Source organism: Polyodon spathula, chromosome 20 (assembly GCF_017654505.1).
Source record: "Polyodon spathula isolate WHYD16114869_AA chromosome 20, ASM1765450v1, whole genome shotgun sequence".
NCBI classification, from domain to species: domain Eukaryota; kingdom Metazoa; phylum Chordata; class Actinopteri; order Acipenseriformes; family Polyodontidae; genus Polyodon; species Polyodon spathula.
The window spans coordinates 7,290,222-7,433,120 of record NC_054553.1 but is presented as its reverse complement, the minus strand read 5'-3'; the positions used below and the strand labels follow the sequence as shown (position 1 = coordinate 7,433,120).

Below are 142,899 nucleotides of genomic sequence, written 5' to 3'. Positions count from 1 at the left end.
CACCAATTGCTTCGGACACAGATATGTTGCTTCCAAAAGTATTCAACATGCCTTCAGTGCAAAACATCCCTTTTGTCTTTGTTGTGATTTTGTTTTATTTCCTCAGATCTGCATCTTCCAGCATTTACATGTACCAGATTTTTGTAGGATCCATTTTTGATTTTACCATCAGTGTAGTGGGTCTATTGATTATACCTTTACAATTTCCGGGACAATTCAGTTATTTATGGTTTTCTGACAACAGTGAAAAGAGGGCAAGGTGCCAAACTAATCCATCACAGCACCAATCCTTAGAACTGGTACTCAGTGCTTCAGATGGGCTAAAATGAAGAAGTACAAAGTCCCCTCAACAACGTTTAAATGACTGGCCAGTCTAACAGCTTTATAAAGCTAATACATATTTGACAATTATTTGTTAAAGCCTTGTCAACCCGACACCTGAAAAAAAAATGTAGCTTTTTGGACCCAATGTTTATTCTTTTGTCACATGACACTTGCACTCAGCAGTAATCCTTTGTATAGGGAGGGGAGTATTATGTCTTAGTCCTGTCATAGCAGAGGTAAGATTCATTAGCTGCAAAGAAGGAGATGATTGACATCTACCAACCTGCCTTAGCTGAGATTTTGTTTGCATCGTATAATACAGTGAAAGTTAGCTGCTTTAGTGGCATATAAGTGCCCAGTTTCTCCCACAATGATCGTGACTCATCACATTCAAAGTCATGGCTCTTCAGAGTCCGTGGATATTGCATGGAGTTCTTTCCTTGCATAGCCTGTGTAATTTCATTCCCCAGTGGAAGCACACAGACTGGGTTGTCTCAGTTCTCGAGTGAGCAGTGACACTTGAGTGGACCCTTTACCTCCAGTGCTGGTGGAGTTGTGACTGTGTCTCGACTCTCCATTAAAATGTTTCTTCAGCTTCCATCGTCTCCACTTTCGCTTTATTTCGCATTGCACCTAAAAAAGAATTCCATCAGTGTATTATAGTTTGTTTTATATTTTAAACTTTAACCCCCCATTTTGGTTTGGGTTTTTAATTTGCCAAACCTACTTCTAAATCTACATTAACTAAAAGTAACACCTACTGTAATTTGCCTGTTTTAATTTTGTGGTTGTGGCAGAAACAAAACCAATCACAAGCCTGCTCTGGTCCCTGTTTAAATACCATATTCACGTGTGAAAGATCACTATATGCATCTTTTGCTGCGATGCCTGCATGCTGGCTGCTGACCAAAAAGACATGTGGCTGGGCGGCCCTACTGGCTATTGATACATACCTTACATATGGTGTGTATATATATATATATATATATAGTTATATCTATATATATATAATAATATAATATCTATATATTATATATTTCCCAAATGCGTTAGTTAAATAAAAACAAATCTCGAGGATATTGTTTTTCAACACTACAAAGTGATAACAGAAATTTTGCCCAGCATTCGTACTAAATGAGTAAGGAATTGGTTGAGTTTTTGTATACAAGTTTAGCACTGCTAACTAATCTTTGTCAGCTAGCTTGAATGATTGCCTTGGAAAGATTTCTGCAAAGAGCTCATTACCTACTCTGACATGCATACAGAAAGCATAATGAATCCTGCACTTCTTTTGTACAGAACAATGATGAATAACAATAAAGCTTTTAGTATATTTAAATGGCAGGAGAGAGATGAAGAGAAGGTGGATGATCCTAAGAATTACATACACAACACATTTCTTCAGTTTAATTATGACACACATGATAAATGGATGCATGCACAGCCACAGCTATTGTGTCTCAAAGTATCTCCTAAATACACCCTCTTCCCTTGTTCCAGAGGATACTGAAGTTGGCATTTTAGAGAAACAATATAAATGATGGTAATTCTTTCACAGATTGCATTATGTAAATAAAAATGAATGACCACATTATGAAATTAATTTGTATACTAAAACATCACACAAACCTACTCAACAGAATTTAAAAAAAAATGAAAAAACATAATTATTGGGTCTTATCCCATATATGAATTGTATCAGTGAATCCATTTCAAATACAGAATGGATCAATGTCAAAAGTTATAATCTGGAAATACAGAGTTTTGTATGTGAAACTTTAATTTGCGCTTTTAGTGATGTAACTGAATACTTCCACCCTTTTACTGTGCTGTATATTAATCCGGCCTGTTTCTCATTCCATGGGTGATTTATTGACCCTGCAAGATATATCAACACCCCCCCCCACCCCAAACGATAAAAGTTTTTAGCGTATGGTAACTTGTTGGACATAAAAACAATGACTTAGTATTTTCTCCCTTAAAAACAAAAAAAAAAAAACATTAAATATTGGACCGGTATCTAGCGTAAACTATGTATAATGTTTTATAATTCCTCTTGATTATGAATACACTTACCTCGCTATTTAGACAGCATTAAAGAACTGCAACCACAATCCCCCTGTTTAAGAAAGAGCATTTAATAGTACTTAATGGTATTTATTTCTGTATCAACTAGTGTACATATAAAGCATCAGCTCATTTTAGTGCACAAAGTGGTCATACAGCGCGTGTTGCACACCTTGTGACAACATGAAACGAACTCGTTCACTGGCGAAAGCAGACACACGCTGAGTTAGCTAAGAAACGCTCCAGTGCTGTGTCAATTGTCTGCCTTATATCTCTTTGCTTTCTCTACAGTCCAGCGAGATCAGATAGACACTGGTATACAAGCTCTACCAACATCTCTCGCGCTCTCCTACGGTGTGGTACAGGTCGTACTAGTCCACACAGGGAGCATGGTGAGAGGTCTGTCGCCTTGTCTCCATCAGTGGTCGAACTAGCACTCAAGGGCAGTAATTACATTGCTCACAATACCTCACGTTTGTCTTGTGACTAGGTTCGTGGTTGTGGCATCTCACAGATATGATAGCCTCGGACACCTTCCTGCGCCGATTCCTGAGGGGCCACAATCAGCTAGGGTGCCTAGGAACACCACCGGCGCTATGTTGCATGGGATGGGATCAAATCTCGATACAACGCGTAAAGACACCGAGGCGAAACTGGATGCGCAGATTCTGAGCTAAAGTCCTGGGCCCTCTGGTGGGAGCGTTTATTCTGCATTTACAATGATATAGAGCGGGCAGAGAAGGAGGGGACATACAGACATACGGACGACACATGTATCAACAGCGGGAGCGACATCCGTCGGCCAGCAGATGCAAAAAACATAATCAAAATTGAAACAGAGGGCCACACAAAAAGAGGCAGGGGGGAGGGCAGGGAACAGACACGAGCGCGTGTAGTAGGACCGGTCCTAGACCCAAGTGGGCTTGGGTATCCTCCTGAGAGATGCAAATGAGGAGCGTATGACTGATAGCTAATCCTTTGCAGCACATAACATTGGCATCCTGCAGTTACTTAAGCATTCTTAGCCGGTTACGGAACATCCCACAAACTCAATACAATAAGGCATCCAGCTAGCCACCATGCCAGAATTTTGGGCAAAGGGTTGGAGTAGCTTGGCAGAGACAATCATCACAATCCCTGGATCACAATCCAATTGACCCAAACGAACTTGAACAACGCATTCGGCAATTACAATCCTCTGCATACTTCCCTGCACCATCTGCGTGAGAAATATTAATGATTAACATCCCTCGAGACACCTTCCAGTACCCTGTGGAGTCTATGCCAAACCATATCAAGGCTGTGATCAGGGCAAGCAACAGTATACATATCACGGAGGCCATTTGTATGAAATCAAGTCAAGTGAGGTCTATTTCCTTAAGTAATATCTTCCTTTTTTCCCATTATCTTGTGGTTTCAAGTCAATTTGGAGTGAGATGTTGTTAGTGCAGACCGGAGCTATATTTGGAGAATAAATGATCTTAAAGTAAAGCAAGTGAGTACTTGATCCGAATGGTGAACACTCCCAGAGCAGTTTCCTGCCTGCTCTGTATTGCTGGGCTGTGGGTGCCCGGTAACTGAGAAGTGACAGCTGGTGTCAGAACTATTTTTGCCTGCCTGTGCAAGCTTGTGTTTTGGGAAAATTAGACCGTTTCTTGATAAGAATCAGCTGTCTGTTTCAGCAGTGAAGTGGGACTTCCCTTAAACCTTGCCATTCACCACAATAATACAAGATATCTATTTCTCTTTCTTTATCTCTGTGACCGCCTTTCCTTATCTCCTTTCTCTCAATGCACTGAAGTCACCCTTACCAGATGTAAGTGTTAGGGTTTCATCAGCGTAATGCACTGGCTTTATGATGCTATCCCAATATGATTTGACTTTTCAGATTATGATAACAAATTAATGGGCAATCTATGGCACAAGTTCATGGGGAAATAACTGGCCTATGAGTTTTTAAATTGTATTACCCCTTTCAACACTGCAGACCTGTTTATGGTCTAGAAAATACAACTCCACTCAAAACTGCAGACCAGTCAAGACCGAATCTTTATAACTTTATTAGGATCTAGGTGACAATCTGGTTACCTCAGAGGATGGATGGATCGATAGAGAGATAGATCAATATTGTTGTTTTCTGGCAAAGTCACATTTTAGAAATAGTTTTATGGAGAATTAATAAAAAACAACAGCAAGTCATTTGTCAACTTGACAGAGTAAGTGTTCCACAGTAAGCTTCTTCTTTATCAGTATTACAGTAAAATAGTTACATCAATATGGTTGTGTCTGCTTCCTTGAAACTAAATGGTGTGTGGGGTTTTTATTGGACTTTGCAATGAATCTCCTTCTAGTGGGTGATGAGTTAACAATACTGACATCAGCATAGGACCCATACTTAGCTCGTGACTACAGTCATGGTCAAGGCATTCATCTTTGAACAGCGTGGTTGAGGTTCGTGTCCAACCGTTGCCTTTCTACTCAATTCAATGGGAAAAATCCTGACCTTGTGATTGAAACAGGTCATTAAATATTAGTTTTCTTTGCATTGATGCTATAGAATGTAAGTTGGCTTGTGAGACACATGATTCTGTAAAGTTGCTCAGAATCCTGGGGGATAGCCAGTAGTCGTGGTTACGAGCTTGACATTGAAACTCCCTGAGCCGAGGTGGACGCTCACTTGTGTTTATGCTCGAGGAAGAGCTTTGATTAAGCTGGGGGAGAATGTAATGCATCTCCTCCTAGTGGCTCCTAATAATACTCACATCACCATAAGACCTGCACTTACCACTCGACTATAGAGCTTGCTTCTTAGTTGAGTGGTAAGCCATTCATGTTTGAACTGTGTGTTTTGCTGTTTGTGTCTAACCCTTGCCTTTCTACTGAATTTAATGGATTAAGATGCCAAATCATTACAACTTGACCAGTCACCCCTAAAATGAGTCCTGTAGTTCTGAAAGGGTCACACCACCTGGACCGCTACAGTATGTTAACGAAAAATTGCAATACTGCTCTGAGTAAAATACAGCTTTACAGCCTTGTACTGAAAGAGCATCCCTGAGTGAGCGTCTGTGTGGGCGTGTGTGTGTGTGTGTGTGTGTGTGTGTGTGTGTGTGTGTGTGTGTGTGTGTGTGTGTGTAGGCAGGTTTTTAGTGCTTGCTGCGTCAAAAAAGTCTCCTCAAGGAAGGAAAGTCTGACAAATCTTATGAGGACACAGGCCAAGTGCTTGTTGTGTTTAAACAGATATTAAACAGTCATTATTGTTTTAAAAAAAACTAAAAGTGCCCAAATATTTTGTTTTTTTGTTGACTTTCACCCTGTGTGGGGTGTTGTTTGACTGGAGTTAGGAATAGTAAATAAAAATATTTTGAGAGTCAATGGAAAGTCGTCATAAACACTATAAACAAATGTACGTGTGTGTGTGTGTGAGAGAGAGAGAGAGTGTGTGTGGCTGTGTGTATGCAGTTGGTAGCCACTGGTATGGAGCCAGGCCTAGCAGGGCCCATATCTGCAAGCTGCCTCCTGGAATGGGTATGCCTGCAGATGTCTGACTGAAAGGCTAGCGCTGGGCACAGATATTAATTGACTATTAGAGTAGTGCCAATCTCATATGCATTTAAGTAAAGATGTTTTTAAATGTTCTACCTTTTCTTCAGTAATTGTGCAGTTTGTATGGTTTTCCATTGCAAGGAATTTAGTGCTTTGTATTTTCTTAACCATGTTTTTTTTTTTTTATACTGTGCTTGACATTGCTATGCTTCTATACAGTTTGTTATCCATCATATACCGCTATAAACTTTCACATGGGAAGCTAAAGTGACTACTTAGTTATAATCACACTTTATTCTGTATTTCCAACTCTGTGCTCCCTATATATATATATATATATATATATATATATATATATATATATATTGTGAACGATCCTCGCACTCACAGAGTTCGTTGCCCCTTTAAGATAGACCCAGGACACAGAAATGGAATTGCTTTAGCGCTGACGCGCACTTTTAATAAACATAAAACAAAACAGAAATAAACACCTAACTCCGTTTTGGAGCTCTCACTGTACACCAGCCGATCCCTGACTCACACACAGGACGGCTAAGCTGTTTACCTGACAAACACCAAAACACAAACGGGCTTCTCTCAACACTCTCTTCAATACGACTGGACACACACACAGTCGGGCTCTTCACTCAGCAGCCCCGATCAGTCTGGCTGCCTCTCTTAAATACCCTGCACCTGTCTCTAATTTATAATTACGACCAGGTGCAGAGGATTAACTAAATCATTAAACAATTAAATAATTACAAAAACCCTTAGTCCATTCACCCACAAGTGCATTTTCACATGTTTTTAGCAGGGAAGAATTTTAACCCCCTCCCTGCTACCTTACTATACTATATATATATATATATATATATATATATATATATATGGTGGCTTGCAAAAGTATTCGGACCCCTGACCCCTTACTGAATTACAAATGGTGCATTGAAATTTCGTTCTATTCGATATTTTATTTTAAAACACTTAAACTCAAAATCAATTATTGTAAGGTTACCTTGGTTTTATGTTGGGAAATATTTTTAAGAAAAATAAAAAAAACTGAAATATCTTGCTTGCATAAGTATTCAACCCCCACACATTAATATTTGGTAGTGCCACCTTTCCCTGCAATAACAGCATTAAGTCTTTTGGGGTAAGTATGTACCAGCTTCACACACAGTGTCGGAGTGATTTTGGCCCATTCTTCTTGGCAGATTTGCTCCAAGGTGTTCAGGTTGGTTGGATGACGCTTGTGGACCGCAATTTTCAAATAGTGCCACAGATTCTCAATGGGATTGAGATCAGGACTTTGACTGGGCCACTGTAGGACATTCACCTTTTCGTTCTTGAGCCACTCCAATGTTGCTTTGGCCTTGTGCTTGGGATCATTGTCCTGCTGAAAGGTGAATTTCCTCCCAAGCTTCAGTTTTTTAGCGGACTGAAGCAGATTCTCTTGCAGTATTTTCCTGTATTTTGCTCCATCCATTATTCCTTCAATTGTAACAAGATGCCCAGTCCCTGGTGATGAGAAGCATCCCCACAGCATGATGCTGCCACCACCACATTTCACTGTAGGTATGGTGTGTCTTGAGGCATGGGCAGTGTTAGGTTTCTGCCACACATAGCGCTTTGAGTTTTGGCCAAAAAGCTCTATCTTGATCTCATCTGACCACAAAACCTTTTCCCACATCGCAGCTGGGTCACTCTCATGCTTTCTGGTAAACTCAAGATGTGCTTTCAGATGGTACTTTTTGAGTAACGGCTTCTTTCTTGCCGCCCTCCCATACAGGCCAGTTGATATGGTTGACTGGTGCACCATTACTCCACTCCCAGCCACTGAACTCTGTAGTTCCTTCAAAGTGATTGTTGGCCTCTCTGTGGCTTCTCTCACAAGTATCCTTCTTGTTTGAGCGTTGAGTTTTGAGGGACAGCCTTTTCTTGGCAGTGCCTGGGTGGTGTGATGCAGCTTCCACTTCCTGATTATTGATCCAACTGTGCTCACTGGGATATCCAAACACTTGGATATTATTTTGTACCCTTTCCCTAATCTATGCATTTGTATTACTTTATCTCTAACTTTCAGATTCACAGCCTTACCAATGATCCTTCAACAGTGGAGTTTTTATCCAGAAAATGTGACAGCAACTTTAATGGTTCACAGGTGGAGGCCAATGGTAAGGTAATTGTGTCCTCGTTAGGGCAATTTCTTTCATCGGTGCAAACTGGGAGCTTCCACAGCACAGGGGTTGAATACTTATGCAAGCAAGATATTTCAATTTTTTATCTTACTTTTTAAAGGTTCCATGGTACCATTTGGAATTTGAAAACCTTAACCAGTCCCCAATACTTAAAGGAATTGGTCAGGGGTCTGAATACTTTTGCAAGCCACTAGTATATATATATATATATATATATATATATATATATATATATATATATATATATATATATATATATATATATAATTATATATATATATATCTATATATATATGTGTGTGTGTATGTGTATTACCGACAGGGGGGGCTATAATGCCCAATACGCTATAATATATATATATTATATATATATTATATATATATATATATATATATATATATAGTAAGACTATTGTTACCGACAGGGGGGCTATAATGCCCAAAGCCGCAGGCACCCTGGAGGTAACAATAGACTTCCAGCAGGGCATTTAATTTTCAACTATGAGCTGAGTCTGCAGTACATATTTAATAAATGAATCAGTTAATAAAATAAGTGAGGCAAAGTTTGATAGTAAATCTGACTTTGTATGCTTTGTTTAAATATAGCTCATACAGCATACGTAAATAAATAAATAAATAACAGGACACGTTTTTGAAGTTCATACCACTACAGTAGTTATCAAAGTTTTTTGTGTTGAGCTCTCCATCTGGTTTGCTGACTGCTGCATAACCCAGTTTAAAAGTCAAAGTACAGTAATAGCAGGCATGTTTCAACCTGTTTGGGGCTCTGTGGCAGGGCAGGGCCCTATCTGTAAATATTGTGGGGTGGTGATTTGGTGGTGGTTGGCAGGGATGGGGTTAATTTCCTATCCCTGCCAAAATACATGTGAGAATGTGGCTGGAGCTAATTGAATAATTGATAATTAGGCTCCAGCCACATGCTATAAAAAGGGGGAAATTACTTTGTTTGGTGGAGGTGTTTTGGGGTTCTGGGTTCTGGGTTCTGGGTTCTGGGTTCTGGGTTCTGGGTTCTGGGTTCTGGGTTCTGGGTTCGCTCTGCCCAGCCTGAACAGTTTTTTTGTTTGACCTTTTATTTTTGGCTCTGTGAGCAGTGTTTTGTTTGACTTTTTGATTTACTTTTTCTGGATTAAAACAGCGCAGCAGCGTTTTCACTGCAGTTTTACTGTCTCCGAGTCTCTGTCCTCCCGGCTATCCTGCCACAGACTCATATATCTTAATAAAGCCAATTTTATATTTGTATCTCCATTGCTGATGTTTTATTATATGTAGTATAACGATGATCAAAAATAGTAGGGAAAAAAAGAAAAGCATTATTTCTATAAATAATAATAATAATAATAATAATAATAATAATAATAATAATAATAATAATAAAAGACAATTCAAGCAATAGTAAGGCACGGGTGGTGGTATAAAGGAGATTAAAATATAAAAATAGAAAGAATAGGCTATCCAATTTGAGAACAAATCTAAGCTTTCATCCTACAATTAGTAAAGTTGTTCAAAGCTGGTAATTATGCTGGGGCATTTAAAGCAGCAAGCAGCATGTTGAAAGCGTGCCATGAGCATTATCCTCTATGGAGAACATGTGCTGTAAATCTGCACAGCCCAGAGGCCTTTGAGTATTACCACTCCCCCTTTTAAAGTTAAAAATAAAATGAGCATTTTATATGAACTATTAAGAAATGTACTGTACTAATACATTTAATAAGCATTTGAAGAGAAGTCTTCAGGGCCAAAGCTGTTTATTCAATGTGTAAAATGTCCTTTCGAGTTACCAAGGACTTACATTAATGAATACCTGATTTTCAGTTGTAGATTTGTAACTATTTTTTTTTAAAAGCCTTTTAAAATAATTGAGTAATTTGCAAAGCTTGCAAATGAACCCACTTTATATGTTACTAATAAAATAAAGCCCACTAAAAGATAATATCTACTAAAGGTAAGCACCATGCAATTTGAAAAATGGTATACCATTTTAGAATGGTTATTCAGTCTCTAACCCACGGAAGCACCCATGCCAACCCTTATAAGAGTTACCATAGTAAAAGTATAGCACAGTGTAATAAAGCATTGTGCAAGCATGGTAAAGCATAGGCAAGCATTGTAAAGCACAGAGAGGTATGGTAAAGCATATTAAAAAACATGGCAAACCATGGTAAACTATGATAGCATATTAGAATGACTAGAGTACAAGTAGAGCCAATTATTTTAAAGCTTACCTAATTTAGTCTGCTTTCTATGCTTCAAATGAATCAAACCAATTGGATCTGAAAACATTCTGAAATATGTAATTTACCTGACAAGTTATGGACCTAATATCTCTCTCTCCAGAAATACAAAGACGGCACTATAAACCAAGGGTTTTTTTTTTTTTTTTTTTTTTTTTTTATATATGAACCAATCAGTCCCAGAAACCCAGTTGCACCAAGCCTTTCAACAGCATTAATGTCAAACTGAATCTCTCATCAAGAACCTAGAGCCAGCATCAAACATTTTTTTGTAAGCATAATGGTCAGGAGCTTCACATTACCTTAGAATAAAAGGCAGTCCTGTGCTGAACAGTAGCCATAATGCTTGGTACTTAATGCTTCCATTTAGGTTAGACTAGGATTAAGGGTATGATTCCACAGTATCCATAGTCTATTATAAAAAGTCTATTATAGAGAAATTTTAACTGTACACCTGCTAATTTTTAAGCGTTCATTTTCCTATTCAAGTTTAACAACAACGTTGATCCCCCCCCCACCCCCCCAAAAAAAAGTTGAATAGAAAAGATGGTATTAATAAAAAAAGTTTACCCTTTCAAATGTATTTCGCTAAGTTTCTGGCACGGTTTGCTTTGAATCTGGTAAAGTGTAAGTAATACCTGCTCCCAGTGTGTCTGTGTTGTTATGTGGTCTATACAGTTGTTTGAGCTAACCCCAGTCTGTTACAAAACCATGCAATTAAAGATGGCAATTTGTGCCCTGCAGTCAGTCAGTGGCCTCTGGGTCTTTCATTAGCCGGGTTCATGCTGCCAGTTCATTAGGAATCCATTTCACTGACCTCTTAGGGCCTTCTGCACTACAGTCCCAATAATGGTCCATATAATGATTAGAATGAGTAATTAGCTTCAGTGCCTAATTGAATGTTACAGCAAGAACGGTGAGAAAGGTGATATACTGAAGGCGTTTTTAATTTTATGCTCTGTGCTCCTTCAAAATATATCCTTGAGCTGAAGCAGTTAAACAACATAAGCTTAACTTAACTGCTTCAAATCTTTGTAGCACAGCACTGGAACCTTTTGATATGCATGTATATGTGCTGCAAAGGTCAAACAAGAATATAATGTTATTAATACAAATACATTAATAAATTGGTCAGCACTGATCGAAAGCTTCATCTCTGGGGAACCAGGCTCTGCTGCTATTGAAATAAGACACTGCCATAGTTCCTTCTCACTCCCTGTTTGAAGAGTAGTGTGACATCATGCTTCAGTAACTTGGGGTTGCAAAAGTAAAAAAAGTCCAAAGCAATCATTAACCATTAAAAACATGGGTTGTGCTCTTCCAAAGTTCTGCTCTTATTTGCACAGTTGCTGGTTATCTTCAGTCTGAACTATTTATATTGGGATACCATTATAAAGCCTGCAGAACTGTTAACGTTCCACAGCAATACCACAAATGTGAACCAAAATGCATTATGAACAGACATAGCAGTAGTGCTGATTCAGCAGCACAATGACTCTGTGTGTATTAAAACGCAACTACTGTAATGACTTTTCCAGTTCCACTTATTACCCATGTCGCTTCAGTGCAGACAAACTGCAAACAGTTCAATGTTCTTTGGTGCATTTTATATTAGATGAGGCTGAACGTGTTTTTTGACTGCTGGGAGCGAAAGGATTGCTAATTCAGCAGGCCACTCTCTCTGTTTCTCCCTCTCTCCCCCACATTCTTCCACTTTTAATTAAATGCATTGTGGAGGGTCCATTTGTCTTTATCGGCTGGGTTTCCCGATGGTCCCAAGGCTACCAGGGAGCTTGTTTCTGTTGTGTAAATTATGAAGTATGATCAATTTGAACTTCTATGAAGTCTTCAATAAAATCCTAATCAGTACTTGGAATGTTAATCTAGGGGTAGGCTGTTCTCCTGTACCTGTAAGTTTTGTTGACGACACCATAGACAGTCCCGTACAGAAACATTTAAAATATACAACTGAAACTACCAGCAATTGCAATACAATGGAAAATATAACGCACAGTTGCCCTGACAATGTAGCACATTGCCTGTTACTGCAAACAATTAACAGTGTGGATGAAAATGATCAACCGTTCTAACCACTGTTGCTCTTGTTTTACAATTTGTAGTCCATATACAGAGCAATTTGCATTTCACCGCTACATATAGACCAAGACAATGTAGTCCTCCAAGGGCACCTAGTAACTATAAAGGAGATAGATGATTGAACACAAATTCTGATCTGTGTGCTGCAGGCTCAACACAGCACAAAGGAAAAGACATAGGCTAACATTTCGCTGTAAATTGCTTGTCAAAAGTCTGTGATGTTGGCTACCGGTAATAAAGAAGTTTTACCTCGAGGTCAAAACTCATGAGATTGCTGTAAGTGCAGCAGGACAGAGCAGCTGGTCAAGTTAATGGAGCGCATTTCCTTCTCCGGCTACCATCTCTATCTCTCCAGCACCGGCTTTTCTGCAGAGTGTCTGCAATCAGGTTCTGGTCAGCCCTCTGCTCAGCCCGTAGAAAAGAATAAAAAAGCATTCTTGAGGGTTCAGTAATAAAATGTGATCAATTGCTTTGCTTAGCTTCTTAAATAGCTGCCATCTGGTGCAGGCAGAGGAGTGACCTGTGGCACTTGTGAGCTGACTGGCAGAATGCAGATGGTGTCCCAGATGAAGGTGGGGTTGCCAGATAAAGTACCAGGTACCTGGCAAGGTGTGGCTCCTTACCTGGACACCTACTTTTTAAGTACTTAAAACCCAATAGACATTGAATTCTGAGTTCTATAAGATCCTCACCATTTCAGCTTAGTGTTGCTGCATCTATAAACATGATTGTTTTGAATATTTCTAATCACAATTGGAAGTCTTTTCAATCACTGGTGGCACCATGTCCTATATAATATATAATAATATATATATATAATATTCCATATTCTTGAGCTAGCAATGTTATAAAAATGTGCAGCTAACCCTGATCTGAGTTCGTATGAGCACTATATATCTGCAAACATCTGACATGACATCAGGAATTTAAGCCTACTGCACAAGTGAAATAAATTAGGGGTTCTCAACAAAGCACTTAGTGGACATTCTACTTTACAAAACCATCACACAATTCAGATCAGTTTGCCAGTCTGCTTGAGCCAGGCCTAGGCTTGAATACTAAAGGTTGTTGAAGGTTTGGATTGTTATGTGCTTGCAGGGCTTACCGACAGCATGCCAGCCTGTAGTCACTGGTATTGTCCGTCACCTTTCATAAGCAATAAATTCACAAGCATCAATATTTAAAAACAAAACCCATATAGCACATATAAAACAAAAACCCCTGGGGTTTCTACTCAGAGACTGTAGCATTCTGATTCTGATTCATTGAGAGTTACACAGACATCTTGAGAAATGCAAAAGGACAGGAGAAAACCAACAGTGTAGGTGTTTGCCACCAAACACATTAAAAATGGAAGAGAACCAACTGCCTGAAAAAATTGAAAGAGGATGAGATAAGGAAGAGTCAATTATTTTCGGGGTGGGGGACGATGAATCAAAGATCACTTTGAAGTGCTTTCCTTGTTGTTAATAGGATCATGCCTCGTATATTTGTTTTTATTATTCTACAAGGTATAAGAATCTTTGTTCACATTTCTGTTTTACCTCTTTGAGCTACCACAGCAGAGCTTGCAGATTACATTTATAACCTCCTACTGATGCTGGTAGTCACAAAAGCATGTCTATTTAATTGAAAGCAGAAAGAATGTTTTTGATGATTTCATGATGCAGTTATGTGCCTGCATCATGAAATACATGAGGGCTTGAGTCAATGGATTCTAGGTTTTAATCTCAGCTCAATATACCCACTTCATGAGATTTCCCTTTCCGCTATTTAATGTTGTGTCTTCTTGGTTTTGCCTTTCTCTTCTTCCTGTCTTCACATTTCTATTATTTGGTTTTGTTGGTTTTCTTTTAGTTTACTGCTGTGAATTGCTTTATTTTGGGTGGGTGTATATCTGTATTACTTGGTATTCTCAGTAATCAAATCGAGGGTACTGCCGCAGCCATTCCAGCAGAAGCTGAACATTTATAAAATAAAAGCTGTTTCAATGTAAAATGTAGGATAAATGCATCTGCCAACTAAGTAAATAAATAGACTTAACAACAAAAATTATTGTTTGTGGCATTGTACTGTGGATTGTATCCGTTCTTGGGCTACCAATTCTGCTTATTAAAGAATATGTTTATTACCAGAACTTTAGGTAAGGCAGCAGACACAGATATTTAAATCCATACTGAACAAAACTAAGCTAATGTTATAAGTTCAGCTTATAGGGCATATATTGACATGCAATTACACTGTAATAACTGAATAATTAACAATGGTTCCGGCTTTGCACTGTACAGTAACTGTTGTGTAATTGCATTGTAATAGTCTTGTGAACAACTGTTTATAACTTGATGTAATTAAATGGTAAAAGCATGGTACAGGCCACACTTTCAGCAGCAGCTACTATGTAAGAGCAGAAATCATTGTTTGTTATCCAGGTGTTACATGTTATTACATGTTTTCTTTTATTCCCTCTAATATAAAGTGCTACCAAAACTTTTTAGTTTAGAACCAATACTTTAGACTGAAATGATGAAGCCCTTAGCCTAATGTATGTCTACTTGTCTTGTAATGAGAATGGGAATGGTTAGATCTGCACAGCCAGGGTTACAAAATGTGAGAGCTTTACGAGACACAGCTGTGTAATGGTTGCCATTAACGACCTTGTTATGGTGATGCAATTTGTGAAGCTGTTTTTAAATATATATCTTAACTGAGACGTAAGTGTAAGTGTGAAGCGCTCCAGGAAGCATTTAAATAGACAAGCCTTGCCAAGGGGTTGTGTTTGGGTGTGTGGTGTTAATATTGGTGAGTGGACATTGACAAAATGGTTCATTGAGTAGGGAGCTTTTGTCTGGGTGGATCTTACACATAGTGTCAGGGAGAGTTAATAGTCTCTACTGACCTGGTTTAGCAGAGCTGCTGAATTCTAATTTTGATGACCTGTAACTTGGATTTGATTTCTACTTGGAAATTATGCTTATTTCCAATGAAGTCACTTAAGGGGCATATGGCTTAAAAAGCCACCTTTCCTCAGGGTTGCTCCATTTTTTTGATTGAATCTCTTTTCTCTATATATGTCTAAATGTCAAATGGCTTGAGCTTCCTTGCAGAATCTGTTGTTTGTGGTTCCTGATTGCAGAATAAATGATACCACAAGCTTGATCTGTCCCTACTACTAATCCTCCTCCCCCTCTTCCTTATCTCCCTCCTCCTCCTCCTCCTCCTCCTCCTCCTCCTCCACCTCCTACTAATTCCTATATAACTCCTATATATATATATAATCATATTTTATAAATCATTTGTTATCATTGTAACAACATATGTATAACCTATCTATAACACCTTATTACACCTTATTACAGCAATTTACTTGATCTATATATGAGTTCTTATAGTATTTTTAAATTAAATATTGAAAAGTAGTGGAGTTGTAGGCTTTGTACGAGAACATGTTTGCGATTCAAGCAAATAAAAATGCAATCATTATTCAGGACAGCAAGTAATCGTTCCAAAATGATTGTATTCTCTTTGAAGGGAGGTCTTGAACTAGATCTTGTCTCCAAGAAGGACCGTTATTATATAAAGATTGCAATGTGGCTGTTCCCTCCTCTCCAGTTTTAGGTGAATGTGTGCAGGACGTCTGGCCCCTCTCAGCAGAAAAATTTCTCCCACGCCGCCTCCACTCAGGGGATGGCCCAGGACCAGGATGGACAGACAGAAACTTGCGGAAGGTACCCAATGCCACCTTCTTCCTGCTTGTGTTTGTGGTCTTGCAAGGGAGCTGTGGGCAGTCATCACAAATACATATAATAATGCACCGCTCAATTAAGTTAGAATGTAGAGTATTTAAAAAAAAAAAAAACACCATATGTGAAATCTTCATTTATTGGCCCCCTTATTTTCATTGGTTGTATATGAGCAGTCTTTTTCTTCTTCTTCTTCTTCTTCTTCTTCTTCTTCTTCTTCTTCTTCTTCTTCTTCTTCTTCTTCTTCTTCTTCTTCTTCTTCTTCTTCTTCTTCTTCTTCTTCTTCCAGTCCTCTGATGCACGATGAGTGTTACGATGACATGGAAAGTGGCAGTCTGACTCCCGGCACAGCCCGGCAAGTCAAAATTCTCCGCGACCCTAACCACGGATTTGGATTTGTTGCCGGCAGCGAGAGGCCGGTTATCGTACGTGCTGTTTCTCCTGGTAGGAACTGAGAGAACATGTGAAATTTGTTTCTTGGTCAGCTTTAATGATCCAAGCCTGAATGGCTCTTTTAATTTAGAAATGACGGTGGGATAATTGGTAGTTTTCAGTAGAAGCAAGTCGTGGTAAGAGTACAAATACACACCTCGTGACACCTTTATTACAAACAGTTTTGTTGTCTATTTCATTTTGCCACTGGCTTTCTATTTTCATGATGGTATTTCTTGTAAAAAATTATTGTAGCTAAACCAGACTAAAGGTGAAGTCAACACAGATGAAAAGAACATTTCACAACATTTTATATTCTGAAATGTGCCTTTCATCTCTACTACTGTATATTTTGTTATCCAGTATTGTACAGTAAAAGTGATGTATCTATGGTTCCCAGTACAAAAAAAATAAACTGTTGTGGCAGTCATTTAGCAAGCAGTATTGTCTGCTGTTTCGTATACCAGTGCTAAAAGTGCATAGTGCAGTAATGAACTCTGTAAATGATAATAATGCATTTTAGGTAAGATTACCCAAAGTAACATTAGGTAGGTCAAGACTGGTGCCAAACAGGGTATGTGATATAATTGATATTTGTTCTAAGTAAAGTACATTTACTGATGACTTACTGATGTATGCTCCTTCTGTTGTTTGACAGGTGGCCCCTCAGAGGGTAAACTTCTCCCCGGAGACCAGATTCTAGCCATCAATGAGGACTCTGTGAGCAACGTATCCAGGGAGCGAGTCATAGACCTTGTAAGGTAACATCCATCACTGTGACTGAGAGTAGAGACTGGACCGGGGGGGCACTTACAGCCAGAGATTGGGGTTTCAGACGTGAGGTCCCTCTCCTTTGTGAGGGAGGGGGGAATCAATATCTCTCTAAATATTTTGGGCTCATCTCTAACTGGAGTCAAGGGCTGAAGAAAGTAAAATCATTTTATGAAGGCCTTTTTAGTTGCTAGATGACCGGGGGGGGGGGGGGAATTAATGATGCCTTGCTTAATACAAAGGATGTCATGCTGCTTATCTGTGTCCTTGATGTGGCTGTTAACTTAATTCATGTGAATCACAAAAGACTTTGGAAAAGATAGGTGTCACTGTGGTTTATTATCTTATCTCAAAGCCAGGTTTGAATGCAAAGTGAAGTAATTTAGGTTTTCCTAACGTAGGGTGTTGATTCGATCATCCTATACCCTGCTCTAATAAAATGCAGCGAAATAGTTCTGTAAAATGCTCTAATAAAATCCAGGGTGATCTATCTTATAGGGATATAGTTAATCAAATCAACCTCTTCAATGACAAACCAGCACACAAATGGCGCAGAAAATCATTGACAGCAGCTTTCAAAAGATGTTGTTTGTGGTATTATCCCTTGGTAATTATTCCTTCTCTCCTTATAAAATAGAATAATTCAGTTTCCAGTGCCTCCAAATCACACTCAGTGAATCAGAAATAAAGGCCTGAGGGATGGAAGATGTTTTACCAACAGTTCTAAAATCCCAGGACCCATGTCATTGATTCTGGACAAAGTCTTACTCATAGCTCTTAGAGACTAGTTTGGCAATAGGGTGTATGATAATGTCTGCCTCTATTCAGGGAAACCACAGCTAATACCTCAATGTCAGACTGAGTGTGAGACACAAACAATCTTCACTCTTAGCTCAAAGAGGTGGAAAATATGGAAATAATAAAAGCTGAGTGAAACATCTGTTTTCAGTATCTATGAAGGGCTAAGCATGGCTAGTTCAAAACTGTTGAACTCAAGTACCTTTAAAGATAATCATGACTAAATTATGCTTTGTTGTCTCTTTGCATTATGTAAAGTTAATTATTAGGCTGGTACTATATGAATTCAAAACAAGTCATAGGGTTCTATTTTAAGGAGATCATTAAAATGCAAAGCCAGACTCTGTACTATAGGTCATTATTTGGTACCAGTTGGTAGCTACAGTATATGGGAAGCACACACTATAGCAGTTTTAGCAGGGGTCATATATTTCAAATTTGAACTTGCACATTTGTATCAAATAGGCTACAGTATGGTAACAAATATTTTAACTAAGCAGTTTGGATAGATACAAATAGAGTTGTTGTCACTTGAATAATTCAAGACAATTTTCAGGTAATGGCCAGAAGAAAAAACAAAACAATAAATATATATATATATATATATATATATATATATATATATATTAGATATATATATATATATATTATATATATATATATATATATTATATATATATGATAGCATCTTGAATACATATTGATCATCTTAATATACATTTTTATAGCATTACATCTTAATTTTTGGATTAAATAACTGAACATTTTTTTGAAAGGATTTATTTTGGGAGTAACCAATCAGTTTTGTTTTTGTGGCATGCAATATCAGCTTCAAACATTGGGTATCTGATGTGTTTTGGACGAGGCCTCTTTTAATATGGATCCATTGCAATATGGATACAACGGGTGATATCTGTTTAGAGATAAGGTGGTATCCAGGTTCTGATTCCACCCTGTATCTTGACAGGAACTGCAAAGAATCCATCCTGCTCACTGTGCTTCAGCCTCAACAGGTGAGTCTACCTTTATTACTTACCTGCACTCTGAACTCCAACATACAGGTGGTAGACAGGCTATTTCTTCCAGCAAATCTACATATTCTTTCAGCAGTTAAGTTGTAATGGATTCCTTTTGAACAGGGATTCAGAGCCTTTATCACACAATGGCCCTCTTTCTAAATGTCTTCACTAGTAATCTGTTGTAAAAGCTGATCTGTATCATTTTACTTGTGGGGTTCTCTAATGATATGGGAAATAACACTGGCCTGTATTAGTAAGTCCTACTGTAAATCTGTCATGGTAAATATGCACAGTATTTTTATTTTTTTATCAATCTTTTCCCGTTCTAACATATTACAGTTTAACCATACTTCCCTGCCCTTCGTCATGCTTGTCTATGCCTTTCTACAGCTTTGGTCAAACGTTTTGCTTTGCTATGTCTTTACCATGGTATAGCACAGTAAACTTTTAATCATGCACTTTAACCCTTGCAGGATAAGCCCATTATGGTGTGTGGTACTGATAAGCTTTAAAGAAGCTATAAAAGCTATAAAAAAAGAAGCACAGAGAAGATCTTAATCAATAAATTGTTGAAAACTACATTCATACAGTGGTTGTCTGCTCTATTATCATTCTCCACAGAATTTTATTTGAATAGGCTTGGCTGCTAATTCAATACTGGATGCCATCAGACTGGAATGCACGCTCTCTGTGTGACTGCATGAACCCCTGGCTTCTGGCATATTGTAATATGTAATCATCAGCAAAATATGATCTGGTCTTTGCAAATGCATGCTTGCAACAGGAGAGGGGGTTGTTGTCATTGTGAATAGCAGAATGTAAAGTGGTTGGCAGATAGGGTGACATTTTGTGGTATTACTAATATTTGTTTCTCATGGTCAATGTTGCCTCTTCTAAGATTATTTATAGCAGTGGTACTTACTTGTGCCTTTTTCAGTCCATTACAAACCAGAACATTGTTCCAAAAATGACCTTAATTACTTAATTGAAGATTTACTAGTGAATACCTGGATGAAACAATGCTCTGTACTGCTTAAATCAATGATTAATTACCTAGTTGGATCCTGCAACATTCGGTATTGGATGAAAATGTAATGTTAATGAGAGGTAAGAAAATGTTTCTGTCTTTCTCCACAAGAACAGGCTGGTTGAGTTAGAAAGGAGTTCAGTTGAAAGGCCCCCCAGCTGCAGCTCCTGACCCTGGCCGTTTGATTTCCTTTACAGTCCCCGAAGTCTGCCTTCATCAGCGCAGCCAAGAAAGCCAAGCTGCGATCCAACCCACCGAAAGTGCGCTTCTCTGAGCAGGTCTCTGTCAGCGATCCAGATCCCGTATGTCAGCCTTACTACATTTGTTTGTTCATTAATCTCACACACTCTCCCTTTCAGAATGTCTGTGCAATCCATACATATCCCTGCTCTATGGTAATATTCAATTCAATTTTCCACATGTTCAGTGTATTATTAATCAAAATATACAGCATCCATCAAACTTCCATCAAACTTTAAACTTCCCAAAAGTGCTGTACATATCAAAATTCCATCAAACTTTAAACTTCCCAAAAGTGCTGTACATATGTATCAAACTTTTTAAAGTTTGATACATCTATCTGTTTCAATAAAGGGCTAGTTGAATTCCACCTAAGTTTGATTTTAAAGTATAGGATGATTAAATCCACTCTTAAATCAAAACGACCATTCGAGGTCACAGGTGGAATGTTTTACAGTTTTACAACTACTCTCAAGACACTGGGAAAGACTTATAGTCGAAACTTTGTCATTGAATGATGTCAAGTTTCTGTTAGCATTTCTATATATAATACAAGTGTTGAGACCTGTAGCATGGTATGATAATGATACACCAGTATGTCGATAATGATGCAATCACTAGACCTTGATAGTGTCAGGAGGCCAACATCAGTAGTACATCTAGGGCTCAACACCGCAATCTCCTTGTCTATCCTGCAGACGATGCTGAAGGAAGACGCTCTCCTCTTGATCCCCAGCGTGCTCAAGGTTTTCCTGGAGAATGGGCAGATCAAGTCCTTCACCTTTGACAGCCGCACCACCGTCAGGGTAGGAGAGGGGTCCAGTTTGAAACACAATTACACAGGGCTTTGAGAGGCATGTGGTAAAATGGAAACATTATGGTTATACTGAGCATGACTGAGGAATAGAGCAAAGTGGATCAGTACAGTATACTGGTACACACATACATGTCTACTAACTTATTCTTTATGGAAAACGGGTCCTATATGAGAAAAATAAACAGATACAATAAACATACAGCACACTGGAATTTATCAGTATGTATCAGTAGGGGCCAACACATGCAATTCATGGGTCAGTTTCCACAGAACTGGGGACTTTACTTTGTGACAGTACAGACGACTAGCAACCACCTGGCACGTTTTCTTGACAACCACAAGAAATTAAAAAAAAAAAACAGATAACAGTAGGGGAGGTTGTCTCTGTCTTTCTGCTTTATAACTGCACGGTTGTATGGCTTTCTGGAGCTCTGTTGTTGATGCATTCAGAGTGGATGGAAACGTTCAATCTCCCAACCCAAACAAATTCGTTCTTAGCTCCAGGCTGGTTTGTCTTTTCATCTTTAGTGCTTACATTCCTCAACCAGACCTTCTCTTTTAAGGGGAAAGCTTGCTTAAAAAAAAAACAGTAGTTTACTGAAGCTGGGTCACATGTGTCTCTCAGGTTCTGTCTGCTTCTGTCAGGTTCTTTCCCTTCACTGTAGAAGCATTTTATTATCAATATATTAAAGTTCTGAGTTAAACATGTTGATGCTCCTTGGTTCAATAACCACACTTGCTTGGAAGTGTATTACATATGTTTATTACCTCCAGGCACCTTGTATTTAGAAGAGGTTTCAGACAGGTCATCTATACTATTACTGTACAAGGCAGCCTATGTAGTTAGTACTGCCTGACTGTTATACAAGATAATTAAAAATACATGAATTTCTCTGGATTCAATGACTTCACTAATATGAAGTCATCTCTTAAGATTTTGGATTTTTGTTTGTTATATTGTGGTAAGTGACTGTCTCTAAGAACACTTAAAATCTAGAGGTCATTGTCATTCCTCATGTCGGCCTCATGCATCAGAAAATTAACCTATTGTAACCTTATCAGCGGGAGTCTGATATGGGTACCATACTCAACTACGATAGGACTGTTAAATTCTGCAGTTCGTATCATATTCTTAATAATAAATGGCACATGCATTTCAAAAATATCAGAGAGAACACTGACTGGCATTTTCAAACAGTAAACAGTAAGTAATCAATGCGTCTTACCAATGGTTTACTAATATTAGATTATATAAAAATAGAAATAGGTATATGAATGAATTTGTATCTGCAGATCCAAAAGTTGTGCTCTGAATTTCTAATTTTTAGATTCCAGCAGTTGAGACAGTATGGCCAAGTATGGCCTTGTGATTAAAATTAAGGGCTGAGCGGCAGTGTGGGCTAGTATTTTGAGCTGAGGGAGTGGGAAATACTGAGCATTTACAGCTCAAAGGGCAGGAAGCAGGGAGGACTTGTGATTGGAGTTGAAGGATGGAGGAAATGTGACCAAGTAATTAGAGCTGATGGACTAGATAGTAGTAGGGCCTAGTAGTTACAGCTGAGTAACTGTGAATCACTGTTACCTAGTGGCTAGAACTGAAGGAGTTGGTGGCTGTGATTGGATATGAGAGACTGGGAGGCAGAGTAGACTGCTGGTTATATGATGGGTTAAATAAGCAATAAGACCTGACCAAAGGACATTATCAAGACGAAGTTTGTTCTGGCCTATTCTGAGTGTTCGTCTATCAAAACGATCTCTGAGGAGCAACAGGAGTCAACAGGAGCAGCTGCTGTTTATTTCCGTGCATCCAGCCTCGTAAAGCAGTTGCCGTTGAATGTAAATGAGGCCCAAGGACATACACCGACACCAGGGAACTCTCAGGGACAGATCTCCTCACTCTCTGCAGCTTCCTGACAGCTATTTGCAGAGCATTTCAAAATGCATGTGTTTCTATGCCTAGGAGGCTAAGGCAAGGCTTTCAGGCGAAAGCCATGTTATTTTTCAGAATAATTTAAATGATGAAAGGTCTCTGGCTGTCACTATCTGCTTGTGGCCTTTTAACGGATGTACTGTAACATCTGGGCTTGCCTGGAGGGACACCTGTTATCTTTTGAAAGAAGTTACCAGCTTTCAGAGAAGAAACAAGTGACTGCACTATTCTTTCCTGCAGATAATGAGAATGTAGGTTGGATCCCTATAGGGGAAGCCTAGTTGTCAGGCTAACTAGTAGACCCTAGAAGATTCATTTGATTATGCTTTATACACCTAAGTGCTACATGCCTGGGTTGCACCTGTCTGGGCTCTACCTGTCATCAACACAAACAGATAGACAGAGGGCTTCAATCAGTGATGCTGCTGTCAGCCCTCTGCCTTTAACAACCAATCAATTCCGCTGCAGGCACAGAGAAGAGATAACCAGAACAATTGAATCAGTTTGCTTTTGAAGACCCTGCAGGCTGCTGATGAAGCTGCATTCCTGTCTTGCATTCTTGATTCTCAAAGTAGAGGGTTTGAAAGGCAATGACTAAATTCTGATGGTCCAGGATAGATAATCGACTGCCAATGCAGAGACTCGGTGAGCCTGAAATGCTATTACACAAATGAGAGCAAAAATCAAAAGCTCTTTGGAGAGCTGAGAGAGTGATAAGCAGCCCATAATCTGCAATTAAAAACAGGAGATAAAACAACTGCTCGGGCAGGGGAGACAAGTCAGAAGAAGCCCACAACTGCACAGTCAGTAAGATAGATAACATGTCTCTGGTCTTTTATCCCTGTAAGCTCATCAAAGAACTTTTCATGAAACAACCATTTAGCAGGTGGTGATGAACAATGGCTCAGTGGTCCAATGGTTGCCAATGTAATTTTTAATTTGAGATTTGGGGAGGTTCAAAGGATGAGTGGTGGCACTTTCATAACATCTAATGTCATTACATTTGTATCACATGAACCTTTGGTCTTCCACAATGTGATTGACTATTGATTCAGGAAAGAAAACATATTAAACCAATCACCAGTAGCAAATGTCGCTTAATTTCAGGTTTTCTAATTGAAAGTCAGTCAATTACAAGTGCAATATAGTTGGCTTGCTTTTTGTTGTTTTTTGTAGTGCTGACATTCTTTCAGTTTCGTTTTAATTAGAAATGTTTTGAAGAACCCTAATCCATAGGGATTCATGGCATCAACACTTTTTAAAATTGTATTCCTTATTTTATTTTTTTTTTCTAAAGCAATTTAGTAGATTTTTTATTAAATGTTCATATGAGATACAGGGGAATAGTGCCACTATTATCTGATATATAAACCAGTTCAATTTTTTACCCAATTTACTAATGAGGGAATTGTTTCCCCTGATTTGGAAGTAATACAGTGGTACCTAATACAAACCTCACCCCTAGCCTTACCTTAACCAGAATTCAGTTAATCTACATATAATGGAGCTTAATATCAAAGTTGACAATAACCATGATTTGACAGTTAACAACATGGGCTATAATTTTCTAGTTCTTCAAGTGCTGAGAAACAAATGTGTTTCAAAGCAAGGATAAATGCATTCAGCAGCATTTGTTCCTCTGTTGTAACTTTGCCGTCTCCAAAGTCTCCTTGGAGGTCTCCTCCTTGAAGCAGCCTCTTTTTTATTTTTTATTCCAGGATGTGATGATGTCCCTGCAGGACCGACTGTCTCTGAGGTACATTGAGCACTTCTCCCTGGTTCTAGAGTCTGGGGGCTTCAATCAGAGCAGCAGGCTACACCTGCTCCAGGACACCCAGCCACTGTCTCATGTGAGTGCTGGGAAACAAGTCCCTCTCAATGGAGGGGAATCTATTCAGGGCTGGTTTTGCCGTATTGACTAAAGCAGAAATTCCCCCCAAAAATCCCCATCTTAGTAAATCCATTAATACACTGCAGTCTGTTTCGCTACAACTAACAGAAGGTCTTAAAAACAAGCTCTTTGCCTCCTTGTAATTTCCTGTGCATCTTAGTGGCACAATATTGGTCAAATGAATCAATCATGACAAAAATTTACCACAAATTACAATTTGCCATTGTTCCTTAAATAATTTTTGTACTATCAGTATTATTTTAACAGAGAATTTCTGTGGCTTTTCAGAAAAAAGAAAATTAGACTAGATTTTTCTGTAATGCCCTGTGGTTCTACTGATATACACATTGGCCTCTTTAGTCTGGCCTTTTGCAGGTACTATGTTCTGCTTTGGTTACCTTGCTACAAAATGAGACAATCAATTGTTGGTTTTGAACATTTACCACTGGGTCCTTCAGATGTTGTCTCTCTGCCCTCAGGTAGTGCAGCGGATCTACTTCCAGGCAATGAAGTGTCTGTTTCGTATCTGCTTCTTCCCCAAGGACCCTGCAGACCTGCTGAGGAGAGACCCAGCCGCCTTTGAGTACCTCTACATACAGGTACTGTGGGTGATCATTCTACTGAACAGACTTTTGTTTGGCAATTTTGTCATTCATTTGAAAACAGTAGAAGAAGCTTTTGTGAAATGTAGCTGTTGTGTTTGAATTGTGTAACAGCCTTGTCAAGGTATTATAGTAAGTGCATATTTAGTAGACAACAACTCTATAGGGTTTACTTCTTGGACATATCTAATGGTCTAATAGGTAAAGGATATTCATAGTTGTAGTTGTTTGCATTATCAAATTATTTTTTTCAGTCCCAAGTTGTGGGTAACCACTGATAACATAATTGAAGCCCACTCATTTGCATTAAACCCTCCACCTATGTACATGTGGACACTAGGCTTGGTCCTTTTTATTCTCCTGGAAAGCTGAAGAACATCCCTTGTGTGCCTAAGCATTGTTTTCTGATCATCCCTAATGTCACCTTTCAAAATGATAATGCGGCCATCCAGCGTGCTGGTGTTGTTGATGACTGTTTCCTTGGCCAGTACAATCCCACATCTCAAGCCATTTGAGCATCTGAGGGGTGACCTTGAACATTGTATTTAAAGCCACAATTGTTTGCCTGGAGTTTAATGGGTTAAAGCAAATGTTAATTTCAGTTGTTTCCTGTGGATAACATTAATTAGCATCATTGTTTATACAATTTCCAGTCAATTTTTTTTTTCATTACACTAATTATATTCAAGCTTAATGTTAAGATTTGACTGTAGTTACATTTTAAATTATATTTTCGCTCACCACAGAGCCGCAATGATGTGATAAAGGAGCGATTCGGATCTGACTGGAAGACAGACGTCACCCTCAAGCTCACAGCTCTACACATCTACATCACAGTCTCTGCAGCCCGACCCAACCAAAAAATCTCTCTCAAGAATGTGGAGTAAGTGGGTGCAGGATATTTAAGGCTACTAAGGAAATAAAACGACTTACGAGTGGTTAAATGTCTGGGACTTTGTTACACACAACAACTCCTGAAGTAAAAATTAAAACAAATTCTAGTTACACGATATAGCAATTCTGTGACTGTTTTAAATATTTGAACTATTTTAAAGAAAGTCTTTTTTTTTTTTTTCAAACAAGCGTAAATGAATGTTAAATCAAAGCACCAGTAGAGTATTGTTACTTTTTCAAAATTATATAGACAGCTATATTTTTGAAAGTGCAGGTCAAGGTTAGTTTCATCGAAATGATATACAGGCCCTTTGAAAGTACAAGGTCAGTTTAGGTCAATGGCTACAGGGCCTCAAAAGTAAAGCCCTTATGACGTTGCTTTTATTACAGGATATGCTGATGCTGTACTGAGTTGTGGAGTAGTCAGTTTTGTTCTGTCGTATAATAAGAGTACACTTTAATCCTGTATATTCTCCCTAATTGAATAATTTGTTTGCTTTTATTTTTTTACCACCAGGAAGGAATGGGGACTGGATCCCTTCTTGCCCCTGTCGTTGCTCCCGACAATCAAGGAGAAGAATGTCTGTAAGACGCTTTCCCAGCTGCTGAAAACCTATCAGCACTCGCCTCCTTCAGGGAGCAAGGTAACATTCCCAGCCACAGCACCACCTACAGGCAGGAAGTGGTCAGGTGTCATGCTTCACTAAAGGCATAGCACATGCTAATATAATACATAGACACACTCCAGACACAGGAACATAAGTAACTTAAGTAAAACAAAAATAGACATGCTGAACCTAATCGTTATTCATGTTACAGTAAAGTGTTGTGAGTTTTGACAAGTGGAACCAACACTGAAGGTCTGTTCTGAAAAAAATAATTCCATTTTTGTATTTATAAAGTTTTTTTTAACTGTTTTATTTATTTATTTATTTATTTATTTATTTTATCATATCTGAATTCATTTTACAATCAAAATGAATTATTTTGTAAGAAGCCATTTTTACCAATAAAATTATAAAGCATTATACTGTACAAACATTTATTGAAGCCTTTTTAATATTTAGTTTCCCTGCCATGTTTTGTGAATGAAAAAACGTTTTTTTTTTTTTTTTTTTTTTTTTTTTTCGATTTGTAATCTCGGTTGCAAACACCAATGAAAGCATTTCTGAACTAATTATCTTTGGATCTCAAAAATCTTGACTGGCTGAATGATGTCATGCAAACATTCACACTGCTGTCAAATTACTCTTACAATGCTACTGATTTTTGAATCTGTAGTCTAGAAAATTTTAACTCACAGATGTGGTATTTTTTCATTAAAATGTCAAAAAGGAAAGTCACTCATTTTGTTTTCTTTTTTGTTCTACAGATGTAGTAGTTTATTTTCTGTGATTTGTAGCTATAAAGATTTATTGTTCTAACCCATGTATGGTTCTTTTGTCTAGCAACAGCATGACAGATAATCTATAGCTCTTACCTGCTTTCTCAAATCTTTTAATATTAAGCATTTTATGGTAATAATAATAATGGCTATTGGTTGTGTTTACTTATTCCAGAATATTAACAACAAGTTACATGCTAGATCTATGCATAATAATAATAATTAATATAATAATAGATCATATATAGAATAGTAATAATAATATTAGGTATATTAATTACAACAGGGTTCAATGTAGGATCTGCATAGGTTATTATCTAGATTATAATAATATTATATTATAATAATGTGGGTTGATTCATCTGAATGTCCCAAGACCACTACAGAAAATATAAATATATATATATATATATATATATATATATCTTACTATATATATATAATATATATATATAGGATATATATATATATATATGCATGCAGTGCGAGAATAGAGGGTTCAATACTGAGAGCAATAAAAGTAATAGGAATGAAGGTTTAAAAACCTAGAGAGCCACATAGAACTGGTCCAACTAAATGTCACTCCCTGGTATAATACAATGCAGTATGTGTAACATCTACTTGCTTCTTACTCCTTACCACTTCAGTTATTGATGCATTGGTTCCATCTGTTGGAGAAACACAGTATAACAACAAAGTTGTTATCTTCAGGGTGCCACCTTTCTACAGAATACACGATTCAATGATTCAATCAAACCAAACACAACCAGACATTCATCAAATGATGGATGGTATATCAGTTGCATTCTTATGGCAGCACATTACCTTTTCTCAGTGATACAATGCTGGGAGAAACTGCCATGGCTCTACATAAAGATCAATTGTTTCCCAAAGTCAGAAAGCCATTATTCTTAAACAGTTTCTAAACAGACTGCTTGAAATTCATTCTAATATCTGCAGATCAGTTTTGTAATATTGATCCTTGAACCAAGTTGAGTAAAATGATTTGCTACACTGTAGAGTAAGAGATGAAGTATGACATCAATGTTAAAGTGCCAGTATATTATTTCAATAACCAGGTTCTAGGAATATCTCTTTGGCAACCAGTCCTTTGGTTTATCTGCTCTGAATAGCTCACACGGTCAGTTACTACAGCAGTAAGTCTCATCAAAACATTGTTCAAATCCTTAGTTTCTAGTCCTTTCAATAATGTAACCCTGCATTTGCTGCCCTCTGAGGGAGCTTTCACAGTGCCCCCCTGCCGGTCCATTTGTTCGTTCTGTAAAAGGGCATGTTTGTATCGTTGCAGGTACCTTCTATCCAGGCAAAGCTGCAGTACATACGAGTTCTCAATGAGCTGCCTCCTTTCGGGGGCCTCCTGTTCCACACCGTGGGGATGGTACTGTATACCTCAGATCTTCTTTAACTTTGCCTCTCCCAGCATCCCCTGTATTTCTGATTGACTCCACCAGGCAAATACACAATGTGTAACATCACACTGCCTGGCTAGAGAAGCTTCTGGATAAGCTCAGTATTGCAGTATTTGGAATCGCTATACACACTCCCATTTCACTGGTATAAAGTTGTTCTGGTGGAAGCAGCTTTGAATTCAGGACAAGCTTGACAGTGCTACATAACATGAACAGCAGCAAAAGGACTGAATTCCAACACACTAAGCATTGCAGTCTGCCGTTAATCCCAGACAGGTTCATTCAAAGGGCTTGTCCATTCTCCGGTGTTTGAACATAAAAGGGGGTATAATCAGCTTTCACACAATCCATTTGGGTCAGGATTTATTTTTATAAGAGGTCTGGTGAAGTGAAATTATGAAAACGTATTTGTTGCTAGTGTTTAAAGTTATCACCAGACTCTCTTTCTATTTACAGCTGCCTTGTAACCTTCAATTTCACCTCCAGGTATAATGTAAAAGAACAGCAGAGAACTTTATCACACAGACTAGAAATAGAATGCTAATGGGCTCAGCAGGAGTGTTCTGATTCTAAGTGATGAACTCAGTTCTCTATAATTACTCTATAAAGTATGAAATGTCTAAATTAAGTACTGTACTTTTGTACTATTATAAATAAAAAAAAATGTATGGTGAGAGAAAGATGAGGGGAAGGGGCGGTGCAAAAAAGGTACGTCACAATACAATACAATACAATTCACATTTCTATAGTGCCTTTCATCACAAGGATTCCAAAGCATTTGACACAGAGAATGAAAAAATATAAACTAAAATTTAAAAAGAGACATAAAATGTAGTTTTGATCATAAAATTAGAAAACTAAAATATAAAATCTATTTTTTTATCAAATCTTTCAATCTTGATTTAAAAACAGGTAGAGTCCCGTTTTCCCTGGCAGAGGAAGGCAGAGCATTTCATAATTTAGGAGCTTTACAAGAAAAGGAAAAAAAAAGAAATCCTCCCGTATTACATTTATTCACTTTGGGAATAACCAGCAGCCCTGCATCCTGTGATCTAAGAGTGCAATTAGGAGTATACTGGGTCAACAATGCTTGTAAGAAACTGGGTGCTAATTCATTCAGGGCCTTAGAAGTTAAAAGCAAAATCAATTCTAAACTGCACCAGGAGCCAGTAAAAAGTGGCCAAAACAGTTTTTTTTTTTGTTTGTTTTTTCTGGTTTTAGTCCGAATGCTACCAGCAGTGTTCTAAATAAGTTGTAAGCAAGATTCCAGAGAAAAGTGATTCACAAAAATCAATTATAGATGAAACGAAGGCATGCATTAGTCTTTCAGCATACAGAGATAGTAGGTTTAAGTTTAGTTATATTTCTCAAAGGATAAAAGGATAATTTAGTAACAAATTAAGTATTAGTTCTGATGAGAGACTGCTAAATTCTAACTCAAGTAAATCAAAATGTTTTAGTCACTAGCATAGCTTCCGTTTCAGCAGAATTCAACATTAGTTCTGAGACATCAAACACTTGATGTCAGTAAGATAACTAACTAATAACAACCCAGCTGAAGTATAGCAAAAATAACAAAGGACCTAAAACACACCTCTGCGTAACAGAGCTATAGGTGATGACATTTGTGTAATTGATTGGCAAAAACTCTCTCTCTAGAGCTTTAGCTAAACATGGCAGATTGGAGATTGGCCTATAATTATTAAGGAATGTTGGGTCCAGGTAAGTTTTCTTGAGCAATGGCTTTACCACAAAATGTTATGTTGAGATATATAACCTGTTCTGAGGGCATAGTGAGACATTACTCAATAGCTCACTGCCTTGCTTCAAGGAAGTTAGAGGATGAAATTTGAAGCAAAGTCTGTTCTTCAGAATAGCCCATACAGTACATTCATTTTCAGACATAACAGGGTTACATTCCCATTCACAGCACCACAATGAATAAAACCTATACACCAATTTGAATGAGTATGAATAAGTACTAAGCATTATGTTTCCTAGTATAAGTTTATTTTCTTCAATAAGCGGGGTGCGCTGATGGGTGCTCTTCTGTTACTCCCTGTCCCCCAGGCTGAAAAGCAGTCAGCCACCACCCTGCTGGTCGGGCCCCGCCACGGAATCAGCCACGTCATTGAGCTGAAGACCAACCTAACCACCATCCTGTCCGAGTTCAGCCGTCTCAGCAAGATCCAGCTGTTCAGGGAGAACCAGGGGGTGGCTCGCGTTGAAGTCAACATTCTGGAGGCCAAGGTATTGGAAAGCCAGGAATCAGCTAGGAGCCTGAGTACTACAAGATGTGATGACTCGGTGGGAATGTTCTCCCTGCTGAACAAATAGCATGGTGTAACGGGGGAATCCTTTGTAGTTTCTGTCTTAAAAGTCCCATGACACTGACGTCCTATCGAAATACCAATGCACATCAATAGTATACTAAATGAAATACTAAATGTCAAATATTTCAGTCTCCAGTTCCCCATTCACTGTTCCCCAGGCCAACGCTATAAATAATATCCTGTCTCCAAATGGCCTTGGTTGAAAAGAACATTTAATGTGAAGCCAGGATTTATGAATAAAACCATATAGCTAATGTGCAACTCTGGCTGGATGGATATTATATAAATCCTCTACAATTTATATTCTGAGCCTTTACTCAGTAATAGTATGGCATAATGCTGACCCAGTACTCCCATCCAATTCCCATAGTGTATACCAGGACAAATATAACACTGTTGTCTATCTCTCAGCCCCTGGTCCTGCTGATGGAGTGGCCCGATGCCACAAACTTTGCCTGCCTGATAGCCGGCTACTACAAGCTCTTTGTGGATCCAAAGAAAGTGCTATTCTGTCGAAGCTCCAGTCAGTCTCACATGATCAAGGCAGGTATGTTAGTAGCCATCTCCTTTGTTGCCAGTGCTGTGCTTTCCTTAATATCTTTTGAGTAGGATGTTAATGCCTCTAATGCACACATCATCCACTGGGTCTACTTTAATGTTGACTCATTAACATGTTGTGAATAGGGCCGACAGATTCGAACCAGAATACTATACAATTTTAGTTTTCCTGAAGGGGGGTTTGTTTAAGACATGCATTCTCAGAAGTATGTGTGTTAATTTAAACACTAGGCTCTTAGACCTTTGAACAATCTAATATCGCTGATGCCTAACAAGCTAATAACATTATCAATCCAGTGCTAGTTACGACACCCAAGGCTGCATGATCTTCATTTACCGCGTGAATCAAATCATGCATCTTCTGTACATCTAGATGAATCTTCATGTGAAAGGTGTCATTCTTCTATTGGGGTCATATTATCTAGCCAGCTCTTTCAACTCCATCTAAATGGACTCTCATCTGCTTCTCCACATGTAGAAGGTTAAGCTCTTGCTTGCATTGATTCATTTTAAAGGGTCGACCTGGATATCTCATCTCCATGTAGTTGGCTGTATCTAGATCTCTGATTGTTATGGCTGAGCTGAATCTTCCATCTCCATCATACTGGACTCCACTCTTAAGGTACAGGTCATGATCTGCATCTTTCAACATTAGCTTTCTGGACTCTTGCATCTTTGCTTATAAAATAAAAAGTACCGGCTGCTTGCTTCCAGCACTGCTGTCATTTTCAACTTTAATCTGGACCTTTCATCTCCATCTAACTGGAATCTGTCTACACCTGTGATTTTCAAAGGTACTGCTTTGCTACAGTCATTTGAAACCATAAGCTGCATTTTTCAGACATCCATCCAGCTGGACTCTTATCTGTGTAGACTACAGCTCTTGCTTGCATTAATCTTTATTAAAAAACAAAACCTGGATCTCTCATTTCCATCTTAAAGGACTCTTCTCAGTGTCCATGAGGTACAGGCCTCTTCTCCAGGTTTTCATTTAGAACCTGATGTGGAAGCTCCTTTCTTCCATCTGTCCCACCCTTTCAATTGTTTTGATAATAATTTCTTTAGATTACAGAACTATCCAATCAGTCCAGCGGCCAGCTCTCTCTACTCATGCTGGAAGACGGGAGTTGGTCCATAGATCGTCTGAGCAAAATGATTCAGAGCTCAGCAGCTTCTGCTATCTGCACACGAGAGAGCAGCAGCAGCAGCAACAAGAAAGACAGATGGACATCAATGACAACCTGATCCCCCTGGAAGAGAGCCGTGCCCGCACCAAATCAGACCCAACCTACAAAAGCTCAGATCTAGAACCTCTGATGGACAGCCCAGTACAAGAGAGCTCAAGAATCAGGGCCAGGGCCAACACCTTAGACCCTAGCCAGCAGACTGGACACTTTTACTGTGACTCATGCAAGGCCAAGCTCAAAGCAGCAGCCACCGCCACCAGTGGTGGTGACAGCAGTGATGGCCTGCATTCCCAGATCCTGAAGAGTTGTACCAACTCCTGTGGTTCCCGAGAGGGCACAGTGGACTTGATTTCCCTCCCACTACCAGGAAGCGAGAAAGAGGAGGAGGAGGAGGCTGGTGCTGCTCAGCCTCCACCCCCAGCCATCGCTGCTCCCCCTCCAGCGTTTCGTGACCACAGCTCAGATGAGGAGGACACCAAAAGGCGGGCAGCAGTGGCAACAGCAGGGGGTCTGCAGCCATCTGAAGAGGTACCTGTGACACTGATAGATAATGTGGTGACACGGACTGTCCGAGACCATGCTCAAGAGCTGGATGATGCCCTGGTGTCCACCCTACAGGCACTAGAGGCACTGGCAGCATCAGAGGACTACCCCCACCATCATCACCACCAACCCCAGCAGACAGCAGGTGGAACCATATCTTTCAGAATTATTAAAATCTCTTAGGCAATGACCGATTTATAAAAAATGCTACTGCAACCTTAGAGCGATGTACGGGTAGAATAGAGACAAGCTGGCAACTGTTTACATGACTAGAATTTTCCTGTTCCAATAACTATTCACTATGATGATTATTATTATTATTATTATTATTATTATTATTATTATTATCAACCTCAAATCTGCCCTGCATATGCGGAACACTTTTGATAAGTAGTGAAGCGGTTTTGTAAGGGCTTATGGTAGAATGCAGGCATCAACAGGAGCATTTGTCATTTCATTTATTATCTCTTGTTTCTAGGCGCGCAATAAATAGGCACTCAGTTCTATCATTTACTCTAGTAAATGCTCAAGAGAGGCTATTAAAAAAAATAACTAAGCCAAATGTTATTGTTTTGTAAAGCACAGCAGGAATGCAGTGAGAGAAAATGTATTTAAAAATAAACAATTACTCTACATGTAAAAGCACAGCTGCTTATTACCTTAGTTTCAAGTTTATAAACCCATAATATATCTTCTGACAGGCTGTAATGTCTTAAACTGAGTATATACTGTTTCTCTAACATATTACACAAATCCAATATTGTTTATTAAGCATATTACGCAAATAATATATATATATATTATTAGATATATATATATATATATATATATATATATATATATATATATATATATATATATATATATATATATATATATATATCTGTTTGTTCTTTTGTTCTGCCCTCCAGGTCTCATTGTGCTAGCAGCTATTACCCCAGAGTCTTCACTGGATTCCGGCCACGAGACAAACTCCTCAGAACTGACAGACGTCTCAGAGATGGTGACAGCCATGAAGCAGCATCGGAACTCAGCCTACCTACTTGCCCATCACATCAGCAAGGATCGGCTCTTCAGCCGGCGGGACTTCCCGCTCGATATCCCGGGGTGCACCACTCAGGCCCTGGGTGGTGGAGCTTTCTCCATGGGTCAGCTGCGGGCAGGTTGCCCTGCCAAACCCCTCATTCTCAGTAAAGAGGCTCAATTGAGGGTAAGTCCTAACCAGGAGACTGCAGCCATGGGGGAGCAGGGAAGGACGCAAGTCTCCTCACAGAGCCTCAAAGAACCAGGGAAACTGGTCACCCTGGAACGCCAACCAGAGCGAAGCCGGACAGACAGCCCAGGAATTCTCAAGGACTCTTCTGCTTCTCCTCAAACTGCTTTGGATCCCAAACGTGATAGCACTGGAGATAAGAAGAAGGTTAACAAAGAGCTCAAGGTGCCATGTTATGTTGACAGAAGGTTTAGCCCAAAACCTTCAGGGGCAAGGGGGAAGGTTTCCGGTTCCCTAAGCCCAGAAGATGTCAAAAAAGCCTTACCAATACTTTTGCCAGTTGACAGTGCTGTTTCTGCCAAGAGCCAAGAAACCAATAGCTATCAGGACCAAGAGACTACTTCCAATAAGACCTCCAAGCCTTCAAAATCAAAAGGGAATGAGCAGAGTGCTGAGATGCTGTATATCTGCCCCATGCTTCGAGAGGGTGAGCTCCCGTTGTGTCTGAAGGACCCACTGGTGCAGAAAGTAGCAGTTTTCCATTCAACCTCCCCTACGGATGATAAGCGGCTCACTGCCAAAGCAAAAGACTTTCAGCTGCCACCTGGCAAAGAGAGCACAGGGAGGGGAGTAGAAACAGGCCACAAATCCAGCACAGGTCTCCAGGCCCGGTCCAAGTATCCCCCCTTGGTTTCAGAGCAGATGGAGCGAAAGGAAAGGGCGGAAGAAAAAGGAGAGCCTTCTGAGAGCAAAATTGCCAGTGATACTCAGAAATGTCCCAAAAAAGTGATTCCCAGGATAGAGAGCACACAGGCAGCAGGCTCAGTGGAAGCCTCAGTGGAAGACAAAAAGCAGAGTGCCTGTAAACCCAAACAGCAGCGAAGTGTACCTTTCCTCAGTTTCCGTAACCTGCTGTCGGCCACCTTTCCAGCACGGGTGAAGCGCGAGACGGATGAGCGGCAAGCCCAGCTTCAGAAGGTACGGCAGTATGAACTGGAGTTCCTGGAGGAGCTGCTCAAGCCCAGGGGTGCCCAGGTGGATTTCCTCCCACAGGGGCCCTCTCCAATACCAGCAGGTACTCCCTGCTCCTGCCAGCTCAGGACCAGCCCTCTTCAGAAAGTCCCGGGGATTTCCAGAGAACAGAGGAGGAGCTGTGACTGCAAAAGGATATGCCGTGGGATCCGCTTGCCTGACACCCCTGTGGGTTCAGCCCTGGAGAGGAGAGGGAGAGAAAGAACTATTTATAAACATCCTTCTCTACCAAAACAGCTCCAGCTGCAGGAAGGGCCCCGAAGGCCACAGACAATAGAGATTAAGACCTCCAGAATCCGTTCCACCAGCCTCGAGTCCCGGGAGCCTCAGGAGAAGCCTGTCTCTTGCTTGCCTGCCTGTGCTTCTCGCTCCGAATGCATGGGGGCACCAGATTACAAGAAACTTATTAGGCGCTACAGCATTGGTGAAGCAGACAGTAGTGAGCGTACACCTCTGTACTCTGAAACTAAGTCTACCAAAGCTAAAAGCATGGAAAATGAGTTTGCGCGACCAATAGCCCCTTCTGGAAAGACACAGGGCCCAAAAGAGTCTTCCTGTTCACTGGGAGATGGGAAAAGAAGACCTTTGTTTTCCATCCAAGGGGAGACTGGGAGAGAGCTGGAGCTGCTCCAAAAGAGCAAAGAAGGGGAAGATGAAATGATGGGTCTATCAGGGAAGGATGAGGATGGAGATAAATGCTGCTCTTTCTGTTTCTGCTACCGCAAGTGCAACACAGATGATGAAAGTAGTGAGAAGGATGAGCTCTCCTATTCCATTCCATTGCAGGTGCTCCCAGGAATACAGTTGGATGCTAACACCCTCCCTGTAGTCAACAAGACCCTGCAGGTGCTGGATGCAAGTTGCTGCAGTAGGGAGAAGGAGCCACAGAGCCAGGAAATCGATCTAAGGACTTCTGTCACCCTAGAGGGTAGCCTGTCCAGGGTGCAGGCTCTGCAGGGCAAAGCCTTCTTGCTGCCTGAGGGGTTCCTGACTGCCCAGTTGGATGCCAATGAGCTGCTTTCCATCCTACGGCAATGCGCAGGGAACCTGCTGGGCGAGGGCGATCCCAGGCTGCAGGCACCTCGGCTAGCAGAATACAAGCAGGAGCTGGCAATGCGCTTCAAGGAGTTCCGGGCCTCCTGTCGTAGGGTGGCTGGTGTGGAGAAGAGCCCAACCCGCATGCTCTCGGCAGTGACAGCCAGCTTCCAGGTCCTCTGCTGCCTGACGGAAACCTTCATCAAGCTGGTATGTGTGGTGCGCTTGGAGGCTCAAAGGCAGGAGCTGCTCAGGAAGGTGGAGGAGGTAGCCCTCAACTATACTTTCCTCTTGAGGGCTGCTGAGGAGTTCATGGGCCGGACCGGGAGTCTCCCCACCCAGCCCAGAAGCAGTAGCAGCAGTGCCCAAGCTCCTCCGCTGTCTGCACATGGGAGCAACAAGGCTGGTTCCCTGACCCGTGCCATCAAAACACTCATCCCCAAGTGAAGCTAATGGACTGCCACTAGAGATCAGTCTACTAGAGAGTTTTGTTTTTGTAAAGGACAAAATAAGTGCAATGCTACCCTACCCCTTAGCAGTGTAGCTTTTCACAGAGGCAGTACTGGGTTCAGACTTTTGGCAGAACACGGGTAGGGTTGGGTGTGGGTGTGGGGAGTGGAACAGGGCCCTTTTTACTTGTTTTGGTGACTCTTGGACATTTCACTACAGAGAGAAGAAACCTTTCTTTGTTATTTAAACTTCTGTTCCATCTTCTGACATTCACTGCAGTGGTCAAGCAACATTTCCAAAAGCAGCACTTAACTGCTGCATTTGGATTACTACAACTAATCTGATTCGTAGGCCAATGCACTGGTAACCCATAGCAAGTGTTGGGGTGGGACTGTTCATTCATGGTGGCACCAGAATAGCAGCTAAGCCAAGATTAAAAACATATTCACAAAACACAAGGCTGTCAGGCAAAGGAGCTGGACAGAAATGTGCTGTACTGCTCTGTCACAAGGACGGTAGAGTGGTGAGGTCAGAACACTATGATATGATGAATGTACTACTGTGCATTTATTTAAACAGAAATAAAAGGTTTGAACAGAAAACACAACACCAAAACAGGACACGGCACTTGCAGCCAAAAAAGACAGAACACTAAAAACACAAGTAGAGTCTTGGCCCTCCAGCACTCATAGCAATTGTAAATATTATAGTCTCTCACCCATTCTCCACTTCCCGAACACACAACCCCGAGCGAGTGACAACATGCAGTTGTACCGAGACTCGATTGCTAATCAATCATTCAATTGGAGTCTCGGTACAACTGCACGTTGCTCACAACTGCCTGTGCTCACATATTACATTTTACTTGCACATGAAGTGCTGTGCAATCATTGTGCCTAAATACAAATATACATTTTAAACACTTGTGCTCGTAACCCATATTATACCCTGTGTACCAACTACAATACACCATACATACAACATATAACACAAAAATATGCACAGGGGCAGTGCACACTGCCACATGCTCCCACACCAAAATAGGTTAAATCTTACATTACATTCATTATTATCATATTGCTTTATTCAAACTGATTATTTAGACTCATACACTAAAAATAACCTAAAGGGTGTGCTGAGCAGAATATACCTGTGAGGGTCATTTTGGTAGATCAATATGTAGTTAGATATCTAATTTATTGATTGATTGATTGAATGAGGTGGTTGTTTTATTATTATTTTTTGTTATGCCAAAGCAGCTAGCCGAGTTGTGATATAGGCTGTTGTAAATGGAAAAACAGCACGAGATTAAATGCATACTATGTTTCTTTTACATTTCAACTGATCCAAATTTCAATACAAGAATACTATATTATGCAGGTGTAAATAAACTATGAGAGACAGGCAGGAAGATGCAACTGTCCAGGTCAACGAATCGCATGAGCAATGAAAACTCTAAAGGACATAAAGCTTATATGACAACCACCTTCAAGGCAGTGCAGTTCACTATGTTTTTTTTTTCAAAATCTAGCTGAAAAATAATTACTTCAATGGCAAGATGTATTTTATTTTTCAAGTGATGTTTTTTAATGAGAATTTATTTCTGCCTTTGGAACTCCAATTATCTCCTATGAGTCAAGGGCCCTATTTCTACAGAATGCTGGATCACTGGAATTAATGTGTCTGTGGAGGAGAGAATTGTGTAACAAACAGGTAAAATATAGAAACATAGTTTCTTAAAACAAGATGTTAGGACACCTTTTAAAATAGCAGTTGATATATACAGTCCCTGATTTCTATAGAAACCCATACCTTATCTAATCATCTACATTAAGGAGGAGAAATTGACATTGGGCAGGTTCAATAAATCATCGTCATCAGTCACAGGACTAGTACATCTATCCCAGCTGCTTTTAGTTTGACCTCTCAAACTACTGGTTGCCTACAAGTCATGTAATTTAATAAATTCTATCATTTCTACAAGCAAAAATGTACTAGAAAGGCATGGGGCAAATTGAAATTAGTTCCTTATAATAATATTACCTAGAAGATGAAATATATAATGCCTTTAAAATGGTTGATAACTAAGAATATAAGCACTGTGACAAGCATTGCATTCAAGGGAATTACAAAATACATATATTAGCTGCATAGAGATTTATTTAAGAATACATCCCCCCGCCTCATGAATTAAGCCACCAAAATAACACCATGCTGTTTAAAACCCTATTTAATCAAAATTAAATTCAAAATAAAAAATATCTTTAATCTAAAAATGTAAAAATGCCAAAGCAAGTGTAACGTTTACAATCGAGGCGGTTCTGAAGAACTGAGGCCAGTATTTATTTTTTAACTCTTTGCATATGTAAAAAGAATAATAATGTGAAATTAATTCTCAGAATGATGGATGATGGAGCCTGATAGCTTTAAATAGTTGTCCTAAAGCTGGGAGTGCTCCTCTGACTCACATACATACATGTGCAGACTGATTCACTTACATATTTCGTTGCCAGCATCTCAAGTGTCAGTAAATCAATAGGACATTTAATTAGTCCAGTACTCATTTTCTGGTTTGCCTATTATTGTTAACGTTAATTTATTCCTGCTTGTGTTTATTCCAAGGGTAAAGAAAAAGTGGCACCGGTCCAATAAAGTTCAGGTTTTATTTGGGTACACCGTTGTTGCTAACACAAACAAAAATAGACTTACGCAAAGTAGTAATCACAAAACAAAAATAATAAAGGCCCACTGTAATAAACCTGGGTTTTGGTGAGTCACCAGCCGAGTCAATAGTTTTCCTTTGTGGCTCTCTGCCGTCCAGGTCAATGTTTCTTCTACCCAATATTCACTTGTATCTAGGGTTGCCACCTGGCCCCATAATTCCGGAACACCGTGAGACGGAACAGGATTTTGAAGTTGCCTTTAAACTGAAGGAAATCAACATGTGAATTGAGCCCTAAACCTTTCCTAAATTGAATCTGGTGATTAATTATCTTGAGGCAGCATGACAATACAATAATAGCTTTTAACAAATGAAATAAATAAATAAGCACATCATCAATATTTATTTATTTTATTAATAGTTTTAAAAATATATATTTTTAAGTTTCTTTATAGTTTCTAATAGTATATCACCTTCTCCCACTGAAATCATTAATACTGAGCAGCTGTTCACTATTCCTATCACCAGACAGCATGAACACTGGATCAGTGTTGTTATTTAATTGGGAGAGTCAATGTAAATTAGGGCTATATATTACTAATTAATAGGATATAAATAACATCTTTTAAATATTGAGAATTGAAATATAATTTGTACAAAATAAAAATAAATATCTTGAATAAACCAACACACGTTTATTCAATATGTTTTTTTTATTATTATTTTGTAAGATTTGCATTATCATAATGATTCGGATAATTAAGAAGCAGTATAAATTAAGCAAGTGCTTAGTGCTCAATTCACGTGTTTATTGCTTTCAGTTTAAGGGCAACTTAAAAAACATGTTCCGTCCCAAAACGTTCCGGAATTATTGGACCAGGTGGCAACCCTACTTGTATCCAATATTAAGACAAGTTACTTTAACAAATAATGATTACATGTAGCACTGGTAAGGCACCACCCCCTCTCACATTGCCATGCTCACCAACTCCGCATCCCACACGTTCCCTTTATATCCTCCTAACTCCACCTATGGAATCAGTGGATACACCTGTTAATAGTTGATATGCGTATCAGAAAATGGCTGTCTCCCTTAAGTAAGGTATGTGTGTTCATTACCTTCACCAAGGTGGCCGCCACAACCCGACCATAGACTTATGATTTGTTCCACCTTGGTGAAAGATATCAGGAGTCAGTGAGCACAGCGCCGCCACCCATCAGGAGGCTGAACTTCACCAGTATGATCCTTTACCCTGTCACACTACTATTTTCCCATTTCTCATTTATCACATATCTATCTTGTTTTGCCGTAGAAATAGGAATTGTATTTCATATGTGGTTCTCATGTGCATCTTTTGGGCACTTCTACTCATGTTATCACAAGGGGAACTCTCCTTTTCCAAGGAGGATGGTGTGTGTCAGAGCTGTGTCAATTATTCAGATTTGCATCTTTGCCCTTGGGATGTTTTGAGCTTACTGGTATAATTTAATACCGAACGAAACATGATCCTATTTTCAATGTGTTTGTTTTCTATTAAGAGTGTACAGTAGAATCACACTAAAGTTATTGCAGCTGTATGAGCTGCTTGTGTCCCAGAGGTTAACAATCACTACTCAGTTCTCAGTTTCAGATGGAAAATGATCATAATAAATACCAAAACAGTGGCAGATTTTATTTACCTTTAACTAGTATTTATGCTGCTGGTTTTCTACCAGGGCTGATTTGCTGGCCACCTCATTATAGTGTACAATAAAAATGCAGTGAAATGAGGTCTGTGATAAATCAGATTTAGACATTTTAGTGATAGCAGGTTTTAATGTTATATCACTATTTAGATTACAACAGTGGGGGTGTATATGGGTATGTGGGGGTCTTTGTGGTTGAAAGTGTTACGCTTTTTAATTGTAATTTGTGTATTATAATATAAATCTGTATATAATGTAAAATATGTGTAATTTGTGATGATGATGAATCCACTCTTTTAAATATTCAACACCGACAGTACAGAAAGGCTTTGAGCTGTTTTGTAAATCTACACCACTATCTCAGCGTATTCTTTCTAGTTGTATTGTACCATAGTTACAGAAATGAATAGTCTACAAATTATATTTAAAAAAAAAAAAAGTGTGGGGTATGTTTATTTTTTTATCAAATATATGCATTTTAAACCTACTGTATTTTACACAATATTTGTACACCCTCTCTTAGTGGAATATGGAATACCTGCTGGTTTTGTTTTGAACCTCCTAGTTTTATTTTTCTATTTAGCCATTTTGGTTTTGTTTTTGTCAGCATTATATATATATATATATATATATATATATATATATATATATATATATATATATATATATATATATATATATATATATATATATATATATATATATGTGTGTGTGTGTGTGTGTGTGTGTGTGTGTGTTGGAAGCTTCCGTCAATACAGAAACATGGAAAGCACATATATATTCAGTTTCCAGCCTGGGTTGTAGTTTAATTTGATAACTGACAAATTAGGACTTAATGACAGTGAAAGGCTGACTGTCCTGTTACCTTCTCAGCACTGCAAGATGTCTTAGGTGTCAAGTCCATGAGTGTCAAGACCTTCTGTAGTCTGAACTGGAGAACCAACCCAAACACGCAATTGTCATGGTATTCATGCTATCATCACAAGGCAGAGAACGTGCAATCATCAAAGAAACAGCAGGCAACGTGATTAGTCTTTGCAGGTTCAGAGACCAATTACTGTGCCAAATAAGCCACACTCCATATGTGGAGCTAAGCTATGTGATTTACTCCACGTTACTCCACACTGTCCAGTACTGGAGAGTATATTCAGATTGAAGGAAAGGAAAAATCTATTTTGTATTCAAACATGATCCAGCTATTTCAGCTACACCACAATAAAATGACATACACATAGAACATTTTTACCTTTCCTCAAAGCCGTAAACTCCATTTTAAATAAATGATCTTACCTCTTATTATCACTAGCAGCAACATTACTACGAATCTTCCTGTTCTTGTGCTGAGGATATCTTGGTTATCTGCTATGTGTAAATACTGTATCTGACCTTTTTCTGCTTGATAAAATACAGAATCGTACACAAATACACAAACCTGCACTCAAATCCTAAGTGAAAAAAACAAAGTTACCTGTACTTTTATTCTTTTATATGCTTTACAAACAATTCACAAACCATGTTTGCTTTGTTTTGTGTACGAGGGAGCTGAACTGAGGAACAGCTCCATGTAAGTAGAATATTTTGTTTTAGTATTGAAATACCCACATTGCACTATTGTCCACGCTAGGATACTGAAGCCTTAAGGCTGCCAGATGACATATGGAATTCTAAGCAATCTGCATTACTCATGGAATATTGAGGAAAATGTTTGTATTCATTAGCAACAAATACTGGTGCTGCATAAAATCACACACACAATGTTATTTTGTTTAAATTATCCATTTTTGTAATATAAATAGAACCCTCTGTAGAGGTCTTTACTGTCTGATAAGGCCCATGCCCTCCTCTTTGGCTCAGCCATTTAATGGCACGAGACAGGCAGTCCGCTTCCACTCGTTCTATAGCTTAAATAGAATTGTTCAGTGTTCCCGCATCACAGAGTACTCTACAAAAACACATAAACATATGATTGCAATTATTCTTGGCTTCTGTTTTATAAGTCTGTGTTAAGGGTAATTCACATTCAGGTGCTGCTCTTCAGTTTTACTTGCCTGCCATAAGACTGGTTTACACTCACCAATACTTGCCAGAAATAATTGCCTGTACTTTTATTAGCAATGTTGCTGGCAATAATACCTGTAAATGTTATGTCGATTCATAGTGATTCTGAGCCATTCCATGTATTACTGCAAGCTTGACTAGCCACACTGTATAGAGGGAACCATAATGTGCTTAACTAACAGCTCATCAGTTGATTTGTTTTCTGGTCGGCGAGGATACGACTTGAAGAGTTCTCCCCTAAATTCCGATTTCTTTGGTACAACCTAATTCATTACCGGAAAAATGACTTGCATTTGTCTGTCTGTGTCGCCGCTAATGTGCACAGTATGCCTCCAAATTAGTATCTTAATTGCTATGCTATATATATATATATATATATATATATATATATATATATATATATATATATATATATATATATATATATATATATATATATATATATATATATCTTCCTCCTGACAATCTAGTCTTTAGTTAATACTGTATGTGAATACACGTCAGTTCAACCCTTTGGCCATTGATAAAGAGATTTAACCACTGTGGACTTTGATTGACAGTTAAATATGACCAATTGGGCTAAAGACATGCTGCTCTTTAGACAAATCAGAACGCAAGAATGAGGAGGCAAGGAGAAAGTACGTCATATAGTTGCTACAAAAGGGCTCGCAGAGTATAGAACGCGTGTAGCATCATGGTTGCATAGGTAAGAGAAAGGTAATTTTTGTAAGAGGTGCGCCGTGGCTCGGAAAATTATAAATTGGAAACTCTAATTTTACATGATTTTTAAGTAAATTGTTGTTTTGTTTAAGTCAGGTCTTATTATTTTATTACCTTATCCTTGTTATCATTTAACCGACGCCCTGGATCGCCCAAAAATGCCCAATATCAAGATTTTCAGCGGCAGCTCTCATCAGGATCTCTCCCAGAAGATAGCGGACCGCCTGGGTCTAGAGCTGGGGAAGGTCGTGACCAAAAAGTTCAGCAATCAAGAAACATGGTGAGCATATGAGATGTTGATTATTGTATGTTTGTTTCAGTGCAAATGTTTCGGTTTCTATGTGAAGCGGAATGTTGCATGAATATCTGCTCCAAGTAACAAGTATCTTAAATGCGCAGTAAATGGTTCGCAGTGTACTCTGGGGATTGTAGTGTTACAAACGGGCGTTAATGTATGACTACTGTTGTATGCCTCAGTAGGGGGTTAGAAAAACTTTTATTCCAGTAAGCGACCGCGATGCACAGCTCTCCTATAAAAACTGATACTCGGGAATGGTAGTCTGACCCCATTTAAACTGAAGCCCGTGCAGTTTGTAGTGACGCATGAAGGACTACAAGGCATGGCGGCTTCTGTTGGAGACCATGTGTTGTAAAACCTAAAATGGGGGCAAAAGGTTTATACATTGTCGATTTAAGTTACGGTAAAACAGAACAACGACGGTACACCTATTGTAAAGTCTAATGTTGTTGCACACCAGAAACTTAAATACTGTTTCCGTGGCTTTTACTTGACTGGGCAGAAGTCTGTCAGATTTAACTAGTGTACGCTGCTGTTTTTAGGAACAGTTTCTAATTTATTAATTTAACTTGTGCTAGTGGTCGTGGTAACCAAGTAAATTAGAAATGGCAATGGCCTTGTATTTACAAGTACATGTCGTTCCTATCAGTTTACTGCCTTTCATAGTTGAGCCCTTTTTTAGTTGACTCGTTTTTGTTTGTTTTAAAGTTGATAGTAGTTTTATTTTCTCTTGGAAGTAATAAGGCGATAGTTTTCCTAACTCGCAATAATTGATCGCATTTGCCACTAGTTTAAGCAGAGAGCTAGTTGTCTCCAGGCTCAAACGATCCAGAAATAAATATCGCTTTTCAGGAAGTTTCTTAGGCTTCTAAGTGAATACTTCCAGAGTAGGTTATAACTAAACCGGAAATACCTAGTGTTAATGGTCTTCACATCAAATTAGTTTAATGTTGTACAAGCAACACACGTGGTGGTTTTTGTAACATTACTAGCTTTTATATTGCAAAATATGTGTAAAGACCTTTGTGTCTTTGTCTCCCAGTTTGCAATTTGTGTATTGTGGTTCCCAGGCAGCCTGGTATTGCAATTTCTGTTGGAGACAAATTCTCTTGGTATTGCCCTTGAGCATTTAAACACTCGGGCCTTCAAAAGGGGAGTTTTCAGTGGCATGAAATGGCAGATTGTCTGAGTCAGTGGTAGACTATGTTCTTTGTTTTTAAATTGACACCCAGTTTTGCAGTTTTGATAATGATCTGTTATCACAACTGTTTAGTCTCTGTCAACACCATGGGTGAGGACAGTGTGGGAGATCTGCAGTGAAGAGATTTTAGCAGTGAAGAGCTGTTGCAGGTTGGAAGAGGCACAAGTAATCTAACGCCTTCTGCAGTGGTATGATGATCCTGCAGAGATGATTCTCTGAACAGAAGCACTTCTACCCCAGAAGAAACACTGGCTCTAAAATATTTAAGAAGCTGCCAATAGAACCCATTGGCTGGCAGCCTGTCTCTCTCTGCTCCATCACATAACCTGTGGTGCTGCTCCTGTGTAAGCAACTCTGCAGTGTGCAACAGCTTGAGTCGTATTGAAGTGGAGCAGAATTAATCTCCCTGCTCCTAATTTGAGAGAGTGCCTTTACTAATGGTGTTGTGCAGTAGCTGAAATGATCCTGCAGAGATGATTCTCTGAACAGAAGCACTTCTACCCCAGAAGAAACACTGGCTCTAAAATATTTAAGAAGCTGCCAATAGAACCCATTGGCTGGCAGCCTGTCTCTCTCTGCTCCATCACATAACCTGTGGTGCTGCTCCTGTGTAAGCAACTCTGCAGTGTGCAACAGCTTGAGTCGTATTGAAGTGGAGCAGAATTAATCTCCCTGCTCCTAATTTGAGAGAGTGCCTTTACTAATGGTGTTGTGCAGTAGCTGAAAATAGAAGCTGCAGGCTTTTTTTTTTTTTTTTTTTTTTTTTTAAATACTGTTCCATAGTATGTGCTTGTTGTTGGAACAGGTAATGAAACCGGATAAACAAACCAGTTCCAGGGATAGTGCATAACCTCTCTCTTTCAATGCTGCACTTATTCCTTAACTAACTTCAGCTAAGGATTTATTTGGTGTACCCATGAACAGTTAGCTTTGAACTGTATTGAAGACAGATTGAGAATATTCTTAATGAGCATTCACACCATTGGCTGTAGTAACTAGGGATGTGAATTTCCACTAGTTTCCTATTTTAATAAATGGTGCAGGTGCCGCTCAGGTTGTCAAAGTGCACAAACAATGTCCATGACGAGATTTCTTTGTTCAGTACTCAATTTCCTTAAGCACAGGTTTTTCCTATTTGTTTACTGAATTTAAAATGAAGCGTTCAGTGATGTTGAGCATCAACATCCGTGTGTATCTTTAATCAGTGCGATCCACCACTTAATACTATTTGCGTTGGCTACTTTTATTAAAGGCTATTTTCGAACTGTAAGTTTTATAAGTAGTACAAGTTACATATTCACCAAAAGCCTGTTCCTTTTGCGATATCGTAAAAATGTTCCCAGGTGCTTGAGAGGTATTGGGGGTTCATGTATAGAGGCAGTACACCTTTAAGAAAGGGGTGATGGGCTATTGACTGAAACAAATACTTAAGTGCAGAGGTGCTGGATTATTACACTTGGGTTTCATGCAAGTTATGGTGACCAAACATGTGCGAGTACTATTGTGTAAAAAAGGTATAAAATTAACAGTTGCATTCAAAATGTAGAACCTTGAAAAACAAAGACTATGCCCTGAAAACTTGAAGAAAACAATTAAATTAAGCAATATTCTACATCTAATTCTAACAAGTAGCATTCATAAATTTTGACATGCATATATTGTTACCTGGCCAGAACAATAGAAGATGCATTACAATAGTTTAACACTTCTGCCAGTTACAACTAGCCATATGATTTAAGTCTGAAGTCAAGTTGCTTTGTTCAATAATGTGTACATAAGGAATATACCTGGTTGTGCTTTTAATGGTCGATGCAAATGTTTACGTTCCGCCTTCCATTCAGAAATTTAACAGTAGTATTGAACTGCAATCCAGCATTAAATAACTCCTTTCCATATATCTTGCTTTTCTCTTGCGTTCTGGTTGGCATTTGCCCTTTTTTTTTATATTAATTATAACTTGTTTTTAATTTCAGTGTTGCCCAAGTTGGGATTCCTCCTTTTTTAGCACTTGTTAAATTACCTTATTTCAGTTTACAAAATTAGTTTGCCAGTGCAGTGATCCCAGAAATTGTTTCACTGCCTAGCAACAGCCCAGAAGCTGCTGTGTGCAATCATTACAGGGGCACTCGAGTAGGGATCTGTGAACATTGGCTGAAAACAAGGCAACAAAATTTGCTATTTATAACAAAATACGCTTTATAGAATTGTGCTGTTACAAGCACTGCATAATTCAGGTTCTTGCATTTTAATATACAAGTAGTACTGCTTCTACTAGACACCAATAAGGCTTTTTTTCATGTACACTTGTATGTAATATGCTATTCAAATTATTTGTGTATTTGACCACACTGATCAATCCCTAATACTAACTTTAATGCTTTTTTTTTTTTTTTTAAATTGGGTAAAACATGCAGTATACAATTACAGAAATGACTAGTTAATGCCTGACTTGTACTCAAGAAGAAACTGAATCCTCATCTGGCAGTCCTGTAAGTTGTCAAAAGCTTGATCGATATTCCTTGTTCTGCAGACAAGTCTTGGTTATTTGCCATTGTAAATGCTGTCTAATTGCAGGGCTCTGTGGCAGGTGTGCCTGACTGCTGAAGTGTACTTCATACTGTGCTGTTTAGCACCGTGTAACCCACTGGCAGCAAGAGGAAACGGCAGTCCAGCACACTCTTGAGCAGGGAAGGAAGGCACATTTTGGGGTCGGGGTATTTTTCATTTTGAACCCGATACCTTTCCAACCTACACCCAGCAGGGTTGGATTAAGGGATTTTTTTCTTATTGCCCCACATTCAAGTGCAAGGCAGATCACTGGTTGTCGACAAACAAAACTGACTTGTGTTTTTATGTAAACAGACTTAATATGCAAATGTACAGTAGTACACTACAGAGTATGTAGTGCTTGTTTTTGAAGACAAGCATGGCAAATGGCTTGCATAGCTCAAGGTGACATTCCCTTTTTAAATAGGGATGGGCAGATTTTTAACAATCCTGGTGTAAGCTTGACACTGTACTCATTGTACTCAATTACTGTTTGTTTCAAATGTGAAACGGCATTTACCATGAGATAGTTGGTTACTAAAAATAAGACCAGCATTGTCGTGAATTTAGTGCATAATGTGCATCAAACATAACACAACATGTTAACTATTCTAAAAACACTTCCAAAAATCCTAGATATTTAGGTTATTGCTGTAGTCTGTGTGTGCAGGCCTAGTTATTTACAACTGGTAGACCTATGATGCAAAGGTTCAAGAAATTCAGATGAACTGCATGAAAAGAATTGGGGAAAGCCTCAAGCATACAAGTGGTTGGTTGTGCACAAACAGAAAATCTATTATACAGAGTTGACATGTCTAAAAGCTCAACAGATGAGCCACAACGCTGCTCTGAACCATACGCGTTTGCTTGGCTTGAAGGGGAGATCGGGTCTGGGGTGGTAGTTTGTGTATAGTGTGGGTTGGAGATGATAAGTTCAACCTGGGGAGGGTCAGAATTAAGTATAGTATTGCAGGTTTGAGACTCTGTCATAAGTAAAGAAACTATCTGCGTTTCAGTCATTATCTGCATCAATTCCTCCCATCTGTGCAACCCTAATTTCAACCTTTGGTTTGCGCTACGTGTTGTCCCCCTGGAAAATCAATAAAATAAAGCAGTTTTTAAATTTGTACAGCTAGCATTTTTGTTCATGTCGCTTGACTTGAATTTCAGGAATGCCAGATGTAAAACACACTGAGCTATTACAATTCATCCCACAGTGACCAAATGAAACTCTGGCTTGGATGTATTGCCATCTGTGGGATGTGCGTATACATCTCATAGTACCACACTCTGCTGACAAACTGCAATTTGATTGCACAAGACAAGTGGTACAGTATGTTGCTATGTACACTGCAGAAGTGGAGTTTGCTGGTTTAGCCAGTGTACCACTGCTTGGATGCTGAAACACCAGTACAGGAAGTTGGGAGTTGTACAAGACTGTTATTAAGAATCACTTGTCCTATGGACCATTGTATGCACTTGTCTGTCCAAATTTGACTGTCATGCAAACGGACTAACCTTAATTGTACCCTGCCCAGGTTTCTGGAAAAGGAGTCTACTGTGTTCTTGCAGCACTTCACAATCTGTCACTGTTCATTTTGCACATGTCTGCGCACTCTGGCACAGACTGTAATGTATACCCCACCTGTTGCAAATGATGCAGCCAAACGTTGTTTTCTTTGTCTTCTCAGTGTTGAAATTGGTGAAAGTGTGCGAGGGGAAGATGTCTATATTGTTCAGAGCGGCTGTGGTGAAATCAATGACAATTTGATGGAGCTTCTCATCATGATCAATGCATGCAAAATCGCTTCAGCCTCCCGTGTGACCGCAGTCATCCCCTGCTTCCCGTACGCCCGCCAGGACAAAAAGGACAAGGTGGGGGTGAGGGTTTGTCTTATCCCTTTATTCCCTGCCTTAGTAGCTAATAAAATGCCAGGGTGGGGCTGTGATCGACTTAAACCCTCTCCATATGCATGTTGGGTCTAAAAGGCCAACAATACTATTTGTTTTTTCCAGATCATTTTAAATCTGTTTAACAGAAGTATCAACAGTGAAAAACCTTTTAAGCCTACAAATTGTGGTTTCAGCCCTATTCGGCTCTTCTCTTTCTCTGCCCAGTGGTCTTTATTTGCTACGTGCCAATTTAGCTTCCTTGTACCAAATCTGGTTTCATGTAATTTGGGCTAGGTCTTGATTGCTAAACATTATAAAATGTTTGTGTTCGCAGAGTCGAGCTCCCATCTCTGCCAAGCTGGTTGCTAACATGCTGTCTGTGTCTGGAGCAGATCACATCATCACTATGGACTTGCATGCCTCCCAGATCCAGGTAAGGGTTGGATAAGGAGGGTGCTGGTAAGGCTGACTCCAGGAAGATATTCCTGTAAAATTGGAAGGAATTGGCCAAGGAAAGTTATTGTAACCTACCCTTTCTAAAATCCAGACAATCTGCTGACCTTGGTTTACCAGGTATTTGATATACAGAAGTGGGATGGTCTGTGTAAGGTTCCTGACTTCAATTTGACCCCGTCCTCTCCAGGGTTTCTTTGATATCCCAGTGGATAACCTCTATGCAGAACCAGCAGTGTTGAAATGGATCAAAGAAAACATCCCAGAGTGGAAAAACTGTACCATTGTCTCTCCAGACGCTGGGGGTGCCAAAAGGTAAGGATGTAGTGAAGTCTTTGTCCCACTCCATGGACACTACAATGGGGGAACTTTTTTTGTTTCTGTGGGTTGGTCGATCTTTTTGCTTAATCTATCTAGGAATAGAAGGGCTGAACTCTTTTGTGGTCCTATGTCTGACCAGGTCTGACATTACAATTTTCCATTTCCAGTCTGTCAGGTCCTGTCCGACATCATCAAAAAGACAAGCGCAGCCTGCCCTCTAGTCTTTTTAAATGGCACGTGTGAAAATAAATTGGACCCGGAGTGCCGGACTGAATAAATGGACTGCTAAGGGTTAAACTGCTCATTCAGGTGCTCTGTTTATTTACTTGTGCACTGCTTTTTGCAGGGTCACTTCCATTGCTGATCGTCTAAATGTAGACTTTGCTCTAATTCACAAAGAAAGGAAGAAGGCCAATGAGGTGGATCGCATGGTTCTAGTAGGCGATGTAAAGGACCGGGTTGCTATTTTGGTGGATGACATGGCTGACACCTGTGGGACCATCTGTCATGCTGCTGACAAGTGAGTTGCCACCTTGGTCCATCTGCACAGTAATGAAGATCCAAGTCGTACATCGTGGTGTATGTTAGAACTGTTGAAGCATTTGTACAAACTATGGCATAAGTCCTAACACCATATGGTAGGCTAGCTTCATGGTGCGTGTAGTTCAGTGTGTAAGTTTTATTGCTGCAGAACTTGATTTGAATAAGTTGTGAGTTTTGTTTCTGCTATGTGCATACATCCCTTTTTTTTCAGGCTTCTCATGTTCAGCTAACATGGATTTTGAGCAGTCTTGCTGCAATTGTGTGACCAGTGTTGTGTGGGATGTGTTTTTTTTAATTATGTATTTCTCTCAAGACTTCTGTCTGCAGGTGCCACAAAGGTGTATGCAATCCTCACTCATGGCATCTTCTCAGGCCCAGCCATCTCTCGCATTAACAATGCTTGCTTTGAGGCGGTCGTTGTCACCAACACCATCCCACAGGAGGACAAGATGAAGCACTGTCCTAAAATACAGGTGAGGGCACTTCCAGTAGTGGAGGCAGTGTATGCTGCAAACTGAAGTTGTGGGTAACATTTTAATTTATTGTAGTGCAGTATTACATTTTGGGGATATGTATTAGAAACTGGGGTATATCATCTGCTTATTCAACTTGTGTGAAACGTTGTATGGATGTCTTGCTGTTATACAGGCTCGTACCGTAGATCCTACTTATGCCAATGGTTCTAATTTGTTTGGGATGCAAGTTTAACAGGCCTGTCATTGTGTAACATGCCAATATGTTTCCTGTGCCTGCAGGTCATAGATATATCGATGATTCTGGCAGAAGCAATCCGCAGGACACACAACGGCGAGTCTGTCTCTTACCTGTTTAGCCATGTCCCTTTGTAACATCACTGAGTCCTGGTGCTTCAGTGCAGCCAGTTTTACCGAAAAGGAAAACTGATTCTCCTTGCAGTGCCTGCAATGCAAATCCCTGAAAACCCAAACAAGACTATGGGATTGACTCCAGCTGGCCTGTCCCACTTACCTGATCTTTCTCGCTCTTCCCCCCCCCCCCCCCCCCCCCCTCCCCTTAAGGTTAATGTTCTCCTTCCTTAGAACTGCTTGTCTAGTCAGCGAGTTGTGAACTGTGCAGTTTTCCTTAGAAGCAATACATTTTCGCACTTGGGCATGCTATTGCAGTCGATGATGGAAGAGTGCTGTTTCTGTGGATGAAGAGCGAGGATGAATAGTTTTCTAGAGCTTTCCTTAAGCTGTCAACCTGATCCTATTTTATCCCTTTTATTTGAACCAGATGTTTAAATTCTGTTTTTAAATGTCATTTGAAGAAAGGGGAGAGGGTGGGGGCTGGCTAGTTAGTGCAAGGTAATATGCTTTCTATAGTTGACTGAACATGGAATTTAATGCCACCAGGTGGCAGCAACACCAAAATGTTTGCCTTAATGTTTAAGTGTGACATATCAAATCCTCAGTCTAATATATAAATAGCTTGGTGATTTTCTCCCCCCCAATTCCCCATGGGTGAAGATGCCCAAATAGAGCGACACACTGCTTCAGACTCTTCATATTGTGTACTGTTACTCCTATTGTCTTATTGTTTGTGTGATTTACATGTTGGATTCATTTTGTAGTCTCTTTATAAACTGTTACAGTGGATGGGGCATGCTAATTTAATTTAGCCCTTGCATTGACTTTAATGTGTTCAATGAAGTACTAGTTCCAGTGACGTGTCCCAACTCCACCAATGTGAGGATTTAAGCTTAATGTGTCCCATACCAAAGGGGCTTTTGGAATGTACTGTGTTTTAGTGGAACATTAAAGTCATCAGTGTTAACAAAACTTGTATTACGTTTTGAGTTTTACTCCTGTCGTCTTGGTTGCAGTGAAATAATTGAGGCAATGGTCACTGTATCCAAGCCTGAAAACAATGTATCATCAGGATGGGGTGATGCAGTGGTCCATTGTATTGTATGGCCTCAATCCATGGTGAGCATGTGTATTTGTTACCATTGACACAGATTTCTTGAGGTTTAATTAGCCTCTTTCACAATGGCACTTCTACCTGGGTCACAGTCCTGTGTAGTGCGAAACCACCTACCCGGGTCTTTGCACCCACCTTGGAATACGGGTTAATGTGCTTTGACCCAGGTTGATAGACAATGCATGCCGACCGACTAAATCACAAGCAGCCACGCCTGTGTGAAGGTTTTCTTTTCATAAGGAACGTTTTGTTTGAGATGCACCATGAGCCAGGCTGCAGCTGGGATGAGAAATTATTTACTTCAATCACTTTTTGGGCCGACTGTTCAATCCAGAGAAGCTTCTGGGTCATTGATATGCGTATGTCAACCCTGCTTTATCAAAAGCAATGTGAAATTGCGTAGCAGACCCAGGTGGGACCCTGGGTCTTGACCTGTGTCTGTTCAAATGTACATAAAGTAGTTGTTTGGGTTAATTTTATAGCACTACACAAACAAGGTGGAGGAATAAAAAATAAATAAGACTTTCCAAAAGTTACCTGCTTTCCCAGAAGCATCTTCAGCAGTGTTGGTCCTCAGCGAGTGGGTTATGGCCCTGCTCCATTCCTCTAGGCAAGCAATGTAGAAACTATCCAGTTTAACAAAATGAGCACTAAGAAACAACTGTTTTCTGTAAAGTGATGTTGCTGAACATTAACTGTCCATTACTTGGTTTTAATTGTTTAATTTATTTTTGTGTTTTTACTTGGTGCCAAAATAAGGTAGGACATTTTTAGAGGTGTTATCCATAATCTGATGTCATTTAATTGATGTAATAGTTTTCAATGTTGGTAGCTATTCAGTATATTGTCTATTCTGTTAGTTTTGGTGACTTATTTATTTTTAAGGAGATTTATGCATTTATATATATTAATATTAAAAGTCAGTGCAGAACAAATGTCATCAAATTACTGAACTGGCACCAGATGTGTTGCTTCTACAGGATATTGAACTGGGATTACTTGTGGTCTATGTAGAGGTATTCCAGTTTTCATTTCTGAAGGGGGGGGGGGGGGGGGGGGGGGGGGGGATTTGAACTGTCAGTCTTGGATGGGAAATATCCTAGTACCATTTTAAGTGGTTGACTCCCACAGTCCCAGCCTGACAAACCTAAAACAAATAGTGGTGTTTAAAATGATCAATTGCTATAGGAAAGGTGACACCAGCAAAATGGTAACCAATTCCATAAAAAGGCCAACTAATGTGGCTGTGTGCAAATACATAATAGATATAACACTAAGTGCGCTTTCAAACATTATATATATATATATATATATATATATATATATATATATATATATATATATATATATATATATAATAATTTTCAAAAGTAAAAAACAACTTGGTTTTAAATTATGGTTAACCGATAGAACAAAGCAAGGAAATCTTCAATGCAGGATATGCTGCAATTTTGTTCATTTAGCACAACCTGTAGACTGAAGCACCACATACTGCGCATGCTACACATGTTCCTCAATTTGTAGCATAGAACAATAAATAAAATTACAGTATTATACAACCGACAAAATTCCAAAAGAAAAAAAAAAACTCATACTTAAGATGCAATCATGTTATGCGCTCTATCGCTTTGTGCAGTCATGGGGGCGCTGGTTTACAAAATCACAGCATCACGTCTGGGAACTGGTTCTACAACATGCGGTTTAACAAAATACATTTTAATTTAATATATATATATATTTTTGATTTCTGTTAGTGCTAATGTAGCCATGTACCGTGATTATTTAATTAAATATATTATTTAATTGCTAACAAAACTCCAAAGTAAATGTAAAATTAAATATTTAAATTGAGGATAAGCGCGGCACCCTACAGCAAGAGACTATGATTGGCAGTGTATTAAACTGCATTAAAATGTAATATGCAAATGAGAGAGACACACACTAACAGTATAAGTTTGGAAGTTTTTGGAAAGGTCCTGCTTGATTTAAAGAGAGGACACCAACTTTTCCTGGGAGACTAAACACAAACATTGTGTCGCCTTGTTTTTCATCTGCAAATGCAATGCTGAGAACTGAAAATGCACGACAGGGCAAAACCCACTGCCAGGACTCTCTTTTCAGATGGCAAATAATAATTATAATCTCCTTTCAAATTCAACGTTTCTGTTATTGATTTACCTGTGTGTGTGACAGTTGTGAAAAGCTGTCAGGAATGAAATTACAAATAAATAAGTAGGCTAAATAAACATTTATTAGATTGTACTGCATTAATTTACACGTGGTAGATTACTCGTGTAGTAATAATAATAAATATAAATGAGTGTCTCAATTTGTTTATTGTGGTCTATGAAAAATACATGTACAATTCGTCACAAGACTTCATTTAATACCTACATGAATCCGTTGCGCTTCGTTGTTGTTGTTGTTTTATTATTATTATTATTATTATTATTATTAGCAAAATATACAGTAACTTCAGTCCTGATAAGAGCAACTATAACTAAAATATATAGATGTACAGTTCGATAATCACAATTTATTAAGAGTACATACAATACTTCTGTCCTAATAAGAGTAAGTTTAACTAACTAGTTTATAGAAACACAATATAAAGTTGTTGTTACTGTGTTTAAACAATCTGTTCTGGATGTAGAATCGCTGAAATCACAAGCTTACACAAACAATAAACTCGTTCACGTTTGCAGCAGAGCACACGTTCGCGCTGCAGCAGGCGCTGCTCCAGTGGGTTGCGATGACAAATTACGCGCATTGCGCCGTGAGCGAGTAATCACACGCTCCCGCTGGCAGATAGCAAGGCATGCTGCAAGCGCATGTGCACATCCATCGGGGAAACATGAATCCTAGGGGGGCATTGAATTCTTCATAATATCTGTACCCAGTGATAGCGTAGGCAGCTGGTTTGGTGGGAGAAAGCTAACGGGACAGATTAGCGTTAATATTCAGTGGCGGAGGAAGAGGAAGATGGGTCCCAGTGCAAGACCTTATTGCGGGGCCCCCTCCCCAAACGTTTTTAATCGTATTAAAGATAAAACCGAAAATGCAGAACACTAGTCATACTGTACATTGCGTCTCGTAATGATTTACTTGTCAGTGTGAAATTGAAACTAAAAAAAAGGAAAAGCGCTTTGACAGAATTTGTTTGGCTACCATACTTACTGTACTTTTGGATTTTTGATGGAAGTAACAACTTCAGTGAGTATGTTGTTTTGTATAACATTACATATTTGGTTAAAATTAGAAATATACAGACAAAACATGTTTATTAACATGTTCTTTTTGTTTATTTTCATTAGGCAAAAGATACATTAATGACAGGTATGAATGCTTTTTGATGTATAATTAAAATGTAATTTGTATTTCTGTCACATTTTTATCAAGTGTTTTTGATTTATTTATTTTTTAAATTTGATTTCTTAACATAATATAATAAAATAATTTTATTCCAGAGCTTTATTCGATTTCCAAAAACTGGAACAGCAGACATAAAGAGAGAAACTGAAAGGAGACATCCTATTGCCTGCTTTAACAATACAAACAGGTAAGTAATCTAAGTAATTACTTTAAATTCAGAGACACCCTGACTAGTCTTCTGACAAAGGGTCCTTAATCAAGATAATTTATTCAGGAATTAAACGAGAACAAAAGACGACTGCTTAACACCTGTTAGCAATCGAGACTCCATTCTTAAATTCTTACAGACTAATAACCCAAGTAATTAGACTGAAATGTGTGTGTGTGTGTCGTTACAACTGTTTAGGTAACGTACCTGTAATTTTTCTTTTCATTGTTAACATCCTGACAACTTTTTACACTTATAACTTCAAAGTGTGTTTCAAAGTTCTTTTTCAAAACGTCCGCTCTAGTGCACTCATAGTGTAAGGATTATTGCCCACATTGTTAAATAGGTAACACAGCAATAACGATCCATGATGTGATATGGAACAGAAAAGCCGGAGAACTTGTTGTTATGTTTTTTTTGTTTGTTTGTTTTGTTTTTACTGTTCTTTCTGCAGTGATTTAAAGGACAGACATTACAGTTATAAGTGTTAAAAATTGCCAAGATGTTAACAATGAAAAGAAAAATTACAGGTATGTTATTTAAACAGTTGTAGCAACACGTGGGGATGTGTAACGCTATATTTTTCAGAACCCTGCTACTTACTCATTAATGTTGAAATGGGCTAGGCAATGAGAAGAAAGTAACAGAACTCACCTTTGTTTTGAAACCACATAAAACAAGAGTTTGTGTTGCACCACAGTTCTCAAGCTGCATTCATCATTTATAGTCTTTTCACTTTGTGTGCAGGTAACATATATCTGACGGGCTGGTGTGTTTTAATGACAGAAGATGTTACTGTCAGGTTAACCGCACACCATACTGAGCTCAAATGGGCATTCCTCTTGTCAAGAGCCTCCATATACAATGCAATCATTTTTCACCCTCGTTGTAAGAGATGGCCACAGCCATAAAAAAAGAAATGTGCTTGATTGAGATCACGTTTTCAGTAAATCCTTTTTTATAACATTTTCTGAACCACTTTTAAGACAGAGTAGGAGATGTGATACCTTTTATTAGACAAACAATAATGAGTCACTAGCTTTCAAGACCTCAGTCTTCTCTACTTCAGGTTAAAGTAGGTTTAGTTAGTCCAATAAAAGGCATCACGTCTCTTTCTCTTTGTCTGCCATCTTTGGACTGATACAGCTACCATTTAATCTATGAACCACTTTTGAATGTCAACATAATTTATTTTAATCCAGTATGAATCCAAAATGTTATGTTGCATTAATGCTTTTTGAATATTGCCTGGGTTTCATGATGCTCTCTTTCTTTTATGCCAGAGGTTCCATCAATTAGCAGGAGAATGCAGGCAGGTAAACCAGACAGCCAGGAGGAGGGTATCTTCCCGGGGGGGGGGGGGGGGGGGGGGGGGGGGGTTGGGGTTGTGGACCAAGAGATATGTCAATGGAGTGACATCCAGTTTGCTGGCCACTTTGGTGACCTTCCCCATCTACAAGACCATCTTCAGGCAGCAACTTCACCCAGTGATGGTACGGCAGGCTTAACGGCAGCTCCACAAAGAGGGGCTCACCAAATTCTACAGGGGAGTCCTGCCTCCTCTTCTGGCTAAGACGGTGCAGGGGACTGTGCTGTTCGTTACCCACGACACAGTACTGCACTGGTTGTCTCCCCAGCCCACTCTGAATGGGCCCGAGTCCCTTTATCACTGCTCACTTGCAGGGATGGTATCTGGATTTACCGAAGCTCTGGTCCTGACTCCCTGTGAGAGGGTCCAGAATGTGTTGCAGGACAGCCGCAAGGACGCCAGACTACCCACCATCCGCAGCATCCTACAGGAATTCAACTCGTACGGAGTGGGGAAAAGGCTGAAGCTGGGGTATTACAGGGGCCTCGTCACCATTATTTTCCGAAATGGCCTGGGCAGTGCCCTTTACTTCGGCTTCAAGGACCCCATTCGTGATGCCCTGTCGGAGAAGGGGCTGCCCAGCGGGTTCTCCTCCTTTGTTTCAGGGAGTGTCAACGGCATGGTGGTCCAAAGATTGCTTGTACCTTGGCTTACTGAATCCAGCAGTCTCTGGTGCTGTGCAATGAGCATTGAGAAAAGACCTTATAAATGAGTTTTTCCATAGCATCTCAACATATTTTAAACTTGTTCAAAGTTCTTTGGATATTTGCCATACTGTATCCTGTATGCACGTGTTGTTTCGTATGACAGGACGGACGCTGCATATAGTGTGCACCATGAATCTCTTTGTATTGTGTTTGGGAGTGTCAGCATAGATTAATGTTAGACTCTCCAGCACTGCCAAACTGCTTCCTTGGTCTACTTATTGAGGCCAATCTGTGCCACAAATGATAGAAGCTTTTGATTGTTAATCATAAAATCAGAATCATTTTTTTGATTACTCACAAGTTTAAGCTTCGTGAATAAGACCCAGTTTTTCAAACAGGAAGCCTTTAATTTTCTTTTCAAAAGTGCCTTGGATAGTATTTTAAGAGGGATCTTTTTTTTTTTTTTTTATCATTACCGTGTAGATTTAATTCAGTAAAAGGCAGGTTCAATTTAAATAAGTTTATTATCTTACATGTAGTTGCAAAGCTTGAATCAAGATAGACATCCAAATTAGAAATTACTTTTACATCAATGAATCAATTAGTCAATCTTTATTTTATATAGCACCTTTCATAGTGGACCACCATCACAAAGCACTTAATGCAGTCAATAATACTGTTTCTAAATGTAATGAAAATAATGAAAACTAATATATTATAAGTATTAAAAATCAATGTGGATTTACCTTTTAAGTCTATAATATAGTAATATTTCTTTGGTGCAATAGATGGCGCCTTGTCACAATTTTCACTTTAAATAACAGCTATTAAACACTGTCATGACACAGTCAGTAGTGAGCACAGCACAGCACAAGTGTAGAGGCGGTGTTTATTTGTTCTGGGAGGATACATTTCTCTGTAATTATCAACTCTAAGCCTCTCTTTTTTAGGCTATTTACCGTTAGTGTGATATAGTGTGTAATATTTACACAAAAGTGAGTCCTACAGATGGAAAGTTTTTCTCTATATAATTTAGTTTTTCTGTGTGCAATAAATCATTGCACTGAATTACTTTTTTTTGTAAATCATTGTATAACAACATACTTTAATATTTTACATAACAGTGGTTTTGGTGGATTCAGCGGGTTTAATCTATAAAGATGAACCACATAGCTAGTAAATGAAAACCCAAAAGAAACCAGTTTTGTTTTTCCTAGACCTAGAATTAGATGCTATTGGAGAAACTTAAAAACAGTGCTGGTGATAAAATTGCAGTGGTGTCCTGATTGTGCTACTCTCCTGTGTGGATCAAACTTCAAATCTGTGACCTCCATCAGAGCCCAGGCTTGCACTGTTAAGTGATCAGTATGGTTTGATTAGCAGAACTTGTGCCCAGGTCTTCTGGTACAGCTTAACTGGGAACTGACAGCTGGTCAGGGTCAGGGAAGTAAGGACAAACTGTAAACTGCAAGGAAGCAGTGAAATACCATTGGGGGAAATGTACCCTTCTAATAAACGTCATTTACTCTGAATAAGCCCATGCAAAACCACAGCTTTATCAGTAATGGCAACAGCGGGGATCTGAAGCAAATATTGGGCACTTGTATTAATATAGTGCCATGGTACTGCCACATGTAGTGGATCATACCATTGTGATACCATTGGTACGACATCATTGTATTGAAAAGCAAGTGTGGGAGCTTATACACAAAAGCACAACTCACCCACAGCCTTTGACAAAGGCTGTCTCTTGCAGTAAGTGTTCAGGAACTTAGAACTTTAAACATATTCCGGTAACATGAACAATATTTAAAATGATGATGAAAAAAAAAAACATACTATATATATATATATATATATATATATATATATATATATATATATATATATATATATATATATATATATATATATATAGATTTAGTTGATGTGAATTTAATGAACTGTGTTTTAATTATTTACAAAAATGAAGTATCCTTTTACGGTCATTAATTGGGAATAGCTATCATGTTTTAGTGTTAAATTACCACCATGTTTTTAACCAAAAATGTACTGTAATAATGTATAATTGTACTGTATGCCATTGATATCAGTAATAGTAAATTCACATCACAAATTCAGAATGTGTAATGTACTTTCTTTACCTAGACGTTATAATTGTGTTTACTTTTTCACGTTAAGTGGCCACCACCTGTGTTAAGTTGTATTGATTCACATGATTTCAGGTTAAATTCAGCAGTTCCTGTAGGTTCCCTCTGCTGGGTAGTGCATTTCAAAGCAAAGACTCAACCATGAGCACCAAGACACTTTCTAAAGAACTCCAGGACAAAGTTGTTGAAAGGTACAGATCAGGGGGTGGGTATAAAAAAAATATCAAAGGCCTTGAATATCCCTTGGAGCACGGTCAAGACAATTATTAAGAAGTGGAAGGTTTATGGCACCACCAAGACCCTGCCTAGATCAGGCTGTCCCTCCAAACTGGATGCCCGAGCAAGAAGGAGACTGATCAGAGAGGCTACCAAGAGGCTGATGGCAACTTTGCAAGAGCTACAGGCCCAAGGCTACATGGTCAAGGCTGGTCAAAGTGTGCATGTGACAACAATATCCACAAATTTGGCATATAAGATAGGGTGGCAAGAAGGAAGCCATTACTTAAGAAAGCCTACTTTGAATCCTGTTTGAAGTATGCAAAATAAACACTCCAGTCGAAAATTTGTGGCATGACTTGAAGATTGCTGTCAATCAATGCTCCCCAAGGAACTTGACAGAGCTTGAACAGTTTTGTAAAGAAGAATGGTCAAATATTGCCAAATCTAGGTGTGCAAAGTTGATAGGGACCTATCTCAACAGACTCAAAGCTGTAATTGTTGCCAGAGGTGCTTCCACCAAGTATAAACTCAGGGGGGTGGAGACTTATCCAATTAGGATCTTTCAGTTTCGTACTTTTAATATATAAAATTTTTTCTCAATAAAAACCTTTTTTCCCCTTAACAGTGTGGAGTATGGTGTGTAGATAAGTGGAAAAAGATCATCATTTAAATGCATGAAACTCTGAGGCACTGATACAGCAAAAAAATAAAGTTCAAGGGGGTGTAGACTTTCTATAGGCACTGTATATTGTTACTTACAGGTATTAGTCTTGTTTATACTATTTTTCTAGAGGATTATTTAAGTTTGAAAGCTGCAACATTTTGGAGATTTGTGTTTTGCTAATGAAAAGTTTTATGCCTCGCTTATTACATCTTCAGATGGAGAAGTGCACCTGTTCTCTCTTGTGTTAACAGAATATAAAGGGACTGTGCATGAAAGCAATGTCCTGCAGAGACATCACTAGACACACAACTATGAATCTACCAGCAACAGTCCAATAAATAGATTGCGTCTAAAAACACACCCAGTAGCAGAGGAGCACAATAAATAGGCAAGCTACAACTCACACGAGAAAGGGTTCAAGAAAAGGAAGGGAACCACATCACCTCTGGTAAATGTGTTAATAGACCTCCCTGACTCTCTGTCCAATGTGGCTGGAAACCTTTTATACAGTGTTCACTATGCTTTAATGAAAATAAGAACAACACAAAGATGCAGATTGTATATGCAATATTAAAAAATACACGCCCCGCAGGCCACACAAGTGAAACGGGACACAAAATTAAACACATTGAAAAGGGAAAATGTAATGTGCCTAAATAGCCACAGGAGGTCAGTATTGTCCAAATTTAAAATAAGCAAAAACGACATAAAACAACAAATAATGCAATATTAAACTATTCATATATTGCATTAATTATTTTATTGTTATGTGTGTTTAGTGTTAAAATGTTTTATTGTCGTTAATAAATTAAGAGCTATCAATTGGAGGCCCTCCATAATTAATTATTATTCAAGAAAGAGTGGGTTGTTTAAAGACTGCTGAACTGACCAATCATTTGTAGCCTCCACGGAGTCTCCTGCCAATGAGATTAAACGGGTGGGTTCTATTTTAAGGTGGAGTAGGGCGGTGCTGCTGTATTTAAACCCCCATCTCGGGGGCGTTTGAACCAGAAGCACCTTAAGGAGAATTTTGACGAAGGTTAATTTGCAGCGGTCATCACAGGTAATGTTTCTAAAGTATTTTGCTGAAAAATGAGTATAGTAAAAAGATCACATAATATTGTGTGTGAATTTCATGAGCAACGCGAATCGAAGGACCGGTTTTGTCTATTTTTCGATTGGAAAACATGTAAACGTTTAATGCAATGCGGCTTTTTTTTTAAAAAGAACAATTCGTATAGGTGTCCACTAGATTTTAAATTATATGCGGTTATATTCTTTGAGTCGGCGGTGTGTGGGGCAGTGTGTTAATGCAAGTCACGTTCCAAAAAAGGAACAGTGATGTGCATTGATTTATTATTTTATGTGCAAAAAATGCTAGAACAATGTCTTTTTTTGGGGGGGGGGGGTTAAAGGCTGTGCCACACCCCCGCTTATAGCTATGGAGTCTGAGGTAACTACACCATTTCGCAACATTTTCAATAACTTCGTTTAAGGCACGGTATAGTTATATTTGGCATATAATGTTGAAATTGTGATTGAATTCATTGGGTAATTCAGTAGTGTGCGCTGGTGGAACACATGGTACGGTATTGCGCACCCTTTCTTGCTGTAGGTATTCGGGGGGGCACACAACCCAACCTCCAAGGGAGGACGTGCCCAAATCCTAGCCTTATGTTTATTTTAGAAAGTCTATTAAAGTGCAGAAATAAACATAAGGCAATGCATTGGTCAAATTGTTTTAAATGAAGGCATTGTACCCTCTTGCTCTTTTAGCATAATTATGGGTGCAACTGCTTTTACTCAAATTTGCCCAGCAGTTGAAAAGCTTCATACTCTTGTCTCTGGCACTCCCTCTTTTAACTGACAAAAGATTGCACACAACCTGTTTTGCAACCCTGCACATTGGAGACTGGCATTGTGCAAGTTACAGGAAGGTGTGTGGGGAGAATGGCACGACATGCAGTTTGTCAGCAGAGTTGTACAAAGAGTATTGTCGTCTTATTGGGAGCCAGAGAGAGCATGGAAAGATGTTGCATGACTGCTATAGAGGAGCAGTTAATTGACAGTTTTTTTATTTGAGAGAATTGCTTTTAAACAAGGGTGCAGTCTATGTTGCACAATATTTGTGCTGTTGGGTAGGTCACAAGTAAACGCTTTGAAAATATGGCTCTAGGTGCTGTTAGTTATTCAGTAATAGTTAATGATTGGTCCATTTTTTGTTTGAACAGATGCTAGTTAGTCTAGTACTGCTTGTTAGCAACTAATTTAAAATTGAAGCGGGGGCATTTTCACACTTGTGGCTTTCACGTCCCCATTTCAGGTCATTTCACGGCTGATCTAAGATATAGGTGTGTCTTATGGCCCATCTATTTATTCAAGCAGACTGCTTTCAATATATCAGACGCTGTTTGAGTATTGTATAAAGACTTCTGCTTTGTAGAAGGTTGGGACTGGACAGGCCACACAATCCTTATATGCACACTGAGGTTACCTTTAAGTGGTCAAAGGAACTAAAATAGAGCATACAAAATTAACTCCACGTATGAAATGTCTACAAACTACATCCACGTATCATTCAAGGTCAGATCATGTATTTATCAAATGTCATGTCAGTGGGTCTGATCAAAATCTATGAAATACAGATTTCAATCACGAAAGAATCCATGTGCTTGTGGTATTTTGCCTCTAGTGCCAGAGAATCATTTAGGCTAGGTTTTACATTTGGCGCGCTGGACAGACTTTCACACCCAAGCAGATAAGGATGGGCTGTGGTGCAACTGTACCACTGAAGCCTGCTGTTTAGAAGGGAGTGTGGTACTACGATGTTCTTTTTGAAGGTGCCAAGTTGTATACTGTGTGTCTAAACAAGCAGTTTGTCAAGTACATTTGTCATGGATAGGTGCTACTTGTAGCTAATTTTTTTTTTTTTTTTTTTTTTTTTTTTTAAAAAAGACAAAACCTCTCTTCCAAAATGTCAGACAAGCCAGTCATTAAAGAGGATGTGGAGAAGTTCAACAAGAAGAGTCTGAAGAGGGTTAGTACTGCGGAGAAGAACACGCTTCCAAGCCAAGAAAGTAAGTATTGCCAAGTCCAGGGGTGATGGGACTTGGCTCCTTGGCTCAGATGAGGCCTGTGTTGCAGGTCAGGGCACTCCACTAGAGCCTGGTTCTTTTAGAACATGCAATATTTCAAAATAGTTTAAAAAAAAAAAAAAAATGGGATCTGTTGCTATGACATGTATCCCATTTTAGTTTGAAAGTAATATTTGGGACGCTGAAGCTTGAAGTAGTCTGCTTCTGTCTGGAATGAATTTCTCACACTAATTTTAAATGGGTAACCTTTTTTTTTTGTTGACTCTTTGGGATTAACCAGGATGTAAACTGTATCCTGAGTTTGCAGTTTTGATGGAGCAATTTGGACTACAATCCATTTTTAATGGCCTATGCTGAAGTATTTAAATGCATATTTTCAATGTAGCTGTTTTATATTCTGACAATCCTGATCTAAAACTCCTTTCAGATGTATAGCTGTCGAGTGGGTGGAAGTTTAGATTGGTCGCATCTCCATTTACAGAGGATGTTCTATCCCCTGTAAGGGGAGGTGTCCTTTTAAAACCCCACCCACTTAAAGTGGTGCACTGTTTAATCTAAACAGTGGCTGGATATATTGATTGCAACCACCTTTGCAAAAAGACCCATGTTTTTATGTGTGATTAACAAGTTTATTTCCAGTCCAATTTTAAAGCTAGTTGATTTGCAATGCTGGAATGAAATAATTGCAGGTATTTGCGTTTATTTGGTACCCTTCAGTAACCGCTATACAGATCACAATGCCCAATTCAAACTGACTTCATTATTTGATGGTAACATCGGTCCGTTGCAGGCACTACAGTCACACTTGCGTTGATAGCAAGACCAGAGAGTCCAGGTGTGGTGGTGCTCGGTATGGGCATCTAATATCAAAGTATTTTTCAGCTGATTTTTGCCTTATCTTTTGAAAGAAACACCTTTAACTGGAGGTTGTGACTACCAGGGCTATTGCGACTTATAACTTGTACGCCACTTGTTTATGGTTGTGAAGACTTTGTAATGCGCATTTGTTACAAGATTGGTTTTCCAGTGCTGTAGAAGAGTTGGTGCGACCTACTTTGCTATTTAATTCATTATAACTAATAGAACCCCTTTGTAATACAATTGAATGCTATGTTGTCAGTTGTCCTGCTCAGCTGCTGTCTTTGCCAGTACTTCAGATAATACCAAAAAAGAGAAGCAGCAAAAAAAAAACTTCCAATTATGGATGTGTTTACTGTAGCCATAGCTCAGTGAGCGCACTCCCAAAGAATTTAGCAACTGAATCTTTACTCTGCTTCATTCTGGATGACCTGGGTCTAAACAGTCTGATCACAGATCCCGTATCTCCTGAATATTCCTTCTCACTTGGCAATGATAATCTTGACCAAGACTCGTTACCAAGTTTGGCAAATCTCCATTTTGAATCCGGCTCCAGTCGTTCTACCAGATTCTTGTATACAGCGCTTGAAGCACCTCGACCAAAGAGGTCACACCTTGACAGGATGAACCGATACACCCTGGTAATCCATTCCAGGATTGCTCCGTGGGATTAAAGGGTCTCCTCGGTTGGGGGTTTATGTATTTGAAACTTTGCCCCAGTCTGACATTTCTCCTTGTGTGTTCTGTCCCCAGCCATCGAGCAGGAGAAGAAATTAAATGCTGAAGGGAGAACATGAAGGAGGAGCAGTCCTGCACCAGCTGCACATTCCATGCATTTTTACCTGTCCTCCATCACTTCTCTTGGGCAGGGCTGGGGGAGCAGAGGGAGCAACTGCAGACCATGTGCTAGTGTAGCTGTTTTGTGATTCACTGCGGGGAGGGGAAAAGGGGTTCATCGCTAACACATCTTTTAAGAGTTAATATGTGATTTAACACTTGTCTGTAGTGGATAGATGTCTTCAAAGATGAACATGTGTTGTATCTGGTGCCACGTAATTTGTCTTCCTTTTGAGAAATGTAATAAAGTAAATACAAAATGTAAATGTTTCAGTGGATTTCTTTTTTTTTTTTTTTTGCATTTTATTCTGGATAGCAGTCAATTTGGTTTTAGCGGAAAGTGAGTTCATTTTTGGAAGTTTAGTTTTAGTATTTTAGAACTGGCTTCCACATAGAGCTAAATTACTGATTTATCTAAAACTACAGTTGGATTTTGCTAAAACGAGCACATTTAACTCTGACTGCAGTAAAAAGACCTGTACGACTGTTAGATTGTGAGTCTTTGCAGAGGAATTGCTGACTAGCAAATTTCCTTTTCTGGACCTGTAATTGTGTTCTGTGGAGTGTTTCAACGGGGTGTTTGAAAGATTGCTGCTTTTTTGTAATTGAAAACTCAAAAGGGTGGGATGGGGAATGTAAAACCAGTTACCAGAAACTGAGAACCCTGATCTGACTGCTCCTGCTGGGGAGAACTATTTAATCGCAGAGCACTGAAGCTGGCTGCCAGCCAGGCACCACCCACCCCTGAACATTCTGCAATGAGAGACACTTGCAAAGATAAACATTGATTGTCTCATACAAGAACCAACTGGTGGTGTTATTAGTGACTCATTCTCCTGGGTGTCAATTTCACAGTAGGCAGCACACTGAGATCACTGGCTCCAATGCCACCTACAGATAACCAGAAGCTACTCCAAAGCATCCCTCATACACTTGTAACCTATTGCAAGTTGAGAAAAGAAGCATGCTATGAAACCTTTCCAGTTGAAGTTATTGAGTGTAAATTTAAATAGGTTGGCTGTCACCCCCCCTCAAAAAAAAAAAAAAAAAAACATTCATTGTTAAAAGACATTGTGTTTGAGCACAAGGTGTTTCATGGAATTACTCTTTCCAATATCCCAAACTGCTGAATAATATGTCAAAGGAACTGTAGAAATATCACAGATCATTGAAAAAAGAACCATTCTGTCCCATTTTAAGTATTTTCACGTCCCTGTTTAAGTTTGTGGATATGCCCTTTATGTCAATAAGCATTTATGCTCAAATAGATTTCAATATGCTAACTTCCTGTCCCAAACCATGGTCATATTAATAAATCATTAGCAGGCCGACAAATACATGGGACTCCAGAGCCTTCTGTGGCACACTGCTGCTGCATAGTCTTTCAGATCCTTGTGTTTCTGCTTTAAACATCAGGTAAAAACTGAAATCAAGCTTGAAACTAGTGAAGTAACAGAATCAACAAGGAGATAACAGATGAGGTCATGAGATCACATTGAGTTCACGTGAGTGGCAGGATTTGCATACAGATACAGCACAGTGCCAGGCTGCTAGAACAACACAGCTTTTTTATTTGGTCTCTTTAGGGTTAACAGTATTTGCAAGTGGCTCATCGTAGTTCTAGCTGTGGGTGCATTGATAGCAATTCCAACTCTGGTGCAGCAGGCACCAGTACTGCTTGCATGTCAGTAAATGTGTTAAAAAAAAGCAAACTGAGTTATGTGATTGGCTTGGTGTTTGCAGTATAGGATCCTAAAGGGTTTTGTTTTAAACTTATCTTAGATCTTATATGCACTTTCCTGGCTGTCCCTGGCTTTCAGATATGACCACAGTGTCATAAGAGAGTGGAGCAGCACAGTATTTCTTCATCTTGGTAGTTCAATGCAGCAGTAATGCAAGTGGAAAGTTAAGAAGGAAAGCTGTTAGTCTTGTTTTGCAGTTTGCCTTTAAGTTGTAATGTTAAGTACAGACCTGCAGACTCTCCGACTTTTGACGAAAATGTTCCATTGCGTGTTACTCAGTGGTTAACAGAAATGCTCCTAATAACATTTTTGAAAGGTTCCTTTGTTTACTTCTAAGGCCAGGTTTATTGGTCAAATACAAACCTGTGTAATCAAGACACTGTCATGTTTTTTGCACAATATTGAATATCAGTCATGCAGTCTAAGCAGCATTGCTCAACACTGTTTAACACAATGCAATGTTTTCTTTGATTAAAAAGCAAAGTTAAATACTATTTTAATTGTTGCTTTTTCTATTTCGTTTCTATTTTATGGTGTGCTGTTACTTTGAATGGTTCTGGGTTCTGTTGCTCCAAACCTGAGTTATTACCATTTTTATCATGAAAAATCCCAAGTGCTGGCAGTGATCACATTTTCTTATTCCATTCAAATCATTTAACAATGTGACTTTTTAATTTTGCCAACCTAACCAAGTTTATGTTAGACATGGTGTTAATGGATTCTCATGACAAGCTCAAAGCAGTGTAAAAAAAGCCATTCCAATTACATTTACTGACATTTATGTATGCTACTTTAAGGTGAGTTTTTGAGGAAGAGCAATTTGCGAAAGGCTGTTATCACACCTCTTGTCTATTCCTGTTTGCTCCCTCTGCCTCCACACGCCAGGCTGGGGCCAGAGCCAGTGCCTCAGGAAGCCTGCCTCTTAGTGTTACTTCAATTTGGGGGTGGCACTGAGGAGATTATGGTGGAAGGATATTGGATAGGTACCAATTCCTTTGGTTGTGCTATCTTGGCCAAAACACAGAGTCATTTTTAAGATCACACCATTGGTGTTGTTTTAACCTCTCAAAGTGCACATAAAATGTTTGTCAATCATTCTGGCCCATATCAATTCTACATGTGCTACTTCATATTTTATAACTATATTTGAAATTAACATGAAAAACAGGGAAATAATATACCAAATGAGGGTATCAGCCATGGCAGAGTTTCTTAATGAATGCTAGACTGATTCTGGAAACCCCAAAAAACACATTGGTATGAATTTAATATGGATTTAAATAGACATGCATCCCTTTCTTTGTAATCTGATACACATATTTAAAAGTTTTCTTTTTTTTTTTAAATTTATTTACAAAATGGCTTTCAGAAAAAAAAAAAAGGTTTTGAGAACATTAGAGCTATGGACTCCCTATAGCTGGTTTGCTAGCTATGATTGACAGGAATGTGAGCTGCCCACTTCAGTAACCGCCTGCAATTAAATTCTTACCTATAAACACAATGTTGCAGACAGATAAATATTGGACCCCACAATGGGAGCTCAAGACACCCAGATGTGTCCCATGCAAGCTGACGCCTTCTCCCTGAAGCTGCAGGACCACACATGCCCAGGTATGTCAGTATTGCAGAAATGTGTTGGAGTTTTGGAAGAAGAGCAAAACAAGTTTCCGGAAGGCTGCTTCTCCCACAGAGCCACAGAGCAAGCTTGTGCAGACTCAAGGTGTACATATCACTCACTAACACTGCTTACCTCAATAACCATTGTGCAGTAGATGTAAGGATAGGCGCAAAGTGATTTGCGGGTGCAAAGCCCCTATAATGCAGCCGTAAATTGTGTTTAACAGCCGTATGTATAGTGAAATGCATTCAAATGAAGACGAAGGATGCGGTGCTAAAGCGTTAGAGTCTCACTCTGCAGGTCATCCGAGACCTAATAGCTGAACACAGGGATGAGTTAGACCCCAGCATCAATTTAGGTGCTGCTATCCCTGCACATGTAAAAGTGCTGTGTTCTCTGCACTACTTAGCCTCTGGTTCCTTTCAGACCACAGCTGGAATGTCTGGAGGGATAGCCCAATCCACCTTTTCCAGAGTGCTAGGCGCATTTCTGAATGTCATGTTAAAAAGGGCATGCCAATACATCATTTCCTAAGGATACTAGCATGTTAGTGCTTATAAATCTCAAGGGGGGAAGGAAGCTGCTGCCCCCTGTAAGACGAGATGATCCGAGGAGGCCAGCTCAGAAGGGTAGATCCATCAAGGGTACTGCCTGCAAATAAAATGGAGGTTGTGGAGGTGAAGGATGAAGATACAACTGGGATTACACTAACAACAGCCAGGTGAGATACCCTGAGGTTTAAATAAGCAAGGAGGAGGGATCGATCGGAGAAGCAGGCCTCCATGATCCCTTCACCAAATCTTAGTTTAGGCATATAATTTAAATTCAGATAAATATTTTGAAAGGAAAACAGCTGAGCCATATCCTCTACAAGCCTTATTGGCATTCAACTCTGGCTCTGTTTTCCAGAGATTCTGACCTATCTCCTGTCTAGTTTTCTATACAAGGGCATCTAGTAAAGAATGTGCTTGTAACTCTCAAGACCAGACTTAACTGGGATTCAGGAGGTAAATTATGGCTATTGTTACTTAAACTGCTAATCACCCAGAGACAATGTGAAAAGCACTTCTAAAAGATTATTATCATGATTAATGTTATTGCAGCTGCACTGTGTGAAACCATAACAAGGCCGAGCTTGCTCACTGTAAACAGGCTAATAAATTTCAGTTTGGAAGAAGTAAACAGCTCAGGCTCCGCCTCCACGTCTTCCCTGCCAACTGGAAATTATTTCTTCAGAATGTACTTTGCAGCTGCCGAGCCTTTAGCTGTAGTTACTGTTTTTAATTTATTTTAGCAATGCATGTTAATGCATGCATGGAGGTATGCACAGGTAGTTAATAATAACATCAGTTATGAAGATTTGGAACTGGGTTTTAAAGAGCAGTTTCTTTATAATTCTGTTTTATTTCCCTTATTCCCCTTCTGATATGTAATGCTGTTTGCAATTTTCTGAGTGGTTCAGATTTTTTTTTTTTTTTTTTTTTTTTTTTTTTTTTTTTTTTGAGTTACGTGCCAGAATTGAACAGCCTCCCTCATCCTATTCAAATCAATTGACAATGTGACTTTTCAGCCCCACCTCAATGTAAAGGTTGACAAGCTCAAAACAGACTCCGGAGCACCAAACAGCAGAATGATAGCAAACACTATACAATAGTAAGTCAAATGTAAAACATGAATAAATGAATACATCAATAAAGCAATACAATGACAGTTGAAATTGCTTTTAAGATTTACATTTTTCCATTAACAAACACACAAAAGGATATTATAACAATATCAATTAATATCAATTAGGTGCCATACTCGCTGTACAGTAAGTACTTGTGTCAAAGAAGACTTGTGTCAAATAGAGAACTGCTTATGCGATTGTAGTGAAACTTGGTAAAGACATTGTGTAGAAATACCATCAAAATCTGGGGATATATACAGTGCCTGACTGTCTGTACCTATGTATGTATGCATGTCACAATTACATATTTCCATGTAGGTAGGTCTTGGAGATATTTTTCCATGACGCTGACAGCTCTAATTTTGTATTGTGACATTGTGACTTAACACCAGGGCAGATAGATACATTCCCATCGACAGTTTAAACAAATTAAAATTTGGAAATATCTCTATTTTTGTAAACTTTCCAAAGCCTCTCTCTCTCTTTCTCTCTCTCTCTCTCTCTCTCAGGGATCCTGACCAGTTCTACTGCATGGAACAAACTGTATCCATTCAAAACAAGTAGGTTCACCTTTAAAAGCATATCAAAGGTGAAGAGTCTTTTTGTTCATGAAGCAACACTGATACCCACAAACTTTCACAGCATGTATCGCTTTCTTGGATTTCGAATCCAAAACCAGTCACCTGAAACAGAAATACCTTTGTTGCACACCTTTGCCTTAAGTCTACATGGTGCAGCTGCTATTGAAATTGGAAAAACGCTGATGTGTTGAGGACACTGATGTACTTACCCAACAGATCCAGATTACTGTTAAGTGCCATGGACAGTGAGTTTTCATGCAAACGTATAGCATGCAATTATCACTGTGATATTACCAGAATAGTTTGATGCTGAAATGCATGTTTTATCACAGTGTCAAATTGCTTGCTTATGTAGCAGGTACTATCAGGGTTAAATGTCTTGGTTAACATAAACTGTAACTCATTAGTAGCCTCAAAACTGGAAATGTCACACAACAATAGGACCATACTAACTAAGGAGAGCCACAGTGGTATATTGACATCACTTTACTATCAACACACATTGACAATGGCAATCCTTGGAAGTACCATGGTACCATAGCAGAAGTAACAGCAGCAGCAGTGTGCTACAGTACCAGTACATCTGAACCACTGTGCAATGCTCTATCCAAATCCATTGTATTGTCAATGCAGGTAATTCAAATGTTTCTTCTGGCTTTTAAACTGGCATTAGAATAGTATCCCAATGGGGTATGTATTTTCTGTAAGAGTAGGATTCCTGGGTTACATTGTAGTGTAGTCAGTCTAACTGAATTAGTATGAGAGAAAATGGTGGAGGAGCAGAGTTTAGTTCATTTGTTATATTAGCCAGACAAGCTCTGGCTTGCCTTGTATTTGAAAGAGACAGACAAAGAGAAGGCGAGTGAGTAAAGGGTGGGAGACATTTTGGAAGAAGAGAATTTAAACAAGCCTAGACTGCTTCCTTGACGTGTTACAAACATAAAAAAGATACATTTTCTTGTAAATTAAATAATAAAAAATGTACATTGTAGAATAATAATTTTAAAAAAGGCATTTTCCCCAACCACTACGTAGACTGGTTACCTAAACCAGCCCCCACTTAGCAAATCTTCAAAGGTAAAGAAGTGTTTTTGTGGCACAACACTGTGCCACTGGTGAAATAGTCTCCCGTAGAGATAACATTATATATTTAAGGGTTCGGTACCTTTAAGCTTTAGGTTGCTGTTCTGTTGTTGCTGTATGCCTTTGCATTTATTCATTAATTTATTCATTTATTTTTAATAGAAGTTTAATTATTTTTCATTTGAGTTCTTTTTTGCAAACAATTTCAGATTAAAAGCATCTGTTAGTTTGGCTAGTGTTAACATCAGGGTTGAAGAAAAGGAAATGGTATATGAACAATTCAAAAGATTAGGTTATGAAAAAAAATTAAACAGAAGATATTCCAGGAACATCCTGATGAAAGACAGATCAGTTTATAATCAGAAGCGATTTAAAAGCAGTTTGTGTGTAAATACTTTTTCAGAATTTTTTATTTTTTTTCAGAATCTATTGCATTGCCATTAAATACTGTGGTCTGCTATTAGTTATGCTAGGATTTCTGCAGAGCACACTACTATTATAATGGGATTTCAATGGTGTTCTTCAATCTGGTCTCTGAAGGTGCTTGCTGCCTCCTTCTCTGGCTATCGGCCCTGTCTTTTGAAACCAGCCAGGCCTCAGCATGCACTGCTGTGGAATGTTCACCAACACTCTGCCCCTGCTACAGCCTTAAGTCTAATTGACAGCTAAAATAAATATTCTCAGTACAGACCTGCTTGTTTACTGCAAAAATATTTGATTATAAATTGCCGACATGCTGAGTCTAACTATCAGAAATATAATCAAATACATTTGCAGTTAATATAACTATTTCATTTTCTTTTACAGGACATACCTGTTCATAGAATTATTTATTTATTTATTTATTTATTTATTTGATGAATGGACCACCAAATTATACAAGCATTTAGCTTTCCAAAGCGCTTCAATTCCAGTTTGCAATGGACCGTGCCAAAAAAGGGTCAAACAAGATGTGCAAGACCATAAATGCAAGCTTGAAGAAAAAACTTTTCAAACATTATACAAACACAAAGAAGGACTTTGTGCATACCCTTTTTTTTTAAATCTTGCATATTCCTTGGAGATCGTTCACCTCATCGCGCTACAGCGACCCCTACTGGTTGAGCAGCTGATGTCTCCAGGGTTCAGTAGCTCGGTAATAGCTGTTGTTTCGGTTAAGCAGGTTCATCCAAGTAGATGGACAGAGGCAAAGGAGGACTGATCTTCAGACCTCAAATTTATAATTGGGGAGAAATTGGGGTAAAACTGATTTAAAATAATGTATATTAAAAATAACACAAAAATAAAAGCATTTACTTATGCTGTGGTGCCTGTCGCATAATAAGACTCAAATCACCTATTTTTTTTTTTGCGCTGAAGGTGAAAGGACTGTTTTTTTCTTCTGTAGAGTACAGTTAAAGTGCCATTTCTGTGTTTCTGTCTTGACACCTGTTAACATTCCAACACCTCTATACCGCCATAAATTATAGAGAGGTGCTGTAGAATTTTTGGGATTACTGCTCTATTCACTGGAATGCATGGCAATCACTCCTTCGTATGGGGTTGATGTGAAACATGCAGACCACAGCTCCATCCAAACCCAAGTACAAGTTATTAAATGCCATCCATTCAACATATAATAAACTGCTTCATATGAAGACTAGGTCTCTGTCAATCATTTTCAATTAGGACCAACGCTAAGACCATTTTACACATAAATGATAGAATCCATTGTATTATACATATACGTTGTGCATTCATACATTTACACAACACGTTCACAAGCCACAGGACCTCGAATTCAGCTACAGTACTGTTTTTTAATGTAGTACAATTTGATAATATTTCATATATTCTGTATTACAGGTATTTGCAGTTCTTTACCTGATCCTTTTCCTGTTTACTGTTAAATACTCATTGACACACAGCGAACACACATAGCAGTTTTCTAAAGCTGTAAATCTAATTTTAGAACTTTCTCTTTAATGGATCACAACAGTGTATCAAATAAAGGTTTAATTTATGGCTGAAGCAGCACCATAGATTTTGACAGCAAAAATGAACTCTTGTTATGGAACATCCTGTAGTGATAACAAGGACATTACTTTATCTTGGCTACAGTGTACATATTGTAGCAATATATATACACACACACACACATATACATACACACACATTCAACCCTAAGTGTTGATATTTTAATTCACACTTCAAGGATCATAAATCAACTGGGGAACAAAAGCAGAACACATCATATAATATGAGGAACTGTTTTTATCTCGTACCTCAGTCTCTAGTGTCTGGGATCATGGGAGAGTCACGTAATCACATGAGGAGTGTGTTGTTTGCTGTGCAATGGGTAGAAGCAAACATTTAGAGCAACTGTAAGTACAACTGTACAACATGTTAATCTCATTGAGTCAAAGGTAGGTCTTAAAGGATCCTAATGATTCACCATCAACAACATGACTGGGTAACCCATTCCATCCCCTCACCACCCTCAGTGTAAAGAAACGTCTCCTACCCTCTGTCTCCTAATTGTGCTTCCACTTACTCTATGAAATTACCACTACTTTCTATGCAAAATAAATTGCTGCTGTCTATCTTACACTTTGTTTTTAGTCTGGTTTCTCTTCAAGGCCACAATGTCCTTGTATTAATGTTGTCACCAGAACTGAACACAGTATTCAAAGTGTTTAATTCTGAAAGGGGTGTGCAGGGAAAACACATTTTGATTGCAATAAAAGCTACAGGTAGGTACATCACAATGCATTATGCTTGGAAGGGTCTGCGATCTCCCTGGTGGCGATCCCCCTGGTGCCCCTGATCTCTCTCCATCGCAATCCCTGCTGATATAACCCAGCTTTGAGCTCTCTCTCTGCAATAGCAGCTCTTTCTCTATCTCTGTGTGAATCGAGACATTCAGCCCACCAGATACAGAATTGCAAGTCTTGATTTGTGTGTTCTTGGAAGGAATTCTCTCCCTGAGGAGTTGGCTGCTGGAGCAGAGCCCTACTGATAGTGCAGGCCTTTTCAGAGGTTGTTTAAACAAACACTGCCTTGAGGACAATGTGACACACCTTGGCACATTAGGGAAAAACAGTTTACGAGGGGAACAAAAAATATTTTCAGAGCAGAAACAATATTTTGTATTTGTGAAGCATTTCTGGTAGATTATAAGCCATTGAAAGAGAGATATGAAACAAAATGTGAATACCTGCAGTCAGCTGGCATATTTTAAACAGATCTCAATCGACATGTCCCTCATTCCTCTGGTCTGACATCATGCGTTTAGTTAGAAAGTTGACAAGACTAAAAGCCGCAGAATTTTCACTTCCTATTGCTTTTCATCACCACACTTGGACCTGCCTTGAACCCTCAAATAGAGAGACCCCCTCCCTCGGCCTTGCTCTCCACACAAACATACAGCTCCACCAATAGGATTTCCTGTAGTCACCCAAAGATATTGTGCAGATACCACTACACAGTAACAAGGGCTGTATCATCACTATGCTACAGGACAGATTTACCAAGCTCGTTCTCAAGTGCAAAGCTCCACCTGCTTCTGATCTGAGGCCAACAAAGTCACACGATTTCCCTGGGATCAGGAAGGAGAGTCACATGGTGATAAGAGAAAAAAAAAAAAAAAACATATAAGTCAATATTGGAGAAATATATATTAGTGTGTGTTGTTTACTAACAGACTATATCTATCTATCTATCTATCTATCTATCTATCTATCTATCTATCTATCTATCTAAAGATTAATATTACATTTGAAGTTACTTGCTCTTTAATAAAAGGCAGTTATATGCTGCTTCCACTGAGGCTGTCTGTGCTGTGCTTGGAAAGGGAACCTTTGTGACATTTGCTTATTGAAACTGCACAGTCTTCTTATTGCAGGATAACAGGATTTGGAATCCCAATGAAAGTGTATGGCAGAGAGATTCCATTTGTCATCTAATTCTGAATAACCTTGACCTACTTTATCTAGCAGTAATCTTACATTGTACTCAAACAGCAAAATCTGAATCAACTGTTCACCAATTGTACTAAACATTTATGGCCAATTGGACTGTTGATACTAATTCAAATTGCCTCTGTCATTCACTAACAGAGTGATCGTGTTCACTGTGACAGTTTTCCTTGTTTTCCAGATAACCTTGGTTGCATTAGTAAATCCACCACAGCAGACAGACTATTCTATTCTTGTCTTGATTCCTGAAAAAACAGTGCTTCAGTTGTGTGATTTCTGTTCTTTTTCTATAATAACTTTTTCCTCTGGGGAACTTGGTATTTCCAAAACACTGTGGCACACACAGGGCTTCCATCAGACAGGATGTTCCCACAGTCTCCTGCTATACTATCTATTAGCAGTATTTACAAGCACAGGACTTGTAATAGCATAGTCACGATAGCATAGATTAATCCTGCAGGTAATTTGGTTATCCATTTATTAACACCAAAAGCACAAAAAAATAGGGTTGCAATAAATATTGTACTAAAATGTCCAACATATATACCGATTTGGGTAGGGATTATGGGGGCATGCCTCCCCTATTTATCCCCCCCCTCTAACTTATCCTCAGGAAAAATCTTACCTGGCAGCCTTGCTTGGTGGGGAAGTGCTTGGCTTCTTTGCGGTTCTACCTGCTGAACTGGCATTGTCCAATCAGGTCCTTTTTCAGAGGGCAGTGGCTTCCTTGTAAAGGATCCCAACCACCAAACTGTTAAAAGGTGTCCTACAGAGGGCGCCCCTTACAGTTTAGAATCCACAACTGTTTTGAAGTTATCAGGCCGACTTAGAGGTTAGAGTGGAATTTTACTGAACTGTACAGGGGAGGGAAGAGCTTTGCACAATAATAAACATTCTGTCTGGGTTTTGACGATCCCTGGCAAACAGTTTTTGGAGTGTATGTCACATTCTTAAAGAGCTATCGTACATCTTCAGGCACTTAAACAGTAGAACATGGAAAGGTTAAAACTATACTTGTGAAAGGTGTGGTACTGATAGTATTGGAGCTGCCTGTCTTTGATTGCCCAGGGCATGGACAGGTTTAGTGTTTGTAAAGGGTGAGGCTCGTCTTATAAAACTTTCCCATAGTAAAAGCATAGCAAAGTGTAATAAAGCACTTTGAATTTATGGTAAAGCACAGGTACATCCTGTAAAGACCAGCAAGGAATGGTAAAGCATATAAAAAAATGGCAAACCAGGGTAAATTATTGTAAATGCATAGTATAACTTTTGAAAAAAGAATGGTAACACTGCAACAATACAATGCAGAAATTCTGCGTTACACTTTTATGAGGGTCTGGAGACTAAAGCCATATCTATGCCTTTATTATGGATACCGGTTGGTTTGCTGTAGTGCAATTTGTAGTACATGAGACTAAACCCGTTAGTCTTGTCAGTCTGTCCATTCACATGACACGTTAGGTATATCAGAGAGGCACTGTCTGTCTAAGAGAAAGGCTAGCAGCACTGCAGACTGAAGCCGCCTTCTGCCTGTTCCTAAGGCTGAGTACAAGAAATAGGCAGATTGGTTTGCTACAGGCAATGAAAACCATGTTTACATGTACTTATCTTTCATATACAGAAAAGTCTGCCACTCTAATGCAAACAACACCGTGCAAACTCCACAGTCTTGGAGTGATAAAGGGAACACTGGGCTCTTTTCAAAAAGGAAAGGCACTGGCTATGGAAAACATAACCTTTTGCCAAATCCTATATCACAGTAAATATTCTATAACCATTCTAACAGTATTTTATTTGACTAAATGTAAAAAAAAAAAAAAAGCTTCCTACAGAATTGTAATTACATGTCCTCTAGTAACCTTAGTAGACCCCATCGGAACCATCAATCAATCACAATACAATGTTTGTGTAGATATATTGAAGTGGCCCTGACTTCCACTGCATTGGACAACCAGTGTGTATTGTTACCACTGAAAATAGGAACATGCTACTGCAGTTGTACCATTCTACCAATGTCTCATACCATTGTAATGCACTTGTGCTATCCTTGCTAATGCATTGCCACTACTGCGTTGGCTATTATTTGATATTGATGCACACTTTTGTGAGATAGTCAGAGACAGCCTACCAAAGCGTCGACAGTAAAGTTAATACTCCCACGCCTGTGGCAATAACTAACCTCATTTTTTTGCAGATGGGTAGCTGTCATATCTTTTTTTTTTTTTTTCATTCTTTAAAAATCTTAAAAGCAACCATACTGCAACAGGGCTCTGTATTTAAAAGGAGAGTTCTGTGTTTTTAGAAATGACTGGAACTGGCGCACACACCTGAATGGCTGAAAGGATCGCATTTGTAATCTGTGCTTTCTTATCTCTAAACTGGTTTGTAGTTGAGTAGTAGTGGAAATGGCAGGTGTCATGTGGCACAGGTGCGCTGCAATCAGTTCTTATCTATATTATGCCCTTTATTAATATGTGCAGGTTTGTTTTATACGGCTCTGTAAATCTAGTCCTACTGCACGTACAACCCACTTTGAATTTCTCTCAAGCGCTAAGTGCTCATAATTTGATAGGAATCTATTGTCAATAATCTTGCACTGCAGCACTCTTTTGGTAGAGCAGGGGAGTACATGATGTAGGTTACCCATGTAATGTTCATTCTCTGCAGCTTGCTAAAAAGTCTTTTTTTTTTTTTTTTTACTTGAATAATTGCTATTTGATGCCACAATACAAAACATGTGCCCCCACACAGGCAACATGGCAATAATAATCATGAAATGAGCTCTTTCTTGACAATTCTTGCCATACACAAATAAGCTCTCCTTGGTGGTAAAAGTAATTTGAGTTACTCGATAAATTGAATTGGCACTATCCAGCATTCAAGATACAGGATAATTTAATGATCTCAGTAATTAGTTTTGTTTCCTTACATACATCTTATATGTAAGTCTAGTATTATTTTGCTGTACCTGGTTACATTTTCCAGATTATTTTTGAAGCTCATTTATTTTGCCCTGGCGCGTCACGAAATCTTGAAATAAAGTTGTTGTTCTAAAACTATAAAGGACTTTAAGATTATAAACAAATGCAGCAGTATTTATTACCAATCATCCTTTGTGTCATAACCTTGACTATAGTGACCTCTGGTGGTAGGGATGCGTGATTGCCGTTGTTTTTATCGTTTTCACTAATATATTGAGTTCAGGAGTTGCTCTTCTGTTTAGGCTACTTGCCATAGGCAAACAGAACACTATTTTACGGTGTGCGTGTTACAGTTTAGAAGTAAAACAAAAACTACTTGAATCACAAACACGCATTATATAGTTCAGCAAACCATGTATCACAGAGGTCAGTCCATTGGTATAACATGTAAGATTTCAGGCTAACTTGCATTCAGATTGCAGCCAGGTGTTGTGGAAACTGAAAATGTGTAGGGCTGAAGTGCAGATTGTAAAGCGCGGCGAATGCACATTAAAGACTTACCAATGGTATATATATATATATATATATATATATATATATATATATATATATATATATATATATATATATATATATATACATACGTTTGGTGTTCATACCACAAACGTCGTTTGAGTAGCAAACTCACCAAGACGCAAGACAATATTGACTTTTCATAACTGCATAACGTAAAGTATGGTGTTTGCAATCAGTCGTTTTGAGTGGTTCTACGTTCTGTTAAACTGAAAAGTATTGACGTATTTACCTGGCTTTGAACAAAGTGTTAAGTGCCAGTAACGGTAACGGTAACCCTTCTCGTTCCAGTCAAGTCTAGTATTTGTCTGTAAAAATATGTGCGTGATTTATTTTTATTATTGCCATGAGTGTTACTTTAAGAACTACTGCTGCATAGCTCTTGCAGTTGCCTTGAAGTTCAAATGCCATCAATTTGGCTTATTAATTGTCACTTTGAAAATATATACTTATTAAATTTGAAGAGTATCCCTCAATCTATGACCTGTATTCATACTGCTAAAATATTTTTGTAGTTCTGCTAGTCAGATTTTGATGCATCGAAGTATCTAGTTTTATAGTGCGTAGATATTAGTGCGTTTATTTCATGCATCAAATTTACTCCAAATCGACTACCAATTCACTGTTTATTTTTCATAAAACAGCATAGCTGTTCTTTCCCACCATGTCATCTGGAAAACCAACCCACACGTTTTGCGTAATAGTAATAGTGCTAGTGCTAGTGATTCGTGAAAGTCCCGCCTCTTTCTTTGATGTGCCCGCGCAAAGTGCTCGAGCAGGGAGCGAGCGCTATTGAACAAGGAGAAAAGAGGTGAAAGAAAGGTACCTTTCGTCGGGATTACGGTATTGTTTGTGGGTTTGAGATTTCATATTTTTAAAAAAATCGTGTTTTTAAAAACATTTTTAATACATGAAAACATAATAATATCGCTGGTGTATGCATACCTCGGGAAACTGGAATTTTTAAATATTCAAATTCAATTTGTTTCAACGGAAACAACACCAGACCGTTTTGTTGTGGTTTATGGCATGGGGCATCTACAATCCAGTGCATTATTATATATATTTTTTAATTATTTTTAAATAATACAGCCATAAAATAGTTAGAATGAAAGCGTACACACGTGTAATTTAATTCCTATGTGTTCAGTATCACAACGGAAGTGGCAAACAATATATTTAATCTGTTGTGTTGGTGGGTGAGGGGTGTCGGAACAAACGTGGATGCTGTATAGTGCAGCTTCGGATAAAATAATCGTTATTGGTGTTAAAGTTGAGTTTGTTTTTACGTGGGGAAAATCGCGGATGACCTGTACCACGTTTCACTGATATATGTATTGTAAATATCAGGAATTGCAGATTAAGACAATGTATGGTGCCTTTTAATATGATTGCCGGAATTCAGGGATTTATTATTATTGTTTCTGTTTTATTTTAACCTCCAAACAGTATTACGACATTTAACTATTTACAAAAAGAATACACAATAGATTATGTATGTGCTTTTTTTCTTAGCATTATCTAAAGGATCGTTTTTAAAACTGTATTTCTGTAAAGATCCAATATGTATTTAGAACGAGACTGGATCAGATGTATTGTTTGTGAAGCGAACCCCAATGTTAATTTGGCCATGAACGACTCCTGACTCTCTGCACTTCGGGTACGAAGCAGCAACTGACAGCCCATGTCAATCGTTCTGAAGAAAATATTACTGCCTCTATGGCCTTGGTGTGTGGGAGAATGCAAGGATTGGTTAAGGGTTTTTGTTTATTAAATAAATCTAGAATATAAGGTAATTACCTCCCTGTAACATATGCTGCTTCTTCAGGTAAAATTACACAGCTGCCAACAGAAAGATTGGATCTACAGTACACAGGAGACCCACAGTCTACAAATGTAACTCAGTAGGCTAGCACATGGGGATCACAAATTGCATCCATTCAATACTGTCTGTTTTTTCCTTTTTGTCTTATTAGAAGATGTTTTGAACATTGTTTCTTTCTTTTTTTTCATTCCAAGCAGTTATGTGAAATGCAGACTTTTCTATTTAAGTAGCACTTCCGGAGCTAACGATTTATGGATAGGTTTTGAAATTGGAGACAGTGAAGCATGAGCTTGGTTAGGGAATGCTGCTAACCGACTATGGAGAAAATTTGCAGCTTGTTTCAAACATTTGTTTTGCAAATCATTTAGGTGGAAGTCTTTCTAATCTGCATGCTCAAGTGTAAGGGCATCTGAACCTCCCCATGTATATCGAGAATCAAAAGAAACTTTAACACTATTATAACGTTTATTTTCGAAAAAAAAGGTATATAAATGAGGGACATTGACAAAATGTTTTTGGTTTCTTTTTAATCTCTCGATCATTCATCCTTGACCATGACATGCTTGAGTGACTGACTGAAGCATATACACTTATTCACCAAATTAGGGAGACAGTTTATTGGACACTGGATATGGAGTGATTTTAGCTATTGAATTGCAAGCTTGAATAAAAGCAATAAAGAAAATCACAGAAGGAAAAAACAATATGCCACGTCTGCCAAAAGAGCAGCGCCTTCGTGCAATTGGCATGCTGGTGGCTGGACTAGGGCAGCGTACTGTGGCTCGCCGTCTTGGGTGCTCACAGCCAGCAATTTCAAACCTGGCGAGACAGTATAACCAGACACACACTGTCAATGACGGGCTACGAACTGGGAGTTACAACACCTGCCCAAGATCAACAGATCATTTTGCAGCATCTTCATGATATCAATTGTTAATCAGCACAATAGAAAGTCACTGTACTTGCTCTAAAACAGAGGGCCATTTTTCGATCACACCTAGTGAAGTTTATCCAAATATAAGTGATAAGTTTGTTTTGAGGCTCAAATATAAGTGATTTGTTTCTTTTGATGCTCAGTATAGTTGCTTACTTGTATGCTAAATGCAATGCCCTTTGGTTATGAGATCTGTTCCTAATTTATATAACTTATTCCAAGCCTGATCAGACCCCCTGGAGTGTGATGAATCCAGATGGCGCAGCTTGTCATGGCAGGGGTGATTAATCTGTAATCCCACTATTGATTAGTGGATCAATCTGCTCATGCAATAGCTAGAGCAATGATGTAGCAGTGCACTTTGACTCTGCACTGTTACTGAAACATAGTGCCTTTACACTTACAACTCTTGAATTATTAAATGTATTTTCACATTATAACACAAATATAAAAATCTATTTTGGAATGTTCAGCCTGTCGGCGTTCTGTGAAATATATATTTTGGTTGTTGTACGAGTAACAATCCCAATTTCCTGTTGCTGTTGTCTGTGCCTGTTTGACACTAACAATGGGGGCGTTGCCCACAAGTGTACATGGCAAAAGTGAGCCATCTCGGGAGCAGCTGCATTCACAGTACAGCAAAAAAACAGACCAAAGCCGTCGCAGAGCCCCCGCTGGAGCAGGCTACTTTTAGGACGGCTGTGTTTACGCTACATAGAAAAGAACTAAGCCGTCTTAGATTCGCCTTAAAAGAAGGTAGTGTAAACTGGTTTTGCAAAATCCTAGTCTTGAAAGAGCTTTAATTGGTATTTAGAATCTGGATTGGAGCATATTTTTGCTGGAGGGAAATGGAACTTTTATCTCCCAGTAGTAAACCTAATGCAAAGGTGTTTGGTCAGAAAAATGTGGAGGGAACCTGCTGATGTTTATACCCTCCATTCCTCAGCAGGTGCTCTTCCAGTGCAGAGAAAATGGCTAAAATAATAGTTCAGTACTATACAGGGAACTTGGTTATTTTTTTACTTAACCATGTTTGACCATTGCTAATGAAAGCATTTCTGTTTTACATCTGAATTTGTTTGTACTGAAGTTGGATGACCATTTTTTCACCATATACAGCCAATTAACACAGATCAGCTAATCTAACACACAATCTGTTAAGTCTCCCTCACTGCATGACAGAATTAATCAGACAGCTTGTTTAGCCATCGAGTAAGAAATGTGCAAGAAATTGGCAGGCACACAAAAAAGGCAGCTTACCTGCTGAAAATACATCCGGACAGTAGGACATTCAGCATCTCTGGGGGTGTGTGGGGTAAAAATATGGAAGTCATTACATTTTGCAAAAAGTGTGAAAACTGCATTTTTAAGATGCTTTAACCACCAACATGATTACTCAAAATATGTATTTGTGTACAGCCCTGGAATTACAGAGCGTAATTACAGTTATTTTAGGTACTAGCAGTTTAAAATTATTTATTTATTTTTAAAAGCTGAGTTTATTGTAAGTGTTCTTCATTATTTCTTTATAACCTGTAACAGAGAGAGTTGTAGCAGCTCTAAAGAGTAGTCTCACTATTGTATCATTTCCCTTTTGTCTCCACAGTCTCGGTGGTGAGTAAAGATGGTGGTTCCCGAGAATGCCACTGAGATACAGCCACTAGGTCACAGTGCTGTGACTGAGCTGGGAGGTGGGCCGGGTCCTGCATTTGAGGCTGACCAGAATCAGTCTGGGCCAGAACTGGAGGAGGTCCGCAAGCTGCAGGACCTGGTGAGGAGGTTGGAGATCCAGAACCAGCAGCTCAGGAATCGGGGAGGGAAGAGCATAGGAGCCAACAGCAACCTTACAGTGGCAAGCAACATAGATGACAGGACCATGGGGGACTTTACATTAACTGAAGGGGTTGCAAACAAAACTGTCCCGTTACGGCCTGATGGGAACATTAACTTGAGCAGTACCATCACAAACTTGGACATGCACCTTCATGACAGCAATAGCAGCGTAGATAAGTTGACCAACCTAGAGCATGTCAGTGGCTTGGAGATGGACCAGTGTTACAATGTCAACAGCTATTTGAACCTGCCAAGGAGTAATGGCGAGGTGTCCTGTGACAAGGACTCGTCCACAACAGAGCTGACAAACTCTGACTTTGAAGGAGATCTTGATGCTGAGGAGAAACTGGACCAGTCGGCTCTGGACGAGGTGGAGGTTTTGAACCTGGAGGATGATGAGGAGGAGGAGGATGAAGAAGATAGTTGGTATGTATTTTCACAATATCAAGACCCTGTTGCTCTTCCTTCAAGATGGCAAAGGCTGCTACACAAACCAACAAACTGTGTTACAACTTTCTGAAGCTGGCAAATCATGAGCTATATTTGAGGCCACTTTTGTTAAATGCAGTGGCTCTTCACCTGTTTCAGGTTGCGTTGGAATTTTAAAACAGACTTTGTATTGCCTATCATTTCTGGAGTACTGTGGGCTAAAGGGCAGTATCTTCTCTATTTGATAGTGAATCAGATTTATATTAATAGCATTCAACCCATTTCAACTGCTTTTAGAAGCACTGATTTGGTTTGTATTAGAGTACTGTAGACATGCGTAATAAAGGTAGCATGGAAAGCATACAGCCATTGTGGCATGGTGGCTAGCTGAATTGTACTGTACATGCTTGTGGTACTAATTCGGGTAGAGGTGCAATCAGCAACCAACTTCCTAATCAAAAATTGGAATAGTGGAAATTTACAGTAATTCTCCATTGAGTAGACTTTATTATTTAAAAGCACTATAAATGCTTAGACTCTTAACAAAAGGATTCTTGAACAGGGTTAGCACCTGCACATTTAAAAAACATGAAATTAAATTCAACCTGAATTTTGCTGCTTTCCAGATATATAATTTTACACAAGTATACTGAAATACAAAAATTCAAAATACAAGCTGCTGCAGTGTCTAATACAAAACCACATCATGAAAAGCCACGTTTGTAGGTGAAAAACACAAAAATAAAAGTTGCTACATTTAAAAAATATATATATAACCACGTGACATTTTTGGTTCACTAAGGGCTTTACATAACAAAAGTAAGAAATTGCAGTGTCCATTGTGAAAATACAACATGAAATAATAAATTAACATCCAAAGTAGTACTATAGCATTCAAATGTTCAATACAAAAAATGGTGCCATACAAGCTTTTGCAGTGTATAAAAAACAAAATTCAAAATATGGATTGTAGTGAAACAGTAAAGTGTAATTAATCAGACTGCAGAGTCTGTACCATCTGATTGAAACCGCTGAACCGTTCTACGTTTTTGTCATCTGAACCAAAGATAGCCTTAACCATGAATCATTCAATGCCCTGAGCATTTTTTTTACATTCATAATAAAACAAAAACCTGCACTGGTGACTTGTGTAAGCTTAACTCTGAAAAGGGAAAGTAATCCGTGGCTTGTGATTATTCCTGTTTTGTAAAGGTAATATTGGCTTAACTGTAACTTCTGAAGGGAAAGAAAATAACAGTGACCTGACTTCTGCCTGCTTAACATTTTCTACACAGTAGCAATGTTTTGACCCAAAGTAGGCATTGTGTTTGTGCTTATCCTTCTATATTATTTGGAACATCAGGGGAAGGAAATCCACTTGTCCGGGCACCCTGACATATTTAACTAGTCAGAAATCGAAGGTTTACCCTACATCGATAATCCTTGTGTATTTATTGAATAAATATAGTGAATTCTGAATACTCATCTCCTCTGTAAATAGTGTCAGTGATAGGAAGGATCCAGGAACATAAATCTGACGAAAGAGCCAGGCGAAATTGATAAATCTGATGTTGCGTCTGAGTTCCAAGGTTAGGACTTGGTCCATATCTGTTATGACTCTAGTACTGCAAGTAACCAATACCATCCCAGAAGCAGAGGCTGCACTTCAGGGGCATTCCTGAATGATTTGTATTGGTAAAATAAGCACGATTCTAAAACTAATTCACAATTGTTATATTGTATGGTTGCAGTATGAATGAATAATTGAATGTTATGCCATTTGTAATTTAGCAATTTGCAAATTGAGAACAGTAGGATAATTAAAATGATAAATAACGAATCAGGCATCTTTCTTATAATCCCAGTGTGCAATACAGAATAAACATTTTATATTTTTTTTTTTTTTTTTTTTTTTTTGCTCTGAGTAGCTAGCAGTCTGTTACGGAACTCCTAAAGGAACGTGGGTTAGTATCTCTTGCACACAAGATGGTATCTCATTAGCACTAGTTAGTGCTTAATACTTGTAAGAGATTGCGGTAACCTATTTGATTTTTTATTTTGCAATTTCTCTCTCAATCTTTGCAGTACTGTTATTTGCATAGGTGAGCTACGTAACCCATTTTCTTAGAACAAAAGCAGGATTAGGCTCGATCATCAATGTGTCGGCCCCGATAATAACTCTCAAATCACTGAGACGTGACTCGGTTTACTCCATATCATGAAGATAACATAAAGTAACATTGATCTGTGAACACCATGTGATCTGTATCACTGGTGTAAAATAGCTTTGTCTTGCGAGCTGGTCTTCAGGAGCTGTGAACTGTTGTATGATGTAGCCTACTGTATAATGTAAAGGGATTATATGTGCATATTTTTCTTGATGATAATTAAGTCGAAAATCCTGAAACATGACTCGGATTACTCCTTTCACATTTGATTTTGTAAATGTTCCAGACAGAATACAGTTCAAGAGAATACAAATGGATGCAATAAAGTATTTATGTTAAAATAACATGAGTCTAAAAGCACACCAGTTTTGCATAGTTATGCCATGAGGAAAATATGGTGATTGTCTCCGAACCTATCCACCAAGAACACCAGGTGTCTGCTGAAGTCTGCAAGGTATTTACTCATCCTCACAAGATAAGTCGTGTGCACAAGATAATGTCTGGTGCGCACAAGTTACAGTGGTCTCCGCCTATAGGAACATCTCCTAAGGGAACACTTTGCCTAAGCATTGTAAATGCTCCGGCTAAAGGAACAGTAACTTTGCTTAAAAGAACACCTTCTTGGCACTGACAGTGATTCGTGCACAACTGATACAGTACCGTTTTGTAAAAAAGCGACTTGTCATCACGAGAGTGTCTTGAGGGACACTGATTGGTTTATTGAATCTTTCCAGAACCACCGTCATATCATTTAATTGTTTTGTATTCTGATTTCCACGAGTCCACCTCGTTGCTACAAAATGGCATGTAAACAAATGACAAAGTGCATCGCTGTTTCTCTTGCTGCACAAATTGTTCAAGCTCTTGAATAAAGTCTGAATCACACACAAGTCGCCAAAGAGTTTGGTGTTTCCTGTTCTGGTGAGTTGTTTCACCATTCTGTTAATTAATGTGCATGTCTTGTATATTTCTGCTACATTTTGTAACGTGTGTAGGGGTGTAATGTTACTTTAGTTTGACAGTTTATTAACGTTACATTTTTTTCCTCTGCCATTGTGATAGCCCGAAACACACCCGACAGCTAATTTCATAGTACATAGCGATTTAAGCTTTTTGACCATGTTGTTTTGCTTTAGTTTTATTAAGTTTACTTTGTCTGTTACTTTGTTATAGTTTATTAACATACACTTGCCTATTGTTTTGCTTTTACTTATTCAGTTAATTTCATATGCTGATGCACGTACGTCATGACAGGTAATACATACCTTTTTTTTTTTTTTTATTGATTTCATATTGTGTCTGCAAACTCCATTTTAGAGAACACTTTGGCTATAAGAACACTTTGCTTGCTTCCAGAGGGGTGTTCTCTTAGCTGGAGAGTACTGTAGTAGTATTTATTTTATTTTATTTTATTTTTTTTTACGATGGCCTTTTAGGGGTTCCGTAGTCTTTTTATAGTAATAAATACAGTACTTTGTTTTTTTACAAAATTGGAGGTTCACTTATGAAGTGGGTCAAAGCTGGGGATATCCATTTGATATGCAACCTTTGTTTTTCAACCAATTTTTTATATCTGGATTTTGTAGTTTGTATATTATACAGTATTAGGTATTGTGTGCTAGAAACAAGTTTGTTTTTTTTCTGTTTGTTTTTTAAATATAATTGCCCTGTGCTATATATCGAAGAAGCCTAGATCGAACCATCAGTGCTCCAGTGATCCATCACCTTAAATCTGACTCGTGAAAGCATCCAAGCCTGTTAACAAAAAGTATAGTACTGTATCTCTTGCTTTGGATACAAATCTAAGTTTTAAAAAAAATTGTATCTTTGACTGTTTTCATGGTAAATATAGTAAATACTAAATGTATATTTTGTAGTTCATTAGAATGGTTACATTACGGGTGGATCTTGCTATACTGTAGATTTGTTAATGACAGGAATATGTGCTGCTGCTTGACAGCATGTACTCTGGGGATGGCAGAAAACAATGATGTGCATTTATACGCTGCAATAACCATCTCCTTTGCCTCTGACTAGTGAAATAGCCATTTCACAACAACCCGTTTTAACCTCTGGCCATATTAATTCAGTGATACATTCCACACAACACTATTTGAAATGTTGTCATTTAAAGTTTGTATACAGCAGTGCCCCGTGATTCTTTCAATATTACAAGTTCAATTACAGGAGTGTCCTGTGAATTTTTCAGGGGGCAGCTTTGTTTTAGCCTATGGTCAAGTCAGCGATACAGATCACAGGATGTTCACAGATCAATGTTTCTTTATGTTAACAAATCAATTGATTAGATACATACCATTTGCTTTAGATTTTGCTTATGGGAATGCTTTGTTTTTGTTAATCAAAACGCCAATTTATAGTTTCTTCTGTAGAAAGGTGTAAAGGTTTGTTGAAAAGGTGCATTCATTCATATTTTATAGTTCAGGAATAAAATATTTATATTCAGTGCTCCAGATAATTTTTTATTTTTTTTCTGTCAGCAGTAATCACTCCCAGAATTTTGTCAGCAGAAATAATTTTAAATTTCCCACAAACTACAGCAGTACAGTTTTGTGATAATAAAATGTTTTCCGTAGCGTTTATATTTTTGTAGTCTTTTGTAGACTAATCCTTTGAATAATCTTTAGTCACTGCTGGTATATAATCCTCAAGGGGCTTTACGCCCTGTTTTTATTCTGTGCGTTAAATTCCTATAAACAGATATATTGTACACTGTTATGTAACATACTAATCATACATCATAACAAAATGTATTTAGTTTGTTTATTTTGTAACTTTTGTAGTGGTTTTGCAATATAAAACATTGCACTAAAACACAAAATTTGTATAGCCCTATAGTGATTTTCATGAAAAAAACACATACGCTTTCATGTTTCCCTTCTCAAATAAAAGGTGTTGTTACAAGGGAGGAACTAAAATCTTTTTTTTTTTTTTTTTTAATGGGGTGTGTTGTATAGACTAGTAGTGTAACAATTCCATTACTTTTCTTGTACATGGTTGTGTACTGGCAAAATCTGCATTTCTGTAGACTCTTCCACAGATAAAATTAAAATTTCTAATTATATACCATTTACACTAAACAATACACATGCAATATATGGCACAATATACTGTAATTTGTTTCAACTTTCCAAAAACACTGCGATACAGTCAACCATACCCTGCACTATTCATTACTGCAACAAGAAAACTGTGTTGTTTTGTATGACATGTTTTAATTTATTTATTATTTTTTTACCTCCGGTTGCATAATTCCACGTTGTCTTTTTCAGATTTTTCAACATTATAATTGTCACACTTAAAATACGAGTCGAAATTTTCTTTCTTTTTTTTAGAAAGAGCAAGCTGCCTGCCTGCTTATTTTGGCTTCTGCGCGTCACGCGTGTTTAGCTCGTGAGCAACAGAGAATAAATTGTAACCATTAAGTGTGTGCAGTGCACCACAGCACCAATAGAAACTTCTGGCAGTTGAAAGGCGCATATTTCTGCAGTTCTGTTGTGTGAACTGCGCAGATCTGTGCAGAACTTTGGAAATCTGCTCTACAATAACACTCTTTAATTTCTGTACTGCCGTTAAAGCAGCAGGGCTCGTAAAACAAATCCTCAATATTTTTGGGAGGTCATAAATGGCTGTTTTTCAGTCTGAAGTTACGACGGTACGTCCCTTATCTGGAGTACTGATATTGTAATAGATTTCTTTACAGTTAAATGGGCAATTGTTGCTCGACTTGGCTGATCGTAAGTAGAAAAATGTGCAGTGCAGAGTCCCCTATTTGCTATAGTCCCTTTTTTGGTACGTTTTATTTCTTTTTGCACTGAATTTCATTTTTTCTAAATGTAAGAAAGTGTGATAGCAAAAACCAAACTGAGAAGGGCTCACTCCTGAGATTTCTGCTGATTTTAAAATGTTCACACACCTGCAGGAAGTTAAAGATAACAGTTCCTCAGTTAGTAAGGGATTACTATATTTTAGTTTTCTCTGTGATTAACTGTATTTTGAAACCTCAAAACAGTATTTTCTTGTTTTGTGTAATAATTTATTGCAGGCATTTCTATATTAAGTGATTTAGTTAAACATTATTACAACATTGAATATCATAATCACGTTTAAAAGGCGTAATCCTTTATTTACTGTGGTGTAAGTACATGTGATTCATTTTGCAGAGTACTAAGTCTACAGCGCTGAGCCAAAATGGCACACTGTTTATCCTCTCCGAACAATATATGTAATATGCTGTTGTGTACAGTAATGCAGCCTTACAAATTATTTTTTGAAGCCTATGCTTGCTGTAACATTGCTGTAACAGATCCATTTACACAGACAAAAGAGAACTGCTGTCAGTAACATAGAAATGCTTGAAGCTGAGTCAATACAAACTTCACAGGCAATCTTATAAGATAATATCTGTCATGGCAGACATATTAGTAGCTAATATTGTATTCTCTGAACTGCAATATCACTCTGTGATTGTCTTGTGTGTGCTAACATTAAGTCCCTTCAAAGCTGAAATTCCATGGCTAGAGGAGACTTTGAAGAGGGTATTGTATATTAAAAATGGTTAATATAAACCAACAATTTCTTATTTTCATTTGAAGACCAATTTGTAGGCTATATTTTGTGCCCTTCATCTGGGTTAAATGATTCTTTGTTTGTTTTTTAATGCTAGAACTACAGGAGCACTCATTTTGATCGATCATGTTTTTTAAATGCATTTTTCTCCAATGATTTGGTAATTAGGCATCTGTGCTTTTATTACTTTTCCTAAATATATGTATTAAACCTCTCATAGCATCAGTACACCCAGGGTTGCAGAAACATATGGAGATATAAGACATTATACCTAGAACTACAGGAGCTGTCATTTTGACCGTCCTAGTAAAAATAGTGGGTTTGACTTAGTGCAAGTCAGATCGATCACATGATCTTAAAAGCTTTGCTTTTATTTTGAATAGCTACAGGAGACTTTTTCATACCTTAGATTTATCAACAATTGTACTTATTGTCACGGAAAATGAATCTAACTCAGCAGGCACAAATTAAGACAGGTAAACCAAAAACACTTCTATAAAATAAAATGGCAAACAAACAAATCTCGGGCACTGTAATTCTCTCCTGCTGTACAGTGTCGTAAGAGCCTGCTGTATCACAAAAGTTGGCTCTGAGCTGCTAAAACTACCTCATCTTATAGCCCATCGTTTGCATAAACTTGCAATGTTTTAAACAATGCAACCAATCATAACTCCCCTTGCAACACCAACCCCAAGTCTTGTGTTGTAACAGGTGTCCCTCACGTGTACCAAGCAGGCTGCAAAAACGTCACAAACCTAATCCTGCAGGAAAACAAACAATAACACAGAACAGTTTTGTTGTGTGCGACGCTACAGGAGTTTTTTTACGCATTTTAATATAACAGGTATATATGTATGTCCGGTAGTTCTAGTGTTAATGACTTTTAAAAACATCTCCTAGATTAGTAACTCCAGGGTAATGTGTAAGAAGACTTTGTTGTACTTCTCATATGTGGACCAGCACAGCTTATCCTATGAGTAAGACTGAGGCAGTACAGACTCAGTCTTGTTGCTCAGTGGGTTTACTGAATCCTCTCTTCTGCCTAACAAATTGTTTGTTCTCATCAAGAGCATTATGTGTTTTGATTGCTCTCTGTATGCATAGTTTTTACCCCGGGCTGCTTGTTAAACCAGTTATATAGATTTGTATTCACTTATTTCTAGAGCTCTTGTTGAAGTAAACAACTGGCAAGGGACTTAACACTATGCAGTACACTTTGTCTCTCTCTATTCTGCTGGTAGATTGTTTCTCCATTTAACCTGTCCAAGAGAAAGACCACTTGTCTTTGTGTTTATTGTAAGACCAATTAATAGATACTTAACAATGAACCTATCGTTCTACACATAGTCACACACTCAGTTGTGAATTAGACCTATTACTTTAACAAAATAAGAAGAAAAATGAACACGACAGTATCTATAAATTACAAATAAAAGTGCATTAGGTCTGTATCACACCTACCTCAGTCTAATACCCAGCATTTTTACAAATGTTCTTCCCATTTGTTCTGCAGCCTCCAGTCTTCCTATAATATATATTTTTTTTAAACTTGTCGCTGAATACCAAAGAGTTTACAACCTTTCACTTATTACAGCTGTGTTAAAATATTTTCTGTGTTCGCAGGTTGTACGTGTCTCCAAAGAAGAAGCTTTTAGCAGAGAGCCCTCTGAAGTGGTGTCGTCAGGTCCTGGACCACCACAGCCCAGAGACTGAAGCAGCTTGCCGCACCCTCATGGGTCGCCTTGATCAGAGTGTGTTATTACACCTCCTGTTATTATACCTCCTAACAAGTGGGAGAAAAGCTATTTAGAAGGGTTGGGTGGTGGTGGAGACATTAAAACAATTAATAATAGGCAAGTCAAGTTGAAAGCTTAAATTCAGAGGAAAGCAATGGATTAAATTGTAGTGCTGACTCTTTAGTCTGTGTGGAGGTTCTTGGGTGCAGATGTTGCCTCTGTAGACTCAATCAAATAAGCTTTCTTAGAGAAAATATCCTTTGTAGGTCAAATGCTTTCTCACATGACCGGATCCTGCTGTCGGCTTTGTGTAGTATTATTTAATTTGGAAAGAAAGAGAGAGGGCTAAGTCTGCTGGCTGATCATGTTATGTCAGGATACTCTGTTTAGATACCTTTACAAATAGCTTTCAGCTGGCCTGTAATAAATTTGCTTTGTTTTCAAATTGTGTGATCTAGCTGTTTCATTGATAACATAAATACTTTGCTTTATACCTTTATGTACATTAGTTCAATTGGTTGTTTTTTTTACAGTACATAAACTTTACATTTTTTAAATTACAGGTTTTAGTCTTGCAGTTGAAAGTTAACATGGTCTAGTGTAGTCATGTGAGTAAACAAATAGCATGTGCTTTACTTACTCTGCAACTTATCCAAATGTATTTTAGATACCTATGTAAAGCAGTTGCTCTTTGCATATTGTAAAGGAAAATCTAAAACAAAACATCTCAGCTGCTACAAGATACAAAAAACTGTTTTAGTCATCAATGTAGCAAACTTTAGACAAGTGATTTTTTTTATTTTAATGTGTTTTCTATTTTACCGTAGACATTTTGTCTCCTATATTGGATACTTTCCATTAGTTGAAACTTGCATTCCACTTGTTTGTTTGGTTTTACTTAGAGTAAAATCAGACCATTGATCTGACACAATGTATGAGTTAAGGGTTTAGTGAGTTCTATTAACCATGCATGCATGCATTTTTCTGTTTGTTCCTTTTTTTTTCTTTTTAGCAAACCGGTGGAAGAACATTTACAGCAGCCCATCCCAGTGTGCTTCTAGCTCTACCTCAGAAGTGGGCTGTGCTAGCAATGCCTTAAACTCTCCTGGGTATCTCAAATCGACTAACAAAACACTACTAACCTGTGGCAGCTCAGGTATGGCATGGCATTAACAAAATACAAAAAAAATGACACCCTTGATTTGGCCTGGCGAAGTCGCACTGGGATACACCGTTTGCCTCTGTGTGTTAATGTGGCATTGTTCTTTTTCTACAGTGCATGCTGGGTTGCATGTAAACATGGACTATCAAATTAAAAGTCACTGTATATAAATACATCTGAAATAGAATATGTCCCGTTTCCATAAATAAATACATTACAAATGACCTTCTTATACAGGTGTTTATGTAAGAAAATGTGTGTGTGTGTGTGTGTGTGTGTGTGTATATATATATATGTATTTCATGCGTTCTGGTATTTTTTTGGTTAATCTAATACAGTAGATTTTTCAACGTAATGTGAATGTATTTTGTGGACAAAGCTTTAAGAACAAAGACTGCATGAATATTGTATTACTGATTGTGCTTTGCATGCTGCTGATCTGCTCTTAAAACTTAAGCCTTTTTTTTCGTGTCAAACAACAGTTTAGGTTAGGGAACTAGCTAGAAACCTTTTTTAATCCCAATGCGGGGTGGGGTGGGTTAATAAGTTTTAGAGCTACTGCTCTACCATACTTTAGAGCAGATTAATATTTTTGTATACATTAATGTCTTTTTTTATGCTTGTAAATTTAAGGCTACATGAGCATGCACCCTGCCCTGAGTTCCCAGTCCTCTGTTGACAGCGAGCAGAGCACCTCTGATGATTCCATCTCAATGGGATACAAACTGCAAGACCTCACTGACGTACAGATTATGGCTCGCTTACAAGAAGAAAGCAAGTTGATTTCTTTTTTTTTTTAAGATTTCAAGACCAGGGATAAAGAGGCCTATAAGTTACTTCTAATATTCAGTGAGCTCTGTAAGAGAATAGTAAAACTTAATTTGACTTAGATTTACCCCACAAAAAATAATGGATGAGGCTTTGAATTAAGACTTGATTATATGCTAATTTAAATATAAAAGAACTGACAGTTTTACATACTAAAATTGTATACATGTTCAGGTACTGTGTCTCGATCAGTTGTAAAGCTATGTAAATGTATTGACCAAATAGCCACTTTTTTTGACCATAATTTAATGAATATAAACTTGTTTATTCATCACAGATCAAATGTTTTTAGTTGTAATGCATTTAAACAATGTTGACCAATTTTTAAAAGAAAAAAACAACCCTATTTTTTGAGTGTCAAAAGTAATGAGGCATTTTGTTTTATTCAGCCATCAATAATTATTTTCTTATTCTTTCTGATACTGGTAGTTTGTTCAGAGTCTATGTCTTGTATAAAACTTTTTCAAACTTTTAGTATTTTTTGTTTGAGTAAATGTGAAAAAATTAACTGCAATCTTCAGATTTACCCCTCCCCATCCTAACAAGCCTGTTTGTTTGTGAACAGGCCTGCGTCAAGACTACGCCTCTAGCTCTGCCTCAGTGTCTCGACGTAGCTCCAGTGCCTCATTGCACTCACTACGCAGGGGAGCTTACAGTGACCAGGAGTTTGATACCTACAGTCTGGAGGATGAAGAGGAGGATTGCTCATTGTCTTACCGCAGCAGCTACCGCTACTCCCCCTCCCCACTCAGCTCCCCTCGCTGCCAGTCTCCCAGTGCCATGGCAGAGTACAGCAGAGCCACTGCCCCGCATGCCCGACCCCCACGTAAATCCCTTCAGGGACCTGCCCCTGGGCTGGTCAGATTTGCCAAGCATGAAGGTAGGAAAACCTTTAAAGAGGTGGGTATAGGTTCATGGGTCTGGAGAATTATTTTTTTTTTAATTATTATTTTTTAAACCACATACAGTTGTGTGAAACTGGGCCTGTTGGGATTTTCATTTATGTAGTATTTTCAGTTCAGTAATTCCTGATGGGATAAACATGTGGAACAGAATAGCTTCAGGGCAGATTATAGTGTAAATACAGAGGTGTTTGGTGCAGGGTGTGTCTGGATGTCTAAGATGTTGTTCTCTGTGTATCTCTCAGATGACATGCGGCGCAGCATGCCCAACCTGGCCCGTACCAGCCTGCGCTCCCTGGAAGCAGTGAGGAACAGCCGCAGTGTAGAGTCCAACCTGCAAGGGCCTGGCAGCCGAATCTCCCGCTTGCAGCACACCACCACAGGTCTGATTTACTGACTGCTCATTTTATTGTGTAAAGTGTGATTGAAAACAGTTTGACAGGATTACTTTTGAGACATCTATTTGATGATGGGCACAGAACATCTGCTTTGTGCTTGCAACACCTGGCTTTTCTGTAAATCTTTCCCTAACCAAGAGCTAGCTCTTAATTAATTTTTAAAAAAATCACATCTGTATAAAGTGATTTTTATTGTTAGAAACAGGAGTGTTAGAAAAATTTGTCTACTCCACATTTAACAAAATATATTTTGAATGTTGTTATGTGTGTCTGAACTTGAGTGATGTATTCCTTGCTTTGACTTCTTTCATATTAGTTTAATTAGTTGATTTTTTAAAATCTGTTTGTCAGGGAGTTTATTTCTTCCTTTTTTTTTCTTTTTCACTCTCCTGCAGGTTTGCCTTCCACTAAGCTGCGTGGCCTCTCTACTAGTAGCCACTTACCGTTGTCAGTCCGTGCACCTGTCAAAGCTGTGGGACATGCAGGCTCTATGGGGGCATCCAGGCAGCCTCTGAAAGCAGCAGCTGTCTTAGGAGGCCCTTCTGGGGGGATCTGCAGGGTTCAGTCACCCACCTGCTTCAGTTCAGGCTCCACAGGCGGAGTCTTGTCAACCAGCAGCACTGGAGTTGGGGGAAAACACACCCCTGGCCGGACTCGCACCTCTCTTGGGGGTCCCACAGGCTCGCCCAGGGGAAGGCTGCCCCAGCCATCCCGGAGGTAATGTACTGCCTTCACTACTCTCTCAACCCTGGCTCTGGAATAAGGATGCTCCCGCTCTTCATTTTCTACGGTTATACTTTTCATGCTAAATAAATGATGCCATGTTACTTGTCTGACTATATTCGTAGGATATGTTTAACTAGAATAAATTCCAAGGTTCCTTTTAAATATGTGGCTTTTCATACACAAGTAAGACCACAGTAGCTTATTTTTTGTTTCCTTCATTTTTGGTGCTCTGCAAACTCATGGTTGTTCATGTTTGAAAGCTTTTGGCTCAAAGTGCTTATTTATTTTCTTGTTTGCATATGTCCACAAATTATAGGTTCTCTATTACAAACGTAACATTTCGAACTATAAGTAATTTAATGCTGTGAATTAGTTTCCAGTTCCTGCCTTATGTTAATTACAGAAATATTCTCTTGTAGGGACTAAAGGGTACATTGGTCCAGTACCTCTTTCATCTTTGAATCCCTGAGCTCAAGTCTGGCTTCATTTACAACTGACATCCACTGGATGCAGTGCTTTCATACATATTAATAGTTTTAGATTAAATTTTTGTGTTGCTTTGGGTCTTTAGTTCTCGTTTTACCTGATAGTTGAGTTTTTATAATGTTTCATAGACCCCAATTAGGTTTGATCTTGAAGATGGTCCAAGAGGTCTGTGAAACCAGCCAAAAATGTATAGAGTACGTGTTCAGTGTTCCAGGTGCCATTATGTTGTGCCTTGGAGCGGAAAATGTTAGGAAAATAAAATGAGATAACATGTACTTCCCCTCTTCACCTTATTTTTACCCATCTTATTTTATTAGTTTTTTTTTTTTTTTTTTTTTTTTTTTTACACGGCAGGTCGCTGGGCTTAACGAAAACCTGCAGCCCTGTCAGAGATGAGTCCTGGAAGGATGGATGTTACTGAAAACCCAAAGAGCTCTTCCTGTTCTCCAGTGAACACAAAGATACACATCAGCAGCTCCTATTGAAGCACAAACCCAGCGGGCTGGGCCACAAGCTCTGTGTCAGACACGAGAAAATATGCATTCCTGCTTAACAGGAGACACTCTGGCTGGTATTTTTAAACTCCAAATAATCTGTATATAAACATCTCCACATTTTCAGTCCCCAGAAGAAAAAGATTGTGGACTTTTTAAATTGTGCTTTGTTAGAGTGCTAGACTGTTGAGATACAAAATTTTATGTCAACTATGGAAGATTTGTGGAAAACTTCTTTTCTGAAGCAGAAATAATTTTGTAATCTCGAACAGAAATTTTTAGTAATCTTTTGCTACCATGTATATAAGGATTGTTCTTGAGGGTAAATTAAAAAAAATGTCCTTCGCTGCAGAGGTCACGTTTTGCTACTCCAAGTAAAAATGTCAGCGTACTATATGAAAATGCCATCAAATAGTGTCATTTTGATTCTAGTTTTAGTCTAGATTGCTTCAGAGGAGAGATGAAAGTATGCTTACAAATGTCTGTCCCTTTTTTATTATCACAAATACATGTTTCGCTAGCCATGACAATGCACTACTTTACTGTTAGCCACAAAGTCACCCTGAATAACATTTTTTTTATAAAAAGAAAAAAAAAAAAAAACTTCTGTGTTTTTTGTTCAAGCCAAATTATACTAGATCTCTGCACATTGTTTGGTTTGAAAAGGGTTTGAATCTGGGTGTATACAGAGATGTCTGTGCATCTGTACATTTTTGCAGGTGCATATGGTGAATGTAGGTCTTGTTGATCTACTTTTTCATGAAACTGCCTAGTTATAATCATGAGCAGATACATCTTTCTAACATACTTTAAACTCTCAAATGGCTTATTTGTAGAAGCAGAAAAAATACTGTAATCCAAACTACAGAAGCATACAGTTTTTGTGACATATCTGGGTTGAATTGAACATGCAGGCATTTTCAAACTCTTGTAAAGTCAACAATAAAGATTCAAGTGATGGTTGTGCTATCAGAACAAGGTAATCTATACTTTAAGTATTTGGGTTAAGAAGACTGCACCACCATTGTTTTGCTAAATTGTCTTACATATCACCATAAAGTTTTTTTTTTTTTTTTTATCTTTGTAGAGTGTAATCAAACATCAACATTGAGCACATTACATACACTTCTCTTTATCCCCAGCCCATGGACAAGAGACTGACTTGTCACCCAGGATGTGAGAAGGTACTGGGAAGCAGTTGTTGAAACAACATAATGAATGTGTGTTTGTTTTTATTTATTTATTTATTTATTTATTTATTTTAATAATAACATAAGGGAATCCGTACAGATTTATTCTAACAAAATAATTAGAAGGACATTTCAATTTCTGCCAGCAGAGGCCACTATAGTCAAGAAGATTAAATAACTTTCATTCTTAGAGGATAGCTTTATTTATATTAGGTTAGATGTATGGGTTTTGCCAAGTAAATATGCCGGTGAAAAATTAATGGAAGCATTATAGATTTCCCTGGGCCTAAATACACTAAATAGTGGTTGTCTTTTATCTAGTAAAGAAAACCCAATTCGATGTTAGTGCAAGCATTCCTTCTGTAACACATTTTATTTTCTTGGCCACTATTTGACCGAACATTGCTTTATGTAACATGACATCAGGGGGCAAAGAGTATAGCATTCCCCTTCTCTCTGTTAAAGACAGGCAGAAATACATCACCATTTAATAACTACTGCTGGTACATGTTTAAAATACAGACTCGCTCCTGATGTGTAAAGTGCTCAACAATAGTAATCCAGTGGTATGTGTGTACAGCTGCAGGCTGTAAAATGGCTCTGAGTGAAGGGACACTATCATCATAGGATTTTGGGGTGTTGGCTGTTAGGGTAAACATGGATTCTACAGAAATTCAAATAAGAAACACTCCAGTTTTCACCTATTGTTAAGGTGCAAAAACAAATATTGGTCATCAAGTGAGTTTTATTCAACACTACTACAATGCAAATACTGCAAGAGCACATTATTAACAAGGTAGATTTACCTGGAATTAAAATAGGAAATTAAAGACAGCATCAAGGTTTTTTAATTGTTCAGAATACCTACATGTCTAATTTGCAACACAATTGTGTAATGTGTTCCATTTGACATACTGCAGACGGTATTTATTAAATATGACCAAGGTCGAAGTCCTACACTCACCTCAAATATGACTCTTCTACACAATTATTTTACAATTAAATTTAAGTTTGATGTCGACCTGTGTCATCTGGTAGAGGTCACCTTTTATAAGTAATGACAAAGGAACATCTGTTTGGGGGGATAACTCATCTGGAATGGAAAACGGGTCAATGCCTATTGTCGAATTCTCCAAATTGAAATAACCAAATACTGTAAGTAATTAAAAAAATAAATAAAACCCTTCAGGTAAGAGAGTGACAGCAATGTGGATACCACCTTGAGCTGACTGAATAAAATGAGAATACATAAAAAGAAAGAAAAGTATTATAAATGCAGTTTATAGAAATTGTATCCTGAGCCCTTCTTCCTTCAGTTTGACTTAATGGCCCCCTGGGACAGGATGGCTGAGTGGGTGACGTCACAGACCAGGAAGTTGACACACAAGTACCGCGGGTTAGTCACCCATGCACTCTTACTTAAACAAAACAACACTTCACTAAAGAAAGAGTACGGTGGCTAAAATAAACAGACGATCTGCTTCAAAAACCAATGCCGTGCTGGTTGAAATCCAGCACGAGTAGCAAATGTATTTTTTTGTTTTTTAAATTTACATTCCTCCTGAATAACCCACCTCTCTCCCTTTGTGAATGACTGATGCGCTTTTATATCATGGCCATGTCCAAATTAGTAAGTAAATTAATTTGGAGATGGCCACATTACGCAAATGTTTAGCTGGACGGGGAATTTTAAACCCATCCATGCTGTAAAATGATAACACCAATACCATTGCATTTCCAAACACCATTCCTTTTAAAATCATAACACATTTACCTCTGCCCTGCCACATATTTACATGTAGGGCTCTGCCCTGCCACAACCTCATATTGATCTAGAGTTAGATGCATGGTTATATACCAGCAGAGGGAGACATTCAGAATATGTACAGGTTGGGACATAGCAAGGCTTGTAGAAATAAATAAAAAAATTCCTGTACCAAGTTTCCAAATGTATCTGTAATCCACTAACCCCACCTCTTGGATTTTGGCTTTCCAAAATGAAAAACTGCTACAAGAGAGTGTGCCTCCATATAAATGTCATTTCTAGAAGACAATTTAATGCTGACAGCACTTTCGAATGAGAAAAGCAGTGTACTGTAATTGATTGATTCAGGGATGTATCTGTAGAAGAACAATATGGTTTGCTCTGGAAGAACTTGTAATTTTTTTCCAGCAACGCACACAACCATGCTTAGTTTGTGTAACTGACTTGGGAGATACTGTGATTGAGGGCATTTTATTATTCTTGCTCGGTCAAAAAAAGTAATAAGAATGTGTTCTGGCTTTTTTTTTTTTTTTTTTTTTTTTTTTTAATTATATATATATATATATATATATATATATATATATATATATCTGTCACTCAGCAGTGAATGCACGCATCCAGACACCAAATGGCTACCCTGTCACATGTATCAATACTTTGTATCTTTCTAAACAAGGGATTTAGGGGAGCTCCGTAATAAAAACTGAATCTCAAAACAATAATTGTATGAATATAGTAATTGTTACAGCTGTATATACTGGTATTTAAGACAAGATTCATTCATCTGCCTTTTTACTTGTCTGCCCTTTCTCTTCTCTGGTCCCACCACAGTTGGATGTGCAATGGTTTATTGTACTTCAAAGAATGATTGGATAAGTTAAGAAGTTAAAGCCTTGTGTTTACCACATTGATAACACTGTGTAACACATTTTTTTTTTGTTCCTGGGTAGTAAGTGTTATTTCCTAATTGCTTATGCCTCAAAAGTATAGAAAATGGCTATTATTCCCCACAAACTTTCCTTTTGTGACCAGGACAGTGATATTTCAAAATATCACTATTTCCAATGGGAAAATGGGCAAATGTGTGCCTTTTCGTTCACATGTATTTATACTAAAGTAATACAAAGATGACTACAAAAGATTTAGAAGCGAGTAGTTTTTCGAGATTTACAATTATACTGTATTTACAGTATAATTGTAAATCTCGAAAAACTACTCGCTTCTAAATCTTTTGTAGTCATCTTTGTATTACTTTAGTATAAATACATGTTAATTTGGATTCATATGTTGTTTTTTTCTGACTTTATGTGAACAAAAAGACACACATTTGCCCATTTTCCCATTGGAAATTGTGATATTTTGAAATATCACTGTCCTGGTCACAAAAGCAAAGTTTGTGGGGAATAATAGCCATTTTCTATACTTTTGAGGCATAAGCAATTAGGAAATAACACTTACTACCCAGGAACAAATTTTTTTTTTTTTTTTTTTTTTTTTTTTTTTGTTACACAGTGTAATATGGCTGATACAGACTGTAGTGCCAAGTTCTGATCAGAAGAGGGAGTAAGAGGACTATAACACAGTCTTCTATTAACAGCTCCACAAGGCCAATCATCAAAGTTGAGTATGAGACCTGTGATACTTAGTGGGCAGTGGAACAATGCAGACTACCTCATAACACAAGGCCACGCTTGGGGATGTTCTGAGAAGTCAAGGTCTCTCCATCAACCAGTGCTTCCATTCTTAATGCTGACTTGAACAATACCCCATATCTCACCTCCCATTCATGGAGAGTTTCAGTACCCCATTGGGATGAGTAGTGCTCCAGAACCAAAGATCGATATTCAGCATAGGCATTGTGCTTTAGTACAATAAGCCCTTGTACCTACAGCATTCTCTACAGATAATGGGCAGGGATTGATTATAGTTGATAATTCAGGGCTTTGATGTGAATAATGCAGAGTTGCTTCCTGTGCATAGTCCCCCCTGGGAGCGGAAAGGATATCAGGTTTAAAAGGCGTGTGTGTGTGTGTCTGTGGAAGCAAAGCAACATTGGGGAAAGTGCAGCCCCTCTCAGCCATCAGGCCAGAACAGGTATCTGTCTAAGATAACAAGAGAAAGGAGTTTGGTGGTCTGAAGTTCTGCACAGACAATACTCCACATCTATCTTTGGTCTCCTTTTAAGAGTCCCAGGACTGAATGAAGGGTTGAAGGGGTGGTTGTTTAAGTGAAGCTTGGTGCTTTGGCTGAACTTTGTATAGAAGTTCAGATACAGTAGTGCTTTTGCCACTCAACTTTCATGATCACAATCAGAAATCTTTCAAATAAAAAAAAGCAAATCTAATACATGTCTTGCACAAGTCCCATTAATGACACAGCAAGTCAGATAGAAATCCAGTACCTCTGCAGGTACAGTATGACTGTTTCTCCTGGACAAATCAGAAGAGACCAAAGCTGGATATGCAGTCTTTTCTAGTTTGCTTTAAAAGTTATAAATAAGAAATATAAAGTGAGGCAAGGCTAAACTCACACAAGGAGGTATTGGTAATTTTGTTATTCGATCAAAGATGAAGTCGTCAAGCCCATTTCCCCTTGTTCCTCGATTCTTCCTTGCTAGGTATTCCTGTTCCAGTCATTCCTGGTTAAGTTGATTTAGTTACCACTGGTTACCGTGTATTTATTTATTTTTTTTAAAATTTGTAAACACGTACACAAACAGCAATAAACAGAATTGACCAATAGTGTCTCATGACAGCAAACCAACTAATAGTTACAGTACCATTCAATAGTCAATAGTCAGTTGCCCTCTGACATCACTCGGCAGTCAATAGTCAAAACACTTGCCCTCCGACATCACAGATTTAATAAACTGAAATTGACTGCAGTTTTCTAGTGGAAATTGTTGCCTCTTGGATAAAAAAGCAGCAATCTTGTGAGACATGGCCCACCGTCGCCCTTTAAAACCCTTGGGGCAACAATTTCCAACTAAGTCTCAACTCAAAGCAAAATGTGTATACTTTTGTATTTACTACTGTGATATTGTGAATGCTGATTTAAAAACACAATCATATTCAACACATTAATCTTTAATATTTTTTATTGCATGAATAGGGTAGAACAGGTCAGTACTAGTCATATCAAAATACTTATAGCTGGAATTTAGTAGTATTCTTTGTTTATCCCTGGATCATTTCCTCTGTCAGGCTTTACCTGCTACAATTACTTCTACTCTATTTCTCTGGCATGCACAATGCACTCCCTGAAGGTGTTTTCTTTTGTTTTGTTTGAGTTTTAGGATCCCCAGGTGCATGTGCTTTTCATTATCGTGATAACAAGCTGCCATTAGCCCCTTGATCACAAAAGCTGATTGACAGCTTCTTTTCCCTCCTAAATGCGGCGGCGGGTTGAAGTTGAACTTATTATCATACAAACAAGTGTTTCCAATCAATTCTCCCAAAAAAGAGAGTCCAGATCTGGAAATGACTGATCTAATTGTCGTCCACTCCACCTCCTGCCGTGTGAGCGTGATAATGAATGCATTTCCTGCTCTCTTGGTCCAGGCATTATTTACAGAGAATTTCCTAGGGAATAATACTCGGATCAACACTGCTGTTTAGGCCATTATATTGCAGAGCTGAATCATCAACTGCTGTTTGCTTAAAGAAGCAGCGTCCTCCATTATATTTATATTATATTTTACAACACTGTGTTTCTGTACTTAAAAATTCAGACCTTCTATGTAACAGACATTAGCACCTCTTATTCAAATCCCTTACTGTTTTTTGTTTGTTTCTTTTGTTTTGTTTTTTTAATTTAACTAGATCCTTAACTGAACTAATAATTTGTTTAATTAGACTATTTTTACTTGTTTTCAGCTCTTTAACAATTAAAAGGTTTAATTAAGTAAATTATTAGTTCAGTTAAGGGTCTAGTTAAGTAATTGAGAGCTCAGTTGGAATGAAAACCAGAAGACACATGGGGTCTCCAGGACCAAGGTTGGGAAGCCCTGCCTTAGATCTTGAGTTTTTGAGAAACACAAGATTTTGAAAGAATGGTTTGCAATTGTCGTTTATAACCATATTGTAACAATGTGCAATCAAGGGAAAGCATTTCTTTCTATTTAAGAAATACATGTGTCCTGTTTGCCCCCCTAGTTTGGTTAGCCTTGCTATGCCATGGAAGTACAAAGATGTAAAAAGTCTGTGTTCGAGCTGGACCAATCTTACTTTTTGTTATTTTATTTATTTATTTATTTTTTTAACTGGATGGCTTTTTCTTTTCAGACAGTTATACAAAATGGCAAACAATAAAAACACATCACAAGCTATTCAAATTGGTGTTTGTCCTTGAGGTAGAGGATATTTCAGCTCTTCATCTATAAAGTGCAGGATTCTGAGGTAACGGTAAAAAGGTAAACAGCTGGAGACTTTCCTGATTTCTTTGTAATCTCCAGCTACCTACACAAGAACTTTCCAGCCTTCCACTGTCGTCTTTGTGAAGAAGGCTTGTTTGAATCACAACTGGGTCAAATTTCCTGACCCTTCCTTGACATGTATTATTAATATTCATAAGCAGATGTAATCTCTGTGCAACATCTGCCCTGCCCCAAGACACACAGCTTGGGAAAATGAAAGAATTCTCTTACTTTCTGATTTATTGTGTTGCCCACATCAGGGCTTTAATAAAACAATAACCCCTAACTCCCTGAACTTATGACAGTTGGCTTTGTGTGTCATCATTTTCATTATAAACTTATGGGAGATACTATATACATATATATATATATATATATATATATATATATATATATATATATATATATATATATAATCTCTGTTTTTTTTTGTTTCTGTGCTTCTCTTTCTATGATGGTTATCCCTAGTGTCCGGACCTCAGCCATAAACTGGAATATTTGGTACTCGTTTTACTCCATTTATACTTGTCTCAGGGCTGTTGCTTATCGTTTGTTGTTTTATATATTATTTGTATGCAAGGCTCACAACGTTTCACTCCAATGATCTAGCAGCAAAGAGGCCATGTGACCACTGTAGATGACAGCACTTTTCAAAACCAGGAGTTATCCCTGCAACATCTATAAAGATATTAAATATCTCTATAGGCATTAGTCTGAATGGTTTAAAAAAAAAAAAAAAGACCAAAAAGACTAGAAATTCAATGACAATATATACTGCTTGTCTTTTGGTTTACTTTGTTTCAGATTCTGTTGCTGTTCTTGACTGAAGTCTCAAGAAGATTCAAAGTAATGTACTCAAAGTTAACGGTTTACAATATATGTTGCTGGTAAGGTATTGGATTTTTAGAATTGTATTGTATTTATGACACTCCTAGCAGTTTTATAAATGTAGTTGTTTCTGGGTGGTTCTAGTGACATGGCATATTATATTGAGGTTCAGGATGCAGTGCTTGGTGGTCATTGTTATAATAAGGTGCACATTGACCATGCTGGAGAGCTGAGAATGGAGTGTTTTAGTGTTGTTATGCGACAGGTTGAGTTACAGTATATAGGCGTGGAGGTGATTGCATTGAGGAATCGGTGAAACCCAGCACTGCTCATTACTCAGACCTGCTCATTGACTAGTTATTGCAGCCCATGAACCACAAGGAAATAGATCCACAGCCTGGACAGGGGCAGCTCTTACTTGAGACGCAGGACCTGCAAGAGCAGCCTTGCTAATTCCATGGGTTTGTTACCACTGGAGTCCAACAATATGGGTCAGTGCCCGCTGCTCCCGCAGCTTCATTGAGCCTTGGGCAATTCAGCTGGATAGCTTCCATCATTGTACGGAATGATTAGAGCTAAGATATATTGTAGATGGGGACACAATGGATCCTGGGCAAAGTTTGGATTTTTTGTGGGCAGACTTTGAATGTACTGAGGGTAGTTTTACAGAGAATTTTGGATGTTAAGAGGAATCTATTTGTTGACATGAGTTGTGTGCTATACCTTTACAGAATGGCTGCTAAAATGGTATAAGCCATTGGTACTGTAGAATGCTCCAACTGTAGTAAGGTTTTCATGTTTCAATACAGGTTTGAACCAATGCACACCATGGTACAGTATCAGTTAAAGGTGTTACCATATCAGGGCTAAGAGCAATATTTCTCTCAAATTATGTTTCCATTCCTTTACATTTATGGTATCTATTAGTATTTTTCTAACTTTGTATAGGAGTACATATTATATATCATTGGAGTTACTACTATATTACTGTATATATGTGACAATTCTAAGCATTATACATAACCTTTAGTTGGCCTGATATAGTTAGTAAAGTTATGCTTTCTAGAGTTGCAAGAGGAAAGCGCTGAATGAAAGGGTAACTTCATCCCATGTATTCCCATCCTTCCTGCCCAATTATTCACTACCAATGTCACACTTTCCCCTGAAACAATGGCCCTTGACCCTACCAGGTGGCAGATCATAACAGCAGCTTTTGACAACCTGGGAATTCTGATTCCAATTGTGTCTACTGTGAACCCAACTCCTTGCACAGGGCAGAGCTGTTCTCTGTCAATAGGAGCGCCTACCCCCTACTAAAATCTCATTTATACAAATTCAAAAGTTCTAATTGTGGTGCTTTCTTTAAAAAATAAAGCATAGGGTCATGGGCCAGTTAAAATAACAAAGTAAAAGAGTGTGGAGCTAAAGGAATTAGCAGCATGGTGGAAAGATGAGGTACTATTTATTCACTTCTGAAGGACACACATTAATATCCCAAATGGGGAGGGGGATTCACTTAGTATAAACACTGCACAGGCCAGTGTCAGGATTTGCAGTGGCAATTCTGTAGTGCTTTCACCTACTTTCTAAAGTATGCTCTTATCGTAGTAGACTGCACTAAACTTTTAAAAGGGAGCTAACAGAAGTATCTTGTACGCTGTTTTTTCCTACAATATAGTGAAGCATTATCTTCAAAGCCCAGGTCATGCCATCAATGAGAAGAAAAGAAGAAATGCATTCATAAATAATTTAGAGAGCTTTTACTTAAAGGTGCAGTCTCCCATACAGTTTTCAAAATAGCTTTTCTGAATTAGAGAATGGCCTTAATAGCCCACGATGCGTAGCTTATGTGAAGTCAAAGATCTCCTTCTGATTTCCCCTGATTTTACTTGAATAGCTGCACACAACTCTCAAACAGCATAGGTCATGGGGAACACATGACACATCACATGACCATATACATTTGTATAAATTGCCTAGTAATGTTATAAATAAACAAAGCTTCAAATGATTGGTTACTTGCTCACACCTGTATCCTGTGATTCTCTCTTAAGTCTCTAGGTATCATAGTGTCACAGACTACAGTACCATTTCAGATAGTGACTTCATATTTGCATTCTAAATGTGTTGCTGACTATGACATTGCTGTCATATGAATTAGATGTTTCTGATTATTGTCTTCATTTTTAAAACACAGCTTGCATTCTTTGACACTTGTTTTAGTTCCATTATTGGTGTTGTCCAGTAAAAAAAAAAAAACTCACAAATGACAGAGACCACCCGCTTTGACATTTGTCTTGGTATAGTATGGAGGTGTATAACGTTTTGGATAAACTAGAGAGCTGCTTGTCCAATTGTCATAAAACTTGCTACAGACTTTCTTTGATACAGTGCACCTGATACAATAGCATTGATATTATATATATATACATACTAATCCACTGAAGTACCAATGGATTATGCCCACCTTGACTTTTAAGACTTTTTCCACAGACCACTAACAGTTTTGGACCAAGCATTTTTTTTTTTTTTTTTTTTTTCTACAACTTATACCAGTAATACTGGCACATTTATATACCAGTATTGAATTTGTAGATTTTATTTTAAACATTAACCAAAAAATAGGCCCTATAATTGCAAATGGATGCATGTGGTTTAAATATTAGCAATGAAAAAGATGTAATAATCTTCAGAATGCCTTTTATTTTGCAACTAGGATGTAAGAATATTTCATGGGCTACTTGTACTTGTTCACAGAACCCAAATAGTCTCCAACAGGTTGGGAACCTTAGTAGAGAAACATTGCATTGCATTTTCAAATGTTTTGGTTGACACTGTCAGAAGATCTTCTGTAGTGGAGCTTCCTATACTGGAGGGCAAACCTCATGCGGACGGGCAGGTCGGTATTCAGAGACATCCATTTCCTGTTTGCTCCACATTATGTCCCATCTCCTTTGGAAGGCTGATTAGCATTTATCCTGAGACTCATCGCTTCCTTCCGAGGGGGCCCTGTGCTGGGAAAGGTTAGATGCAATAAACAATCGCTATTAAATTATGCATGAGCTATGGATGGGCCCCACATCACTCTCCACTCTGAGTAATGCCCGAAAAGAGCGGAATGGTCAAAGTAATGAAATCAAATCAGGCTATTTAGTCAGGCAGAGATAATACGGCGAGCAGAGATAGAAGTAACCTTTTCCACTGGCCTGCACGGGTCTGCTGAAGCAGACTCAGATCAGTGCCCGAGAAAAAGATCAAGTTGGATCCTGGCTTCACTCCCATTTTTTCTTAAAGGGACACTGTTATCCCTCTAGCTGTACCGAGTTAGTTTCAATAGCAATGCAGCAGAATGGCTGTACTAAGGAGCATTGTTAGTACACTAAAGGCAGGTAGCAATGAGCCAGTGGTAGAATGGTACCATAGCATAATTTGACATTCAAATTGTACTACAGTGGTTTGAACCAAAATACACTGTTGTAATCCCTTTTAGCATGAAATCAGTTGGGATACTGTAGTCTCAGACCTGTGTTTCATTTAGTTACTAAAATGATAAGGTGCCAGTAATGTGCTAGGCATTTGACAGATGAGAAGTGAGACCATTTGTAAAAGATTGCTTTATTGAAAATGAACAAAAAATAGTATTGCTGCAAGTGCAATTTAGGTGGCTTTCATTCTACGTTTTATGTAACTTAAAAATACATAAGCGCCAGCATTTTCACCCTTAAAGTGAAAAAATCCTGAAAATCAGGAGCACAAGGGAGTTAACAAGAGTACAATATACCCCCCCCCCCCCCCCCCCCCTCCAATATAGCGGTAAGGTGAGGGCAGGCGGAGCAGGGTTGAGCTCCTTTCTGATCTGTGGACCAGGGGAGCGGGCCTCTCTCACTCAGCACTCCCATCAGCAGCTGCAGCACTGATGCACTCTATCTGCCTCCTCCATTAATACAAATGTTATACAGTCAGGAAATGCATTTCCCGCTAATCGGCTGCAGGCTATTAGACTGACAGGAAATGACTGTTTGGCTGGCGGCCAGTCCTGTTATTTAGAGGGCGGCGCAAGCCAGTCGGCAAGAGCTGGTCACTTAATGGATACCTCGCTGAAACATAAAGCACAATTACGATGGCCATTAATAAACACAGACAATGGGTTGGGAGAGGGGGCTAGTCTGAAATGGAGTTCCAAGGAAAATAAGGTGAGGGAGGGGACAGATTACCTCAAGGATAAGAATTGTCTCCTAGACAGTGAGCACATGTGGCATATTAACCGATCAACAGAGAGACACCCATACCCAACTCAGCATCCAAAATTAAAGCTTAGAAGTTTAGAGAGTGGAGCAGCACATATACATGACCCAGGTTCCTACCTCTCATTGTATTAATTTCTGTAATAAAAATGTGCGTCCCCATTAACTCGTCCAAAGGCCAGACAAGTCAGTTCACTCATACACTTCTGATTCACTCTAGCTGTGGTGGATGTCCTGAATCTGCCTTTAAAACCACAGAAACTAATGCCAACTAACTACTCATATATACATCCTATTAGTTTATAATGTGAAAGGAAGTAGGTTTAGCTAGTTCAGAAGTTAGCGTGATCCATCAGCATGCTGAAGGTTGTGGGCTCAAAAGCACACATACACACCTATTAACACACAGAGACTCATACACACTGACACAGCAGCTGGAGAGATGAATGACATTGTCAGCAGAAGTTGTTGCATGTGCCAACCATTTACCAGACCATTTAACATTTATCCTGACATGGGCTTCAGTGCATGCCACACATCCCGACTCTTAATTCTCCTGGAGGACAATCCACCATTGTGCCTGGGATCAGAGGAGTGGGGGCTTTGCTTTGACAGGGATTAATGTCAGCTAATCTTTTTTTTCCACCCACCAGTTCTCCCAATGGTAGTGGGCAGACCCTCAATTGTTAGCAAGGCAGCTCATTTTTGTTATTTTATTTTATTTTTTTTGCTAACCCTAAATTAATTTTCCTAGTGTTTTCCAGTGGGAGGGTGAAGCTTCAGTTTATCAGCAAACGTCTAAAAAAGGGCCCTTTACTAACTTTCTATCAAGGTAAAACCCATCCCTTAAAAAATAGAAATGTCCCATCCTTTACACGCTTAACCAGTCACGCGTTACATTTCCTTCCGGCAGAATTTAAATAGGCTGTCTGCGTTTTTTCATGAGTGAACTCCAAATCAGATCTAAGCTGCTATCCATGAAACCTGTTGGTAACACTGTTTAATTTGCAAACCTGAATGGAAAACTGCCATTTTTCAGTAAACACAGCTTTCCAAAACTTTCACTCCATGTATTATGCTGTGCTTTTCTCTTATCTGTGCTTTTCTCTTTTCTCTTTTCAAAACATTGCAGAATTATATGGGAGAGTCCACTGGTGTGCAGTTGTGGTTTCTACTCATCATGATGGTTTTATGATGTGCTTTTCTGTGGTTAATCAAGCATGCCTTTGTTTTCTATTGCTGTTTTTTTTTATTTTTTTTTTATCATGACATACCGCAATAAGTTCTAACAGATTTATTAATAGATTTGTAACTTTCAACTTGAAATGCATTTCTTTTTTTGGGGATTGCCAAGAGTCAAAGTGAAAGGGCATGGTATAACTTAGAAGAAAAGTTAAGTATACAGAAGTGTCATGTCCATTTTCTTCAGACCAGGTGAATCCTCATCCGGTCTAGTAAAATAACAATGGATTGCATAACCATGGTGATGACAACATGTTGCTAGAGATGTTCCTTGTTACCTGTGCACTGTGTGATGTGTGCCCTTTCTACACATTGTGTGTGTATCTGAATCCCGGGTGCCTTTAGACACACCAGAGAGTCACATGACTTTCATTTCATGACACCTGTAATGCTACAATACATAAAGGCAGTTTGCAATGGATGCTGTGTCATTCATGAATAGCTAATTAAGAAATGGCTTTCATTAAATGTAGGGTTTCACTGCACCCCAGTGCAGGGACAATGACTCCAGTGCCAGGCTTGTCTTGTTTACACTTTTCTACGCTTTTACTGTGGTAAAAGGCACTGTCTTGGGATGGAGGAGAATGCTTGCCATTTATTTTGATATTATGGCCTCACACTCTGTGCAATAAAAGTCCTTCTCAATTACTTTTATTGTTGAAGCAGAAAAAAAAAAGAAATATGGTTATCTGGGACTTTTATTTTGAAAGAAGCTTGGGGCATGTTTAAAAGACACAGTTGATAAGTAACTCGGGACATGTGGATAAACAATATCAAAACACATGTTTGTATATGTCCCTAGTTGTTCACTCTAACCACTTGTCACATCCTCACACCCCCTCCCACTTTTTCTTCCCTCATCTCTCAAACTTCACTACCTCATTCTTTTCCCTTTCCATCGATCTACTCTCTCTTTCTCTTTCTTTCCCTTCCCTATTTTTTCTAACTCCTTTTCTCTGCCTTAGCCCTGCCCTTCTCCTCCCCTACCTCCCTCACTTTCCCTCTCTACTCCCTCTCCTGCCTTTCTTTCCCACTCCCTTTTATTTCCTCTGCTTTTATCGGACTCTCTCTCTCTCTCTCTCTCTCTCTCTCTCTCTCTCTCTCTCTCTCTCTCTCTCTCTCTCTCTCTCTCTCTCTCTCTCTCTCTCTCTCTCTCTCTCTCTCTCTCTTTCTGCAGGCTTTGCTCTGGGGCCGGATGAAGAGCTGCCTCTGGGAGTGCAAATGGGCTATTCAGTTTCGGCTTGATGACGCCACTTAGCCATTAACTATCTCTAGCAAATTTATAACCCAAAGCCAGTCCCCACCTCCTCACCATTCACATCCTACATCCTCTCTCGATCACTCACCCTCTCTCTCACACACATACACACACACACACACACACACACAGACACACACACACACACACACAGACACACACACACACACACATTTTCACACACACATAAGCACATCCCACACTCACTGGCAGACTTTAAACAGACCTTTAAGAATAAGAAGATATATACAAGCAGCTGAACAGAGAGAGAAACAGAGAGATAGCATCCAGCCTTTAAACTCTTTTTGAGGGAAAACATCAGTGTTGTTTAACAACAGAAAGGACTATTTCATTCAGGATTTTGAGGGAAAAAAGTACCAGATCACACTTTACTTTTTGACTGGAATTTGTAAAGACTTTTCTTTTTTTTTTGTGGTTGTCTTTGAGATGTTTGCAGAAGATTCTGGGTTTGCATTGATTGGAGTGTCCAGGCGCTTTGAAAAGGATAAGAACATTCAAGGTTGACTAGGGGAATTTCTCTGTCTGCTAAGTGAACTCTCGCCAGTATGGATCTACTTTGCTACAGAGGTAAGGGACCTGCATGGTCAGAACACTTTGGGCATCGTAACTGTGTTGGGGGAGCACAGCAATACAAAAAAAATAAATAAATAAAACTAAACAAACAGTTTGTACCATATCAATGGGAAGATACAGGATGGAAACAGTTATAGTACAGAAATCTTTGGAAAGTGCAGGCAGTTAAACATGTATATAATATATATTTTACAGTATGGTAAATATTCATTAGCTTTGCAACATGCATAAAACTGTAATTTATAAAGTATGCCTATATACCCCGCTGGTTTATACAAATTATATCTTTCATTAAAATGTACAATTTACATTCATAATAAAATAAATTTATTAAAAGTATTTAGGGGGGAAGTATTAATTATTATTATTATTATTATTATTGAACTGTATTTATTATATATTAATTATATTATTTTAAACAACTTTGTCATTTAAACAAAAGTTTTTTTACAGTAAACCGTCTATTTGCATATAAAGAATATATATATAATATATATATATATATATATATATATATATATATATATAGATATATATATATATATATAATATATATATTCTTTGAAACTTAAATTTTACTACATGACTACTGTACATGGAACTTAATAATAATGATAATAATAATAATAATAATAATAATAATAATAATAATAATAATAATAATAATAATAATAATAATACATTTAAAAGTATGTAAAATATTAAGGGTGTGATTTCCCCCCCTTTTCAGGCTGATTAGAATGAACTCAATGTAGTTCAATGATTGTACACGTGCAAAGTAACTTTTAAAGCTGCGCTCCTATTATCAAGGTGTATAGGGATTGTGTCCGCCGCCCTCCCTTCTGCTTTAAAGCTTGAGTGAATCAGGGAGCCTGCCATTTCCTTGGGATGGCTGCTGCTTTCTCCTCTAATGCTGCTCTGTTAATGTGGCTCGCGCTTGGACCTTTTCTCCCTTGTCTGCAATATCTATTTCAGTGCATCCTGGGGGATCGGATTCAGCACATCCGGAATCTCAAACAATTTATTGTCATTCAATCACCCTTTTTACCAGCAGGGTCTGGAGCAGGTCCCTGGGTCCCTGTGTCTGATAGATTAGTGTCTCATCCTTCCACCAGAAAAACTGAGGAATAAACATAGGGGCCAGCAAAACTCCCTGCTGACATTTAGTAACTCACAGCTGTGTCTAAAACACCTCCTGCATGACGCTGAGTAACCACAGTGGGAAAATATCAATTCTGTGACACTGGTTAGTCTTTTTATTGAGATAAACTGTCAGCAGGTTAGTCCTTTCATAAATTGCCATTGTAGCGGCTTTGCTACTGATGCCACAAGGAGCTGCTTTCAAAAAAAAAAAAAATTGCTTGTGTCTTTTTTTTTTTTTTTACTTGAAGAAGGAAACCACCTATTAATGTTATACAATTATACACCTTACTTAAAAAACAATCAATTATGTTTTATTTTGCAACTATAAAGCATATTTTTCTTATTTTGGAATTAGAATCAGAAATTATGCTGAGACCACGAAACCCATTGCACTTGTGATCTGAACTGTTATGAAACCCAGGACTTCATGGAGAAAGGCATGTGCCTCTTTGAAACTTCTGGGTGCTTATATCCCAGCATCAGTCCTCTAATACATTTGAATAGCATTTCGATTTTTCACAAAGCCTCTTAACAGCTTCTACTTCAACAAACACAAAAGGACATCAATTAAAATAACCAGGTGAGCATGTTTAACATGCGGTAGAAAAAACAAACACAACCACCACCCTATATATAAATTAAATATCAAACATGGACTGAATAGTATTGATTAAACATGAAAAAGAACACTAAGGGTATAGCCTGGAAAACATATTAATAACAGAAAAGGTTGTTCTATTCAGACTATGCAATACCCAATATTAAATCATCCTGTTTAATGAGATATTCCAAAAAATCAAGAAAATAATGACTTCTTTGGCATAGGCAAAGCAGGGTGTTGGTTCAGACAGTGATCCATGTCTTGGTCTAGCCACTCCAGCATTTGGGTGAAGGGATTACCTGGTTATATTCCATTGTCCAACAATAAAAAAGTAATGTTTGTTTTATTTATTTTTCGCAATGCTTGGTTTTATGTTTCTCAAGCCAAAAAGATGATCTGGTTGTTATGAATAATGAGCTGTACACATCCTGTAACCTAAACAGATACAATTACAGAGCCAAGGATTTCTACAACTTAATTACTCAAGCAAATCCCTAGCAAATGATCTGGGTTCTCTGTTGCGGACATCTTCAGTTCTCAGCTCACAGATATGTATTTTTTTTTTCCCCATAGAACAGAATGTAAAAGCCACATTGCTTAGTCAGGTTTGAAGTACGTAAATATTTAAACTTTTGCAGGACTTCATTTTTTATTTTCTTTTTATACATCAACATCAGACATACTATTGTAATGTTCTGCACATTTCCTGTAGTCTTCCTTAGCAGCAAGGGCTTTTGTTTATTGAAATACCACTGAAGTGCATTTAGAAACAAAATGACCCTATTGTGGTTATTTAGTGCTTGGCCTCTGCTTCACTCTGCAGGGTTTGGAGGCTCAGTTTTAATGGAGTTATCACCCGTGTTAATGGAGGCTAAGGCACCAGTTTTATTTAAGAGAATGACGGCAGATTATAATAACCCAGGAATTTTGTATTGTCCATATCTACAATGCAGAATAGAGATGGCTATCAACTAAGATGAGATGTTTCATTACCATGTGATATGTGCAATCAGCCTAAACCGTGACATTGGATTCAACTGACAATACTTCTTACTCTTTATACAATGGCTAGGACTGAGCAAAAAATATCACAGCAAGGGCAGGAATGGAAGCAAATTTAGCAGCGAAAAATCACTATAGCTAGGAAAGTGACGACTGGGCAGAGAGAATGGACGGCTGCAGCAGTTCTATGACCAGCCTTTTTTTTTTATAACGACTGGGTACCAGTAATAATAATTGAAGTTCCACGTACAAAAGAGACTGGAACAACATCAGTTATAAAATGTGCATGCAGTGGCATTTGGGTAACATCAATTTAGGCCTATCATAAACACTTCTGGTACAGGAATTGAAAGAAGCAATTTGTAAATCAAAGTGCAGATGTATATAAATATTATGGATAAAATGTCAACTCCTGTTTTTGCCCTTCTGTGTGTTGGTGGATAGGGAACAGAGCCCAGTATGCTGTAGCAGGATCATTTGGATTTGCTTCAGACAAGATGCAAAACCCAGATCATGTTTGCTATGCAGATGTTTAAGATCCCACAGTGCTTGATGAACAAGGGCCAGGGGAATTGACTCAAGTGCCTTAGCCAAATTCTCCCTAGATAAAGCATCATTTCCCCACCAAAAAAAAAAAACAAAACAAAAAAAATTGCATGCTCTAGCAATCACCCTGCATACATTCCTACACTCCCCTGTCTTAACTTGGAAACAAGGCTTCTGGAAAGGAAATGTCCTGGGCATTAGGGAATTAAACAAAGTAGTGAATTAAAAAAACATGTGTAAAGCCAAGATACTTATTTATGGGAGTTGATTTCTCATGGTTCTTCATTAATGTTCCTTACTCCTAACAACTTGGAAGTGCTGCTTCAAACAACTTATATATGTAGGTTTGGACCTGCTGTGGCTACCTGTGTTCTACTTCCAAGCGATCAGTTCAAACATCTCATATGTTTCCTGTTCATGATTGGGTGTTTTCCAGGTTGTCTGCTATTTTTACTTCTAGCCACCCACAATCAAGTTGCCTTCATATGGAGTGTGGAAACTTAGCTGTGCAACTTGATGCTCAAAGTCTTCTAAAAAAATCTCTAAAAAATGTTATCTGTTCTATTAAATGGTTGCTTCTATTTTAGACAAAGGTGTTGGCTAGTGTTTGACCATTCCTCACTCTTTCTCTATATAGGTTTCTCAGATGTACCCTGATACCAGATCCTGAGTGATCCGCGCAGCCCAAGGAAACTCAACAGCTGACTGATGATGGAGCCAGACCTGGTGGACCTGCAGCAGGTGCAGGTTCTTTCTATCGACCAGATCCGCTCCATCAGGACCCATAATAACTATGTGGACCGGCCCTTAACATCAACTACCCAGTCCAACCCATCCATCTCTCAGCAGCATCAGAAAATTGAGTGGACCCAGGAACGGCAAGATCTACACCGTAGCCAAAGCCATCACCACCATCCTAATCACAGCCACCAAACCCCATCCAGCACAATCAGTTCAGTTTCCTGGAGTAGCACAGCGTCTGAACAGAGACTGCTGGCTGGCCTGACCCCTTCTCATTCTGGCCCCGTCATTACCCGGATTCAGCATAAGGGTGAAATAAAACCAGAAGATCTGGTGAAAGGTGTGGTGGACAGTCCAGACCTTAGCCGGCACCTCTTTATCTGTGAGCGCTGTGGGAAATGCAAGTGTGAGGAGTGCAGCACCCCTCGGTCCCTTCCATCCTGCTGGCTCTGTGAACAAAGGTGTCTCTGCTCCCTGGAGAACGCTGTGGAGTATGGCACCTGCCTCTGCTGTGTTAAGGGAATCTTCTACCACTGTTCCAGCGACGATGAGGACAACTGTGCCGACCAGCCCTGCTCTTGCAGCCAGGGCCAGGCTTGCTCCCGCTGGACAACCATGGGCCTCCTCTCTGTCTTTTTGCCTTGTCTTTGCTGTTACCTCCCCGCTAAGGGCTGCCTCAAGCTCTGCCAAAGAAGCTACGACCAGGCCAAGAGGCCTGGCTGCCGCTGCAGCAACACCAACACAGTTTGTCGGAAGATCTCCTCCTCCTCAGGCCCAGCACCCTTCCCAAAAACTCTGCAGAAGCCTGTATGACCTCCAAACATGGCATTGCAAGACAAAGTATTCCCAAACCATAGGGTCACATTAGTCTAACCAAACTAAAACTTAAAAACAGTCATCTAAAAAAAAAAAAACAGACCGATAACTATAAAAATACTGTAAATGTTGCCATTTTTCTTTGGGGGGGAGGGGCGTGGGAATTTGCACGTTATGTAATTACAAGAAAAAAAGAAACCCAAAGGATATCTGCTTGTAGCATACAGGGTATGTATACAGATAATGTTAAATAACAGTGCGGTTGGAAGAATGAAGATCTCATTAGCTCAGGTCATATTGAATGTTGGTGCCTCCAGATATAGCGGGGTGGATGTTTATTTGTCCATATGGAGTTTAGATGGACTATAGGAACATATTCCAGATTGAGAATGAACTCAACAAACATTTTAATAAAGAACTAAAGTGACAACCAAAGCCAACTCAAGTTTGGAATAATTATTATGCATTGCAACAATGTGGGACTCTTGAAGAGCCATCTGCCAGAGGTTCTTAGAATGAGAGTGTTCTCATTAAAGAAGGATCAATGGTCATTGAGCAGCTTCTGTTGGGGACCTCTGATCTCTTCTCTATGGAAGTTAGATCTTACAGAGGCCTTTTCAGGACCACTGTTACATTTTGTACTCATTTTATTTATAAAACTCCTGAGGAGGACCGGAATGGCCCGCAGTCAATGTAGAGCAAAGGATTTCACAGTAGCAGCAGCAATGTCAGCGCTGTTGCTGTTATTTGTTCAAGGAATGGTCCCCAGAGAAGATATGGTGCCAGATTTCTTTAGGGTTGGCCACAAAGGTAATTTAAAACCTCTTTACTGTGAACCTAATGGGACCAACAGACCTGGTTCATACAGGTTATGTATTATTGAGTTTTGTCTCTGGTACATCTATTTCAGCATGAAGAGACAATACACAGGCCAATGGAAATGTTTAAAGAGGTACCATGTATCTGATATTTCTTCAGGAGTTTTCGGCAACAATATGCTACACTATCTTCTGCAGACTTTAGCATGTGATTCCTGGCAAATTCCTGTTGAACTCTAATGAGCTTTGCTGTTCAGAAGTGGGATTCCTGTGGAAGCATGCTGTTCTGTTGCAAAGCCTAACCAAGAGTCAGCTACGAAGGAAGTCTTTTATAAGCCACAATGCTGGAGGAATAGACCAAAAATAGGACTTGGAAAAATAGCCACAGTTAGGAGAACTTGGTTTAACTGCTGTCCTGTTTTCTAGATGGAGCCGAATTGGGAGCACAGAGCTTTGAACGGAAGAGCAACATTGAGCATTATCTTGTCTTGGTTGTGAATATAACATACAATGCACACTGTATACATCTGCAAATTAATCCTCTTTGTTAGAATTACGTTGATTATATTTTTGTATGTAAATATATTATTGTTATTATGATTATAATAATTATTATTTAAAATTGTATTATTATTTTTACTATTATAAGTATTATTATAAATAACCTTGAGACTGCCTAAAAGCTGATCATTCCTTTTCTTTTAACAATTTTATTTGTGGAGGAAAAATCTGTGAGCTCTAACCATAACCACTACACCAGAGCTAGTGAAACATAAACAGTTAATTTTTTTTTAATTCTAAGGAATAGAGCATCAATGACCTACTCGCATAAAAGCTTTGTGAGTAACAGTGTGGATCTGACCCACAATTACATTTACAAAGATTTGCAGAGAAAATACAGATTCACAGTATAAATCAAAATGAAAGTAATGATTTTGGTGAAATAGAATTGAAGAGCCATTACATTTAATCCCCCCCCCCCCCCCCCCCCCCCCCCCACCCCCCCCCCCCCCCACCACCTTCCCCCGGCACACACATATATATATGTTTAAGGTTAAAAAAAATTCAACATTTTAATGTCCACTGAAGATTTTACTTCAACGAAAAGAAAATGATAAGCACTACAGCTTCCCATACAAGTTGCCTTACACCCTGGTTTTACTGCAACATGAAAAAACACAATCTCACCCACAAAAGCAATGCAATGGATCTGTTCTAATGGTGTGATTGGAGTCATGGTATGATAATGGAAATGCTCCATACTAGGACAACTGTGCATCATGTTGAATTCAATGTCTTACCATTGCTGTTATAATACTGAATAACAAGGTTTCTTCTCCACAAACAAAATATTTAGGTTGAACGCAAACATATCAAACCAGGTCTCTTCAGTCTAAAGGTTTATGCTGTGAATGGTGCCATATGAAAGGTGGATTGGCTTATTGGTACATACCATTTAAAAAGGAATGTCTGTCCAGTGCTATTTGCAGGCTATAGGTAAACCAGTATCAATTCCCATATGCTAGTAAGTAATGCTTTGGTACAATTGACATTTGTGTGTTGTAGAAAAAGTGTGTGTGTGTGTGTGTGTGTATATATATATATATATATATATATATATATATATATATATATATATATATATATATATATGATATTATATATGTGTTATGTGGTGTGTGCAGTTTTATTTTTTTCTTTGCCAAAGAAACGGTTAGTCACACAGTGTGTCTTAAATATAACATATATAATATATATATATTATATATAATATATATTATATATATTTATATTTATATATAATTTTAATATATAAAAAACGCGCCCTAAACTGGTGTTTTTTGAGAGCAACATCATAAATAAAATATATAAATTTTCAAATCGTACATTCCCGATTGATCTCTCTTAAGCTATGATACTCTGTCGGGATCAGTTACAGTTGGACATTTTAGTCATAGGGAGAGGTATTTCTTTATATATAAATATAAAGGTGAAATAGTACGTACATGCTGTAGCAGAGCTTAAATTACAAAAGTAGTAATTTTCTTATACCAGTGTCCATTTATTATACATGTTTTGAAAGACATCTTGTCGAATAACTTTTTTTCGTAATTCAACGCTACAGCATTAATACATTATTTAACTGATCTAATTTGCAATTCAACAACAGAATGACTGAAGCATGCAGTCCTAAATTACACTGTGTCACTGAGCAGATGTGGAGCTTTATATAAGGACGACAACCCCACAAGTTCAGCTGTTTAATTTAGGGTTATACATACTTTCCTCTCCACATAACGTGCTTGTTATATAAACACAATTCATCATGACAGTACTTGTAGTTCGGTGTTTATTAAACATCCTCCTTCGTGGAAATCCACAGTACTTTATGGTAGTTATATCCAAGTAGTTGAAGTACCACTTGTACTTCAGTAGGATCCTGCCCATTAGTTCTAGTGTGCCCTGCTTAATTGCACTCCAGCGTGGCAGTGGTAACTACAGTAGATACAGTACAAGTGCAAAAACTAAGATCTATTTCAGTAGTACTTTTTGACAAGGATTACATTTTAAAGCATGTTTATGGAAATGCTTGCAGTTTTCATTGGTGCAAAACAATTATTTTCTGGCTTGTCTGTTTCTGCGCCCTACCCCATTCCACCTCACACACAAACAGAGAGTGAGCTGTAGGAACGATTTATTAGGACAGAGCGCCTTAATTCACACTTATGACAGAGCTGGGAATGTTGCCAGATCATACATTTTAATGGGATGTGACTGGTGTTTTGGCAGGGTGCTGAAAACAAACATCAAAATCTGAAACTTGCAGGACAATATTTCCTCAGGAACAGTACAGCTGGACCTTGTTAATTCCAGGTGTGGCAGAAAACTCGACTCAATTCCAAGAAGTTAAACTGATGGCACTGTGCTGTGTTCAATATATCTTCCCTAGCAAGCATACCGAAGTCAACATCACAGAGAATTTCATTAAGGTGTCCAAGATGGTCAGCATTCACTGCAAAGTGCTTGTTTGGATACTGCATGGTAAAATCAAGTGGTTCTCATTTTATGTGAAAAAGCTATATAATACCCCTAACACTAGCCAAAGTTCTTCCAGTAGTACCTCTTACAAAAATAACTATGTAAGTGACATACTTGCCCTGTATGTAAATACATATGACTGTCTCAACTAAATGCATGTCAGAGTTATTCATCCCCAGCATGGAGATAATGACATTTCCGTACTATGTCCAAGAGTTTTGGAAAACTGTTATATGCTGTAGTATATTTTACTGTATAAGGACTGGTTAATATAATTTAGTTATGTACTGTGGCAAGGTGCAATGAGTTTTTCTACCTAAATAGTGGGAATAAAATATGCAGCTCTTCTTACGGGTACCCTGGTGAAGATCTGAAATATGCAGCAACTAGGATTTAAACCTGCAAGCTTACACTGACATGACTTGCCCCATGCATTATATGTCAGTGCCTTTACTAGGTGAACCATTGGGACCCAATTATATATTCATCTTAGGTGTTTGTGCAAGAGAGATCTGCTGCACAAGTCCCTAGAAATGGAAGTTGGATATGTGAACACTTTTAAAATAGACTGGGAGAGTTTAGTGGCTTATGTTGGAGAAAGGCCTTATTTGCAGTATGGAATCTCTTTCAAAGTACATCTCTTCCAAAGTATAATGTCCCACTGACACCATGCAGGATCATTCATTGAATTTTGTCTCCAAGGTGCCTGCTCTTGAGCTACCAGTAACTCTTCTTAGAACTGGCAGGTTCAACCCTGCTTAGCTTCTGAGGTATGGCCCAATCTGAAAACAAGGCGATGCTATTGTAATGTCAACAAACAACCTTTTCTGTTATCTATCTCCGTTAGCTTGGCATTTCACTGCTACATTTTTTTGCAGACTTGGCAGTGTTATTAATACCAATGTGTAAAATCACTCGTGTGCCTTACAAAGTTGGCACAGCACAAAAATTTCAAGTATCACCCTGCTAAGAGTATTTTTGACTAAGTAGGGTTTATTAAGTACTGGCACGGATTGCTCCTACTGTCATGATGTTGTACCTGGATTGCATTGCCTGCAGTGCAATGCTGAGAATGAGCAGCACAGATTAAATGTGCTGCTGAGATGGGTTTTCTAGCAGGCTCGCAGTGCAGGAGTTGACAGCTCCTGACATTAAGCAGTTCTTCAGTGTACTGCTGTAACATTGGAAAGGTCAGCCCACAGCGCTTTGTTGTTGTCTTGATACCTGCCCATTGCCAAGGGTCCTGGCTCTTGTTAAGATGACTGGTGTGGAATCAGGAAATGTTCCGAGGTAATCTAATCTCTCCTTGTCAAGGTGGGCAAGTGATACTCTCCTGTCTTATTTTAAGCAGCGGAAGGGTGAAGGCTGCTGAGTGTTTAAAGGTCACATCCTAAAAGCAGGGCGTATGAGCAGCACTGAACTCTGGGTAGGTTCATTAATAGGATCCAGGAAATACAGCACTCCTCCATTCACATATTTCTTTTTTTTTGCTAGAGGTGCAGCGTGCCTGAGAATATTTTTTGGTCACACTATTTTAGAGGAAAACCTTTGTTAGTTTATTTCCTGTTAATAACTAGCTTACTAACACGTTAACACATGTTTGTTTTGTGTTGATAGTTAATTTACACCGTGCCCCATAAATCAGGCTTACTTAAAGACATTTCACACCAGAAAACAGGAGACACAAGTATTCATGATCATCTACAATTGTTGAATTATGGGACACCAGGCATATTAACTGTTGGCTGACTAATAAAAAGTTATAATAAAATCTGATGTAATTTGCTAAACATTACAATTGTAACAATGCTGTTAAACCATGATAAACAGCAAAATGATTAAAGGGTTATTATCTATGTTCAAAGTAAATAGTGTAGTGTAATTGAGACAGACAAAGTAAGGTGTTTGGCTTCTCCATGCTCATTGACATCTAATCCACAGCCTTCCTGCCCGGGGAGCTCATAATGCCCTTGCAGGCAATGTAAGGAGATCACCTAACTGCAGCTTGTCTCTCTATCACAGAACCATCCTGCCTCTGTCTGTCTGTCTGTCTGTGTCACAGAGCCATGCCTGCAGTTGTTCAGCGGTATCTGCATTCTGAGCTAGGGCTCTGTGGCAGGCTGGCGAGTGGATAGAGGCCCAGAGAGTCTGTAGTTCAAAAAAATAACTTTTTTTATAAATAAAAACAAAAATGAAAGGGCACAAGGGCCAAAACAAAGCAATTTAAACACAAATAAAGCAAAAATGCACTCACAAAAATAAAGGTTTCCAGGCTGGGCAATGCCTTCACTGGATTCAAAACATTCAAAACATTCAAAACATTCAAAACATTCAAAACATTCAAAACATTCAAAACATTCAAAACACCAACCTGCTTCCTCAGCTCCCTCCTCCTTAATGGGAAGCAGAGGCCTCCTTTTATGTCAGGTGGCTGGGCGCTGATTGATCGTTAATTAAACTAATCATCTAATCAACCCCAGCCACCTGAGCACAATGAACCCAGGCAGGTAGGGGAATTTAACCCCATCCTTGCCAATTTCTAAAGAGCAGAGCTGTGCTCTGCCACAGGCTCGCTCTGTCTTATTCCTCATCTCACAAACTCCAGACAATTTGCTCCATAAATAAGTAATCAAGGCCAGTTTACACTAATGGCTTGTGGAAGAAGGGAGTACAGAAGAGAAGATGCTAAGAGAATGAGATAAAGCATCATGTGCTGATCTGTGGAGCTCTGTTCTCTGTAATCTGGGATCTCTGTTTTCTAGTTAAACATTGCAGTTGAATCTATGAGAATGCTGTTGTTAACAAATGTCGTTCATTTGTTTAATAGTTAGTTAGTATATGATAGTATTTATAAACTAATAAAAAATAAATAAAAAATCGATACAAATATCAAAGCCCTATAGTGTTTAGGGATTATCAGCTCCAAGTCATGCATATAATTGGAATGTGGTTACATTTGTTAGAAGTACACATCACATTTACAATGCTTTTTTTCATGATCAAGCTTTAAGCTGACAAATGATGCCTACAACTATATGCATTTTCCATAAAAAGTGAAAAGTCCTTATTAGTGGCCATCCATCCCTACCAATCTTCAGAATGCTTAAAGGTTCTGTAACGGGACAGTTGCATCACTAAGGTATGAAACAGCATGCACAGGTATTCCTCCCTGTATGGATTTAGGGTTAAACCCTTTGAGATGGCAGTAATGGTTCATCTAGTGTACCTTAAGGTAAATTTCTATTATAAAGGTATACCAACGGAAGAACTTTTCTGTAAGGGCAGTGTCACAAAGACGGCTGGAGAGGGGGACTTCAGACCAGAAACAAAGAGATGGAGTTTTGGGGAAGCTGAGAGCTTGCTTGCGCTTGGCATTAAATGAAAGAACAGAACAGTAAATAAAAAGGCGTAACAAACAAAAACACAGGACACTGCACTCATCGCCAAAACAAAAAGACAAACAAAACGGACTACACAGACAAAACACGATGAGCTTCTATTTTTAACTATTATTATTATTATTATTATTATTATTATTATTATTATTATTATTATTATTATTATTATTTATATATATTACCTCCGTCTCCAATACCGTTCTCCACTCGTCGAACACACAACCCAGAGTGAGTGAAAACATGCTGCTTTTATGCAGCTGTACCGAGACTCGATTGCTAATCAATCATGCAATTGGAGTCTTGGTACAACTGCACTTGAATTAATAAAGTGCAATTCCCCGTGCTCATATATTATTACTTTTTACTTGACGTGAAGTGCTATGCAATCCTCATGCCTAAATACAAATATACATTTTAAACAGTTACACAGACCCGTTTATATTCCGTGTACCAATGACTACACACCAACATTAACACACAACATACAATACAAAATACACACAGGGGTGGGCACTTTGCCACAGGCAGGTATTACAAACTATGGAGAGATATTCCTAATGTAGGGTAACATGGTGTATAGGCAGTCTGTCCCCCAGGCCAAAAGTATTAGCAGGGCTGTGGTTCCCATGGAAACCCAAGCCTTGACATCTCAGTGAGAGTGACGGCCCCTGGAAAGAAAAGGCCCTTTCAGCCTCCCTGCTCCTTGGAAAACATGATGTAAACACAAGAAGCCTGAACGTATCTCAGGGTTTAGGGCAGTGGTGGCAAGCCACCTAGCGTCTGACCCCTTCCGCCCATCGACCCACCTTTCACACCCTGGCTACAGAAAGGGACCCTGGTCTTCTAAAGTCATTAGGGACAGAAAGGCAGTCCCCTCAGCACATTACTCTAAATTATATCTAAGGGTTCTCTCCAAGAGCCAGATAAGAGCCGTCAGGCTCCTCTTGTTAGAATAGGATTTGTCCCTCCACACAAGGTTAAGCCCCCCGGGAGTTTCTCATAATGCACCTTGTCAGTCAATCAGAATATGTCTGTCCATCATGCTGGGCGCCATTCACAACCCTGGAACTGTGTGAGGAGAGAACACAGCTATAGATCAAGACAAAAAACACACCATCTGTAACCTTTGACTCTGATTAACAAAGAGTCTTTGCACAGCCATTCTGCTGCTACAGCTGTTCCTGTCTTCACTTGTCCCTCATTCAGGTGCAGGATGACTGATCTCTGCAGAATGTTCAAGGAGCGCTCTTTTCAGGCAGGTAGTGAGAAGGAAACAGCTATACAACAGTGGGCTCTATATTATAAGGTTCACCCCAGTCTTTAATTGCTTCCTATTTTGTTTTTAATTTTTAAAAAAAATAGATATTTTGGAGTAAATGTTTAGAAAATATGTTGTCTTGTTTCCTGTCTCTAACCTGCTGAAGCTTCCACTGTTTACCTACTAAGGTGGCTACTGCTGCTTGTACAGTACCTAGCACTCTCAGTATCTTGCATGCAATAAGAAAAATAGTCGTATTCACAGTTAACCTGGCAATCAATGTAAGTGCATCTCAACTTTTTATATTTTTATTTCTGAATGTACAGCAATACTCTGATCCATGTTGGTCTGCAGCAGCGTCAGCTAATCATAAGAGGTTGCAGAGGCTAACCCTACATGTAATTCTTTAAAAGTAAAAAAAAAAAGCTTACCAAACTTCATGCTTTCCAAGGTCTACTGTATTGCTATTGGCTAACATGTATCCTCAAAATGGGTGGGATTCTGTGTGTCTTCAACCTGCAATCACCCTCTGTCTGTCAAGTTTTACTGCATTTGTACTGGCTACATGATGCAAGCTTGCGGCTAGCTTCTGGCACTCATAATTAGACTTAATCTTGACAAGTGTGTTGACAGGCAGGTTTTGGGTCAGGTGTGGCTACTCGCTTAATTTTCGATTTCCATACTGTATGTTTGTTGACTGTTTTAATTCAAAAGCTATTTTCCTCACCTTCAATTGAGGAAAAAATAAGAATCAAAAGTATCAGTAAAGGTCATCCATAGCATAAATTGAACCTTCTTCAACAGGGATGACCAAAACAAAATTGTCTTTTTAATTGCACGAAAAAGCAAAATGGTTGAGTATTCGCAGTTTGGTTTTTAAAACCAGCTCTTCATCCAAATGTTTTTTTTCTACAAATGACATCTCAGGATTCATCAATTAAGTAAGTCCACAGTGTTTTTGTTATATTCAGTTGCTTGCCTGTTTTTTAATTAGTGTGTAGTTTGGAATTAAATGTTCTTGTTGAAAAGACCAATCATATGTCTGGTAAAACTATCAAATTCAAAGTCAAGTTTCGTCTGTTAAAAAAATTACTGAGTTCCACATTCTGATTTTCAGCTCTTTGATGGTAGTGGAAATAAAATCTCAAAACAATTTTTTCTGCCAATTATAGAACAATATGTAGACTTTACTCAAAACAATTAAAGCAAGAAGCAGTAAAGGAAATCTCTCTTTCAGGCACTGACTTGGCACAGGCCCACAGAGAAATAAACCAAACTATTTAAAGAGATCCTAAAATATTTTGAGTTATAGGGAAATTGAAATAGTACAAGACATCTCAAAAAGCATTATTAAACAGCAATCCATCAAAGTCATTGATTTGAAGGGAGGAAGAAAATAAATCTCAAGGTTGGGCAACAATTAAACATTTTTGTTGACCAAGACCGCCTAGAAAAAAAAAAAAAAAAAAAAAAAAAAAAACATGTCATAGAAAAACACATAGCAAGAGAAGACTCAGGCACTCAATCTTCCATCTTTTTGAGGTGCAGATTGTGTTGCCACATACGGTTTAATTTGAAAAACAATTGCACACCCAGGAATGTTTTCCTTTTATTTTTATTCCATTTTTAAGCAAGATAAAAAGCAAACATTTCAAGACTATATCAGTGTCTTCATCAGGACTAACAAAAACACACCCTTATCATTTTTGGTTATGTTGCTCCAGTCTTGAGATGGGGAGCTTAATCGATTACTGTTTTAGCTACACAAGCTTTTTAGTGTTTGACCCACGGCAAGGTTTAACCTCAAAGGCTCGATAACATTCGCAAACAGACTCCTTTTGAGCTCAATGAGTCTATGTGGAGCTGTATAAGTGCCAGGATCAAACAGCCTTCTCATTCCATTCAGATCATGTGACAATGTGAACTTTCAACTCTGCCTGCCATGATAACAAGCCTAACTCAAAACAACCATTCAGAATGCTAGCATGCACCATTAAAAAAAGCAATTGAAATGAAATTTGAAGCAAATGTACTCCACTGCTGCCCAGGGATTCTGAACAATAATGGAAACAATTTAATGTTTGTTATACAATATAAATATATGTAGTAAACATCTACAGGGCAGATCTTTTTGTTTGAACATGAACAAATGGTACTATTTAAATGATAATGTACTGTAAAAATATGAAATGTGAAAAACTATTTTAGAACAACAACTATAAGCCACATTGAGAAGAACCTAACCCAAGGGCTCTCAGCACGGAGCTAAAGAGAGAGAGAAAGAGAGAGAGAGGTGCTGTGGGTTATTTTGAGGAGCGCTGTGGCTGGTGGCGGGAGCAGCGAAGGGAAGCTCCCTCAGAGCCAAGAGGAAGCACCTTGACCTCCCTGGCTGCCAGTCCCACCCTGCCTGCAGCCACCGCGGCTCCTTCCTGTGTTTTCCACTTCAGCCACAGACAATCGCACATGTTTGCCAGGAATCAACACTGCAATACTGTAATATCTGGTATAGATCTATCATCTGGACATGGAAGTTTCAATTTCAATTGGCCTTGGATCTCTCCATAAACCATCAGTATAAACAGCAGCCTGCCTATTGCAGTCATCTGTAACTGCCTCTTAGCTTTACAAATTTGGTTTTATCCTGCAGTGGTTTCCCCTCACGTATTGACCCTCTTATTAAAGTCAGAAAATACAATAAAACAGACCTTTGTGAATAGTTTAGGAAAATGTAATTAGCAATAGTATTCCCCCATTTGTTTAGGGACAGGGAGAGTTTTAGGAAAACGATATTAGAAATTTGTTTAGCAAGTTGTTTAGATAATTGAAATAGACCCCTGTCTATTATGTAAAATTGTATACTATCTGAATAATATACCTTCCAACTGGTACTCAGATAAATAAAGGAATGCAGAACGGCCAAAGGTTTTCTTCACTTAAAATAAAATACAGGTATCCTTGAATAGACAATCGTCATTTTTAAATGCATGCAGGTGTTTGTAATGTGTAATCTGTTTCACAATCGCAGTTCAGCCCCTGCGGTGATCCATTTACTGCCAGTGAGGTTTTCTTTTTTAAATGTTGCATGTATAGTACATGAGGATTGGTTTGAATTCTATACAGGTCAAGGTTTTGACATCAAAAGCATAGCAAAGTGTAATAAAGCCAGTGAAAGCACATTAATACATAAATAAGCATTGTACAGCACAGAAAGGTATAGTAAAGCATGTTTTAAAAAATGGCAAACCATGGTAAACTGTGATAAATCCATTTTATAACCATGGGAAAACTGCAAAATTCCCATGGTAAGGGATATGCATTTTGATAAGGGGAATGTGTAGCAGCTATAGTCAGGGGCTGAGAGGTTGTGGATTGAAGAAGCACAGCTACTTGACAAAGTGAAAAGTCTTTTCAGAGGGATGTGTAGGGGAGTGGCAACCTCTTGCGTGAAGTGCATTCCCTTGTTCTCCTAAAGCAGAGGTTTCATTACAAAGACAATGCAACCCTTTGGGAAAACAGACAGCCATCTAATGAGAGTAACTCGCCTTTTAAAATGCACATGTTGAATATACTACGAACAATATACTGCTTTCCATAAGCTGGAGCAGTCAGCAAGCCCAGCAGAAAGAGCTGTGCTACTTTCCTTGCAGCAAGCCAGTACACCCTGGTAAAAGCACTGCGGATTGCAGTAAAGCAAAGCAAAAACATGGCAAGAGTATCATAAAGAAGCAAACAAAATATCAGAGAGGTAAGGTGAAAGGATTGACAATGAAATAGTATAAAGTATAAAGTGGAGAAAAGTATTGCAAACTACGAGTGTGCCAACATACCAGCTAAATAACTATTATAGTAATAACTAAAATTAAACTATTATATAGCTTAGAAAATGGACAATCCATAGGGAGAATTCTAGTTAATATTGCAGTTACACATCAGTCTAACACTAGCACTGTTGTCCAATTATCTTAACTTTCACAGCAGTTTAATTGCATATGTTAATGTTGCATAAATTTGTACTATTGCACATAATAATAATAATAATATTAATAGTGGTTTTGCTAGAATGTTCATGTTGTCGCTCTCAATAAGTGTAAAGAATGTCATAACCAAGTTCTAATATTTATAATAATGTAGTAATACAAAAAAAAAAACAGTAAAGCTCTATGACAAACTATCTTAGATAAAAGTGTGATATGATTACTAGGTAAAGACATCTGTATATTCTCTGTATATTCTCAATACCTTGTTCTAAGAAATGTCCCATGTTTCAACACAATTGGATGAACGGTTCTCTATTTGAAACACACCTCCACTATAGCCCCATCCTACAGATGCATCCCCAGAGAGAGGAGGGGGGCAGCTTGACTTGACAGAATCTGGTTTAAGTCTTGTTTTGTAGTCCATGTGTTTGTAACAGGACTCCCTATCTGGGGATAGTCACTTAATTGTCAAGTATGGAAGACCCAGTTGCTGGGCCAATAGTGATTTAATGTTGTGTTTCCAGAGGTTCGCCTTTAATTTCCCTCCTCAGTCCTGTGTGCTGGGCGGGCAGGCGGCGGCAGTGGTGGTGTGGGATCCTGTCTAATACAATCAGAGCTCAGTGCTGCGAGGCAGGAGCACAGCTTATCTGCTACTTAGAAGGCTAATGGGCTCTTCCATTAGGGGCTGTAAAAGGAGATTAGCAGGAAGCAGTGCTGGGAATGGATTGCAGGGTCAGGAGTTATGGATGTGAAGAGCTGCTAGACGATATGTATTGCCTCTCTGTTATTGATTAGCTGTCAGTCTCGGGCAGCCATCGTTTATATCGCTCACCCAGCTTCCCTGTCTCTCTGCTCTTGGCTTGCACCAGCATAAACTGAGCCCCTCACCCCCATCCCCAGTGAAGGACACTAACCCCTGGGGCTAACCTCCTTACCTTGCCACAGTGCCCCCTGCTGGTGAAACATAAACAGCATCTATGCTTGAGTAAACTATGGCACTTGTGTGGACTACCAAAGCAATCAAGATGATCAGGGTATTCTAGGAGGACATGCCCCACACCAAGACAATGCCAAACTCAATTGTGTAGAAAGCTCCTAATCAAGTGACCTGGCAGTTTATGTTTGTAATGTATGTGTATGTATGTATGTTTGTGTGTTTCTATTTCATGTCACTTTAGAGATGAGAAAATTCAGTTCTGTTACATATACTGCAGATACCGTATTTGTACTTAGACTGTATAAAGTGTTAAAGTGTTCAGGTAAGGTGTTTATTACAGGCACCGTGATGTCCTCACAAATAACATTTTTCATTGGGGTCATATTTTCTGCTTTGTTCTAGTGTTTCTGTGGCTGAGACATGTTTGCTTCTGAAGGAACAGCATTCCATGAGTTTCAATAGGGTTCTGAATTCATAAACAGTGTGTTGGACATGAGTGTCTGTGTAGAAAACTATGTGTGTGTGTGTGTGTGTGGGGGGGGGGGGGGGGGGGGGGCAGGAAATGCAGCTGCATTCCTTGCATTTTTCAGTGATGTTACAAATTGCTGAGCACAACAAATCAGTCGGATGCTCTGAATGATCTCGGTTAAGGGGGAGCTAGGTCAGAGATTTCATTATTGCAGTATGTGTGTGTGTGTGTGTGTGTGTGTGTGTGTGTGTGTGTGTGTGTGTGTGTGTGTGTGTGTGTGTGTGTGTGGATTATTGTAGCAAATCTATTTTAAAAGGGAGGGGCTACAGTGAGGTATATTTGTCCAAAAACATTTCACATGTCTACAAAAACAGTTAGCATAATGAGACCAGATATCTGAAGGTCAGGTTATATACAAAAAAGGATCAAACCTAGAACAATGTGATGTAAAAGTGGGACAAACTTGGCTAGCAGCAACATGAAAACAAAACAAAAACAGGTTAATGTGACTCAGTTTATTTCATGTTTTGCCTCTTCAACAAGAGAAAATGATGTCTGACGTGGGGAGCAAGATCCTAACTTTGCCACATTCTGACTGCATTAGTCACATGCTTTAATGGTACAGTAGGAGCCTTATCCAAGTTAAACGAGACGCATTTGAGGTAACCTTGGACCTTTTTAAATTTTCAGTTAATTAAAGGCTGGATCCCAAAGCGTTATTATTACTATTATTATTAAAATTATGATTATTATTACTTTTTCATGTTGCAATATATATCTTAAGATAAAAAAAAAGTTTTTCTTCAGAATTGTTAAAGATTGAAATGTCCAAACATTACTAAGCATTTCTTAATATCATACACACACCATTATAACTACATGAAAATGACTAAAACCAAAGTAATTTGATAAAAGAATTGCTGTTAATTACTACATCTTTTTTCAAAACTATTGTACAAAGAGTGCTGCAGATTGGCACATTATTTTACTATGTATGGTCAAATTTGAGTAGCATTATATTGCTGTCTTCATTATATGGGGCTGCCTCAGTCTAGGGGAGCATGTCCCTTGGAGAACAAGAGGAGAATCAGATTTCTTACTTCCTCACTTTAAATATTTATCCTGGCCCGTGCTGCAGTGAGCACTGTAATTTTGAACAACCACAGCTGAGCGGCCTGCTCAGTCCTGGGGGCACAATGACAGAGAGCAGGGGATATGGAGACAGACTCCTGGGGGGCTTTTTTTGGGGAGGGGGGGGAGGGGCAAAATAATGTTTGTTGTTGTTTTTATTGTTCATTTGGTTTTGTAAGTTACCTGTAGATGAGCATAATTCTGCAGTTTGGAAAGTACAATCCTCAGTTGATAAGTGTAGGAGATTGGGTTCTATGCAAATTAGCCATGTTTTTTCCAAGCGCTCTGTACTCCACTGCCTGAGAACAAATAACTATTCTCCAAGTTACTTATTTATGTATCTAACTTACTAGAAGAGTGTACTATGTACTGCTTGCACTATTTGTGAATTATTGTTTAATCCCCAATTTTAAGGTAATGCTGTTTTTTTGGTGGCTGGTTAGTTCAAGTTTCATTGTATATCAATGTCAGCTGATACATGCTAGGACAGAATGGCAAAACATTTGTCTACAGAACTAAGAAAGCTTTTATTCAGATTGTATTATTGAGACATATTCAAAAAGGTTTGACTCATGTTGTTTAAAGAATTTTTTTTTTTTTTTTTAATGAATGAAATAAGCTTTCATACTCATGAAAGTGTTTTATACTGCTGGTAAACAGCAGTTTAGTACAGCCTTCTGAAGAGACTGATGAAGCGCAAACTTTGAACTGTCCAATATGGGAAATCCCATCCAAGCAAAAACAACAGAAAAGAGAAAAAACAATAGAAAAGAATCATTTTCAACTAACATATAGTGTCTGCCACTGGGAGAGGATATGAAGATATTATTATTATTGAAGTGTATGTCTGTGGAGATGGAGGAGTGGGGGATGGAGATGTACTTGCAGCTGTGCCTGACGCAGGGTAGGATTCAGGAGAGTGAGGTTTCTGATTACGGCACGTCACACACGTACAGAGGGATGGAGCTGCATTCACAGATTTTTTTTTTTCCCTTTCAGCTCTTCGCTGGCATTCTTTCCTGGGTCCCCAGGCTCCCTGCGTCTACATGCACTTGTTTCCTGGAATCAATCTTTTTTTAATCGCCTGCGCTGTTTCTCAAGCAGGCTTGACGACCGGAAGCTTCCTGCTCTTGTTTGTTTCGCTGCTGAGCTCAGGGATAAATGCTCTCACACAACCCCGAGTACAGTGGTCCTCTCAATATAAGGATTTTACTTCCATTACAGAATGACTAAATTCAATGTTATTCTACGGAGTCATGGTTTCCATGGAGAACCTTTTTAAGTTAACAGTTATAGGCTTAATAAAACCATACAACAAACAAATGAAATAAGGACATGTATGCAGGCAAGCCAAAGAGATAGGAGCATGTTAATACATACTGTAATGTGTTGTAGGTGCAATAACACGCCATGAAGCATGTCAAATATCATAGCATATTATAATGCTGCAGAAGTGCACTAAAAAAAAAAAACTGAATTAATTTACAGGGCTTTGAGTTTGTAACAATTTATAAAACAATATTTAATGAAAACCTAAATTCATATTATGCTGGTTTTCAAATAATTATTTAGTTATACAGTGTTATATAGTTTAGTTATATAGTTATTACATAGTTATACAGTGTAATGTGGCCTTATCAAGTGAGCAATTCAAAATGTCCTAGCCTGTTAGACAAATGTTTCGACCTAGTCCTTTTTAATGGTTGCTTTGGGGAGGGTTTACACAGGGAGTCTCCCTTCTTGTCACAGATACACACCAATGTCTTTCTGTGAAATTCCTCAGGCTTCTGCTAAAGCAGCTTCAAAGCTTTTCCGATTCTCACTTTCCCCCAGTCTCCCCTGTATTGGTGTAACTGTGTCCACAGATACGCCTGTAAAAGATGAGCTTATGAGCAGAGTATGTGCACAGATTGTATTGAAATCCAGGACGCTCTGTGCGGCTGTACTGTTTCTACAAATATAGCCTTACCTTTGCTGATGGCTTGAATGTCAATACTCTACCTACTGGTCATATTACTACATTACCACGTGCCACTTTATTAAGAACTATTTGGAAATTAGTAATTGATTGTGTAGAGCTAGCTGGTGGTTAGATTGTGGTAACCTAACTAATCAGAGCTGGTGTATTCATAAGAACATAAGAACATAAGAAAGTTTACAAACGAGAGGAGGTCATTCGGCCCATCTTGCTCGTTTGGTTGTTAGTAGCTTATTGATCCCAGAATCTCATCAAGCAGCTTCTTGAAGGATCCCAGGGTGTCAGCTTCAATAACATTACTGGGGAGATGATTCCAGACCCTCACAATTCTCTGTGTAAAAAAGTGCCTCCTATTTTCTGTTCTGAATGCCCCTTTGTCTAATCTCCGTTTGTGACCCCTGGTCCTTGTTTCTTTTTTCAGGCTGAAAAAGTCCCTTGGGTCGACACTGTCAATACCTTTTAGAATTTTGAATGCTTGAATTAGGTCGCCACGTAGTCTTCTTTGTTCAAGACTGAACAGATTCGATTCTTTTAGCCTGTCTGCATATGACATGCCTTTTAAGCCCGGAATAATTCTGGTCGCTCTTCTTTGCACTCTTTCTAGAGCAGCAATATCTTTTTTATAGCAAGGTGACCAGAACTGCACACAATATTCAAGATGAGGTCTTACTAGTGCATTGTACAGTTTTAACATTACATTCAAGACTGACTACCATAGAAAATATAATAAGGAGCTGAATCAAGACATTATTTTTTTGCATGGAAAATGTATGTGTTACCAGTAATTTACTTGTAAATTTTTTGTACGTGAAAATAAATATCATAAAGGATACTCATATGATCCAATTACTCAACACACCCCTGGAGTTCATTTTGGGTTGCAGAATATGAACAGTTCTGTTAGTTAAACATTAAGAGTCTCCTTTTCCAGTTAGACATGTCAATTCCCAATGTTGTTGGCCACCATAGGGAGTATCTTCTCTTGACGGGGCAGGAAAAGCGGAGTTGAATTTAAGAAAAAAAGGAACTCGGAAAGAACATTGCTGATGTCAGGGGCGGTGTATTTTAGGAAAGGCTAAACAAAGGAAGTGGTATATTTAGTCAAGTCAGGGTACTACTTCAAAGGTGCTGGAGGTCTGTTTGCTAAATCTTGCCTTTCCCACAGCAGTGTGCAGGAAATGCGGATCTCGCAAAAAACAAAACAAAACAAAGAAAACAAAACCACTGTGCTTTTGATATGAGTAATGAAGAGCCATGGTCCTGAGGGATATTGCCAGGTGGAAAGGGGGACTTAAAATTAAAAAAAAAAAAAAACCTGCAACAAACAGTTGTGCATCATTGATTACACAATGGTTGCTAGTTCAATTCCATTGTTAAAAAAAATAATAATAAAATAAAAGACAAATTTTCTGTGATTTTATATATACATTTAATTTGGTTTTCATGTAAACTATGTGTCCGTGTGTACGCTCACGTGTGTGTGTCTGTGTGTGTGCATGCGTACACACGAAAGTCACTAGTATGATCATATCTAGGTCAAACCTTTGAACTATGGCACGTGGTGTGTCCCCCCCCCCCCCCCCCCCCCCCCCCCCCCCTTCAATCACAAGTGTTCATCGTAGTGTAGCATTATTTGCAACTTTAAAGGTTTATTTATTTATTTATTTATTTATTTATTTTTGGAAGTGTCACTTAATTAACAAACGTAATGCTAAATGTGCTTTCCCTGGTGAGTCACAGTCATGTCCTGTAAAGTATGCCTCTCTCAGTTGCCTGGAACCCTTGGGAAGTGAACTAGCAGTCAGCAGATGTGTACTCCAGGGCTCAGTAGCTCGGCCTATGCCTCAGTTCAAATGTAGCTCAGACAGAGCGTGAGTCTTTGGTAACTTTTCTTTTATTCTTAGCAGAGGCTCAGTTCAGGAGAGCAGGACGCAGCCGCGCTAACTAATTAGTAAACATTTCACCTTATTTGGTAGCAGGTGATACCAGCTTTGAAATTCCTTCATGGGGTCCTTTCTATCCCTGCCTCCCCAGCCTCTGCTATTCACAGCTGTATCCTTTCCAAGCTCTGCTGCTTTGAGCCTGGGGTAGTCCCCATGTCAAATGGATGGCTACTTAGGAATAAAAGGTCTCTAATTCTCTTTAGTGTATGGAAAATAAAAATCAATTGGCTTTGAAAGGACCTGAATCCCAAAGAAAAGAATATGTCTCCTGAAAAGGCCTGATTCAGGATAGAAGCCTGGAGCCCCAGTTGAAAAGATTCCCAGTGGGTGAGTCTACACTGCTGGCAATGGCCCTGCCCCTCCTCATTGCCTTTCACTGGTCTGTGGGAGTTACTGAAACTTTTGTGGCCAATTTCAAGAGCCATGGCTTCCCTGATGTTATAGAAAGCAGTCACTCAGGTCTAAGTGGATCTGCTCCAAAGCCTACACTTAATGACTGATTCTACAATAATGCATCACCAACTGTGAACACAGCCCCCCCCTCGGCGCTCAGCTTTGCAGAACATATAGAAAAGAATTAATCAGGATGCTAATAAGGAAGAATTCCCTGTCCTGGGTCAAGATACTTTTTTTTTACATTTTTCAAAATGGTTTCTAATTGGGTTCTTTTGTTGAAAAAAATATAATTGTTATAATTCAATACTTTACAACAAGAAGGAGTAAAAAATCTTTAGATGGTTGAAGTATTGTATGGCAGAGAATTATACAGATTATGTGAAATATTATGATTTAACATAGAGTATGTTTAAAAAGTATTGATACAGCCTGTACACGCCAGTGAAGGCTTTCAACGGAAGCGTCCTTTATATAGGCGATATAAAGTCCTACTTAGGAATTAAAAGGTAGGAGAATAATGTATCATTTGAAGAGTACATATAATATAAAATGAACCTCAAGCACCGCTCTACACTAAAATGAACCTCAAACACTACTGTAAACTAAAATGTAGCCTAGAACTCCACCTTGTGGATCATGGAGGAGCTACATTCTGATGGTTTTTGTAAAGGACTCCCATTGCATAGCATTTTGAGTCGTTCTGGGTTTTCTGGTGAGCCTTAATTCTAAGTTACTTGTACAAATGGTGTGTGGTGTATCTATTAGGCTCACATGTGTCCAGTTAAGCTCACACTATAACTACTATGCAAAGGGAAGCTTAAATTATACCCTCACCAGTATCAATACTCCAAGACAGTAGCTTGGAGTGTATTGAATTGCATGTTTGTTTTGTTTTATACTAAATTGCCATGATGAAAAATTTGTACTGATAGTAGCAATTCCTCTTAAACCTTGCTAACTGGTATTCTTAATAATATATTATACACGGTAGTTTAAAATTAATTAATTGTGTATTTACTATGGCTATATATTGATTTCAGTACAGTGCTTTGTAGGAATACATATGTACACCGTCTGCTTGGGTTGTCTGTGATCCCACAGGGCCCTCTTGTATGCAATATGTTACATCTTAAGGCACCTGTTCTGCAATTACAGAGTGTGTTTCCTTGTGATATAAATTTATGAAAATAGCCCAGAACACTGAACTATATAATTACACCTATATTCACAAATATTGGTATTATCATGTGTGAACATAATTTTTCTTTTTATAATTATACAGTACCTATCTGTTTATTTCTAAACTTATATTAACATAAATATTATATAAACATTTTATGTAGGTACATACTGGTATGTTCATACATAACATTGTACCACTTTCATAATAGAAACAGTTTAATATTAATGCTGATTTCACAGCCCATAAGTGGGAATAAAATCTGTCCAAATTCATTACCTAAACCAATATTCAAAAACTAGTATAATGCATTTCTGTAATGACCACTTCTCACCAGAAGATGGTAGTGTTGCTGTTCCTGTTGTCCCATTGTTGGATTCAGGTGCAGTCTCTGGTTAGCCTATCAGAAAAGTTACCAATGGAATATAATGTGTGTTACGTCAGCAGAACCAAAAACAGACCATTGGTAACAAACGTGACCCAGTGCTGATGATATTGTATTGCTGTATTTCATTGTTTAGCAGTGTGCATTTGTTCACATCATTGGGATAATTAGTGTGTCAGAAAAATACCACTGTGGTACCATTGTACCACTAGATCATGCTATTGAAGCAGCAACCATTGTCTCTCAGTACAGAACCATTGCCTTGCACTGAAGATCTTTTGGTAAGTGAATGGGCTAAGAGAGACATCTTGTCCTTGGATGAAGGAACTTTCAAGGTAAATGTTATAGCCATGGCTCATTTAGGTACAGGGATGAAATTGTCTTATTGGGTTCTGACATCCAAAGTGAGCCCAAAAAGACTCATGTTACTATGAGATGCAGGCTGAACTGTATGTTTGAACTTGTTATAAATCATGAAGAGCAGGTTTACTATCAAAAACATTTTTTACAGTATTGACTTTTTTAATGAATTGCTTGTCATGTTGTATGTGTAGAATTTTGTTTTCTGTGCATGAGATGACATTTGTGTTTAGAAACCAGTTATTTTGATTGTCTGAGAGGGACTTGGTACGATTTACAAATTAAAAAAAAAAAATCACTTTTCTTCATTCTCCTTCTTTGTTCTGCTGTTCACAGTTTTTTTTTCCAGAATTTAGTTTGACTTTGACTAAGTGAAGCCACACATGTAACACTTTTGTATATTCTCTCCATTCACTTCCTGTGTCAAAGATATAGGTTCCCACACCATGTGTATTGAACACAAGTGTACATTTCAGATTGGGTGCTATTACCTGTAACACTGGAACCATACTCACAGGACCTTCTCTGGCTATGATAAACAAAACCATTAAACAGTATAAAGGTAGCAAGGAATTGCTGCAACTAAGCTGTTGTGCACCTAGTTTTATTAAAAACCTTTTAAAAAAAAATACATGCCCTTAAATAGAACCCATAGTAATGGTGTAAGGTAGGAAACAAAGCCGTTTCACCCGTGTCACTGTGATACCATCATTTCCTCTGAAGGCGCGTTGAGAGCAGAAGGATGCGGAATCAGAATTCCGGTCCCTTGTGATTCCACCTGACCTCAATAGAGTCTGTCCTGAAGCAGTCTGCCCCCTATGGAAACAAGGCAACAGACTTCTCTTCTTGGCCATGTCTTTCTCTTTACATATCCCAAGAGAGATGGGACCAAGCAATGGCAGGTTCTCTCTGTCTATGGATTAGTGCTTTAACAGGAATCTGTTTACACACTATAACCCCTTGGCTAACCTTGGCTGACCTGCTTGTGTCTTCCACCCAGAAGAAGCAGTATCCCAAGCATTTTCAAACTGTGTCACAGATTT

The 142,899-nt window shown here is 38.5% G+C and overlaps 4 protein-coding genes, 2 long non-coding RNA genes and 1 pseudogene across 11 annotated transcripts; 6 read left to right on the top strand and 1 right to left on the bottom strand.

Annotated features, from left to right (window-relative positions):
- The first annotated feature begins 21,209 nt into the window (after positions 1-21,209).
- On the top strand, positions 21,210-37,850 carry LOC121295773 (FERM and PDZ domain-containing protein 3-like). Its single transcript, XM_041220799.1, has 10 exons — positions 21,210-21,317; positions 24,977-25,108; positions 25,629-25,748; positions 26,498-26,634; positions 27,163-27,289; positions 29,339-29,428; positions 31,530-31,709; positions 32,204-32,339; positions 33,416-34,225; positions 34,992-37,850. The coding sequence occupies exons 1-10, from the start codon at positions 21,213-21,215 to the stop codon at positions 37,805-37,807; spliced, it is 4,653 nt and encodes a 1,550-aa protein (XP_041076733.1). The 5' UTR covers positions 21,210-21,212; the 3' UTR covers positions 37,808-37,850.
- Positions 37,851-44,873: 7,023 nt separating this feature from the next.
- On the top strand, positions 44,874-53,991 carry LOC121295615 (ribose-phosphate pyrophosphokinase 1). 2 transcript variants are annotated; one of them, XM_041220491.1, is made up of 7 exons: positions 44,874-45,216; positions 50,674-50,863; positions 51,210-51,308; positions 51,519-51,643; positions 51,996-52,169; positions 52,506-52,665; positions 52,948-53,991. In XM_041220491.1, exons 1-7 carry the CDS (start codon positions 45,095-45,097, stop codon positions 53,038-53,040), a joined length of 963 nt encoding a protein of 320 aa, XP_041076425.1. In that variant the 5' UTR covers positions 44,874-45,094; the 3' UTR covers positions 53,041-53,991. The 2 variants fall into 2 exon arrangements, with proteins under 2 accessions (XP_041076425.1, XP_041076426.1); XM_041220492.1 differs by having other exon boundaries at positions 44,875-45,216; positions 50,674-50,857.
- A 2,682-nt stretch (positions 53,992-56,673) lies between these two features.
- Positions 56,674-59,066, top strand: LOC121295326. Of its 2 annotated transcripts, none has more exons than XR_005946900.1 (4): positions 56,674-57,350; positions 57,448-57,469; positions 57,601-57,692; positions 58,997-59,066. It is a non-coding gene; the product is annotated as an uncharacterized LOC121295326 (long non-coding RNA). The 2 variants fall into 2 exon arrangements; XR_005946899.1 differs by having other exon boundaries at positions 56,675-57,346.
- A 17-nt stretch (positions 59,067-59,083) lies between these two features.
- On the top strand, positions 59,084-61,555 carry LOC121295887 (annotated as a pseudogene).
- A 9,198-nt stretch (positions 61,556-70,753) lies between these two features.
- LOC121295380 lies at positions 70,754-77,717 on the bottom strand. The gene is made up of 3 exons (XR_005946914.1): positions 77,442-77,717; positions 76,510-76,572; positions 70,754-71,563 (listed from the first exon to the last, which is right to left on the bottom strand). It is a non-coding gene; the product is annotated as an uncharacterized LOC121295380 (long non-coding RNA).
- Positions 77,718-82,452: 4,735 nt separating this feature from the next.
- Positions 82,453-101,143, top strand: LOC121295796 (SLAIN motif-containing protein-like). Of its 4 annotated transcripts, none has more exons than XM_041220848.1 (9): positions 82,453-82,517; positions 86,061-86,713; positions 95,095-95,222; positions 96,220-96,363; positions 97,003-97,143; positions 97,763-98,077; positions 98,345-98,482; positions 98,893-99,214; positions 100,064-101,143. In XM_041220848.1, the coding sequence occupies exons 2-9, from the start codon at positions 86,079-86,081 to the stop codon at positions 100,128-100,130; spliced, it is 1,890 nt and encodes a 629-aa protein (XP_041076782.1). In that variant the 5' UTR covers positions 82,453-82,517; positions 86,061-86,078; the 3' UTR covers positions 100,131-101,143. The 4 variants fall into 4 exon arrangements, with proteins under 4 accessions (XP_041076782.1, XP_041076781.1, XP_041076779.1 ...); XM_041220847.1 differs by having other exon boundaries at positions 82,463-82,538; XM_041220845.1 differs by having other exon boundaries at positions 82,463-82,547.
- Positions 101,144-115,088: 13,945 nt separating this feature from the next.
- On the top strand, positions 115,089-122,419 carry LOC121295819 (protein sprouty homolog 3-like). The gene is made up of 2 exons (XM_041220898.1): positions 115,089-115,732; positions 119,668-122,419. Exon 2 carries the CDS (start codon positions 119,739-119,741, stop codon positions 120,582-120,584), a length of 846 nt encoding a protein of 281 aa, XP_041076832.1. The 5' UTR covers positions 115,089-115,732; positions 119,668-119,738; the 3' UTR covers positions 120,585-122,419.
- Positions 122,420-142,899: the final 20,480 nt, after the last annotated feature.

Excerpts from the sequence above, each read along its gene's own strand:
- LOC121295773 (XM_041220799.1), top strand. The coding sequence starts at position 21,213 with ATGCTGAAGGAAGACGCTCTCCTCTTGATCCCCAGCGTGCTCAAGGTT. Across the intron at positions 21,318-24,976 it reads ACAGCCGCACCACCGTCAGG|GATGTGATGATGTCCCTGCA; the intron begins GTAGGAGAGGGG and ends TTTTTATTCCAG. Across the intron at positions 27,290-29,338 it reads CGCCTCCTTCAGGGAGCAAG|GTACCTTCTATCCAGGCAAA; the intron begins GTAACATTCCCA and ends GTATCGTTGCAG.
- LOC121295615 (XM_041220491.1), top strand. The coding sequence starts at position 45,095 with ATGCCCAATATCAAGATTTTCAGCGGCAGCTCTCATCAGGATCTCTCC. Across the intron at positions 45,217-50,673 it reads TTCAGCAATCAAGAAACATG|TGTTGAAATTGGTGAAAGTG; the intron begins GTGAGCATATGA and ends TTGTCTTCTCAG. Across the intron at positions 51,644-51,995 it reads GACGCTGGGGGTGCCAAAAG|GGTCACTTCCATTGCTGATC; the intron begins GTAAGGATGTAG and ends TGCTTTTTGCAG.
- LOC121295796 (XM_041220848.1), top strand. The coding sequence starts at position 86,079 with ATGGTGGTTCCCGAGAATGCCACTGAGATACAGCCACTAGGTCACAGT. Across the intron at positions 95,223-96,219 it reads CATGGGTCGCCTTGATCAGA|CAAACCGGTGGAAGAACATT; the intron begins GTGTGTTATTAC and ends TTTTCTTTTTAG. Across the intron at positions 96,364-97,002 it reads ACTAACCTGTGGCAGCTCAG|GCTACATGAGCATGCACCCT; the intron begins GTATGGCATGGC and ends TGTAAATTTAAG.
- LOC121295819 (XM_041220898.1), top strand. The coding sequence starts at position 119,739 with ATGATGGAGCCAGACCTGGTGGACCTGCAGCAGGTGCAGGTTCTTTCT.